The 144179-nt window shown below is 44.5% G+C and overlaps 1 long non-coding RNA gene across 1 annotated transcript; it reads right to left on the reverse strand.

Annotated features, from left to right (window-relative positions):
- Window positions 1-3919: 3919 nt before the first annotated feature.
- LOC140458554 (uncharacterized) lies at window positions 3920-119528 on the reverse strand. Its single transcript, XR_011953528.1, has 5 exons — window positions 119416-119528; window positions 112248-112354; window positions 90359-90452; window positions 84513-84638; window positions 3920-4127 (listed from the first exon to the last, which is right to left on the reverse strand). It is a non-coding gene; the product is annotated as an uncharacterized lncRNA (long non-coding RNA).
- Window positions 119529-144179: the final 24651 nt, after the last annotated feature.

Consider the following 144179-nt stretch of genomic DNA (forward strand, 5'->3'; position numbering starts at 1 on the left):
TCGCTCCCTGTCTCTCATCGCTCCCGTCTGTCATTGCACCCGGGCTCTGGTTACACCTGATCTTTCTCGCCCCTGGTTCCTCTTGCCCCGGTCTCTCTCTCTTGCCACGGGTCTCTATCGCCCCCGGTCTCTCTCTCTCGCCACGGTCTCTCTCTTGCCCCCGGTCTGTCTTGTTGCCCCGGTCTCTCTCGTGAACCCCTCTCTCGCCCCAGTCACTCTCACCCCCGGACTCTCTCTCTCGTGCCCCCGGTCTCTCTCTCATCCCACTCCCACCGGTCTCACTCCTGCCCCCGGTCTCGCTCGCCCCCGGTCTCTCTCTTGCTGCCCTGGGACTCTCTCTTTCTCGCCCCTGGTCTCTCTCTCTCATCCCCCAGTCTCTCTCTCGCTCCCTGTCTCTCATCGCCCCCACACTCTCATTTCCCCCGGTCTCTCTTGCTGCCCTGGGACTCTCTCTTTCTCGCCCCTGGTCTCTCTCTCTCATCCCCCAGTCTCTCTCTCGCTCCCTGTCTCTCATCGCCCCCACACTCTCATTTCCCCCGGTCTCTCTTGCCCCGGTCTGTTTTGTTGCCCCCAGTCTCTCGTTGCCCCCATTCTCTCTTCAACCCCAGTCTCTCTCGTACCCAGTCTGTCTTGTCACCCCCTCTCTCTCGCCCTCAGTCTCCATCTCACCACGGTCTCACTCTCACTCTCGCTCCCGGTCTATCTTGTCGCCAACAGTCTCTCTTGTCAACCCTTCTCTCATCCCCCCCTGGTCTATCTCTTGTCCCCGGTCTCTCAGGCATCCAGGCTCTCATCAACCCCGGTCTCTCGCCCCCGGTCTCTCTCGACCCGGTCTTTCTTTCCACCCCAGTCCGTCTCGCCCCCGGTCTGTCTCACCCCCGGTCTCTCTCATCACTCCTGGCCTCTCTCATCGCCCCCAGTCTGTCTCGTCACCCCAAGTCACTCACCCCCAGTCTCTCTCATCCCCCCTACCCCGGTCTCTCATTGCCCCCGTCTCTCTCTAGCCCCCCCGGTCTCTCTCGTGCCCCCGGTCTCTCTCTCTCACATCCCCCCCGCCCCGCCCACCCCCCCGGGCTCTCTCTCTCAACCCGGGTCTCTTTCACCCCCCTGGTCTCTCTCGCCCCGGTCTCCCTCTCGCCACGGTCTATCTCTCGCTCCCGGTCTGTCTTATCACCAACAGTCTCTCTTGCCCCCGGTCTCTCATCTCACCCCCGGTCTCTCACGCCCCCGGTCTCTTTTCACCCCCGGTGTCTTGGCCCCGGTCTCACACGCCCCCTGTCTCTCTTCGCCCCCGGTCTCTTTTCACCCCCGGTCTCTCGTCTCAACCTGTCTCTCACGCCCCCGGTCTCTCTTCGCCCCCAGTCTCTTTTCACCCCCGGTGTCTTGGCCCCGGTCTCTCACGCCCCCAGTCTCTCTCTTGCCCCATTCTCTCTCGCCCCCGATCTCTCTTGTTGCCCCCTGTGTCTCGTCACCCCTGGTGTCTCGCCTCCGGACTCTCTCACTCCCAGTCTCTCTTGCCCCCCGTTCTGTCTTGTCGCCCCCGGTCTCTCTCTCACCCCTGGTCTCTCATTGCCACCGGTTTCTCTCTTGCCCCGGTCTCTCTCGTACCACCCCCCACTCCGTTCTCTCTCGTCATGCCCAGTTTCTCGTTGCCCGAGGTCTCTCTCGTCCCTGGTCTCTCTCGCTTCTGGTCTGTCTCACTGGCTCCTGTCTCGCTCACCCCCCGTCTCTCTTGTCACCTCCAGTCTTTCGTCACCCCCTCCGTCTTGCCCCCGGTTGCTCTCACCCCCCTATACTCTCATGTTCCTGGTTTCTCTCGTCACCCCCCCGGTCTCTCTCGCCCCTGGTCTCACACGTCCCCGGTTTCTCTCGTCGCCCCCAGTCTCTCTCTCATCCCCCTCTGTCTCGCTCCCCCCCCCCCCACTCGGCTCCCTCTCTCTCTCGCACCCCCTCCCTCTCTTGTCCCCCTCTCTCTTGGCCCCTTTTTTCTCGCACCCTCCTTGCCCCCCTCTCTCTCTCACCGCCTCTCTCTCTCGTCACCCCCTCTCTCTCACCCCCGGTCTCTTTTGCGCCCCCCCCCGGTCTCTCACAGCCCTGGTTTCTCTCGTCGCCCCGGTCTCTCTCTTGTCCCCAGTCTCTTTCATCACCTCCAGTCTCTCGTCGCCCCCCTCTCTCTCTCACCCCTCTGTCTCTCTCGCCCCTCTCTCTCGCCCCTCTCTCTCGCCCCCTCTCTCTCTCGCCCCCCCCCCCTCTCGAACCCCTGTCTCTCTTAACTCCTCTCTCTCACCCCCCCCTCTCTCGGCCTCCCCTCTCCCGCCCCCCTCTCTATTGCAGCCCCCGTTTCTCCCACCCCTTTTGTCTGTCCCCCCTCTCTCTCTCGCCTGCCTCCTCTCTCTCTCTTGCCCCTCTCTCTCACCCCCCTGTCTCTCGTTCCCCCCACCCTGTCTCTCCCTGCTCTTTCACACTCTCTCGGATCACTGTCGCCTCATCTCCCTTTCTCTCCTCCCTCTCTCTCTCCTTCTCGCCCCTGTCTCTCTCTCTTTCTCTTGCTGCCATCTCCCTCTATCACTTGACCACTCTGTTTGCCCCTCTCTCAACTCCATCCCTGTCTCCTCTCTCTCTCTCTCTCTCTCTCTCTCTCAGGGAGGGAGAGAGGGAAGAGTGGAGGCAGGTGGAGAAACCAGGATTGGGGGTGTGTGTGTTAGAGACGGGGAATGAGTGAGAGTGAAAAGGAGAGGTGTTGAGAAGGAAAGAGTATGCAGAGATAGAGAGGGAGAGCAATGAGGAGAGAGGGTCGGGGAGAGGAAATGGGGAGCCAGGTTGGAGGGGGGGTACAGAGGGAGTTAAACCCAGCTCCTGAGCTCAGGGCGCGGTGCCCTCCCCTTCCCTGAGGACCAGGACTTGGGGCTGAGTCTGTCTCTCTCCAGCTCAACTTCTCCAACACAAAGACACACAACAATATCGTTCGCTCTACTGCTCGGCACGCTTTAATCAACATTTTTATTGGTTACAAATGGGAGTGATGGATACAGTCAGTGGGATGGTGCCTTTTCTCACTGGCCCTTGAGTTGTGAGAAACATTGAAATGTTTCCCTGTAACCCCCCCTGTGGGATAAGGATGGACAAACCAGCGCTACCCTCAGTCTGTTACCATAGCGACAGGCTGCTCCATCGCTGAAACACTGAACTGAAATGAGAAAATCCCGGATGGTGTGATTAATGAGGGAATTTGATGGATGGATGGATTTGGGTGAAGGGATATTTCAGCACATTCTTCAGCTGCTGCCTGAACTTAGTCTGGGTCACGGCATAAATCGCGGTGTTTGTGCAGCAACTGAGGAGCTGCAGCATGAAGCCCAATTCCCCCACAAAGGCATCGAGAGACACAGACCGATACCCAATCCACCACATCCGTCTCCATATAGAATACAGCATGAACATTGACCATAACAGGATGAAATTGGCCGAGATCACAAACAGTAAAATGACGGATTTTTTTCAGTTTCTCATTTCAGTGTCAGACTGAGCGTCCCCATTGGTGTGAGCGCGGAGTCTCCTGCGGGCTCTGCTGGTCACTAAAATGTGTCTGACGGTGAGAACATTGAGCAGCAGAATCAGGAGAAATGGGACACCCGGGGTTAGAATGTGGTGGAGGAACTCGATTGTGACCCAGACACTGGACAATGCAACAGTGACTCTTACATTACAAAACCAGGGGGCATTCACCAGCCAATACCGAGCCGTGAGCATAAAATACCAGAAAATGTTCTTTAAACAGCTCAGCACAGTCACTGCTCCCAGAACCACAGCCGCCGTTTTCTCACTGCAATATTTACTTTTCAGCTTCTGGCAACAAATGGCCACAAACCGATCAAAGGTGAAAGTGACGGTGAACCAGACAGAGCAGTCAGTGGCTGCATAAAGCAGGACGGCTTGGATATTACACACGGGGACGGAGTACTCCAGGAAATAAAACTGTTCCCGATAAACAATGGGAATGTGTCTCAGGATCAGGTCGAGGATAATGACCAGGAGATCCGCCGCTGCCATGGCCCCCAGGTAACGTCTGACACATGGAGACAATCCACAATCTTTATAAAGCAGGACGTAGATGGTCACTACGTTAACTGTGAGGAAGGAAAACAAACCCATTATCCATCAGCCTGGAGGGAAAGGGACCCGTTTGATTGGGGACCCAGTGAGATTTTCAAATGCGTCCCTGTATTCAGGGATTTATTAACATAATTGGAGCTGGAATAACAAATGGGAAGGTCGGAATTACTGACAAAAATGTGACATAAACCACAAGAAACCCTCCCTCCCCAAACACACAGAGACACATCCATAAGGACAGATGGTTTCTAGAACATTCCCACACACTCGATCACTCGAGAGCAGACACAGGTCACTCCTTCCCAGTTCCGAATACGGAGGGTGGGAACGTTGCTATCCTGAAGGATTCTCTCCCAGTTTCCTGAAGACAAACGGAGTTTGGGAATTCCTGTATTTTGGTCTAAATTGTGGTCGATCCTGTGTCGTGAAGAAATGTAAACACAGGGAAAACGTATTCACCCCTTTAACTGCCTGAGGGGCCTTCGGAACAGTGTCTCCTTCTCCCTGGAATGGGATCTCTTCCCTCGGGATCTTATCGTTTGTTCAATTCACTGACGTCCGGCCGTTCACAAACAATGTCAGGGATAGAACGTTCCGGGGAATGTCAGTTATAGAATGTCGGGGACGGAATGTTACGGGGAACTCCTTGACCTGTCCATGACCTCCTCCCCATCCACCCCAACCTCCTCTCTGACCTATCACCTCTCCCCCTGTAAACCGGGAGCCATCCCCCCCCCAAACCCCAGCAGAATGTGGGACTGTGTACCCCACCCCAGTGTATTGATCCGTAACCCAGGAGCAGTTACCCTCCCAGCATGTAGGACTGTGTACCCCACCCCAGTACATTGATCTGTAACCCAGGAGCAGTTACCCTCCCAGCATGTAGGACTGTGTACCCCACCCCAGTGCATTGCTCAGTAACACTGTGTTAGATCCCTGCCCAGTGTAGGGAAAATTGCAGCCCGGGCTGGAAGTGACAGGATGTACAGTTCTCACCCATTGTTGCCATGAGAAGGGGGTGCTTTGGGTGTGAACATCACTGCCACTGAGAGGTGGCGGGGGAATCAGTTTAAATATCATGACATGGGAGGGGTTTAGGAAATAGACAGAGAGGAGGAAACTGAGAGACAGTGTCACGGAAGGATGTGTTCCCAGGTTGCAGAATGCTGAAATGGAGACACTTCGATAGCATCCGGTAACATGAGCCAGTCTTCCCAGGAAAGATGGGAAAAAAGGATCTTGGTGTGAGGTCAGATGAAACAACAGCTGTTGTGTGGTTTTGAAATTACGTTTATGTAATTTTAATAAGTGTCTTTTTGAAACAGTACATTACTGTAGAGTTGGAGTAGGGTAATAAGCAGTTAAAGAAAGGAGATCTCAGAGTTGTGAATAGTTGATGTAAAATGTTCAGTTTCAGAGTTAAAAAAGTAAATTGATGTTTTTCTTTAAACAGTGGAATTTGGGAGTCCTCTGTCAATCATATTTTAACAGTTTACAAGGCCAATTGAGCATTTCTTTATGTTTAGTTTATATTACCAGATGAGCTCAATGTTGTGTCCGAACAATTGCTGTGTGTATCTGTGTGTCTCTGTGTGGGGCAGGTCTGGCAGTCTCTGTGGTGCTTAAAGTGATACAATGCCACCCTCTGCTGGCCTCCACACGCCACTGCACAGGCATTGGCAGAGGGTGAAAACCAACAGGGATTCATTCAGAGAGGGGGAGGGAGAGGGCAGCTGCTCACAGCACCATCCAAACTGATGTCTTATCCATGGACTGATCTAAATGTCCTTTAAATGTTGTAACTGTCCCTGCTTTCACCACTCCCTCTGGAAGTTCATTCCACACACAAGTCAGACTCTGTCTAAAATATTTACCTCTCATGACTGTTGTAAATCTTTTTCCTCGAAGCTTAAAATATCCCTCAGTTTTGAATCCCCAACTCTAGGGAAAAGACATCAGCCCTCCCTTCAGCTTCTCTGTACCCCCCATTATTTTATAAACCTCTGTAAAGTTACTGCTTAATCTCATATTCTTCAGTGAAAAAAATCCCAGCCTAGCTCAATCCCTCCTTTCCCAGCAACATCTTAGTTAATCTCTTCTGAATCTTCTCCAGCTTAATAATATCAAGGTCATTAATATCAAAGTGAATAGTCAAGGTATTTTCTTAGGGTACGGAGAGACCAAAACTAGCGGACATCAGCTTAATGTGAGAGGGGAAACATTTAAAAGTGACCTAAGGGGCAACGTTTTCACCCAGAGGGTGGTGTGCCTATGGAATGAGCGGGCAGGGTGACCAGACTGGTCACAGTATTCCTGAAGAGGTCTCACCAATACCCTGTACAACCACAACATGACGTCCCAATTCTGATACTCAAAGGGTCTGACCAATGAAGACAAGTGTGCTAAACACCTTCTTAACCACACTATCTATTTGAGATGCAAATTTTAAAGAATTAAATCTGACGGCCTAGGTTTCTGTTCTACAACATTGCCAAAGGCCCTGCTTTTAATTGTATAGGTCCTGCTGTTGTTTGATTGACCAAATCCAATGCCTCGCATTAATCAAAACTAAAATCCATCTGCCACCCCTCAGCCCAGTGTGTGATATTACTGCCACCTCCCCCTCCCCCTTCAATTTTAAAATGCCCATCCCCCTCTCCAGGAAGCCTGCACACTCCGGCCTTGATTTTCACAAAGACCCTGAGCTTGGTTTCCCTTGTGTGGTTAGAGGGAGGAGGGACAGAATGCAGACACAGTCAGTGGGGAGGAGAGGCTGGACAGTAATCAGCGGCCTGGTATCATTTCATGGTTTTTGGAAGAGGGCAGTCACACGTTAGAGGTGCGTAATAGTGATCGGTGTTTTGGGGTCAGAAATTAAGCTCTTCCTTCGTCTCTGGTGTTCAGTAATAAATATCTATTTGAGACCCTTCATTGGGCAGAGTGTGGCTGCAAGATTTCTTTCCTTAATAATGCAGACGTCAGATAATAGCAATTAAAGATGATCATAGTTAATTTCGATAGCATAGCATATAGACTCATCATCCTACAGTTGAGACAAATATCTTGCATTTGTTTAATAATACAAAGTGTTTTTTGTAATTCAGTAATGGCAACCTGATTATAATCATCCACACCGAACTGAAAATGGGCACTAAAATATGACCCAAAATCTGAGTATGGTAGTTGTATTGGGTAGTGTCCCTGTCTCTGAGCCAGAGCTCTGGATTTGATTCCAATTCCTGAACTTGTGTGGTAGTGTTACTAGCTCTGGACTAGAAGGCCTGGATTCAAGTCCTGCCTGTTGCAGAGGTATGTCCCAGCATGTCAGGGCAGTCTGATGAACAAACACACAGGAGAATAATGTTACAGCTTTATGGGTATTGCTGAGTGATGCTAGGGGGAGGTGGCAGTAATATCACACACTGGGCTGAGGGGTGGCAGATGGAGTTTAGTTTGCATTAATGAGAGGCATTGGATTTGGTAAATCAAACAAGAACAGGCCGTATACAATTAAAAGCAGGGGCTTTGGCAGTGCTGTAGTACAGAAAACCTAGGCTGTCAGGTTTAATTCTTTAAAATTTGCATCTCATGTAGATAGTTTGGTTAAGAAAGTGTTTTTTACACTTGTCTTCATTGGTCAGACCTTTGAGTATCGGAATTGGGACGTCATATTGAGGTTGTACAGGATATTGGTGAGACCTCTTCTGGGCACAAAGGTCGAGGTGTAAAGCCCACAGAAGTGTCTCAGGATACATCTGAACAAACTGATTAAAATGGATTTAGAATTGTGACTTGATGGAGAAGGAAGAGGTGTCAGTATTGAATTTCAGAATTTCGGCCCGGGATAAGTGAAAGTACAGCCATTCATGTTGATTGGAGTCACATTTCGCAGCAGTAAAGGTTTATCAAATCAGAATGGTCATGGATAGGGTGAGTCGTCAGGGAGTTTTCCCCAGGTTAGGGGCGTCCAAAACTAGAGGGCATTGGAGGAAAGTGAGAGGGGAAAGGTTTTGATGAGGCCGAAAGGGCCCCTTTTCAGACAGAGGGTGGTGTGCGTATGGAATGAGCTGCCAGAGGAAGTGGTGGAGGCTGGTACAACTACAGCATGTAAAAGGCATCTGGATGCTGACAGACCTGCCGAGATTTTCCAGCAATTTCTGTATTTCTTGAAAAAATGCATTCATTTTAACACAGGTATTCTGAATAAATTAAACATTTTTATTTTTTAATGACACAGGGACATATAAACATATCTTCAAATTGACCGAGACCATTTTCTGCTCAGGGTATTGCTCTGTGTATGACAGCAGCAATGATGCACCTACATGGAACAGGGAATGTGATGGAGACATAGTTTGGGCAATGTACAAGGAGACCTCACATGGTCCAGTTTGGGAGAGGATGACATTACTGTGTGATTCAACTCAGAGAGGGAGAAAATGTAATCTGCCTGAGAAGTATTGGCCGATTGCACTCTCTCTCCTTCATTGTTCCTCATCACAGCAATGTGTGTGAGCTAAAAAATTCTCTGAAGTCATCCTTACCATCGTATTTTGATGGAATCCCTACAGTGCTGAAACAGGCCCTTTGGCCCAACAAGTCCATACCAACTTTCCCAACATTTACCCCTGACTAATGCATCTAACCTAGAAATCCCTGAACACTACAGACAATTTAGCGTGACCAATCCATCGAATCTACACAGTTTGTGATAGGAAACTGGATCACCCATTAGAAGCTCACACAGACAAGGGGAGAATGTGCAAACTCCACACAGACAGTCACCCAAGGCTGGAATCGAACCCAAGTCCCTGGTCCTGTGAGGCAGCAGTGCTAACCACTGTGCTACCCTTTGGATGATCCCTAACACGAATTCACTGGAATCTACTCACTGCCTAAAACAAAGGGAATTCAGCCAAATCCAACTCTCCCAGGATGAAATCCCATTGCTAGCAGCTGTGAGAGTACCATATCTTCAGAAGCAGAATAACGTTTTGGCCAATCTTGCAATTTTCCTTTGTCACGTATTCCAATAATATCTGGACAAAGTTCTTTCAAGTTAAAGTTGCAGAGATTTTGTATGTGTGTGTCTCAGTGTTTTAAACAGGGAAATATTGATTATATATTTGCAATACCCAAACAGTTTGCCATTCATTTTTCCATCATAGTTTGAGTAACATTGCTCTGGATCATAAACATGTTGTTTTAGCAGATTAAAGAAACTAGCCTGACTTATTCCTAAAACTGACCCTGACCCAATCTGAGACCAATATCATCGGCCATATCACTAACCTGGTTACATTTAACATTTGTTGTGAGCAGTGGAGGAGTGGGACTAGAAAAGGAAACAGTGACCCAAAAAGCCGGGGAACTATAGACCGGTGAGCCTGATGTCAACGGTGGGAAAGTTGTTGGAGGGGATTCTGAGGGATAGCATTTACATACATTTGGGAAGGCAAGGGCTGATCGGGGTAGACAACGTGGCTTTCTGCATGGGAAATCATGTCTCGTTAATTTGGTTGAGTTTTATGAAGAGGTGACAAAGAAGATTGATGAAGACAGTTTGGTGGACATTGTCTAAATGGACTTCAACAAGGTGTTCATTTAAAGAACAAAGAGCAAAGAAAATTTACAGCCCAGGAACAGGCCCTTCGCCCTCCAAGCCTGAACCGATCCAAATGTACTTTCTAAATCTGTCGGTCAATTCCTAAACATATGTATCCCTCTGCTCCCCACTTACTCATGCATCTGTTCAGACGCATCTTAAGTGAATCGACCGTGCCGGCCTCTGCCACATCTGCTAGCAACACGTTCCAAATGCCCACCACCCTCTGTGTGAAGTACTTACCGCGTGTATCCCCCTTAAACATTCCACCTCTCATTTTGAAAGCATGACCTCTCGTTATTGAATCCTTCAACCTGGGAAAAAGCCCGTCTCTATCCACCCTGTCTATACCCTACATGATTTTGTAAATCTCAATCAGGACCCCCTCAATCTCCTTTTTTCTAGTGAAAATAAACCTAACCTACTCAGCCTCTCTTCATAGCTGGTATTTCATTATGATTGGTAGACAGATTAGTAAGTTTCAGTCACATGGGATACAGAAGAAGCTAGTTACAATTGGCTTGAAGGAAGAGGGGTATTTTTCAGACTGGAGGCTTGTGAGCAGCAGTGTGCTGTAAGAATCAGTACTGAGTTCATTGTATTTTATCATTTATGTAAAGGATTTGGATGTGAATATAGGGGCAATAGTTAGTAAATTTACAGATTACATCAGAAAGGTGGTGTAGTAGATTATCTCAGAGTACAACAAGACCGCAATTAGATGGGAAAAAGGGGCAAGGATGGAAAGATGAAGTTTAATTTAGATAAAGACGAGGTTTTGCAGTTTGGGAAGGTAAATCAGGGCAGAAATTATACACTTAATGGTGAGATCCTGGAGAGTGTTGTGGAAAAAAGGGGCTGCAAGTATATTGTTCCTTGAAAGTGGAGTCGCAGGTAGACAGAGTGGTGCTGAACACATTTAGCACATTTGCCTTAATCAATCAGAGTATTGAGTATAGGAGTTGTGGTGGCATGTTGTATCTGTACAGGATGTTGGTGAGGCCACTTTAAGAATACTGCGTACAACTCGGTTTTCTGCACAAATAACTTACCCGGATGTTCCAGGACTGGAGGTTTGAGCTTTAGTGAGAGGTTGATTAGTTTGAGGTGCTTTCTCCTGGAGTGTCAGAGGCTGAAGGGTGACATTACAGAGGTTTATAAAACCATCAGGGGCATGGGTATTCTGAACAGCCACACTCTGCTCCACCAGGATATGGGGTTCCAAAACAAGAAGGTGAGAGGGCGAATAATTTAGAAGGAACCTGAAGGTAAATGTTTCACACAGAGAGTGGTGTGTGTACAGAAAGTGCTGTCAGAGGAAGTGCTGAAGGCGGTTACAATCGCACATTTAAAAAGTATCTGAAAGAAGAGGGATATTTACCAAATGCTGGCAAATGGGACTAGATCAGATTTGAAATGTGATCGGAGTGAACAGATTGGACTAATGGGTCTGTTTCCGTTCTGTATGACTCTCTGAGTCTATAAGAGGGATGACAAAAAATTCTGAAAGGACCTTTCAAGTCATAATTCTCTTCGCTGGAAGTTTATCGTGCCTTGATGTTCATGTTGATTGAAAGCTGCGTTAGGTAAATATTTGACAGAGAAGTGAGTCATGCATAATGGGATGCAGACAGGAAAGTGGGGCTGAGTCCACAACCTGATCAGTCACAATCTTAGTGCCTGGTGCAGAAGGCTCAAAGTATCTAATGACCCACTCCTGCTCCTCAGTCCCATGTTCCTGTGTTCCATTCAGCCCCTCAAACCTGCTAGACAGGAGCAGTTGGAGGCTACTTACTCCTATAAGCTGGTGCACTGAAACAGAGGAGACCATTCGGCCCTTCAAGACTATCCCACACGGTTTTTGACATGATTTGCGAAATGTAATTGGAAAACCCAGGCTTGGTATGAAAGAGGCCTCTCATCTCTCTTTACAGAGCTTCCCCTCTCTGCAACTTGTGATTCATTTGTTGGTCATGTTGTAGACCCAGATTCAGTGTGAATACAGCCCACATACCTCACCCATCAATGCTCACAAAATCCTCTGGTCTCCCTGACTGAAACATTCAATAACAGAACATCCATGAAAATAACACCCACTAACTTTCCAATAACAGAATGAGAGAACATCAGAAACAGGGGCATGTTGTTCACCCCCCCCAAGCCAGCCTTGTCCTTCACTAAGATCATGACTGATCTGCTCTCTGTCTCAAATCCTCTTTGAAACCCAATTCTTCATCGCCCTCAACTCTCTGACAGGTCAATATCCATCTACCTCCTCTTCAAATACGTTCAGTCAGCTAGCTCCCTAACACTCTTGAGAAGAGAAATCCTGACATTCAATCCCACCTGTTTGAAGAAAACACTTGCTGCTCCTATATCATTGCCTATTGATATGAACAAAAGAGTTTGAGACAAGGGATCAGATAAAAATGACTGGCCCCGATATCAAGGCAGTGGTTGCCTTCTGTTGACATCAAGGAGCTTAACAAAACTGGACTTAATGGGAATCAGAGTAAACTCTCCAGTGTTTGGGGTCAAACATGGCACAAAGGAAGGTGTTCATCATCTCAGTCCTGGGTCACCTCTGTGGGAGATCCTCAGGGTAGCTTCCTCTTCACAAACATCTTCAGCTGCTTCATCAATGTCTCCCCGCCCCCACCTTCCCCACCATAACATCAGAAGTGGGGAAGGTCACTGAAGATTCCACAATGATCAGAACATTTTGTCCCCCGTCAGTTCCTGAACTGGTCTTTGTCTGTAACTAGCAGGATCCAGACTCCATTGAGGCGTGTGCTGTTAAAATGTCCACAACATTCATGTAACAGCACTTCCTGACACTGCACATTGCCACAGCAAAACAAGGGTTCAATCAGAACCTCACGCTGGTTTCACAGGAATATGAGGAAGCCATTCAGCCCATTGTCACTATTGGAGATGAACAGGGACAGCCCATTCAGTGCCTCCAGTCTATTACTCAGGAAGAGAAGGAGTCTAGTGTAATGGGGCACACCAGAGCCCCTCGAAAATATTTCAAGGCAGTAGCTGAGACTCTTATGTTTTCTTATTTTAAAGGAAATGTAAAGTGTCTGTTCCAGATGCAATGTGACTGGTCAAACTACTCGGTGGTCAGCGAAACACCATCTACTTAAACACGGAAGATAAAACAAAACCAAAGAAAGAGGAATGTAGAATAACGTAATTCTATTGGGCAACTAAACAGAATAATAGATCTAGGAGCTATTACTAATGAACTAGTCCAACATAGGAAACTCCCATAAACACAGCCCTTGGCAAAAAGGAACATTCAGGAATAGAAAACAGCATCAAGAGAAAATTCAGAGAGGGTAGCAACTAGGAGACATTCCCTGAAGCTTCCAACTCTGTTGAGACGCCAATAGTTTCTGATGTCACTGAGAAACCAAAACTCAGTGATCCTAATCTGTGAGAGCTGGCCACACCCATTCAGGCTTCATTAAAATTAACCTTAGGTCTCCCTAGCTGTTACTCAAGTGGTCTTAACTAGCCAGCTTTGTAACGATCGTTCAATCTCTCTCTTAAAAGAAACCAGGATAAAAATGACCTCTTAAAGCTGCAGCATCATCACACTTGTCAGCACATCGAGCTGTTAAACAGGAACCCAGTCAGGCCCTTGGCCCTGTCCAATTGGACGAGGAAGAAGCCATTCAGTCCCTTGAGTCACTAATACATGAACAGTAGGAGGCCACTCCCACCTCAAAGCACTTACACAGGGGCAGAATGAGGTCATTGATGCTGATTCCTGATGAATGCCTTATGCCCGAAACATCGATTCTCCTGCTTCTCGGACGCTGCCTTACCTGCTGTGCTTTTCCAGCAATCGAGGCTCTACTCTGATCTCCAGCATCGGCAGTCTTAAGGGTCTCCAGATTGATGCTCTAACATGATGAACAAGTGGGGCAGAGGCTGCACAGACAGACTGCTCCACGTTGTTCCTCGTCGCTCCGTTGTTTATGATACACACGTGGGACTTTAACGTGGTTTTCTCGTGGTGAGGGGGGAAGCCTTATGTCTTGTGTGAAGTCTCAAGAAGGCATCTTCCATCACAAAGAAGACAGTCTGGTGTTCTTTATGTAGGGTGGAAGCTGATGGGAATCGCTACCTGTTTCCGATGGAAGGTACTGTGGCTGCTGTTGGGGAATAACCTGATGTTCAGTACAGGGATCACTCACCAACTGCACGATAACATGGGGAGAGTTAATTTAGGCATATAAACTGTTAGGAAAGGCACGTTAGACTGATGCATGGATTCTCTAAGTTCAAATAATGGTGATCTTGTTCATGTTGACCTTGTCTACTGCACGTCCTGTTCAGTGTAACCTGTATGCCTTACTCTGTCCAAGTGTATTTCCACCCTATGATCTGTCTGGCCATGCTTACTATGAACCCCTCAATTAGATTTTAGGCTGTAACTCACTCCAGACTATCTGTTATTCTGTATATAAACCACACTGAACCCCTCAATTAGATTCCAGGCTGTAACTCATTCCGCGCGATCTGTTATTCTGTATATAAACCACTCTGAACACCTCAATTAGATTCCAGGCTGTAACTCACTCTGGGATATCTGTTATTCTGTATATTAACGATTCAGAACCCCTCAATTAGATTCCAGGCTGTAAATCACTCTGGGATATCTGTTATTCTCTATATAAACCACTCTGAACCCCTCAATTAGATTCCAGGCTGTAACTCACTCCGGGCTATCTGTTATTCTCTATATAAACCACTCTGAATCCCTCAATTCAATTCCAGGCTGTAACTCACTCTGGGATATCTGTTATTCTTTATATAAACCACTCTGAACCCCTCAATTAGATTCCAATCTGTAACTCACTCTGGGCTATCTGTTATTCTGTATATAAACCACTCTGAACCCGTCAATTCAATTCCAGGCTGTAACTCACACAGGGTAATCTGTTATTCTGTACATAAACCACTCTGAATGCCTCAATTAGATTCCAAACTGTAACTCATTCCGGGTATCTGTTATTCTGTATATAAACCACACTGAACCTCTCAATTAGATTCCAGGCAGTTACACACTCTGGGCTATCTGTTATTCTGTATATTAACGATTCAGAACCCCTCAATTAGATTCCAGGCTGTAACTCACCCTGGGGTATTTGTTATTCTGTATATAAACCACTCTGAACCCCTCAATTAGATTTTAGGCTGTAACTCACTCCAGGCTATCTGTTATTCTGTATATAAACCACTCTGAACCCCTCAATTAGATTCCAGGCTGTAACTCACCCTGGGATATCTGTTATTCTGTATATAAAACACTCTGAACCCCTGATTTAGATTCCAGGCTGTAACTAACTTCCGGCTATCTGTTATTCTGTATATAAACCACTCAGAACCCCTCAATTAGATTCCAGGCCGTAACTCACTCCGGGCTATCTGTTATTCTGTATAAAAACCACACTGAACCCCTCAATTAGATTCCTGACAGTTACTCACACTGGGATATCTGTTATTCTGGATATAAACCACTCTGAACCCCTCAATTAGATTCCAGGCTGTAACTCACTCTGGGCTATCTGTTATTCTTTATATAAACCACTCTGAACCCCTCAATTAGATTCCAGGCTGTAACTCACTCTGGGCTATCTGTTATTCTGTATATAAACCACTATGAACCCCTCAATCAGATTCCAGGCTGTAACTCACTTCGGGCTATCTGTTATCCTGTATATAAACCACACTGAACCCCTCAATTATATTCCAGACAGTTACTCACACTGGGATATCTGTTATTCTGTATATTAACAATTCAGAACCCCTCAATTAGATTCCAGGCTGTAACTCACTCCGGGCTATCTGTAAATTCTTTATATAAACCACTCTGAACCCCTCAATTCGATTCCAGGCTGTAACTCACTCCGGGCTATCTGTTATTCTGTATATAAACAAGCCTGAACCTCTCAATTAGATTCCATGCTTAACTCACTCCAGGGTATCGTTTTTCTGTATACAAACCACCCCGAACCCCTCGATTACATTCCAGGCTTTAACTGACTCCGGGATATCTGTTATTCTGTAACATAAACCAGCCTGAACCCCTCAATTAGATTCCAGGCTGTACCTCACTCTGGGCTATCTGTTATTCTGCATATAAACCACTCTGAACCACTCAATTAGATTCCAGGCTGTAACTCACTCTGGGCTAACTGTTATTCTGTATATAAAGCACTCTGAACCCCTTAATTAGATTCCAGGCTGTAACTCACTCTGGGCGATCTGTTAGTCTGTATATAAACCACTCTGAAACCCTCAATTAGATTCCAGGCTGTAACTCACTCCGGGATATCTGTTATTCTGTGAATAAACCACACTGGACCCCTCAATTAGATTCCAGGCTGTAACTCATTCCGGGCTATCTGTTATTATGTATATAAACCACTCTGAACCCCTCAATTAGATTCCAGACTGTAACTCATTCCGGGATATCTGGTATTCTGTGTATAACCCACTCTCAACCCCTCAATTAGATTACAGGCTGTAACTCCATCCGGGATATCTGTTATTCTATGTTTAAACCACCCCGAACCCCTCAATTAGATTCCAGACTGTAACTCACTCCGGGCTATCTGTTATTCTGTACATAAACAACTCTGAACCCCTCAATTAGATTCCATGCTTAACCCACTCCAGGGTATCGTTTTTCTGTATATAAACCACCCCGAACCCCTCGATTACATTCCAGGCTTTAACTGACTCCGGGATATCTGTTATTCTGTAACATAAACCAGCCTGAACACCTCAATTAGATTCCAGGCTGTAACTCACTCTGGGCTAACTGTTATTCTGTATATAAAGCACTCTGAACCCCCCAATTAGATTCCAGGCTGTAACTCACTCTGGGCTATCTGTTAGTCTGTATATAAACCACACTGAACCCGTCAATTAGATTCCAGGCTGTAACCCACTTCGGGATATTTGTTATTCGTTGTAAAAACCACCCTGGACCCCTCAATTAGATTCCAGGCTGCAACTCACTCTGGGCTATCTGTTATTCTGTTTGTTAACCACCCTGAACCCCTCAATGAGATTCCAGGCTGTAACTCACTCCGGGATATCTGTTATTCTGTTTGTTAACCACTCTGAACCCCTCAATTAGATTCCAGGCTGTAATTAACTCTGGACTATCTGTTATTCTGTGTATAACCCACTCTGAACCCCTCAATTAGATTCCAGGCTGTAACTCCATCCGGGATATCTGTTATTCTATGTATAAACCACCCTGAACCCCTCAATTAGATTCCACGCTGTAACTCACCCTGGGCTTTCTGGTATTTGGTATATTAACCACTCTGAACCCCGCAATTAGATTCCAGACTGTAACTCACTCCGCGCTATCTGTTATTCTGTATATAAACCACTCTGAACACCTCAATTAGATTCCAGGCTGTAACTCACTCTGGGCTAACTGTTATTCTGTATATAAAGCACTCTGAACCCCCCAATTAGATTCCAGGCTGTAACTCACTCTGGGCTATCTGTTAGTCTGTATATAAACCACTCTGAACCCCTCAATTAGATTCCAGGCTGCAACTCACTCTGGGCTATCTGTTATTCTGTTTGTTAACCACCCTGAACCCCTCAATGAGATTCCAGGCTGTAACTCACTCCGGGATATCTGTTATTCTGTATATAAACCACCCTGAACCCCTCAATTAGATTCCAGGCTGTAATTAACTCTGGACTATCTGTTATTCTGTGTATAAACCACTCTGAACCCCGCAATTAGATTCCAGGCTGTAACTCACTCCGGGATATCTGTTATTCTGTGAATAAACCACACTGGACCCCTCAATTAGATTCCAGGCTGTAACTCACACTGGACGATCTGTTATTCTGTATATAAGGCACTCTGAACCCCTCAATTAGGTTCCAGGCTGTAACTCGATCTGGGATATCTGTTATTCTGTATAAAAACCACACTGAACCCCTCAATTAGATTCCTGACAGTTACTCACACTGGGATATCTGTTATTCTGTATATTAATAATTTAGAACCCCTCAATTACATTCCAAGCTGTAACTCACTCTGGGCTATCTGTTATTCTTTATATAAACCACTCTGAATCCCTCACTTGCATTGCAGACTGTAACACACTCCGGGCTATCTGTTATTCTCTATATAAACCACTCTGAACCCCTCAATTAGATTCCAGGCTGTAACTCACTCTGGGCTATCTATTATTCTTTATTTCAACCACTCTGAACCCCTCAATTAGATTCCAGGCTGGAACTCACGCCAGGCTATCTGTTATTCTGTATATAAACCACACTGAACCCCTCAATTAGATTCCAGGCTGTAACTCACCCTGGGCTATCTGTTATTCTGTATATAAACACCTCTGAACCTCTCAATTAGATTTTAGGCTGTAACTCACTCCAGGCTATCTGTTATTATCGATATAAACCACTCTGAACCCCTAAATTAGATTCCAGGCTGCAACTCACTCCATGATATCTGTTATTCTGTATGTAAACCACTCTGAAACCCTCAATTACATTCCAGCCTGTAACTCACTCCGGGCTATCTGTTATTCTGTATATAAACTACTCTGAACCCCTCAATTAGATTCCAGGCTGTAACTCACTCCGGGCTACCTGATATTCTGTATATAAACCACACTGAACCCCTCAATTAGATTCCAGGCTGTAACTCACTCCGGGATATCTGTTATTCTTTATATAAACCACACTGAACCCCTCAATTCGATTCCAGGCTGTAACTCACTCTGGGCTATCTGCTATTCTTTATATAAACCACTCTGAACCCCTCAATTAAATTCCAGGCTGTAACTCACTCTGGGCTATCTGTTATTCTTTATATAAACCACTCTGAATCCCTCACTTGCATTGCAGACTGTAACACACTCCGGGCTATCTGTTATTCTGTATATAAACCACACTGAACCCCACAATTAGATTCCAGGCTGTAACTCACCCTGGGCTATCTATTATTCTGCATATAAACCACTCTGAACGTCTCAATTAGATTTTCGGCTGTAACTCACCCTGGGCTATCTATTATTCTGCATATAAACCACTCTGAACGTCTCAATTAGATTTTCGGCTGTAACTCACTCTGGGCTATCTGTTATTCTGTATATAAACAGGACTGAACCCCTCAATTAGATTCCATGCTTAACTCACTCCAGGGTATCGTTTTTCTGTATACAAACCACCCCGAACCCCTCGATTACATTCCAGGCTTTAACTGACACCGGGATATCTGTTATTCTGTAACATAAACCAGCCTGAACCCCTCAATTAGATTCCAGGCTGTACCTCACTCTGGGCTATCTGTTATTCTGCATATAAACCACTCTGAACCAGTCAATTAGATTCCAGGCTGTAACTCACTCTGGGCTAACTGTTATTCTGTATATAAAGCACTCTGAACCCCTTAAATAGATTCCAGGCTGTAACCCACCATGGGCTATCTGTTAGTCTGTATATAAACCACTCTGAACCCCTCAATTAGATTCCAGGCTGTAACACACACCGCGCTATCTGTTATTCTGTATATAAAACACTCTGAACCCCTCAATTAGATTCCAGACTGTAACTCACTCCGCGCTATCTGTTATTCTGTATATAAACCACTCTGAACCCCTCAATTAGATTCCAGACTGTAACTCACTCCGCGCTATCTGTTATTCTGTATATAAACCACCCTGAATCCCTCAATTAGATTCCAGGCTGTAACTCACTCCGGGCTATCTGTTATTCTGTACATAAACAACTCTGAACCCCTCAATTAGATTCCATGCTTAACCCACTCCAGGGTATCGTTTTTCTGTATATAAACCACCCCGAACCCCTCGATTACATTCCAGGCTTTAACTGACTCTGGGTTGTCTGTTATTCTGTAACATAAACCAGCCTGAACCCCTCAATTAGATTCCAGGCTGTAACTCACTCTGGGCTATCTGTTATTCTGTATATAAACCACTCTGAACCACTCAATTAGATTCCAGGCTGTAACCCACTTCGGGATATTTGTTATTCGTTGTAAAAACCACCCTGGACCCCTCAATTAGATTCCAGGCTGCAACTCACTCTGGGCTATCTGTTATTCTGTTTTTTAAGCACCCTGAACCCCTCAAGGAGATTCCAGGCCGTAACTCACTCCGGGATATCTGTTATTCTGTATATAAACCACCCTGAACCCCTCAATTAGATTCCAGGCTGTAACTCACTCCGGGCTATCTGTTATTCTGTATATAAACCACTCTGAACCCCTCAATTAGATTCCAGGCTGTAACTCACTCCGGGCTCTCTGTTATTCTGTACATAAACCACTCTGAACCTCTCAATTAGATTCTTTGCTTAACCCACTCCAGGGTATCGTTTTTCTGTATATAAACCACCCCGAACCCCTCGATTACATTCCAGGCTTTAACTGACTCCGGGATATCTGTTATTCTGTGAATAAACCACACTGGACCCCTCAATTAGATTCCAGGCTGTAACTCACTCCGGGATATCTGGTATTCTGTGTATAACCCACTCTGAACCCCTCAATTAGATTCCAGGCTGGAACTCCATCCGGGATATCTGTTATTCTGTATATAAACCACTCTGAACCCCTCAATTAGATTCCACACTGTAACTCACTCCGGGATATCTGGTATTCTGTGTATAACCCACTCTGAACCCCTCAATTAGATTCCAGGCTGGAACTCCATCCGGGATATCTGTTATTCTATGTATAAACCACCCTGAATCCCTCAATTAGATTCCAGGCTGTAACTCACTCCGGGCTATCTGTTATTCTGTACATAAACCACTCTGAACCCCTGAATTAGATTCCAGGCTGTAACACACCCTGGGCTATCTGTTATTCTGTATATAAACAGGCCTGAACCCCTCAATTAGATTCCAGGCTGTAACTCACTCCGGGCTATCTGTTATTTTGTATATAAACCACACTGAACCCCTCAATTAGATTCCTGACAGTTCCTCACACTGCGCTATCTGTTATTCTTTATATAAACCCCTCTGAACCTCTCAATTAGATTTTAGGCTGTACGTCACTCTGGGCTATCTGTTAGTCTGTATATAAAGCACTCTGAACCCCTCAATTAGATTCCAGGCTGTAACCCACTTCGGGATTTTTGTTATTCTCTATATAAACCACTCTGAACCCCTCAATGAGATTGCAGGCTGTAACTCACTCCGGGATATCTGTTATTCTCTATATAAACCACTCTGAACCCCTCAATTAGATTCCAGGCTGTAACTCACTCTGGGCTAACTGTTATTCTGTATATAAAGCACTCTGAACCCCTCAATTAGATTCCAGGCTGTAACTCACTCTGGGCTATCTGTTAGTCTGTATATAAACCACTCTGAAATCCTCAATTAGATTCCAGGCTGTAACCCACTTCGGGATTTTTGTTATTCGTTGTAAAAACCACCCTGGACCCCTCAATTAGATTCCAGGCCGCAACTCAGTCTGGGCTATCTGTTATTGTGTTTTTTAACCACCCTGAACCCCTCAATGAGATTGCAGGCTGTAACTCACTCCGGGATATCTGTTATTCTGTATATAAACCATCCTGAACCCCTCAATTAGATTCCAGGCTGTAACTCACTCTGGAATAGCTGTTATTCTGTGTATAAACCACTCTGAACCCTGCAATTAGATTCCAGGCTGTAACTCACTCCGGGCTCTCTGTTATTCTGTATATAAACCACTCTGAACCCCTCAATTAGATTCCAGACTGTAACTCACTCCGGGATATCTGGTATTCTGTGTATAACCCACTCTGAACCCCTCAATTAGATTCCAGGCTGGAACTCCATCCGGGATATCTGTTATTCTATGTATAAACAACCCTGAAACCCTCAATTAGATTCCAGGCTGTAACTCACTCCGCGCTATCTGTTATTCTGTATATAAACCACCCTGAATCCCTCAATTAGATTCCAGACTGTAACTCACTCCGCGCTATCTGTTATTCTTTATATAAACCACTCTGAACCCCTCAATTAGATTCCAGGCTGTAACTCACTCTGGGCTATGTGTTATTCTGTATATAAACCACTCTGAACCCCTCAATTAGATTCCAGGCTGTAACTCACTCCGGGATATATGTTGTTCTGTATATAAACCACTCTGAACCCCTCAATTAGATTCCAATCTGTAACTCACTCTGGGCTATCTGTTATTCTGTATATAAACCACTCTGAACGCCGCAATTAGATTCCAGGCTGTAACTCACTCCGGGGAATGTGTTATTCTGTATATAAAGCACTCTGAACCCGTCAATTCGATTCCAGGCTGTAACTCACGCTGGGTTGTCTGTTATTCTGTATCTAAACCAGTCTGAACCCCTCAATTAGATTCCAGGCTGTAACTCACTCCAGGCTATCTGTTATTCTGTATATTAACGATTCAGAACCCCTCAATTAGATTGCAGGCTGTAACTCACTCCGGGCTATCTGTTATTCTGTACATAAACCACTCTGAACCCCTCAATTAGATTCCAGGCTGTAACTCACTCCGGGCTATCTGTTATTCTGTATACACACCACTCTGAACCCCTCAATTAGATTCCAGGCTGTAACTCACTCCGGGCTACCTGATATTCTGTATATAAACCACACTGAACCCCTCAATTAGATTCCAGGCTGTAACTCACTCCGGGCTATCTGTTATTCTGTATATTAACAGGCCTGAACCCCTCAATTCGATTCCTGACAGTTACTCACACTGGGATATCTGTTATTCTGTGTATTAATAATTCAGAACCCCTCAATTAGATTCCAAGCTGTAACTCACTCTGGGTTATCTGTTATTCTTTATATAAACCACTCTGAACCCCTCAATTAGATTCCAGGCTGTAACTCACTCTGGGCTATCTGTTATTCTTTATATAAACCACTCTGAACCCCTCAATTAGATTCCAGGCTGTAACTCACTCCAGGCTATCTGTTATTCTGTATATAAACCACACTGAACCCCTCAATTAGATTCCAGGCTGTAACTTACTCTGGTCTAGCTGTTATTCTGTGTATAAACCACTCTGAACCCCGCAATTTGATTCCAGGCTGTAACTCACTCCGGGATATCTGTTATTCTGTGAATAAACCACACTGGACCCCTTAATTAGATTCCAGGCTGTAACTCACTCCGGGATATCTGGAATTCTGTGTATAACCCACTCTGAACCCCTCAATTAGATTCCAGGCTGTAACTCCATCCGGGATATCTGTTATTCTGTATATAAACCACGCTGAACCCCTCAATTAGATTCCAGGCTGTAACTCACTCCGGGCTATCTGTTATTCTGTACATAAACCACTCTGAACCCCTCAATTAGATTCCAGGCTGTAACTCACTCCGGGCTATCTATTATTCTGTATATAAACCACTCTGAACCGCTCAATTAGATTCCAGGCTGTAACTCACTCCGGGCTATCTGTTATTCTATATATAAACCACACTGAAGCCCTCAATTAGATTCCTAACAGTAACTCACACTGCGCTATCTGTTATTCTGTATATAAACCCCTCTGAACCTCTCAATTAGATTTTAGGCTGTACCTCTCTCCAGGCTATCTGGTATTCTCTATATAAACCACTCTGAACCCCTCAATTCGATTCCAGGCTGTAACTCACTTGGGATATCTGTTATTCTGTATATAAACCACTCTGAACCCCGCAATTAGATTCCAGGCTGTAACTCACTTCGGGGAATCTGTTATTCTGTATCTAAACCACTCTGAACGCCTCAATTAGATTCCAAACTGTAACTCATTCCGGGTATCTGTTATTCTGTATATAAACCACACTGAACCCCTCAATTAGATTCCAGGCAGTTACACACTCTGGGCTATCTGTTATTCTGTATATTAACGATTCAGAACCCCTCAATTAGATTCCAGGCTGCAACTCACTCCGGGCAATCTGTTATTCTGTGTATAAACCACTCTGAACCCCTCAATTAGATTCCAGGCTGTAACTCACTCCGGGCTATCTGTTATTCTGTATATAAACCCCTCTGAACCTCTCAATTAGATTTTAGGCTGTAACTCACTCCAGGCTATCTGTTATTCTGTATATAAACCACTCTGAACACCTCAATTAGATTCCAGGCTGTAACTCACTCCGCGATATCTGTTATTCTGTATATAAACAGGCCTGAACCCCTCAATTAGATTCCAGGCTGTAACTCACTCCGGGCTATCTGTTATTCTGTATATAAACCACTCTGAACCCCTGAATTAGATTCCAGGCTGTAACTCACTCTGGGCTATCTGTTATTCTTTATATAAACCACTCTGAATCCCTCAATAAGATTTCACGCTGTAACTCACTCTGGGCTATCTGTTATTCTTTATATAAACCACTCTGAACCCCTCAATTAGATTCCAGGCTGTAACTCACTCCAGGCTATCTGTTATTCTGTATATAAACCACACTGAACCCCTCAATTAGATTCCAGGCTGTAACTCACTCCAGGCTATCTGTTATTCTGTATATAAACCACACTGAACTCCTCAATTAGATTCCAGGCTGTAACTCACCCTGGGCTATCTATTATTCTGCATATAAACCACTCTGAACGTCTCAATTAGATTTTAGGCTGTCACTTACCCTGGGCTATCTGTTATTCTGTATATAAACAGGACTGAACCCCTCAATTAGATTCCAGGCTGTAACTCACTCTGGGCTATCTGTTATTCTGTATATAAACCCCTCTGAACATTTCAATTAGATTTTAGGCTGTAACTCACTCCAGGCTATCTGTTATTCTCTATATAAACCACTCTGAACCCCTCAATTAGATTCCAGGCTGTAAGTCACTCCGGGATATCTGTTATTCTGTATATAAACCACTCTGAACCCCTCAATTAGATTCCAGGCTGTAACTCACTCCGGGCTATCTGTTATTCTGTATATAAACGACTCTGAACCCCTGAATTAGATTCCAGACTGTAACTCACTCCGGGCTATCTGTTATTCTGTATATAAACCACTTTGAACCCCTCAATCAGATTCCAGGCTGTAACTCACTTCGGGCTGTCTGTTATTCTGTATATAAACCACACTGAACCCCTCAATTAGATTCCTGACAGTTACTCACAATGGGATATCTGTTATTCTGTATATTAACAATTCAGAACCCCTCAATTAGATTCCAAGCTGTAACTCACTCTGGGCTATCTGTTATTCTTTATATAAACCACTCTGAACCCCTCAATTAGATTCCAGGCTGTAACTCACTCTGGGCTATCTGTTATTCTTTATATAAACCACTATGAAACCCTCAATTAGATTCCAGGCTGTAACTCACTCTGGGCTATCTGTTATTCTGTATATAAACCACAGTGAACCCCTTAATTAGATTCCAGGTTGTAACTCACCCTGGGCTGTCTAGTATTCTGCATATAAACCACTCTGAACGTCTCAATTAGATTTTAGGCTGTAGCTCACTCTGGGCTGTCTGTTATTTGTATATAAACAGGCCTGAACCCCTCAATTAGATTCCAGGCTGTAACTCACTCTGGGCTATCTGTTATTCTCTATATAAACCACACTGAACCCCTCAATTATATTCCAGGCTATAACTCACCCTGGGCTATCTGTTCTTCTGTATATAAACCGCTCTGAACCTCTCAATTAGATTTTAGGCTGTAACTCACTCCGGGCTATCTGTTATTCTGTATATAAACCACCCTGAACCCCTCAATTAGATTCCAGGCTGTAACTCACTCCGGGCTATCTGTTATTCTGTATATAAACCACTCATAACCCCTCAATTTGATTCGAGGCTGTAACTCACTCCGGGCTATCTGTTATTCTGCATATAAACGACACTGAACCCCTCAATTAGATTCCAGGCTCTAACTCACCCTGGGCTATATAATATTCTGCATATAAACCACTCTGAACGTCTCAATTAAATTTTAGGCTGTAACTCACCCTGGGCTATCTGTTATTCTGTATATAAACAGACCTGAACCTCTCAATTAGATTCCATGCTTAACTCACTCCAGGGTATCAGTTTTCTGTATATAAACCACTCCGAACCCATCGATTACATTCCAGGCTTTAACTGACTCCTGGATATCTGTTATTCTGTAACATAAACCAGCCTGAACCCCTCAATTATATTCCAGTCTGTGACTCACCCTGGGCTTTCTGTTATTCTCTATATAAACCACTCTGAAGCCCTCAATTAGATTCCAGGCTGTAACTCACTCTGGGCTATCTGTTATTCTCTATATAAACCACTCTGAACCCCGCAATTAGATTCCAGGCTGTAACTCACTACGGGATATCTGTTATTCTGTATATAAACAGGCCTGAACCCCTCAATTCGATTCCTGACAGTTACTCACACTGGGATATCTGTTATTCTGTATATTAATAATTCAGAACCCCATCAATTAGATTCCAGGCTGTAACTCACTCTGGGCTATCTGTTATTCTTTATATAAACCACTCTGAACCCCTCAATTAGATTCCAGGCTGTAACTCACTCCAGGCTATCTGTTATTCTGTATATAAACCACACTGACCTCCTCAATTAGATTCCAGGCTGTAACTCACCCTGGGCTATCTATTATTCTGCATATAAACCACTCTGAACGTCTCAACTAGATTTTAGGCTGTCACTCACCCTAGGCTATCTGTTATTCTGTATATAAACAGGATTGAACCCCTCAATTAGATTCCAGGCTGTAACACACCCTGGGTTATCTGTTATTCTGTATATAAACCACACTGAACCCCTCAATTAGATTCCAGGCTGTAACTCACCCTGGGCTATCTGTTATTCTGTATATAAACCCCTCTGAACATTTCAATTAGAATTTAGGCTGTAACTCACTCCAGGCTATCTGTTATTCTCTATATAAACCACTCTGAACCCCTCAATTAGATTCCAAGCTGTAAGTCACTCCGGGATATCTGTTATTCTTTATATAAACCACTCTGAACCCCTCAATTAGATTCCAGGCTGTAACTCACTCTGGGCTATCTGTTATTCTTTATATAAACCACTCTGAAAACCTCAATTAGATTCCAGGCTGTAACTCACTCTGGGCTATCTGTTATTCTGTATATAAACCACACTGAACCCCTCAATTAGATTCCAGGTTGTAACTCACCCTGGGCTATCTAGTATTCTGCATATAAACCACTCTGAACGTCTCAATTAGATTTTAGGCTGTAGCTCACTCTGGGCTGTCTGTTATTCTGTATATAAACAGGCCTGAACCCCTCAATTAGATTCCAGGCTGTAACTCACTCTGGGCTATCTGTTATTCTCTATATAAACCACACTGAACCCCTCAATTATATTCCAGGCTACAACTCACCCTGGGCTATCTGTTCTTCTGTATATAAACCGCTCTGAACCTCTCAATTAGATTCCAAGCTGTAACTCACTCTGGGCTATCTGTTATTCTTTATATAAACCACTCTGAACCCCTCAATTAGATTCCAGGCTGTAACTCACTCTGGGCTATGTGTTATTCTGTATATAAACCACTCTGAACCCCTCAATTAGATTCCAGGCTGTAACTCACTCCGGGATATATGTTGTTCTGTATATAAACCACTCTGAACCCCTCAATTAGATTCCAATCTGTAACTCACTCTGGGCTATCTGTTATTCTGTATATAAACCACTCTGAACGCCGCAATTAGATTCCAGGCTGTAACTCACTCCGGGGAATGTGTTATTCTGTATATAAAGCACTCTGAACCCGTCAATTCGATTCCAGGCTGTAACTCACGCTGGGTTGTCTGTTATTCTGTATCTAAACCAGTCTGAACCCCTCAATTAGATTCCAGGCTGTAACTCACTCCAGGCTATCTGTTATTCTGTATATAAACCACACTGAACCCCTCAATTAGATTCCTGACAGTTAATCACACTGGGCTATCTGTTATTCTGTATATAAACTCCTCTGAACCTCTCAATTAGATTTTAGGGTGTAACTCACTCCAGGCTATCTGTTATTCTCTATATAAACCACTCTGAAGCCCTCAATTAGATTCCAGGCGGTAACTCACTCTGGGCTATCTGTTATTCTCTATATAAACCACTCTGAACCCCTCAATTCGATTCCAGGCTGTAACTCACTTGGGATATCTGTTATTCTTTCTCTCAACCACTCTGAACCCCTCAATTAGATTCCAAGCTGTAACTCACTCTGGGCTATCTGTTATTCTTTATATAAACCACTCTGAACCCCTCAATTAGATTGCAGGCTGTAACTCACTCTGGGCTATCTGTTATTCTTTATATAAACCACTCTGAACCCCTCAATTAGATTCCAGGCTGTAACTCACTCCAGGCTATCTGTTATTCTGTATATAAACCACACTGAACCCCTCAATTAGATTCCAGGCTGTAACTCACCCTGGGCTATCTAGTATTCTGCATATAAACCACTCTGAACGTCTCAATTAGATTTTAGGCTGTAATTCACCCTGGGCTATCTGTTATTCTGTATATAAACAGGCCTGAACCCCTCAATTAGATTCCAGGCTGTAACTCACTCTGGGCTATCTGTTATTCTGTATATAAACCACACTGAACCCCTCAATTAGATTCCAGGCTGTAACTCACCCTGGGCTATCTGTTATTCTATATATAAACCCCTCTGAACATTTCAATTAGATTTTAGGCTGTAACTCACTCCAGGCTATCTGTTATTCTCTATATAAACCACTCTGAACCCCTCAATTAGATTCCAGGCTGTAAGTCACTCCGGGCTATCTGTTATTCTGTATATAAACGACTCTGAACCCCTGAATTAGATTCCAGGCTGTAACTCACTCCGGGCTATCTGTTATTCTGTATATAAACCACTCTGAACCCCTCAATCAGATTCCAGGCTGTAACTCACTTCGGGCTGTCTGTTATTCTTTATATAAACCACTCTGAACCCCTCAATTAGATTCCAGGCTGTAACTCACTCTGGGCTATCTGTTATTCTTTATATAAACCACTCTGAAACCCTCAATTAGATTCCAGGCTGTAACTCACTCTCGGCTATCTGTTATTCTGTATATAAACCACACTGAACCCCTCAATTAGATTCCAGGTTGTAACTCACCCTGGGCTATCTAGTATTCTGCATATAAACCACTCTGAACGTCTCAATTAGATTTTAGGCTGTAGCGCACTCTGGGCTGTCTGTTATTCTGTATATAAACAGGCCTGAACCCCTCAATTAGATTCCAGGCTGTAACTCACTCTGGGCTATCTGTTATTCTCTATATAAACCACACTGAACCCCTCAATTATATTCCAGGCTATAACTCACCCTGGGCTATCTGTTCTTCTGTATATAAACCGCTCTGAACCTCTCAATTAGATTTTAGGCTGTAACTCACTCCAGGCTATCAGTTATTCTCTATATAAACCACTCTGAACCCCTCAATTAGATTCCAGGCTGTAACTCACTCCGGGATATATGTTGTTCTTTATATAAACCACTCTGAACCCCTGAATTAGATTCCAGGCTGGAACTCATTCCGGGCTATCTGATATTCTGTATATAAACCACTCTGAACCCCTCAATTCGATTCCAGGCTGTAACTCACTTGGGATATCTGTTATTCTTTCTCTCAACCACTCTGAACCCCTCAATTAGATTCCAATCTGTAACTCACTCTGGGCTATCTGTTATTCTGTATATAAAGCACTCTGAACCCGTCAATTCGAGTCCAGGCTGTAACTCACGCTGGGTTGTCTGTTATTCTGTATCTAAACCAGTCTGAACGCCTCAATTAGATTCCAAACTGTAACTCATTCCGGGTATCTGTTATTCTGTATATAAACCACACTGAACCCCTCAATTAGATTCCTGACAGTTAATCACACTGGGCTATCTGTTATTCTGTATATAAACTCCTCTGAACCTCTCAATTAGATTTTAGGGTGTAACTCACTCCAGGCTATCTGTTATTCTCTATATAAACCACTCTGAAGCCCTCAATTAGATTCCAGGCTGTAACTCACTCTGGGCTATCTGTTATTCTCTATATAAACCACTCTGAACCCCTCAATTCGATTCCAGGCTGTAACTCACTTGGGATATCTGTTATTCTTTCTCTCAACCACTCTGAACCCCTCAATTAGATTCCAAGCTGTAACTCACTCTGGGCTATCTGTTATTCTTTATGTAAACCACTCTGAACCCCTCAATTAGATTGCAGGCTGTAACTCACTCTGGGCTATCTGTTATTCTTTATATAAACCACTCTGAACCCCTCAATTAGATTCCAGGCTGTAACTCACTCCAGGCTGTCTGTTATTCTGTATATAATCCACACTGAACCCCTCAATTAGATTCCAGGCTGTAACTCACCCTGGGCTATCTAGTATTCTGCATATAAACCACTCTGAACGTCTCAATTAGATTTTAGGCTGTAATTCACCCTGGGCTATTTGTTATTCTGTATATAAACAGGCCTGAACCCCTCAATTAGATTCCAGGCTGTAACTCACTCTGGGCTATCTGTTATTCTGTATATAAACCACACTGAACCCCTCAATTAGATTCCAGGCTGTAACTCACCCTGGGCTATCTGTTATTCTGTATATAAACCCCTCTGAACATCTCAATTAGATTTTAGGCTGTAACTCACTCCAGGCTATCTGTTATTCTCTATATAAACCACTCTGAACCCCTCAATTAGTTTCCAGGCTGTACCTCACTCCGGGCTATCTGTTATTCTGTATATAAACCACTCTGAACCCCTGAATTAGATTCCAGGCTGTAACTCACTCCGGGCTATCTGTTATTCTGAACATAAACCACTCTGAACCCCTCAATCACATTCCAGGCTGTAACTCACTTCGGGCTGTCTGTTATTCTGTATATAAACCACACTGAACCCCTCAATTAGATTGCTGGCAGTTACTCACAATGGTATATCTGTCATTCTGTATATTAACAATTCAGAACCCCTCAATTAGATTCCAGGCTGTAACTCACTCTGGGCTATCTGTTATTCTTTGTATAAACCACTCTGAACCCCTCAATTAGATTCCAGGCTGTAACTCACGCTGGGCTATCTGTTATTCTGTATATAAACCACACTGAACCCCTCAATTAGATTCCAGGCTGTAACTCACCCTGGGCTATCTATTATTCTTCATATAAACCACTCTGAACGTCTCCATTAGGTTTTCGGCTGTAACTCACACTGGGCTATCTGTTATTCTGTTTCTAAACAGGCCTGAACCCCTCAATTAGATTCCATGCTTAACTCAGTCCAGGGTATCGGTTTTCTGTATATAAACCACCCCAAACCCCTCGATTACATTCCAGGCTTTAACTGACTCCGGGATATCTGTTATTCTGTAACATAAGCCAGCCTGAACCCCTCAATTAGATTCCAGGCTGTAACTCACTCTGGGCTATCTGTTATTCTGTATATAAACCACTCTGAACCCCTCAATTAGATTCCGGGCTGTAACTCACTCTGGGCTAACTGTTATTCTGTATATAAAGCACTCTGAACCGCTCAATTAGATTACAGGCTGTAACTCACCCTGGGCTGTCTGTTATTCTTTATATAAACCACTCTGAACCCCTCAATTAGATTCCAGGCTGTAACTCACCCTGGGCTATCTAGTATTCTGCATATAAACCACTCTGAACGTCTCAATTAGATTTTAGGCTGTAATTCACCCTGGGCTATCTGTTATTCTGTATATAAACAGGCCTGAACCCCTCAATTAGATTCCAGGCTGTAACTCACTCTGGGCTATCTGTTATTCTGTATATAAACCACACTGAACCCCTCAATTAGATTCCAGGCTGTAACTCACCCTGGGCTATCTGTTATTCTGTATATAAACCCCTCTGAACATCTCAATTAGATTTTAGGCTGTAACTCACTCCAGGCTATCTGCTATTCTCTATATAAACCACTCTGAACCCCTCAATCAGATTCCAGGCTGTAACTCACTTCGGGCTGTCTGTTATTCTGTATATAAACCACACTGAACCCCTCAATTAGATTCCTGACAGTTACTCACACTGGGCTATCTGTCATTCTGTATATTTACAATTCAGAACCCCTCAATTAGATTCCAGGCTGTAACTCACTCTGGGCTATCTGTTATTCTTTGTATAAACCACTCTGAACCCCTCAATTAGATTCCAGGCTGTAACTCACTCTGGGCTTTCTGGTATTCTTTGTATAAACCACTCTGAACCCCTCAATTAGATTCCAGGTTGTAACTCACTCTGGGCTATCTGTTATTCTTTATATAAACCACTCTGAAACCCTCAATTAGATTCCAGGCTGTAACTCACTCTCGGCTATCTGTTATTCTGTATATAAACCACACTGAACCCCTCAATTAGATTCCAGGTTGTAACTCACCCTGGGCTATCTAGTATTCTGCATATAAACCACTCTGAACGTCTCAATTAGATTTTAGGCTGTAGCGCACTCTGGGCTGTCTGTTATTCTGTATATAAACAGGCCTGAACCCCTCAATTAGATTCCAGGCTGTAACTCACTCTGGGCTATCTGTTATTCTCTATATAAACCACTCTGAACCCCTCAATTAGATTCCAGGCTGTAACTCACTCCGGGATATCTGTTATTCTGTATATAAACCACTCTGAACCCCTCAATTAGATCCCAGGTTGTAACTCACTCTGCGATATCTGTTATTCTGTATATAAACCACTCTGAACGCCTCAATTAGATTCCAGGCTGTAACTCACTCCGGGCTATCTGTTATTCTGTATATAAACCACTCTGAACCCCTCAATTCGATTCCAGGCTGGAACTCACTCCGGGATATCTGTTATTCTGTAACATAAACCGGAGGATTTGAGCTACGGGGAGAGGCTGAATTGTCTGAGGCTGTTTTCCCTGGAGCATCAGAGGCTGAGGGGTGACTTTAACGAGGTTAATAAAATCAAGACTGGCATGGATAGGAAAAATAGACAAAGTCTTTTCCTCGGTGTAGGGGAGTCCAGAACTAGAGGGCAGAGGTTTAGTGTGAGAGGGGAAAGGTATGGAAGAGATCTAAGGGGCAACTTGTTCACTCAGAGGGTGGTACATGAATGGAATGAACTGTCAGAGGAAGTGGTGGAGGGTAGTACAATTGCAACATTTAAAATTCAGCTCGATGGGTATGTGAATGGGAAAGTTTTGGAGGGAGATGGGCCAAGTGCTTGAAAAAGATAAAAGAGTAGGTTAGGATATCTGCTCAGCATAGACGGGTTGGACCAAAGGGTCTGTTTCCATGCTGTACATCTCTAGGACTGTATGACTCCGCGATTTTGGGACTCACTACCTGTTATCTGTTATTGTGTATGTAACCCACCCTGAACACCTCGATTTTATTCCAATCTGTAACTCACTCCAGGCTATCTGTTATTCTGTATGTAACCCACCCTGAACCCCTCGATTGGATTCCTGTCTGTATCTCATTGTGTGGCATCTGTTATTCTGTATATAAATCACTCTGAACTCCTCGATTAGGTTCCGGGCATTAGCTCACTCAGGGCTATCTGTTAATCTGTATATAAACAAACCTGAACCCCTCAATTAGATTCCATGCCTTAACTCACTCCAGGGTATCTGTGTTTTGTATATTAACCACTCTGCACCCCTCGATTACATTCCAGGCTTTAACCCACTCCGGGATATCTGTTATTCTGTATATAAACCACTCTGAACCCCTCAATTAGATTTCAGACTGTAACGCACTCAGGGCTACCTGTTATTCTGTACATGAACCACCCTGAACCCCTCATTTTGATTCCAGGATATAACTCACTCCGGGTTGCCTGTTATTTTATACATAATCCACCCCGAAATCAGCAATTAGATTCCAGGCTGTAACTCTTTCCGGCCTTTCTGTTATTCTGTATATGAAGCACCCCGAACCCCTCGATTAGATTCCAGTCTGTCCCTCACTCCTGGGTACCTCATATGCTGTATGTAAACCCGAAACCCCTCAATTAGATTCCAGTCTGGAAATCACTCCTGGAGATCTGTTATTGGATCTGTGCAGTGATCCTTGTTGGATGTTAGACCGAAGACAAGATAAACTAAATGGTCAAATGTTACATTGGGAGCAGGAACACAGAAAGCTGCTGGTTCATTTCTGTCCTGTTACATATCTCCAAGTTTCAGATTGGGGCTGAATTTCTGTCACAATGGGGAAAGTCTCAAAAGCTGTTTACTGTCCTGCATGAATGCATCATCATAACATGAATTCTCTTGCAAGATAGGAAATGGAGACAGCTTCTGGAAGGTGTCTGTATCCCTGTGTGTGTGATTCGGTGTGTCTGTGATTCTGTGTGCATGTTCAATGTTTTATATATTTTCAAACTGTATTGATGTTGCCAGTCTCTCTTGCTTTTCCTTATTTATAAACTCAATGTCATCGTTTTGCTGATATAAAATGTCTGCCTGACTGATTTGTGTCAGGAATACTTTCAGCAAGGGAGAGTGGGCAATGTGTCAAAAGCCATTTCCATTCATTGATGCCAGCAGAAATAGGAAATGAAGACAGCTCTTTGAAGGTGGTTAAAATGTAAATCCCAGAACCTTTTTACAGTGAATGCGGAGAGACAATGTGACATTCCAGTAAGGTCTGCCTTACTTTCCAAGTTCCTAATATATGAGAGAAACATAATATACAAAACCTGAAAGAGCTCAGCCACTGAATTGTAGATTTGGAGCATTGGATCAGAATAATGCCTGGAGAGGCGTTATCCCAAATTGAAGGGTTTCTCAATTCCCACACTGACCTTCTGTGGGTTCAAATTGGGAACCCATTGACTAGATTCAAGGCTGCAAATCACTCCGGGCTATCTTTTTATTCTGTCCATAAACCACACTGAACCCCTTGATTAGATTCCAGGCTGTAACTCACTCTGGACTATCTGTTATTCTGTATATAAACCACTCTGAACCCCTCAATTAGATTCCAGGCTGTAACTCACTGTGGGCTATCAGTTATTCTGTATATTAACGATTCAGAACCCCTCAATTCAATTCCAGGCTGTCACGCACTCTGGGATATCTGTTATTCTTTATATAAACCACTCTGAACCCGTCAATTAGATTCCAATCTGTAACTCACTCTGGGCTATCTGTTATTCTGTATATAAACCACTCTGAACCCGTCAATTAGATTCCAATCTGTAACTCACTCTGGGCTATCTGTTATTCTGTATATAAACCACTCTGAACGCCTCAATTAGATTCCAAACTGTAACTCACCCTGGGTTATTTGTTATTCTGTATATTAACCACTCTGAACCCCTCAATTAGATTTTAGGCTGTAACTCACTCCGGGCTATCTGTTACTCTGTATGTAAACCACTCTGAACATCTCAATTAGATTCCAGGCTGTAACTCACTCCGTGCTATCTGTTATTCTGTGTATAAACCACTCTGAACCCCTCAATTAGTTTCCAGGGTGGAACTCACTCCGGGATATCTGTTATTCTGTATATAAACCACTCTGAACCCCTCAATTTGATTCCAGGTTGTAACTCACTCCGGGCTATCTGTTATTCTGTATATAAACCACTCTGAACCCCTCAATTAAATTCCAGGCTGTAACTCACCCTGGTATATCTGTTATTCTGTATATAATCCACTCTGAACCCCTCAATTCGATTCCAGGCTGGAACTCACTCCGGGATATCTGTTATTCTGTATATAATCCACTCTGAATCTCTCAATTAGATTCCAGGGTGTAACCCACTCCGGGATATCATTTATTCTGTATATTATCCACCCTGAACCCCTCAATTAGATTCCAGGCTTAACTCAATCTGGGCTATCTGTTATTTTGTTTATAAACCACTCTGGACCCCTCAATTAGATTCCAGGCTATAACTCACTCCGGGCTATCTGTTATTCTGTATATAAACCACCCTGAACCCCTCAATTAGATTCCAGGCTGCAACTCACTCCGGGATATCTGTTATTCTGTATGTTATCCACCCTGAACCCCTCAATTAGATTCCAGGCTGTAACTCACTCCGGGAAATCTGTTATTCTGTATATAAACCACCCTGAACACCTCAATTAGATACCAGGCTGTAAGTCACTCTGGACTATCTATTATTCTGTATATAAAGCACTCTGAACCCCTCAATTAGATCAGGCTGCAACTCACTCCGGGATATCTGTTATTCTGTATGTTATCCACCCTGAACCCCTCAATTAGATTCCAGACTGTAACTCACTCCGGGCTATGTGTTATTCTGTATATAAACCACTCTGAACCCCTCAATTAGATTCCAGTCTGTAACTCACTCTGGGATATCTGTTATTCTGTATATAAACCACCCTGAACCCCTCAATTCGATTCCAGGCTGGATCTGACTCCGGGATATCTGTTATTCTGTAACATAAACCAGAGGATTTGAGCCACGGCGAGAGGCTGAATACGCTGGGGCTGTTTTCCCTGGAGCATCAGAGGCTGAGGGGTGACTTTATCGAGGTTTATAAAATCAAGACGGGCATGGATAGGAGAAATAGACAAAGTCTTTTCCTCGCTGTAGGGGAGTCCAGAACTAGAGGGCAGAGGTTTAGTGTGAGAGGGGAAAGATGTGGAAGAGACCGATGGGGCAACTTGTTCACTCAGAGGGTGGTCCATGAATGGAATGAACTGTCAGAGGAAGTGGTGGAGGGTAGTACAATTGCAAATTTTAAAATTCAGCTCGATGCGTATGTGAATGGGAAAGTTTTGGAGGGAGATGGGCCAAGTGCTTGAAAAAGAGACTAGAGTAGGTAAGGATATCTGCTCAGCATATACGGGTTGGACCAAAGGGTCTGTTTCCATGCTGTACATCCCTAGGAGTGTATGACTCTGCGATTTTGTGACTCACTACATGATACCTGTTATTCTGTATGTAAACCACCCGGAACCCTTCGATTGGATTCCAATCTGTAACTCACTACAGGCTATCTGTTATTCTGTATATAAACCACTCTGAAATCTTCTATTAGATTTCAGGCTGTAACTCACTCCGGGCTATCTGTTATTTTGTATATAACCCACCCTGAACACCTCGATTCGAATCCAGGCAGTAACTCACACCAGGCTATCTGTTATTCTGTATATAAACCACCCAGAACCCCTCGATTAGATTCCAATCTGTATTTCACTCCAGGCTGTCTGTTATTCTGTATATAAACCACCCAGAACCCCTCGATTAGATTGCAGGCTGTAACTCACTCCAGGCTATCTGTTATTCTATATATAAACCACTCTGAACTCTGCTGTTAGATTCCAGGCTGTAACTCACTCCGGGCTATCTGTTATTTTGTATATAAGCCACCCTGAACACCTCGATTCGAATCCAGACTGGAACGCACTCCAGGCTATCTGTTATTCTGTATATAAACCACCCTGAACCCCTCAATTCGGTTCCAGGCTGTAACTCACTCTGGGCTATCTGTTATTCTGTATATTAACCACCCTGAACCCATTGATTTGATTCCACTTCCTGTCATGTTAAGCTCATGTTCCCAACAGAATTTAATCTCAATAATGATCAATGTATCACTGGTCCTCCTATCTGCTGGCACTACCATCATGTTAACTTACTGATGTTTACGTACATGATCAGCTGTAGCATCTGAACAATACTGCTTCAGAATTTCTCATCATTTTACACAGAAACATTCAGCTTTTTCTATTCTTACTGCAAATCACCTTCCAGAATATTCTCTTGCACCTGCCAATGTTTTCAATATAATTCACAAAACACTGACAGCAAAATAGATGACATGATAGGATGTAGCAAACTGTTACACTCAGTACCTTCATGTTACAATGTAATAATATCCAGTCAGAAACATGCCCTGGGTCAGGGATAAAGCCTCCCTGGGTCTGGAAGTGGGGACTGGGCAGAGAACGGGGTTTTGGTCTGTCACTGAGTTAGTTTGAAATCTGTGCTGCACATGGACATTTCTCCACATTATATTCAGTTTCCATGTGTGGGTGTGTGTGTGTGTGTGATGGAGAGAGTTTAAACTGAGTTTAACTCCACGTCTCTGCTTAGGGATTCCCTGTCTTTCAGATATTTGACTGCAACATCATAGAAAGTGTGGGTATCTGCCTGTTTCTCTCCCATCTTTCAGAACACATGGAAACCTCCACATACAGCAGATGAATCCTGTCTGGCTCAGCTCATTGTTGAGTTGGTCCATGGTGGGTACTTTCTCCTCTGCTTTCTCTCCTCTCGTATCCCGTTGCTCTGTCGATAAATCGCCCAATACCCTCAATTTGAATGCAATCTGCAACTCACTCCTGGGTATCTGTTAGTCTACACATAATCATCCTGAATCCCCTTGATAAAATTCCAATCTGTAACTGACTTCCAATTTTAAGGGGCTCTGCACATTAGCCACCTCAATCCTTTGATTAGATTCCAGTCTGTATCACACTCCTGGGCATCTGTTAGTCTGTATATTAACCATCCTATCCAAACCCTGTTAAAATTGCCCATGGTATTCAGGGATGTGTAGGTTAGTTGCATTAGTCAGGGGTAAATGTGGGGAAACTCACTCCGGGCTATCTGTTTTTCTGTATATAAACCACCCTGAACCCCACGATTAGATTCCAGGCTGTAACTTCCTGTCAGGATTGAAAGGGAAGGCTTGTAGTTATTGGGAATGCTGGCTGACTAAAGAAATTGAGGGTTTGGTTCAGAAAAAGGAGGAAGCATATGTCAGGTATAGACAGGATAGATCGAGTGAATCCTTAGAAGAGTATAAAGGAAGTTGGAGTATACTTAAGAGGGAACTCAGGAGGGCAAAACGCGGACATGAGATAGCTTTGGAAAATAGAATTAATGAGAATCCAAAGTGTTTTTACAAATATATTAAGGACAAAGGGTAACTAGGGAGAGAATAGGGCCCCTCAAAGATCAGCAAGGCGGCCTTTGTGTGGAGCCACAGAAAATGGGGGAGATATTAAATGAATATTTTGCATCAGTTTTTACTGTGGAAAAGGATATGGAAGATATAGACTGTAGGGAAATCGATGGTGACATCTTGCAAAATGTCCAGAGAAACAGAGGAGGAAGTGCTGGATTTCTTGAAACGGTTAAAGGTGGATAAATCCCCAGGACCTGATCAGGTGTACCCGAGAACTCTGTGGGAAGCTAGAGAAGTGATTGCTGGGCCTCTTGCTGAGAAATTTGTATCATCGATAGTCACAGGTAAGATGCCGGAAGACTGCAGTTTGGCAAACATGGTGCCACTGTTTAAGAAGGGTGGTAAAGAGAAGCCAGGGAACTATAGACCGGTCAGCCTGACCTCGGTGGTGGGCAAGTTGTTGGAGGGAATCCTGAGAGACAGGATGTACATGTATTTGGAAAGGCAAGGACTGAGTCGGGATAGTGAACATGGCTTTGTGCGTGGGAAATCATATCTCACAAACTTGATTGAGATTTTTGAAGAAGTAAAAAAGAAGATTGATGAGGGCAGAGCAGTGGATGTGATCCATATGGACTTCAGTCAGGCGTTTAACAAGGTTCCCCATGGGAGACTGATTAGCAAGGTTAGATCTCATGGAATACAGGGAAAAGTAGCCATTTGGATATAGAACTGACTCAAAGGTAGAAGACAGAGGGTGGTGGTGGAGAGTTGTTTTTCAGTCTGGAGGCCTGTGACCAGTGGAATGCCACAAGGATCGGTGCTGGGCCCTCTACTTTTTGTCATTTACATAAATGATTCGGATGCGAGCATAAGAGGTACAGTTAAAAAGTTTGCAGATGACACCAAAATTGCAGATGTAGTGGACAGCAAAGAGGGTTTCCTCAGTTTCCAACAGGATCTGGAACAGATGGGCCAATGGGCTGAGAAGTGGCAGATGGAGTTAAAGTCAGATAAATGCGAGGTGCTGCATTTTGGGAAAGCAAATCTTAGCAGGACTTATACACTTAATGGTGAGGTCCTAGGGTGTGTTGCTGAACAAAGAGACCTTGGAGTGCAGGTTCATAGCTCCTTGAAAGTGGAGTCGCAGGTAGATAGGATAGTGAAGAAGGCATTTTGTATGATTTCCTTTATTGGTCAGACTACCGAGTACAGGGGTTAGGAGGTCATGTTGCGGCTGTACAGGACATTGGTTAGATCACTCTTGGAATATTGCGTGCAATTCTGGTCTCCTTCCTATCGGAAAGATGTTGTGAAACTTGAAAGGGTTCAGAAAAGATTGACAAGGAGGTCGCCAGGGTTAGAGGATTTGAGCCACAGGGAGAGGCTGAATAGGCTGGGGCTGTTTTCCCTGGAGTGTCAGAGGCTGAGGGGTGACCTTATAGAGGTTTACAAAATTATGTGGGGCATGGATAGGATAGGATAAATCGACAAAGTCTTTTCCCTGGGGTCAGGGAGTCCAGAACTAGAGGGCATAGGTTTAGTTTGAGAGGGGAAAGATATGAAAAAGAGACCTAAGGGACAACTTTTTCACGCAGAAGGTGGTACGTTTATGGAGTGAGCTGCCAGAGGAAGTGGGGTGGAGGCTGGTACAATTGCAACATTTAAGAGGCAATTGGATGGGTATATGAATAGGAAGGGTTTGGAGGGATATGGGACGTGTGCTGGTAGGTGGGACTAGATTGGGTTGGGACATCTGGTCGGCATGGACAAGTTGGACCGAAGGGTCTGTTTCCATGCTGTACATCTCGATGATTCTGTAACTCTATAACTCACTCCGGGCTACCTGTTAGTCTGTATATAAACCACCCTGAAACCCTTGATTAGATTCCAGTGTGTATCACACTCCTGGGCATCTGTTAGTCTGTATATTAACCATCCAATCCAAACCCTGTTAAAATTGCCCATGGTATTCAGCGATGGGTAGGTGAGGTGCATTAGCCAGGGTAAATGTGGGGAAATGGGTCTGGATGGGTTATTCTTCTGATTAGATTCCAGGCTGTAACTCACTCTGGGCTATCTGTTATTTTGTATATAAACCACACTCAACCCCTCGATAAGATTCCAGGCTGGAACTCACTCTGGGCTATCTGTTATTCTGTATATAAACCACCCTGATCCCCTCAATTAGATTCCAGGCTGGAACTCACAATGGGCTATCTGTTATTCTGTATATAAACCACTCTGAACCCCTCAATTAGATTCCAGGCTGTAACTCACTCTGGGCTACCTGTTATTCTGTATATAAACCACCCTGAACCCCTCAATTAGATTCCAGGATATAACTCACTCCGGGTAACCTGTTACTTTGTACATAATCCACCCCGAAATCAGCGAATAGATTCCAGGTTTTAACTCTTTCCGGCCGTTCTGTTATTCTGTATATAAACCACCCTGTACCCCTCAATTAGATTCCAGGCTGTAACTCTTTCCGGCCTTTCTGTTATTCTGTATGCAACCCACCCTGAACACCTCGATTTGATTCCAAGCTGCAACTCATTTCAGTCTATCTGTTATTCTGAAAATAACCCACCCTGAACACCTCGATTTGATTCCAAGCTGCAACTCATTTCAGTCTATCTGTTATTCTGAAAATAACCCACCCTGAACACCTCGATTCGATTCCAAGCTATAACTCACTCCAGGCTATCTGTTATTCTGTCTGCAACCCACCCTGAACACCTCGATTCGATTCCAAGCTATAACTCACTCCAGGCTATCTGTTATTCTGAAAATAACCCACCCTGAACACCTCGATTCGATTCCAAGCTGTAACTCACTCCAGGCTATCGATTATTCTGTATATAAACTACTCTGAACCCCGTGATTAGATTCCAGGCTGTAACTCACTCCGGGATATCTGTTATTCTGTAGATAAACCACTCTGAACCCCTCAATTAGATTCCAGGCTGTAACTCACTCCGGGCTGTCTGTTATTCTGTATATAAACCACCCTGTAGCCCGCGATTAGATTCCAAGCTGTAACTCACTCTGGGCTATCTGTTATTTTGTATATAACCCACCTTGAACACATCGATTCGAATCCAGGCTGTAACTCACTCCAGGCAATCAGTTATTCTGTATGGAACCCACCCTGAAGACATCGATTCGATTACAAGCTGTAACTCACTCCAGGCTATCTGTTATTCTGTATATAAACTACTCTGAACCCCGTGATTAGATTCCAGGCTGTAACTCACTCCGAGCCATCTGTTATTCTGAAACTAAACCACCCTGAACCCCTCGATTAGATTCCAGGCTATATCTCATTCTGTGGCATCTGTTATTCTGTATATAAATCACTGTGAACTCCTCAATTAGGTTCAAGGCATTAGCTCACTCAGGGCTATCTGTTATTCTGTATATAAACAAGCCTGAACCCCTCAATTAGATTCCATGCATTAACTCAATCCAGGGTACCTGTTTTCTGTATATAAACCACCCCGAACCCTTCGATTACATTCCAGGCTTTCACCGACTCCGGGATATCTGTTATTCTGTAACATAAACCAGCCTTAACCCCTTGATTAGATTCCAGGCTGTAACTCACCCCGGGCTATCTGTTCTTGTGTATATAAACCACTTTGAACCCCTCAATTAGATTCCAGGCTGTAACTCACTCCGGGCTATCTGTTATTCTGTATATAAACCACCCTGAACCCCTTAATTAGGTTCCAGGCTGTAACTCAACCTGGGCTATCTGTTATTCTGTATATAAACCACTCTGAACCCCTCAATTAGATTCCAGGCTGTAACTCACTCCGGGCTATCTGTTCTTCTGTATATAAACCACCCTGAACCCCTCAATTAGGTTCCAGGCTGTAACTCAACCTTGGCTATCTGTTATTCAGTGTATAAACCACTCAGAACCTCTCAATTACATTCCAGGCTGTAACTCACTCCGGGCTATCTGTTATTCTGTATATAAACCACCCTGAACCCCTTAATTAGGTTCCAGGCTGTAACTCAACCTGGGCTATCTGTTATTCTGTATATAAACCACTCTGAACCCCTCAATTAGATTCCAGGCTGTAACTCACTCCGGGCTATCTGTTCTTCTGTATATAAACCACCCTGAACCCCTCAATTAGGTTCCAGGCTGTAACTCAACCTTGGCTATCTGTTATTCAGTGTATAAACCACTCAGAACCTCTCAATTACATTCCAGGCTGTAACTCACCCTGGGCTATCTGTTATTCTCTATATAAACCACTCTGAACCCCTCAATTAGATTCCAGGCTGTAACTCACTCTGGGCTATCTGTTATTCTTTATATAAACCACTCTGAACCCCCCAATTAGATTCGAGGCTGTAACTAACTCTGGGCTATCTGTTATTCTTTATATAAACCACACTGAACCCCTCAATTAGATTCCAGGCTGTAACTCACCCTGGGCTATCTGTTATTCTGGATATAAACCCCTCTGAACCTCTCAATTCGATTTTAGGCTGCAACTCACACCAGGCTATCTATTATTCTCTATATAAACCACTCTGAAACCCTCAATTAGATTCCAGGCTTTAACTCACTCCGGGATATCTGTTATTCTGTATATAAACCACTCTGAACCCCTCAATCAGATTCCAGGCTGTAACTCACTTCGGGCTGTCTGTTATTCTGTATATAAACCACACTGAACCACTCAATTGGATTCCTGACAGTTACTCACAATGGGATATCTGTTATTCTGTATATTAACAATTCAGAACCCCTCAATTAGATTCCAGGCTGTAAGTCACTCTGGGCTATCTGTTATTCTTTATATAAACCACTCTGAACCCCCCAATTAGATTCCAGGCTGTAACTAACTCTGGGCTATCTGTTATTCTTTATATAAACCACTCTGAACCCCTCAATTCGATTCCAGGCTGTAACTCACTCCGGGCTATCTGTTATTCTTTATATAAACTGCTCTGAACCCCCCAATTAGATTCCAGGCTGTAACTAACTCTGGGCTATCTGTTATTTTTTATATAAACCACTCTGAACACCTCAATTAGATTCCAGGCTTTAACTCACCCTGGGCTATCTATTATTCTGCATATAAACCACTCTGAACGTCTCAATTAGATTTTAGGCTGTAACTCACCCTGGGCTATCTGTTATTCTGTATATGAACAGGCCTGAACCCCTCAATTAGATTCCATCCTGTAACTCACTCCGGGATATCTGTTATTCTGTGTATAAACCACTCTGAACCCCTCAATTAGATTCCATCCGGTAACTCACTCCGGGATATCTGTTATTCTGTGTATAAACCACTCTGAACCCCTCAATTAGATTCCAGGCTGTAACTCACTCCAGGCTATCTGTTATTCTGTATATAAACCACTCTGAACCCCTCAATTAGATTCCAGACAGTTACTCACACTGGGATATCTGTTATTCTGTATATTAACAATTCAGAACCCCTCAATTAGATTCCAGGCTGTAACTCACTCTGGGCTATCTGTTATTCTTTATATACCCCACTCTGAACCCCTCAATTAGATTCCAGGCTGTAACTCACTCTGGGCTATCTGTTATTCTTTATATACCCCACTCTGAACCCCTCAATTAGATTCCAGGCTGTAACTCACTCCAGGCTATCTGTTATTGTTTATATAAACCACTCTGAACCCCTCAATTGGATTCCAGGCTGTCACTCACTCCGGGCTATCTGTTATTCTGTATATAAACCACTCTGAACGTCTCAATTAGATTTTAGGCTGTAACTCACCCTGGGCTATCTGTTATTCTGTATATAAACCACTCTGAACCCTTCAATTAGATTCCAGGCTGTAACTCACTCCGGGCTATCTGTTATTCTGTGTACAACCCACTCTGAACCCCTCAATTAGAATCCAGGCTGGAACTCACTCCGCGATATCTGTTATTCTGTATATAAAACACTCTGAACCCCTCAATTAGATTCCAGGCTGTAACTCACTCCGGGCTATCTGTTATTCTGTATATAAAACACTCTGAACCCCTAAATTAGATTCCAGGCTGTAACTCACTCCGGGATATCTGTTATTCTGTATACAAACCACTCTGAACCCCTCAATTAGATTCCAGGCTGTAACTCACTCCGGGATATCTGTTATTCTATGTATAAACCACCCTGAACCCCTCAATTAGATTCCAGGCTGTAACTCACTCCGGGATATCTGTTATTCTTTATATAAACCACTCTGAACCCCTCAATTAGATTCCAGGCTGTAACTCACTCTGGGCTATCTGTTATTCTTTATATAAACCACTCTGAACCCCTCAATTAGATTCCAAGCTGTAACTAACTCTGGGCTATCTGTTATTCTTGATATAAACCACTCTGAACCCCTCAATTAGATTCCAGGCTGTAACTCACCCTGGGCTATCTGTTATTCTGTATATAAACCGCTCTGAACCTCTCAATTAGATTTTAGGCTGTTACTCACTCCAGGCTATCTGTTATTCTCTATATAAACCACTCTGGACACCTCAAATAGATTCCAGGCTGTAACTCACTCCGGGCTATCTGTTATTCTGTATATAAACCACACTGAACCCCTCAATTAGACTCCAGGCTGTAACTCACCCTGGGCTATCTGTTATTCTGTATATAAACTGCTCTGAACCTCTCAATTAGATTTTAGGCTGTAACTCACTCCAGGCTATCTGTTATTCTCTATATAAACCACTCTGAACCCCTCAATTAGATTCCAGGCTGTAACTCACCCTGGGCTATCTGTTATTCTGTATATAAAACACTCTGAACCCCTCAATTAGATTCCAGGCTGTAACTCACTCCGGGCTATCTGTTATTTTGTATATAAAACACTCTGAACCCCTAAATTAGATTCCAGGCTGTAACTCACTCCGGGATATCTGTTATTCTGTATACAAACCACTCTGAACCCCTCAATTAGATTCCAGGCTGTAACTCACTCCGGGCTATCTGTTATTCTGTGTATAAACCACACTGAACACCTCAATTAGATTCCAGGCTTTAACTCACCCTGGGCTATCTATTATTCTGCATATAAACCACTCTGAATGTCTCAATTAGATTTTAGGCTGTATCTCACCCTGGGCTATCTGTTATTCTGTATATAAACAGGCCTGAACCCCTCAATTAGATTCCAGGCTGTAACTCACCGTGGGCTATCTGTTATTCTGTATATAAACCGCTCTGAACCTCTCAATTATATTTTAGGCTGTAACTCACTCCAGGCTATCTGTTATTCTCTATATAAACCACTCTAAACCCCTCAATTAGATTCCAGGCTGTAACTCACTCCGGGATATCTGTTATTCTGTATATAAACCAATCTGAACGCCTCAATTAGATTCCAGGCTGTAACTCACTCCGGGCTATCTGGTATTCTGTATATAAACCAATCTGAACGCCTCAATTAGATTCCAGGCTGTAACTCACTCCGGGCTATCTGTTATTCTGTATATAAACCACACTGAACCCCTCAATTAGATTCCAGACAGTTACTCACACTGGGATATCTGTTATTCTGTATATTAACAATTCAGAACCCCTCAATTAGATTCCAGGCTGTAACTCACTCTGGGCTATCTGTTATTCTTTATATAAACCACTCTTTACCCCACAATTAGATTCCAGGCTGTAACTCACTCCAGGCTATCTGTTATTCTTTATATAAACCACTCTGAACCCCTCAATTGGATTCCAGGCTGTAACTCACTCCGGGCTATCTGTTATTCTGTATATAAACCACACTGAACCCCTCAATTATATTCCAGGCCGTAACTCAACCTGGGCTATCTATTATTCTGCACATCAACCACTCTGAACCCCTCAATTAGATTCCAGGCTGTAACTCACTCCGGGCTATCTGTTATTTTGTATATAAAACACTCTGAACCCCTCAATTAGATTCCAGGCTGTAACTCACTCCGGGATATCTGTTATTCTGTATATAAACCACTCTGAACCCCTCAATTAGATTGCAGGCTGTACCTCACTCCGGGATATCTGTTATTCTATGTGTAAACCACTCTGAACCCCTCAATTAGATTCCAGGCTGTATCTCAGTCTGGGCTATGTGTTATTCTGTATATATACCACTCTGAATCCCTCAATTAGATTCCAGGCTGTAACTCGCTCTGGACTATCTGTTATTCTGTATATTAAGCACTCTGAAGGCCTCATTTAGGTCCAGACTGTAACTCACTCCAGGATATCTGTTATTCTGTATATAAACCACTCTGAACCCCTCAATTAGATTCCAGGCTGTAACTTACTCCGGGATAACTGTTATTCTGTATATAAACCATTCTGAAACCCTCAATTAGATTCCAGGCTGTAACTCACTCCGGGCTATCTGTTATTCTGTATAAAAACCACTCTGAACCCCTCAATTCGATTCCTGGCTGGAACTCACTCCGGGATATCTGTTCTTCTGTAACATAAACCAGAGGATTTGAGCTACGGGGAGAGGCTGAATAGGCTGAGGCTGTTTTCCCTGGAGCATCAGAGGCTGAGGGGTGACTTTATCGAGGTTTATTAAAATCATGACGGGCATGGATAGGAAAAATAGACAAAGTCTTTTCCTCGGTGTAGGGGAGTCCAGAACTAGAGGGTAGAGGTTTAGTGTGAGAGGGGAAAGATATGGAAGAAACCGATGGGGCAAATTGTTCACTCAGAGAGTGGTCCATGAATGGAATGAACTGTCAGAGGAAGTGATGGAGGGTAGTACAATTGCAACATTTAAAATTCAGCTCGATGGGTATGTGAATGGGAAAGTTTTGGAGGGAGATGGGCCAAGTGCTTGAAAAAGATACTAGAGTACGTTAGGATATCTGGTCAGCATAGACGGGTTGGACCAAAGGGACTGTTTCCATGCTGTACATCTCTAGGACTGTCTGACTCCGCGATTTTGTGACTCACTACTTGTTATCTGTTATTCTGTATGTAACCCACCCTGAACACCTCGATTTGATTCCAATCTGTAACTCACTCCAGGCTATCTGTTATTCTGTATTTTAACCCCCTGAACCCCGCGATTAGATTCCAGACTGTAACTCACTCTGGGCTATCTGATATTTTGTATATAACCCACCCTGAACCCCTCGATTTGAATCCAGGCTGTATCTCATTGTGTGGCATCTGTTATTCTGTATGTAAATCACTCTGAACTCCTCGATTAGGTTCCGGGCATTAGCTCACTCAGGGCTATGTGTTAATCTGTATATAAACAACCTGAACCCCTCAATTCGATTCTATGCCTTCACTCACTCCAGGGTATCTGTGTTTTGTATATTAAACACTCTGAACACCTCGATTACATTCCAGACTTTAACTCACTCCGGGATATCTGTTATTCTGTATATAAACCACTCTGAACCCCTCAATTAGATTCCAGGCTGTAACTCACTCTGGGCTATCTGTTATTCTGTATATAAACCACTCTGAACCCCTCAATTAGGTTCCAGGCTGTACCTCACTCTGGGCTATCTGTTCTTCTGTATATAAACCACTCTGAACCCCTCAATTAGATTCCAGGCTGTAACTCACCCCGGGCAATCTGTTATTCTGTGTATAAACCACCCTGAACCCCTCAATTAGGTTCCAGGCTGTAACTCAACCTGGGCTATCTGTTATTCTGTATATAAACAACCCTGAACCCCTCAATTAGATTCCAGACTGTAACGCACTCTGGGCTACCTGTTATTCTGTACATGAACCAGCCTGAACCCCTCATTTTGATTCCAGGATATAACTCACTCCGGGTTGACTGTTATTTTATACATAATCCACCCCGAAATCAGCAATTAGATTCCAGGCTGTAACTCTTTCCGGCCTTTCAATTATTCTGTATATAAACCACCCCGAAACCTCTCAATTATATTCCAGTCTGTAAATCACTCCTGGGGATCTTTTATTGGATCTGTGTAGTGATCCTTGTTGGATGTTAGACCGAAGACAAGATAAACTAAATGGTCAAATGTTACATTGGGAGCAGGAACACAGAAAGCTGCTGGTTCATTTCTGTCCTGTTACATATCTCCAAGTTTCAGATTGGGGCTGAATTTCTGTCACAATGGGGAAAGTCTCAAAAGCTGTTTACTGTCCTGCATGAATGCATCATCATAACATGAATTATCTTGCAAGATAGGAAATGGAGACAGCTTCTGGAAGGTGTCTGTATCCCTGTGTGTGTGATGCGGTGTGTCTGTGATTCTGTGTGCATGTTCAATGTTTTATATATTTTCGAACTGTATTGATGTTGCCAGTCTCTCTTGCTTTTCCTTATTTATAAACTCAATGTCATCGTTTTGCTGATATAAAATGGTGGCTGTGGACAAATCTAAAATGTCTGCCTGACTGATTTGTGTCAGGATTACTTTCAGCAAGGGAGAGGGGGCAATGTGTCAAAAGCCATTTCCATTCATCGATGCCAGCAGAGATAGGAAATGAAGACAGCTCTTTGAAGGTGGTTAAAATGTAAATCCCAGAACCTTTTTACAGTGAATGCGGAGAGACAATGTGACATTCCAGTAAGGTCTGCCTTACTTTCCAAGCTCCTAATATATGAGAGAAACATAATATACAAAACCTGAAAGAGCTCAGCCACTGAATTGTAGATTTGGAGCATTGGATCAGAATAATGCCTGGAGAGGCGTTATCCCAAATTGAAGGGTTTCTCAAATCCCACACTGACCTTCTGTGGGTTCAAATTGGGAATCCATTGACTAGAGTCAAGGCTGCAAATCACTCTGGGCTATCTTTTTCTTCTGTACATAAACCACTCTGAACCCCTCAATTAGATTCCAGTCTGTAACTCACTCCGGGCTATCTATTATTCTGTATATAAACCACCCTGAACCACTCAATTAGATTCCAAGCTGTAACTCACTCTGGGCTATCTGTTATTCTGTATATAATCCACTCTGAACCACTCAATTTGATTCCAGGCTCTAACTCACTCTGGGCTATCTGTTATTCTGTATATAAACCACTCTGAACCCCTCAATTAGATTCCAGCTGTAACTCATCCTGGGCTATATGTCATTCTCCATTTAAACCACTCTGAACCCCTCAATTAGATTCCAGGCTGTAACTCACTCTGGGATATCTGTTATTCTGTATATAACCCGCTCTGAAACCCTCAATTAGATTCCAGGCTGTAACCCACCCCGGGCTATCTGTTATTCTGTATATACACCACTCTGAAACCTTCAATTAGATTCCAGGCTGTAACTCACCCTGGGCTATATGTCATTCTCTATATAAACCACTCTGAACCCCTCAATTAGATTCCAGGCTGTAACTCACTGTGGGATATCTGTTATTCTGTGAAAAAACCGCTCTGAACCCCTCAATTAGATTCCAGGCTGTAACTCACCGGGCTATCTGTTATTCTCTATATAAACCACTCTGATGCCCTCAATTTGATTCCAGGCTGTAACTCACCCTGGGCTATTTGTTATTCTGTATATAAACAACTCTGAACCCCTCAATTAGATTCCAGGCTGTAACTCACTCCGGGATATCTGTTATTCTGTGTATAAACCACTCTGAACCCCTCAATTAGTTTCCAGGCTGTAACTCACTCTGGGCTATCTGTTATTCTGTATATGAACCACTCTGAACCCCTCAATTAGATTCCAGGCTGTAACTCACTCCGGGCTATCTGTTATTCAGTATCTCAACCACCCTGAAGCCCTCAATTAGATTCCAGGGTGTAACCCACTCCGGGATATCTGTTATTCTGTATATTATCCACCCTTAACCCCTCAATTAGATTCCAGGTTGTAACTCACTCTGGGCTATCTGTTATTCTGGATATAAACCACTCTGGACCCCTCAATTAGATTCCAGGCTGTAACTCACTCCGGGCTATCTGTTATTCTGTACATAAACCACCCTGAACCCCTCAATTTGATTCCAGGCTGTAACTCACTCAGGGATATCTGTTATTCTGTATATAAACCACCCTGAACCCCTCAATTAGATTCCAGGCTGTAACTCATGCTGGGCTATCTGTTATTCTGTATATAAACCATTCTGAACCACTCAATTAGATTCCAGGGTGTAACTCACTCCAGGATATCTGTTATTCTGTATATAAACCACTCTGAACCTCTCAATTCGATTCCAGGGTGTAACACACTCCGGGATATCTGTTATTCTGTATATAAACCACTCTGAACCTCTCAATTAGATTCCAGGGTGTAACCCACTCCGGGACATCTGTTATTCCTATATAAACCACCCTGAACCCCTCAATTAGATTCCAGGCTGCAACTCACTCCGGGATATCTATTATTCTGTATATTATCCCCCCGGAACCCCTCAATTAGATTCCAGGTTGTAACTCACTCCGGGATATCTGTTATTCTGTATATAAACCACCCTGAACACCTCAATTCGATTCCAGGCTGTTAGTCACTCTGGACTATCTGTTATTCTGTATATAAACCACTCTGAACCACTCAATTAGATTCCAGACTGTAACCCACTCCGGGATATCTGTTATTCTGTATATAAACCACTCTGAACCCCTCAATTTGATTCCAGACTGTAACTCACTCCTGGCTATGTGTTATTCTGTATATAAACCACCCTGAACCCCTCTATTCGATTCCAGGCTGCATCTGACTCCAGGATATCTGTTATTCTGTAACATAACCCAGAGGATCTGAGCCACGGCGAGAGGCTGAATACGCTGGGGCTGTTTTCCCTGGAGCATCAGAGGCTGAGGGGTGACTCTATCGAGGTTTATAAAATCAACACGGGCATGGATAGGAGAAATAGACAAAGTCTTTTCCTCGCTGTAGGGGAGTCCAGGACTAGAGGGTAGAGGTTTAGTGTGAGAGGGGAAAGATATGGAAGAGACCGATGGGGCAACTTGTTCACTCAGAGGGTGGTCCATGAATGGAATGAACTGTCAGAGGAAGTAGTGGAGGGTAGTACAATTGCAACATTTAAAATTCAGCTCGATGGGTATGTGAATGGGAACGTTTTGGAGGGAGATGGGCCAAGTGCTTGAAAAAGAGACTAGAGTAGGTTAGGATATGTGGTCGGCATAGACCGGATTGGACCAAAGGGTCTGTTTCCATGCTGTACATCCCTAGGAGTGTATGACTCCGCGATTTTGTGACTCACTACATGATACCTGGTATTCTGTATGTAAACCACCCGGAACCCTTTAATTAGATTCCAATCTGTAACTCACTCCAGGCTATCTGTTATTCTGTACATAAACCACCCAGAACCCCTCGATTAGATTCCAGGCTGTAACTCACTCCAGGCTACCTGTTATTCTGTATATAAACCACTCTGAAATCTGCGAGTAGATTCCAGGCTGTAACTCACTCCGGGCTATCTGTTATTTTGTATATAACCCACCCTGAACACCTCGATTCGAATCCAGGCTGTAACTCACACCAAGCTATCTGTTATTCGGTGTATAAACCACCCAGAACCCCTCGATTAGATTCCAATCTGTAATTTACTCTAGGCTATCTGTTATTCTGTATATAAACCACCCAGAACCCCTCGATTAGATTCCAGGCTGTAACTCACTCCAGGCTATCTGTTATTCTGTATATAAACCACTCTGAACTCTGCTATTAGATTCCAGGCTGTAACTCACTCCGGGCTATCTGTTATTTTGTATATAAGCCACCCAGAACCCCTCGATTAGATTCCAGGCTGTAACTCACTCTGGGCAATCTGGTATTCTATATATTAACCACCCTGAACCCATTGATTTGATTCCACTTCCTGTCATGTTCAGCTCATGTTCCCAACAGAATTTAATCTCAATAATGATCAATGTATCACTGGTCCTCCAATCTGCTGGCACTACCATCATGTTAACTTACTGATGTTTACGTACATGATCAGCTGTAGCATCTGAACAATACTGCTTCAGAATTTCTCATCATTTTACACAGAAACATTCAGCTTTTTCTATTCTTACTGCAAATCACCTTCCAGAATATTCTCTTGCACCTGCCAATGTTTTCAATATAATTCACAAAACACCGACAGCAAAATAGATGACATGATAGGATGTAGCAAACTGTTACACTCAGTGCCTTCATGTTACAATGTAATAATATCCAGTCAGAAACATGCCCTGGGTCAGGGATAAAGCCTCCCTGGGTCTGGAAGTGGGGACTGGGCAGAGAACGGGGTTTTGGTCTGTCACTGAGTTAGTTTGGAAATCTGTGCTGCACATGGACATTTCTCCACATTATATTCAGTTTCCATGTGTGGGTGTGTGTGTGTGTGTGATGGAGAGAGTTTAAACTGAGTTTAACTCCGCGTCTCTGCTTAGGGATTCCCTGTCTTTCAGATATTTGACTGCAACATCATAGAAAGTGTGGGTATCTGCCTGTTTCTCTCCCATCTTTCAGAACACATGGAAACCTCCACATAAAGCAGTTGAATCCTCTCTGGCTCAGCTCATTGTTGAGTTGGTCCATGGTGGGTAATTTCTCCTCTGCTTTCCCTCCCTCGTATCCCGTTGCTCTGTCTTTAAATCGCCCAATCCCCTCAATTTGAATGCAATCTGCAACTCACTCCAGGCTATCTGTTATTCTGTATATAAACCACCCTGAACCCCGCGATTAGATTCCAGGCTGTAACTCACTCTGGGCTATCTGTTATTTTGTATATAACCCACCTTGAACACCTCGATTCAAATCCAGGCTGTAACTCACTCCAGGCTTTCTGTTATTCTGTATTTTAACCCCCGAACCCCGCGATTAGATTCCAGGCTGTAACTCACTCTGGGCTATCTGCCATTTTGTATTTCACCCACCTTGAACATCTCGATTCAAATCCAGGCTGTAACTCACTCCAGGCTATCTGTTATTCTGTATGGAACCCACCCTGAACACATCGATTCGATTACAAGCTGTAACTCACTCCAGGCTATCTGTTATTCTGGAAATAAACTACCCTGAACCCCGTGATTAGATTCCAGGCTGTAACTCACCCTGGGCTATCTGTTATTCTGTATATAAATCACCCTGAACCCCGCGATTCAATTCCAGGCTGTAACTCACTCCGAGCCATCTGTTATTCTGAATATGAAATATATATTCTGAATATATATTCTGTATATAAACAAGCCTGAACCCCTGAATTAGATTCCATGCCTTAACTCACACCAGGGTATCTGTTTTCTGTATATAAACCACCCCGAACCCTGCGATTACATTCCAGGCTTTAACTGACTCCGGGATATCTGTTATTCTGTCACATAAACCACTCTGAACCCCTTGATTAGATTCCAGGCTGTAACTCACCCTGGGCTATCTGTTATTCTGTATATAAACCACTCTGAACCCCTCAATTAGATTCCAGGCTGTAACTAACTCTAGGCTATCTGTTATTCTGTATATAAACCACTCTGAATTCTGGTATTAGATTCCAGGCTGTAACTCTCTCCGGGCTATCTGTTACTTTATATATAAGCCACCCTGAACATCTCGATTCGAGTCCAGACTGGAACTCACTCCACGCTATCTGTTATTCTGTATATAAACCACCCAGAACCCCTCGATTAGATTCCAGGCTGTAACTCACTCTGGGCAATCTGGTATTCTGTATATTAACCACCCTGAACCCATTGATTTGATTCCACTTCCTGTCATGTTAAGCTGATGTTCCCAACACAATCTAATCTCAATAATGATCAATGTATCACTGGTCTTCCAATCTGCTGGCACTACCATCATGTTAACTTACTGATGTTTACGTACATGATCAGCTGTAGCATCTGAACAATACTGCTTCAGAATTTCTCATCATTTTTCACAGAAACATTCAGCTTTTTCTATTCTTACTGCAAATCATCTTCCAGAATATTCTCTTGCACCTGCCAATGTTTTCAATATAATTCACAAAACACTGACAGCAAAATAGATGACTTGATAGGATGTAGCAAACTGTTACACTCAGTACCTTCATGTTACAATGTAATAATATCCAGTCAGAAACATGCCCTGGGTCAGGGATAAAACCTCCCGGGGTCTGGAAGTGGGGACTGGGCAGAGAACGGGGTTTTGGTCTGTCACTGAGTTAGTTTGGAAATCTGTGCTGCACATGGACATTTCTCCACATTATATTCAGTTTCCATGTGTGGGTGTGTGTGTGTGTGTGATGGAGAGAGTTTAAACTGAGTTTAACTCCGCGTCTCCGCTTAGGGATTCTCTGTCTTTCAGATATTTGACTGCAACATCATAGAAAGTGTGGGTATCTGCCTGTTTCTCTCCCATCTTTCAGAACACATGGAAACCTCCACATAAAGCAGTTGAATCCTCTCTGGCTCAGCTCATTGTTGAGTTGGTCCATGGTGGGTAATTTCTCCTCTGCTTTCTCTCCTCTCGTATCGTTGCTCTGTCGATAAATCGCCCAATACCCTCAATTTGAATGCAATCTGCAACTCACTCCAGGCTATCTGTTATTCTGTATGCAACCCATACTGAACACCTCAATTCGATTCCAAGCTGTAACTCACTCCAGGCTATCTGTTATTCTGTATGCAACCCACCCTGAACACCTCGATTCGATTCCAAGCTGTAACTCACTCCAGGCTATCTGTTATTCTGTATATAACCCACCCTGAACACCTCAATTCAATTCCAAGCTGTAACTCACTCCAGGCTATCTGTTATTCTGTATATAACCCACCCTGAACACCTCGATTTGATTCCAGGCTCTATCTCATTCTGTGGCATCTGTTATTCTGTATATAAATCACTGTGAACTCCTCAATTAGGTTCAAGGCATTAGCTCACTCAGGGCTATATGTTATTCTGAATATAACAAGCCTGAACCCCTCAATTAGATTCCATGCCTGAACTCACTCCTGGGTATCTGTTTTCTGTATATAGACCACCCCGAACCCTTCGATTACATTCCAGGCTTAAACTGACTCCAGGATATCTGTTATTCTGTAACATAAACCCCTTGATTAGATTCCAGGCTGTAACTCACCCCGGGCTATCTGTTCTTCTGTATATAAACCACTCTGAACCCCTCAATTAGATTCCAGGCTGTAACTCACCCCGGGCTACCTGTTATTCTGTATATAAACAACCCTGAACCCCTCAATTAGATTCCAGACTGTAACGCACTCTGGGCTACCTGTTATTCTGTACATGAACCACCCTGAACCCCTCATTTTGATTCCAGGATATAACTCACTCCGGGTTGCCTGTTATTTTATACATAATCCACCCCGAAATCAGCAATTAGATTCCAGGCTGTAACTCTTTCCGGCCTTTCTGTTATTCTGTATATAAACCACCCCGAACCCCTCGATTAGATTCCAGTCTGTCCCTCACTCCTGGGTACCTCATATGTTGTATGTAAACCCGAAACCCCTCAATTAGATTCCAGTCTGGAAATCACTCCTGGGGATCTGTTATTGGATCTGTGTAGTGATCCTTGTTGGATGTTTGACCGAAGACAAGATAAACTAAATGGTCAAATGTTACATTGGGAGCAGGAACACAGAAAGCTGCTGGTTCATTTCTGTCCTGTTACATATCTCCAAGTTTCAGATTGGGGCTGAATTTCTGTCACAATGGGGAAAGTCTCAGAAGCTGTTTACTGTCCTGCATGAATGCATCATCATAACATGAATTATCTTGCAAGATAGGAAATGGAGACAGCTTCTGGAAGGTGTCTGTATCCCTGTGTGTGTGATGCGGTGTGTCTGTGATTCTGTGTGCATGTTCAATGTTTTATATATTTTCAAACTGTATTGATGTTGCCAGTCTCTCTTGCTTTTCCTTATTTATAAACTCAATGTCATCGTTTTGCTGATATAAAATGGTGGCTGTGGACAAATCTAAAATGTCTGCCTGACTGATTTGTGTCAGGAATACTTTCAGCAAGGGAGAGGGGGCAATGTGTCAAAAGCCATTTCCATTCATCGATGCCAGCAGAGATAGGAAATGAAGACAGCTCTTTGAAGGTGGTTAAAATGTAAATCCCAGAACCTTTTTACAGTGAATGCGGAGAGACAATGTGACATTCCAGTAAGGTCTGCCTTACTTTCCAAGTTCCTAATATATGAGAGAAACATAATATACAAAACCTGAAAGAGCTCAGCCACTGAATTGTAGATTTGGAGCATTCGATCAGAATAATGCCTGGAGAGGCGTTATCCCAAATTGAAGGGTTTCTCAAATCCCACACTGACCTTCTGTGGGTTCAAATTGGGAACCCATTGACGAGATTCAAGGCTGTAAATCACTCCGGGCTATCTGTTTTCTGTATATAAACCACCCCAAACCCCTCGATTACATTCCAGGCTTTAACTCACTCCGGGATATCTGTTATTCTGTAACATAAACCAGCCTGAACCCCTTGATTAGATTCCAGGCTGTAACTCACTCAGGGCTATCTGTTATTCTGTATATAAACAGGTCTGAACCCCTCAATAAGATTCCATGCCTTAACTCACTCCAGGGTATCTGTTTTCTGTATATAAACCACCCGATCCCCTCGATTAAATTCCAGGCTTTAACTCACTCCGGGCTATCTGTTATTCTGTATATAAACCACTCTGAACCCCTCGATTAGATTGCAGGCTGTAACTCACTCCGGGATATCTGTTATTCTGTATATAAACCACTCTGAACCCCGCTATTCGATTCCAGGCTGTAACTCACTCCGGGATATCTGTTATTCTGTAGATAAACCACTCTGAACCCCTCAATTAGATTCCAGGCTGTAATTCACTCCGGGCTATCTGTTATTCTTCACATAAAACACTCTGAACCCCTCAATTAGATTCCAGGCTAGAACTCACTCCGGGATATCTGTTATTCTGTATATAAACCACTCTGAACCCCTCAATTAGATTCCAGGCTGTGACCCACTTCGGGATATTTGTTATTCTGTATATAAACCACCCTGAACCCCTCAAATAGTTTGCAGACTGTAACTCACTCCGGGATATCTGTTATTCAGTATATAATCCACTCTGAACCCCTCAATTAGATTCCAGACTGTAACTCACTCCGAGATATCTCTTCTTCTGTATATAAACCACTCTGAACCCCTCAATTAGATTCCAGGCTGTAACTCACTCCGGGATATCTGTTATTCTGTAACATAAATCAGAGGATTTGAGCCACGGGGAGAGGCTGAATAGGCTGAGGCTGTCTTCCCTAGAGCATCAGAGGCTGAGGGGTTACTTTATCGAGGTTTATAAAATCAAGACGGGCATGGATAGGAAAAATTGACAAAGTCTTTTCCGCGCTGTAGGGGAGTCCAGGACTAGAGGGCAGAGGTTTAGTGTGAGAGGGGAAAGATATGGAAGAGATCTAAGGGGCAACTTGTTCACTCAGAGGATGGTCCATGAATGGAATGAACTGTCAGAGGAAGTGGTGGAGGGTAGTACAATTGCAACATTTAAAATTCAGCTCGATGGGTATGTGAATCGGAAAGTTTTGGAGGGAGATGGGCCAAGAGCTTGAAAAAGAGACTAGAGTAGGTTAGGATATCTGGTCGGGGCATAGACGGGTTGGACCAAAGGGTCTGTTTCCATGCTGGAAATCCCTAGGAGTGTATGACTCCGCGATTTTGTGACTCACTACATTCTGTCCATAAACCGCACTGAACCCCTTGATTAGATTCCAGGCTGTAACTCACCCCGGGCTATCTGTTATTCTGTATATAAACAGGTCTGAACCCCTCACTAAGATTCCATGCCTTAACTCACTCCAGGGTATCTGTTTTCTGTATATAAAGCACCCCGATCCCCTCGATTAAATTCCAGGCTTTAACTCACTCCGGGCTATCTGTTATTCTGTATATAAACCACTCTGAACCCCTCAATTAGATTCCAGGCTGTAACTCACCCTGGGCAATCTGTTATTCTGTATATAAACAGGCCTGAACCCTTCAATTAGATTCCATGCCTTAACTCACTCCAGAGTATATGTTTTCTGTATATTAACCACCCCGATCCCCTCGATTAAATTCCAGGCTTTAACTCACTCCGGGCTATCTGTTATTCGGTATATTAACCACCCCGATCCCCTCAATGAGATTGCAGGCTGTAACCCACTTCGGGATATTTGTTATTCTGTGTATAAACCACCCTGGACCCCTCAATTAGATTCCAGGCTGTAACTCACTCCGGGATATCTGTTACTATGTATATAAACCACTCTGAACCCCTCAATTAGATTCCAGACTGTAACTCACCCCGGGCTATCTGTTATTCTGTATATAAACAGGTCTGAACCCCTCAATAAGATTCCATGCCTTAACTCACTCCACGGTATCTGTTTTCTGTATATAAACCACCCCGATCCCCTCGATTAAATTCCAGGCTTTAACTCACTCCGGGCTATCTGTTATTCTGTATATAAACCACTCTGAACCCCTCAATTAGATTCCAGGCTGTAACTCACACTGGACTATCTGTTATTCTGTATATAAACCACTCTGAACCCCTCGATTAGATTGCAGGCTGTAACTCACTCCAGGCTATCTGTTATTCTGCATATAAACCACTCTGAACCCCTCAATTAGATTCCAGACTTTAACTCACTCCGGGATATCTGTTATTCTGTATATAAACCACTCTGAACCCCGCTATTAGATTCCAGGCTGTAACTCACTCCGGGATATCTGTTATTCTGTAGATAAACCACTCTGAACCCCTCAATTAGATTCCAGGCTGTAACTCACTCTGGGCTATCTGTTATTCTTTACATAAAACACTCTGAACCCCTCAATTAGATTCCAGGCTAGAACTCACTCCGGGATATCTGTTATTCTGTATATAAACCACTCTGAACCCCTCAATTAGATTCCAGGCTGTAACTCACTCCGGGATATCTATTATTCTGTATATAAACCACTCTAAACCCCTCTATTAGATTCCAGGCCGTAACTCACCCTGGGTTATCTGTTATTCTGTATATAAACCACTGTGAACCCCTCAATTAGATTCCAAACTGTAACTCATTCCGGGCTATCTGTTATTCTGTATAAAAACCACTCTGAACCCCTCTATTAGATTCCAGACTGTAACTCACTCCGGGATATCTATTATTCTGTTCTAAACCACTCTGAACCCCTCAATTAGATTCCAGGCTGTAACCCACTTCGGGATATTTGTTATTCTGTATATAAACCACCCTGAACCCCTCAAATAGTTTCCAGACTGTAACTCACTCCGGGATATCTGTTATTCAGTATATAATCCACTCTGAACCCCTCAATTAGATTCCAGACTGTAACTCACTCCGAGATATCTGTTCTTCTGTATATAAACCACTCTGAACCCCTCAATTAGATTCCAGGCTGTAAGTCACTCCGGGATATCTGTTATTCTGTATATAAACCACTCAGAACCCCTCACTTAGATTCCAGGCTATAACTCACTCCGGGATATCTGTTATTCTGTAACATAAACCAGAGGATTTGAGCCACGGGGAGAGGCGGAATAGGCTGACGCTGTTTTCCCTGGAGCATCAGAGGCTGAGGGGTGACTTTATCGAGGTTTATAAAATCAAGACGGGCATGGATAGGAAAAATTGACAAAGTCTTTTCCTCGCTGTAGTGGAGTCCAGAACGAGAGGGCAGAGGTTTAGTGTGAGAGGGGAAAGATATGGAAGAAACCGATGGGGCAAATTGTTCACTCAGAGGATGGTCCATGAATGGAATGAACTGTCAGAGGAAGTGGTGGAGGGTAGTACAATTGCAACATTTAAAATTCAGCTCGATGGGTATGTGAAGGGGAAAGTTTTGGAGGGAGATGGGCCAAGTGCTTGAAAAAGAGACTAGAGTAGGTTAGGATATCTGGTCGGCATAGACGGGTTGGACCAAAGGGTCTGTTTCCATGCTGTACATCCCTAGGAGTATATGACTCCGCGATTTTGTGACTCACTACATTCTGTCCATAAACCACACTGAACCCCTTGATTAGATTCCAGGCTGTAACTCACTCAGGGCTATCTGTTATTCTGTATATAAACAGGTCTGAACCCCTCAATAAGATTCCATGCCTTAACTCACTCCAGGGTATCTGTTTTCTGTATATAAACCACCCCGATCCCCTCGATTAAATTCCAGGCTTTAACTCACTCCGGGCTATCTGTTATTCTGTATATAAACCACTCTGAACCCCTCAATTAGATTCCAGACTTTAACTCACTCCGGGATATCTGTTATTCTGTATATAAACCACTCTGAACACCGCTATTAGATTCGAGGCTGTAACTCACTCCGGGATATCTGTTATTCTGAAGATAAACCACTCTGAACCCCTCAATTAGATTCCAGGCTGTAACTCACTCCAGGGTATCTGTTATTCTTCACATAAAACACTCTGAACCCCTCAATTAGATTCCAGGCTAGAACTCACTCCGGGATATCTGTTATTCTGTATATAAATCACACTGAACCCCTTGATTAGATTCCAGGCTGTAACTCACCCCGGGCTATCTGTTATTCTGTATATAAACAGGTCTGAACCCCTCAATAAGATTCCATGCCTTAACTCACTCCAGGGTATCTGTTTTCTGTATATAAACCACCCGATCCCCTCGATTAAATTCCAGGCTGTAACTCACCCTGGGCAATCTGTTATTCTGTAGATAAACCACTCTGAACCCCTCAATTAGATTCCAGGCTGTAACTCACTCCGGGCTATCTGTTATTCTTTACATAAAACACTCTGAACCCCTCAATTAGATTCCAGGCTGTAACTCACTCCGGGATATCTGTTATTCTGTGTATAAACCACCCTGAACCCCTCAATTAGATTCCAGGCTTTAACTCACCCTGGGCTTTCTGGTATTTTGTATATTAACCACTCTGAACCCCTCAATTAGATTCCAGGCTGTAACGCACCCTGGGTTATCTGTTATTCTGTATATAAACCACTCTGAACCCCTCAATTAGATTCCAAACCGTAACTCATTCCGGGCTATCTGTTATTCTGTATATAAACCACTCTGCACCCCTCAATTAGATCCAGACTGTAACTCACTCCAGGATATCTCTTATTCTGTATATAAACCACTCTGAACCTCTCAATTAGATTCCAGGCTGTTACACACTCCGGGATATCTGTTATTCTGTAGATAAACATGCCTGAACCCCTCAATTAGATTCCATGCCTTAACTGACTGCAGGGTATCTGTTTTCTGTATATAAACCACCCCGATCCCCTCGATTAAATTCCAGGCTTTAACTCACTCCGGGCTATCTGTTATTCTGTATATAAACAACTCTGAATCCCTCAATTAGATTCCAGGCTGTAAGTCACTCCGGGCTATCTGTTATTCTGTATATAAACCACTCTGAACCTCTCAATTAGATTCCAGGCTGTAACTCACTCCAGGCTATCTGTTATTCTGTGTATAAATCACTCTGAACGCCTCAATTAGATTCCAGGCTGTAACTCACTCTGGACTACCTGTTATTCTGAATATAAACCACTCTGAACCCCTCAATTAGATTCCAGACTGTAACTCACTCCGGGATATCTGTTATTCTGTAAAAAACGACTCTGAAACTCTCAATTAGATTCCAGGCTGTAACTCACACTGGACTATCTGTTATTCTGTATATAAGGCACTCTGAACCCCTCAATTAGATTCCAGGCTGTAACTCACTCCGAGATATCTATTATTCTGTATATAAACCACTCTGAACCCCTCAATTGGATTCCAGACTATAACTCACTCCGGGATATCTTTTAGTCTGTATATAAACCACTCTGAACCCCTCAATCATATTCCAGGCTGTAACGCACTCTGGGCTATCTGTTATTCTGTATATAAAACACTCTGAACCCCTCAATTAGATTCCAGCCTAGAATGCTCTCCGGGCTATCTGTTATTCTTTGTACAAACCACCCTGAACCCCTCAATTAGATTCCAGGCTGTAACGCACCCTGGGTTTTCTGGTATTTTGTATATAAACCACTCTGAACCCCTCAATTAGATTCCAGGCTGTAACTCACTCCGGGATATCTATTATTCTGTATATAAACCACTCTAAACCCCTCTATTAGATTCCAGGCCGTAACTCACCCTGGGTTATCTGTTATTCTGTATATAAACCACTGTGAACCCCTCAATTAGATTCCAAACTGTAACTCATTCCGGGCTATCTGTTATTCTGTATAAAAACCACTCTGAACCCCTCTATTAGATTCCAGGCTGTAACACACCCTGGGTTATCTGTTATTCTGTATATAAACCACTCTTAACGCTTCAATTAGATTCCAGGCTGTAACTCACCCTGGGCTTTCTGGTATTTGGTATATTAACCACTCTGAACCCCTCAATTAGATTCCAGGCTGTAACTCACTCCGGGATATCTGTTCCTCTGTATATAAACCACCCTGAAGCCCTCAATTAGATTCCAGACTGTAACTCACTCCGGGATATCTATTATTCTGTTCTAAACCACTCTGAACCCCTCAATTAGATTCCAGACTGTAACTCACTCCGGGATATCTGTTATTCTGTATATAAACCACTCTGAACCCCTCAATTAGATTCCAGGCTGTAACCCACTTCGGGATATTTGTTATTCTGTATATAAACCACCCTGAACCCCTCAATTAGATTCCAGACTGTAACTCACTCCGAGATATCTGTTCTTCTGTATATAAACCACTCTGAACCCCTCAATTAGATTCCAGGCTGTAAGTCACTCCGGGATATCTGTTATTCTGTATATAAACCACTCAGAACCCTTCACTTAGATTCCAGGCTATAACTCACTCCGGGATATCTGTTATTCTGTAACATAAACCAGAGGATTTGAGCCACGGGGAGAGGCGGAATAGGCTGACGCTGTTTTCCCTGGAGCATCAGAGGCTGAGGGGTGACTTTATCGAGGTTTATAAAATCAAGACGGGCATGGATAGGAAAAATTGACAAAGTCTTTTCCTCGCTGTAGTGGAGTCCAGAACGAGAGGGCAGAGGTTTAGTGTGAGAGGGGAAAGATATGGAAGAGATCTAAGGGGCAACTTGTTCACTCAGAGGATGGTCCATGAATGGAATGAACTGTCAGAGGAAGTGGTGGAGGGTAGTACAATTGCAACATTTAAAATTCAGCTCGATGGGTATGTGAAGGGGAAAGTTTTGGAGGGAGATGGGCCAAGTGCTTGAAAAAGAGACTAGAGTAGGTTAGGATATCTGGTCGGCATAGACGGGTTGGACCAAAGGGTCTGTTTCCATGCTGTACATCCCTAGGAGTATATGACTCCGCGATTTTGTGACTCACTACATTCTGTCCATAAACCACACTGAACCCCTTGATTAGATTCCAGGCTGTAACTCACTCAGGGCTATCTGTTATTCTGTATATAAACAGGTCTGAACCCCTCAATAAGATTCCATGCCTTAACTCACTCCAGGGTATCTGTTTTCTGTATATAAACCACCCCGATCCCCTCGATTAAATTCCAGGCTTTAACTCACTCCGGGCTATCTGTTATTCTGTATATAAACCACTCTGAACCCCTCAATTAGATTCCAGACTTTAACTCACTCCGGGATATCTGTTATTCTGTATATAAACCACTCTGAACCCCGCTATTAGATTCGAGGCTGTAACTCACTCCGGGATATCTGTTATTCTGAAGATAAACCACTCTGAACCCCTCAATTAGATTCCAGGCTGTAACTCACTCCAGGGTATCTGTTATTCTTCACATAAAACACTCTGAACCCCTCAATTAGATTCCAGGCTAGAACTCACTCCGGGATATCTGTTATTCTGTATGTAAACCACTCTGAACCCCTCAATTAGATTCCAGGCTGTAACTCACCCCGGGCTATCTGTTTTTCTGAATATAAACCATCCTGAACCCCTCAATTAGATTCCAGGCTGTAACTAACTGTGAGAGGCGATTTCGGTTCAAACAATTAAGATGTGCATTACCCTAAAGACTTGGGAATAGAGCTATAGGGGTGGGGTAAAACAGGCTTCTCTATAATAAAGGACAAGACATGCTTCTTTTGTAAGAACATTTTGTGAGCAGAGTAAAGTGGGATAATTTAAATTGTGCAAATGCTGACATTTTGTGAGCAGAGTAAAAAACAAGTCCTTGATTGATGAGACCACTAACACAGACAGAGAAGAATAAGTCCTTGACTGATAAGACTACAGGGTAGAAAAAAACAACTCGGGAGACATCTGCTGCAGACTTTGTGACAAGTGTGCAGAATGGAAAAATACTGACGGTTTAGAATGTGAACCTCGTGACTCTTTAGAGCCAAAGAGGGGAGGGACTTGTGCTGTATATAGTGAGAAACTTTGTAAGCCTCAGCGCGCCTTTTTCTCAGAAGGGTGCCCAACTCTGCAGACTTGCTAATAAAACTTTGTTTTCCTGAATTTGTCTAGAGCGATTATTAAGAAGCGATTTTCGTTTCTAACAAACTTGGGGGCTCATCCGATCAACTCTCCGGCCACGAGGGGAGCTGAGGAAGGACATCGGAGAAGGTGCACCCTGCCGAGTTCGGCAGTCCCTGATTCCTTGCTTGTCGCCCCGCGCGGCTTGAGCGAGTGATATCCGGAAGGCTCAGGAAACCAAAGAAGGGGTGTGGCCGAGGCAGTGGGGTCGGTTCACGATCGAGTAATTTCGATGCACCGAACCCAGGTAAGAAAAAACTTGCGGGGACCGTGTTTCCGGAGGACTGGGGACCTGCGGAGTGCCTGTAGGTTTTTCTACAGAGGCATGGGACTCAGGAATCTAGAGACCAAGGCTCGTCTGTGAGAGATTTTGCAGAGACCGTTGTTTGCGGAGGAACATAGACCTACGGGGTGCCTGTGATCTGTTTCACAGAGACGTAGGACACAGGAATCCAAAGACCGGGGGTGCCTGCAAAGGGACCTGGGCGATCACGTGACTGATGGTCCGGGAATTGGCTAAATCGTGATAGATTATCACGGGATAATACAAGAATCTCCGATTTTACAAAGTCCTCGGCAATGGGAATTAAGGGATCCAAGGCGAATAAGGGAAAGGTAGGCTTGAACGTAGACAATGAAAAATACCCCGGGGTACCTGATGATAGTCCGTTAGGAAGAATGTTAAATAATTGGGATCAGGGTAGGAGAAAAGGAAAATCTAGACAACAGATGGTGAAATACTGTCAAACGTGGTCCCAGAAACCTATTCAGGGAGACTCAGTGTGGTGGCCTAGATTCGGCACTGACGAAGACTGGGTCTGGCAAGCTCTAATTTTATATGTCAATTCCAAACCTAATGTTACTCGGGAGGAAAGTGATTACGCCCTTTGTTGGCTACCGGTTACGATATCTTGCAAAATGAAGGTAACTAATGAAGACTCGAAAGGGCAGAACGAATGGGAACCTTTAGATCACTTACCGCCGCCCTACGTGACCCCGTCTGCCCCACAAAATATTCCTTCGGGTGGCGACGATTCAGGGGAAGGGGAAGAACAAGGGGAGGAACCACCGGGAGCCTCAGGAGTACAGACTAGATCTCAAACTGAAAGGAGTCACAGACAAAACCCTGTCTCGATTGTAAGAATGAATCCACTCCGGGAAGTGCCCATGGGAGGCGAGGAAGGAGGGACGGGATATGTGAACGTCCCCTTAACGAGTACTGAAGTACGGAATTACAAGAGGGAGATGAAGGGCCTACTGGAGGACCCCATGGGCCTGGCTGAACAATTAGATCAGTTCCTGGGGCCGAATACTTACACGTGGGATGAGATGTATTCCATTATGGGAACATTGTTCTCTAGCTAGGAGCGACAGATGATACGACAAACTGCGCTGTTGGTCTGGGAGAGAGAGGGAAGAGCAGGAGGGGAGCAGAAATTTCCCCTCACCGACCCCGAGTGGGATAAGCAAACGGAAGAAGGACGGCGCAACATGAGGGACATGCGGGAAAATTGAATAAAAGGAATAAGGCAGGCAGCCCCGAAGGGGCACAATTTTACCAAGGCCTTTGGGAATCATCAAAACCCGGAGGAAACCCCTACAGACTTCCTAGACAGGATTAGGAAGAACTTGCAGCAGTTCGCTGGGGTGGACCCTGAGACAGAAGTGGGACAACAACTCATACGGGTAGAGTTTGTATCAAAAGCCTGGCCGGACATAGGAAAGAAGTTAGAGAAGATGGATGATTGGGATAGTAAATCTCTCAGTGAACTACTACGGGAGGCGCAAAAGGTGTTTGTGAGAAGGGACGATGAGAAGCAAAAGAAGGCGACAAAGATAATGATGCAGACGGTGCAACAAGTGACAGCTGGAAGGAGGGAAAAGGGAGAGCCGTGGCAGGAACAGGAAAGGGGAGAGTCGTGGCAAGAGCAGAGGAAAAGAGAACCATGGCCGGAACAAAGGAAGAGTGGAGGAACGCGAGACCGCGACAGGGAAACGAAGAGGATACTCAGATGTTACTACTGTAATGAAGAGGGACATTTTAAACGAGAGTGCCCCCGCTACAAGCGGGAGGTGCGGTCGTACGCCCTGATGGAGGAAGATTAGGGGGGTCGGGGATTCCTACCCTTGGGGCAAAAGGACTATCGACAGGAACCCCTGGTAAACTTGAAAGTAGGACCCCAAGGATCGGCGATCACATTTATGGTGGACTCGGGAGACGAAAGATCAAGTATAATCCAAATACCCCCCGGCACCCGAGCAGGAGGAAAGGTTATGGGGGTATCTGGAATTGGAGGAAAGACATTGCAAGTCCCAGTAGTGGAGGACGTGGAAATTGGGTATGAAAACAGAACTACTAAACGAGACCTCCTTCTACTGCCATCGGCGGGGTTTAATTTGTTAGGAAGAGACTTGCAGGTCAAACTAGGGATCGGAACGGTACCAAGTAACGGGGAAATGGTGGTAAGGTTGTTCTCTCTCACTGAAGAAGATGATCAACAAATAGACCCGGAAGTATGGTACCGAGAGGGGAACAGAGGGGGTCTAATTATCAAACCTCTCCAAATCACCATGTTACCAGGAAGAGGCCCGGTAAGAAGGAAACAGTACCCGATTGCTGTGGAAGGATGGGAGGGGTTACAACCTGTGATAGAAAAATTAATCACAGATGGACTACTGGAGGAATGTATGTCCCCTTTCAATACTCCAATACTCCCTGTGAGGAAGCCGAATGGGACGTATAGGCTGGTGCAAGACTTGCGGGGGTTGAATGAAGTAGTCCAGGCTAGGTACCCGGTGGTACCCAATCCCTACACGTTAATGAGTAAAAGTCCCCCCGAACATGAATGGTTCAGCGTAATAGATCTGAAGGATGCCTTCTGGAGTTTCCCCCTTGACGAAGAAAGTCGGAACCTTTTTGCATTTGAATGGGAGAATCCCTTCACAGGACGAAAGCGACAGTTAAGATGGACAGTCTTGCCGCAGGGATTCACGGAGTCACCCAACTTGTTTGGACAAATACTGGAGCAGATCTTAGGAGGATTTCGGTGTAACGCTGAAAATCAATTGCTCCAATATGTCGATGATCTCTTAGAACATAGAACATAGAACATAGAACAATACAGCACAGAACAGGCCCTTCGGCCCACGATGTTGTGCCGAACTTCTATCCTAGATTAAGCACCCATCCATGTACCTATCTAAATGCCGCTTAAAGGTCGCCAATGAATCTGACTCTACCACTCCCACGGGCAGCGCATTCCATGCCCCCACCACTCTCTGGGTGAAGAACCCACCCCTGACATCTCCCCTATACCTTCCACCCTTCACCTTAAATTTATGTCCCCTTGTAACACTCTGTTGTACCCGGGGAAAAAGTTTCTGACTGTCTACTCTATCTATTCCTCTGATCATCTTATAAACCTCTATCAAGTCACCCCTCATCCTTCGCCGTTCCAACGAGAAAAGGCCGAGAACTCTCAACCTATCCTCGTACGACCTACTCTCCATTCCAGGCAACATCCTGGTAAATCTTCTCTGCACCCTCTCCAAAGCTTCCACATCTTTCCTAAAGTGAGGCGACCAGAACTGCACACAGTACTCCAAATGTGGCCTAACCAAAGTCCTGTACAGCTGCAACATCACCTCACGACTCTTGAATTCAATCCCTCTGCTAATGAACGATAATACTCCATAGGCCTTCTTACAAACTCTATCCACCTGAGTGGCAACCTTCAAAGATCTATGTACATAGACCCCAAGATCCCTCTGTTCCTCCACCTGACCAAGAACCCTACCATTAACCCTGTATTCCGCATTCTTATTTGTTCTTCCAAAATGGACAACTTCACACTTGGCAGGGTTGAACTCCATCTGCCACTCCTCAGCCCAGCTCTGCATCATATCTAAGTCCCTCTGCAGCCGACAACAGCCCTCCTCACTGTCCACAACTCCACCTATCTTTGTATCATCTGCAAATTTACTGACCCACCCTTCGACTCCCTCATCTAAGTCATTAATAAAAATTACAAACAGCAGAGGACCCAGAACTGATCCCTGCGGAACTCCACTTGTAACTGGACTCCATGCTGAATATTTACCATCTACTACCACTCTCTGACTTCGACCGGTTAGCCAGTTTTCTATCCAATTGGCCAAATTTCCCTCTATCCCATGCCTCCTGACTTTCCGCATAAGCCTACCATGGGGAACCTTATCAAATGCCTTACTAAAATCCATGTACACTACATCCACTGCTCTACCCTCATCCACATGCTTGGTCACCTCCTCGAAGAATTCAATAAGACTTGTAAGGCAAGACCTACCCTTCACAAATCCGTGCTGGCTGTCCCTAATCAAGCAGTGCCGTTCCAGATACTCGTAAATCCTATCCCTCAGTACCCTTTCCATTTCTTTGCCTACCACAGAAGTAAGACTAACTGGCCTGTAATTCCCGGGGTTATCCCTATTCCCTTTTTTGAACAGGGGCACAACATTCGCTACTCTCCAGTCCCCTGGTACCACCCCCGTTGCCAGTGAAGACGAGAAGATCATTGCCAACGGTACTGCAATTTCCTCTCTTGCTTCCCACATAATCCTAGGATATATCCCGTCAGGCCCGGGGGACTTGTCTATCCTCAAGTTGTTCAAAATGTCCAACACATCTTCCTTCCTAACAGATATCTCTTCTAGCTTATCAGTCCGTTTCACACTCTCCTCTTCAACAATACAGTCCCTCTCGTTCGTAAATACTGAAGAGAAGTACTTGTTCAAGACCTCTCCTATCTCTTCCGACTCAATACACAGTCTCCCACCACTGTCCTTGATCGGACCTACCCTCGTTCTTGTCATTCTCAGGTTTCTCACATACGCATAGAATGCCTTGGGGTTATCCTTGATCCTATCCGCCAGGGATTTTTCATGCCCTCTCTTAGCTCTCCTAATCCCTTTCTTCAGGTCCCTTCTGGCTATCCTGTATCCCTCCACTGCTCTGTCTGAACCTTGTTTCCTCAACCTTATGTAAGCCTCCTTCTTCCTCTTTACTAGACATTCAACCTCCCTCGTCAACCAAGGCTCCCTCACACGACCATTTCTTTCCTGCCTGATCGGTACATACATATCAAGGACACGTCGTATCTGCTCCTTGAAAAAGTCCCACATTTCCACCACATCCTTCCCTGACAGCCTATGCTCCCAACGTATGCTCCTCAAATCCTGTCTTACAGCATCGTAATTTCCCTTCCCCCAATTGTAGAAACTTCCTTGTTGTGCGCACCTATCTCTCTCCATAACCAAGGTGAAAGTCACAGAATTGTGGTCGCCATCACCAAAATGTTCACCCACTAACAAGCCCACCACTTGTCCCGGTTCGTTACCGAGTACCAAATCCAATATGGCCTCCCCTCTGGTTGGACAATCTACATACTGCGTTAGAAAAGCTTCCTGGACACACTGCACAAACACCGCCCCATCCAATCTACTTGATCTAAAGAGCTTCCAATCAATATTTGGGAAGTTGAAGTCGCCCATGACTACGACCCTGTGGCTTCTGCACCTTTCCAAAATCTGTTTCCCAATCTGTTTCTCCACATCTCTGCTGCTATTGGGGGGCCTATAATAAACACCCAACAAGGTGACTGCACCTTTCCTATTTCTGACTCTCAGGACCAAGAGAAGAGGAGTTACGAGCAGATACCGTTGCCCTGCTGAACTTCCTGGGGAAACAGGGACTACGTGTCTCCAGGACAAAACTCCAGTTTGTGGAGCAAGAAGTAAGATATCTGGGCCATCAAGTCAGTAAGGGGCATCGCCGTATCACGCCGGAACGAATATCGGGGATTACGGGTATGCCAATACCCAGGACGAAGAAGGAAATCAGACAATTCCTGGGACTAGTAGGGTATTGCCGGATATGGATTGAAAGTTACACCACTTTAGTAAAATTTTTGTACGACAAACTGGGACAAGAAGGACAAAAGGTGGACTGGTCAGATGAGGAGGAGCAGCAATTTAATATTATTAAAAGTAAACTGATCCGAGCTCCGGTATTGGCTTTACCCACCCTGAAGGAACCGTTCCAGTTATATGTCAATAGCGCCGGCGGAATTGCCCAGGGTGTGCTTTCCCAGCTGTGGGCAGGGAAACGTCAGCCGGTTGCATTTTTGTCAAAAATGTTAGACCCTGTGTCATGTGGATGGCCGACCTGTATACAGGCAGTGGCAGCTACGGCAATGTTAGTAGAAGAGGCCCGGAAACTTACCTTTGGAGGAAGAATCATAGTATACTCCCCACATTCGGTTAGTACCATACTGGCTCAGAAGGCTCACCGCTGGTTAACAGACTCTCGCATCCTGAAGTATGAGACGATTTTGATGACCGGGGACGATCTCAATTTTGCAAAAGATCTCAGTTGCAACCCTGCCCAGTTTCTATACGGACGTCCTGCAGATGGGGAACAGGAGCATGATTGTGTGGAATTTGTAGACTTGCAGACCAAAAGCCGAGAGGACCTGCAAGAGGCCCCGCTGGGTGAGGGACAGGAACTGTACATCGACGGATCCTCCCGGTGCGTCAGTGGGGTCCGGTACAGTGCCTATGCTGTCGTAGATGGTGCAACGAAACGGACGATTGAGTCCGGACGACTGCCCGGGAAGTGGTCAGCCCAATCCTGTGAGTTGTACGCCCTCCAGAGGGCCCTGAAGTTGTTGGAAGGGAAAGTGGGGACCATATATACTGACTCAAAGTATGCATATGGAATCGTTCATACTTTCGGAAAAATCTGGAAAGAGAGAGGATTGATAACTTCCCGGGGAAAAGAATTGGCTCACGAACAAATGATCAGCCTAACGTTGGAAGCCCTGGCGTTACCTACGGAACTCGCAGTAGTCCATGTACCCGGTCACCAGAAGGGGTCGACACCGGAAGCGGTGGGAAACTGGCTGGCAGATGAGGAAGCCAAGCGGGCAGCGGTCGAAAAATCCGTCCAATTGTTAACGTTAATACCGTTGAGGGAAGGGCTCGCTAAACAACCCGTCTTCACCCAGGGGGATATTGATAAAATGGATCAATTGGGTGCCCGGCTAGATACTAACGGGAAGTGGACGGTTCCTGATGGGAGACAAGTACTGAACAAACAGATCACCCGGGGTATTCTGCACCGATTACACCATCAGACCCACTGGGGGGGTGCAAGCCATGTGTGACATGATCCTGAGGGACGATGTATGCAGGGGTATATACACGTTAGCCCAACAAGTAGTAGTCGGATGCCCCACTTGCCAGCGTATTAACCAGAAAGCCATGCGTTCTATGCCAGCCGGTGGTCAGCCCCTCGCAATTCGGCCATTCCAGAGGATCCAAGTCGACTTTACAGAATTACCCCCAGTACAGAGATGGAAATATCTGCTAGTAATAGTAGACCATTTCACTCACTGGGTAGAGGCTTTCCCAACCGCCAAAGACGATGCACCAACCGTGGCCCGACTGTTGTTAGAGAACATAATCCCGAGATATGGCATAATGGAATCTATCGACTCAGACTGTGGGACACATTTTATTTCTAAGCTACACCATTTGATCTGTACTGCCCTGGGTATCCAATGGAAATTCCATGCACCCTGGCATCCTCAGAGTTCGGGTCGGGTTGAGAGAATGAATGGCACGCTCAAGACCCAATTAAGCTGGTGTTAGAAACTAAGTTACCTTGGCCGAAGTGCCTTCCCATTGCCCTATTGAGGATACGTACGGAACCTCGCCGGGATGTCGGGGTTTCCCCCTATGAAATGCTGTTCGGATTACCATATTGGAGTAAGGTTGATGGCTGTCCCACTCTACAAGGGGGAGATGTATTTGTCAGAAACTATTTACTGGCCTTATCCCGTTCTTTTGCAGAACTCCGGAGGAAGGGTCTCCTGGCTCAGACTCCGCCGCTCGACATCCTCTTGCATAAGGTGGAGCCCGGAGATTGGGTACTTGTTAAGACCTGGAAGGCCGAAAAGCTCCAGCCGCGGTGGGAAGGACCGTTCCTGGTTCTGTTAACAACTGAAGCAGCTGTTCGGACGAAAGAAAAAGGGTGGGTCCACGCATCAAGGATAAAGGGGCCTGTTCCGCCTGAAGGAGAGAGCACTTGGACATGCGAGCAAGAGGACAAGCCGTTGGTGGTAAAACTGAAAAGACAGCGATAATGAACTCGACTTGGACTGTATTGGTGGGGATATTGATCAGTTTACTCCTGTATGTGGGGGAGGGCGAGGGGAGATGTGACAAATGTCGGACTACAGTAAGGCTTGGGATTCGAATCTACTCGGGATCATTTGTGTCTCACTCCCATGTGGACGATTGGTGTTACGATGTGAGTGCACGACACGAATGTTGGGAGGGTGGAAGACCCTATTATCAGGTGTATAATAAAGGATACGGTGGCAAAATCCGTGGATGCCCTATAAATGACCGCTGGGTGTGTGTTAGCAAAACTGGGAGGTGGGACCCATCCTCCGTGTTGCTCAGGGAGCAGGTTGACAGAGTCAAGGAGGCCAAGATACAGAACACTGATCGGGGGTTGGGGAAAGAGCAAGACCGTCAGGGAACGGTCGTGCTCTCTAAAGTGCCATCTGTATACGAAGAGGTAGAAGAAAAGATTGAACTCCCTGATGTTACACAAAACCTGTTTATTGATCTCACCTCTAGAATAGCCACTGTTTTAAATGTTAGCAATTGCTGGGTTTGTGGGGGGCCGCATATGTCGGAACAATGGCCGTGGACTGGTCAAAGCTTAGACATATGGGAATTGCTGCAAACCACTTGGACTCATGTCAACGAAAGGAAAAGCCAGGGGTGGAGACTGACAAACAGCCCTGAGGGCCAGTTCTGTATTGAAGGCAAGGGGACCGTGGAGGTAGGGATTAGTCCCTGTCAGAATGTATTGGATGCGACCACGCGAGTATGGTGGCCTGAGGATATTACTTGGTACATTGCAAACCGAGGTCATGGAAATTGCGTTCCATTACGTACTGATTCCTCCTCTGACGAGCTGGGGGCTGATTACTGGAATTGCAGTGGTCCTGGTCCTTATGAGGGCGTCCCTGGGGTAAAGGAACTGTGGGATGACGTTGTGAGGCAGGGAGGGCCTGCTCCAGATGGCCTATTTTGGATATGCGGTAATCAGGCATACCCCAAACTGCCCATGGGATGGGCTGGGGTATGCTTCCTGGGTCTAATACGACCTGCGTTCTTCCTATTACCACGGAAGGAAGGCAACGATTTGGGAATTAAACTCTTTGACTCCCTCCGTAGGTCGCCAAGGGATATCCAAGTCGGTGATTGGGGGGGATGAGTGGCCACCGGCCCGGATTATTGAATACTACGGGCCAGCTACATGGGCACAGGACGGATCATGGGGATACCGTACTCCTATCTATATGTTAAATCGAATTATCAGGCTCCAAGCAGTTGTAGAGGTTATTACTAACCAGACTGCCCTGGCCCTGGAGTTGCTGGCTAAGCAGCAGGATCAGATGAGGGCTGCTATATACCAAAACCGACTTGCCTTGGATTATCTGTTGGCCTCGGAGGGGGGGCGTGTGCAGGAAATTTAACCTGACTAACTGTTGTCTAGAAATTGACGATAATGGTAAAGCGGTTTTGAAAATTTCCGATGAAATTCGGAAATTGGCCCATGTGCCAGTACAATCCTGGCGTCCTCTTAGTGGCATCGGATGGTGGGATGGTCTCCTGGGTGGTAGTTGGTGGCGCACGGCGTTGCTGGTGGTTGGGGGGGGGGGGGAGCGTGATGCTTCTCCTCATATTACCCTGCCTAACCCCCTGTATTCAGTTTTTAATTCAGAAAAATATTTCCCAACTCCAGGCAGTGGCGGTTCCACAACATGGGACGCGTGAACTTAAAGTGATGTTGCTGCGAAAGACCAAGGATTTCCCGGGCCCTTGGGGAGGGGCTTATCTTCGTCAGGCACATCTTAAAAAGAAAAAGGGTGGAATTGTGAGAGGCAATTTCGGTTCAAACAATTAAGATGTGCCTGACCCAACAGGCTTCTCTATAATAAAAGACAAGACTTTTGCTTCTTTTCTAAAACATTTTGTATACTCAAGAGTGGGATAATTTAAATTGTGCAAATGCTGACATTTTGTGAGCAGAGTAAAAACAAGTCCTTGATTGATGAAACCATTAACACAGACAGAGAAGAATGAGTCCTTGACTGATAAGACTGCAGGATAGAAAAACAACTCGAGAGACATCTGTTACAGATTGACAAGACCGCTAGCACAGACAGAGAAGAATAAGTCTTTGACTGATAAGACTACAGGGTAAAAAAACAACTCTGGAGACATTTGTTGCAGACTTTGTGATAAGGGTGCAAAATGGAGAATAATGACAGTTTAAGAATGTGAACCTCGTGGCTCGTTAGAGCCAAGGAGGGAAGGGACTTGTGCTGTATATAATGAGAAACTTTGTAAACCTCGGGGCGCCTTTTTCTCAGAAGGGTGCCCAACTCTGCAGACTTGTAAATAAACCTTTGTTTTCCTGAATTTGTCTAGAGCGATTATTGAGAAGCGATTTTCGTTTCTAACACTTAGCTTTAAAAACATTCATTGAACTAGCATCAAATACTTCCCTGGGCAATGCACCCCATCAAGGTCAAGACATTTCTTCTCAATTCACTCCTAAATTTGCTGCCTCTAACCTTGTGGTGATGCCCTCTTGTCCTAGCTTCACCTGCCAGTGGATACATCCTCTCTACTTCTACTTTATTTATTCCATTCATTATTTTATATCTATCCATGCTTCTGAATTCCAATGAATATAATCCCAATCTACTCAGTCTCTGTTAAGCCAAACCCCTCACCACCGGAATCAACATAGTTAACCTCCTCTGCACCCCCTCTAGGGCCAGTACATCCCTGAGCACGTCAGGAGATAAAAACTGCATGCAGTACTCCAGGTGTGGCCTCACCAGCACCCACTATAGCTAGAACATAACCTCTGCTTTTAAACACAATCCCTTCAGAAATGAAGGACAAAATTCCATTTGCCTTCTGAATTGATTGTTATACCTGGTGACTAACCCTCCTGCAGAAGGATGTTCGGGTGCCTCTGCATAGCAAATAATGTAACTTTTTAAAAATTCAAGTAATAGTCTTTTTATTAATGTTACTCCAACCAAAGAGTATGACTTTACATTTATGAACATAACACTCCACTTGCCAGCCCATTGCCCACTCACTCAATGTATCTCTGTTCCTCTGCAAAGTTTCCCAGTCCTCTGCACACTTTGTTCTGTTACTCATCCTAGTCTCATATGCAAACTTTGACACCCTACATGTGGTCCCCAACTCTAAATCATCTGTATCAATTCTAAATAATTGCAGTCCCAACACTGATCCTAGAGGCACACTACTAGTTACCGATTGCCAGCCAGAATAAGGCTTATTTATCCCGACTCTTTGCTTCCTGTTATTCAACCAATCTTCTATCCATGCTAATACTCTATCCCATGCACCCTTATATAATGCAACAGCCTCTTGCGTGGCACCTTGGTGAAGGCCTTTGGGAAATCAAGGTACACTGCATCCACTGGGTCCCCGTTGTCCACCTTGCTCGAAATGTCTTCATAGAATTCCAAACGATTTGTCAAGCATGACCTGTCCTTCATGAATCCATGCTCTGTCTGCCCAATGGGACAATTTGTATTGAGATTCCCTGCTATTTCTTCCTTGATAATAGACCCAAACATCACTCCAACTACAGAGAATAAACTAACTGGTGTAGAATTCCCTACTTTTTGTCCACTGCCTTTTCTTACAGTCCTTCCTTTTCACTGGAATATGCCTTTGCTGAGCACTTCCTAAAATGTCTTTGAAAATCTTTTACTGCTCATCAACAGTCCCACCATAAAATCTTTGTTTCCAATCTACATTATCCAGGTTCTCCCTCATTCTATTTTAGTTCCCCATGTTCAAGCACAGGACCAAGGTATTAGATTTTATCTTCGCACTGGAGGAGAAAGCGAGGACTGCAGATCAGAGCTGAAAATGTGTTGCTGGAAAAGAGCAGCAGGTCAGGCAGCATCCAAGGAGCAGGAGAATCGACGTTTCGGGCATAGGCCCTTCTTCGGGAATGAGGAAAGGGTGTCCAGCAGGCTAAGATAAAAGGTAGGGAGGAGTGTTGGAAATGCGACAGGTGGAAGGAGGTCAAAGTGAGGGTGATAGGCCGGAGTGGGGGTGGGGCAGAGAGGCCAGGAAGAAGATTGCAGGTTAGGAAGGTGGTGCTGAGTTCGAGAGGTTTGACTGAGACAAGGTGGGGGGGCTGGAAAAAGAGGAAACTGGAGAAATCTGAATTCATCCCTTGTGGTTGGACTGTTCCGAGGCGGAAGATGAGGAGCTCTTCCTCCAACTGTCGTGTTTCTATGGTCTGGCGATGGACGAGTCCAAGGACCTGCATGTCCTTGGTGGAGTGGGAGGGGGAGTTGAAGTGTTGAGCCATGGGGTGGTTGTGTTCGTTGGTCCAGGTGTTCCAGAGGTGTTTTCTGAAACGTTCCGCAAGTAGGCAGCCTGTCTCCCCAATATAAAGGAGGCCACATCGGGTGCAGCGGATGCAATAAATGATGTGTGTGGAGGTGCAGGTGAATTTGTGGTGGATATGGAAGTATCCTTTGGGGCCTTGGAGGGAAGTAAGGGGGGAGGTGTGGGCGCAAGTTTTGCATTTCTTGTGGTTGCAGGGGAAGGTGCCGGGAGTGGAGGTTGGGTTTGTGGGGGGTGTGGACCTGACAAGGGAGTCATGGAGGGAGGGGTCTTTTCGGAATGCTGATAGGGGAGGGGAGGGAAATATATCCCTGGTGGTGGGGTCTATTTGGAGGTGGCTGAAATGAGGACGGATGATACGCTGTATATGGAGTTTGGTGGTGTGGTAGGAGAGGACCAGTGGGGTTCTGTCCTGGTGGCGATTGGAGGGGCGGGGTTCAAGGGCGGAGGAGCGGGAAGTGGAGGAGATGAGGTGGAGGGCATCGTCGACCACGTCTGGGGGGAAATTGCGGTCTTTGAAGAAGGAGGCCATCTGGGTTGTACGGTATTGGAACTGGTCCTCCTGGGAGCAGATGCAGTGGAGACGAAGGAATTTGGAATATGGGATGGCGTTTTTTACAGGGGGCAGGGTGGGAGGAGGTGTAGTCTAGGTAGCTGTGGGAGCCGGTCGGTTTATAGTTAATGTCCGTATTGTTTTGGTCGCCCGAGATAGAAATGGAAAGGTCTAGGAGGGGGATGGAGGAGTCTGAAATGGTCCAGGTGAATTTGAGGTTGAGGTGGAAGGTGTTAGTAATGTGGATGAACTGTTCAACCTCCTCATGGGAGCATGAGGCAGCGCCGATACAGTCATTGATGTAGCGGAGGAAAAGGTGGGGGGTGGTGCCAGTGTAGTTGCGGAAGATGGAACTGTTCCTCATATCAAGAGGCAGGCATAGCTGGGGCCCATGTGGGTGCCCATAGCTACTCCTTTGGTTTGGAGGAAGTGGGAGGATTGGAAAGAGAAGAAGTTGTTCAGGGTGAGGACCGGTTCAGTCAGTCGTAGGAGGGTGTCAGTGGAAGGATACTGGTTGGTACAGTGGGAAAGGAAGAAGCGGAGGGCTTTGAGTTCTTCGTGATGGGGGATGGAGGTGTATAGGGACTGGTGAAGATAAGGCGTTGGGGGCCGGGGAAACGAAAATCATGGAGGAGGTGGAGGGCGTGGGTGGTGTCCCGAACGTAGGTGGGGAGTTCTTAGACTAAGGGGGACAGGACCGTGTCGAGGTATGCAGAGATGAGTTCGGTGGGGCAGGATCAGGCTGAGACAATGAGTCGGCCGGGGCAGTCACGTTTGTGGATTTTGGGCAGGAGGAAGAAACTGGCGGTGGGGTTGAGGGACTATGAGGTTGGAGGCGGTGGATGGGGTGATGAGGTTATGGATGGTCTGGGAGATGATGGTTTGGTGGTGGGAGGTGGGGTCATGGTCAAGGGGGCAGCAGGAGGAGGAGGTGTCCGCGAGCTGGCGGTTAGCCTCAGCGGTATAAAGGTCGGTGCGCCAAACTACTTCCGCGCCTCCCTTGTCTGCCAGTTTGATAGTGAGGATGGGGTTGGAACTGATGGAGTGGAGGGATGCACGTCCAGAGGTTGAGAGGTTCGAGTGGGTGAGAGGGGTGGAGAAGTTGAGATGGTTAATGTCACAGCGGCAGTTGGCTATGAATAGATCGAGGGCAGGTAATTTATCTTCACACCTCTCCATATGTATTCTTACTTCAACCATACAGTGATCACTTCTTCCAAGAGGATCCCTAATTCTGAGGTCATTAATTATTCCTGTCTCATTGCACAGGGGCCAGATCTTGGATAGCTTGCTCCTTGTCGTTTTCATTTCATACTGTTCAAAAAAACTATCATGTATACACTTAATGAACTCCTCAAGGCTACCCTGACTGAGCTGGGTCGACCAATCTACATGTAGATTAAAATCACCCATGGTGATAGACATACCATTTTTACAAGCATCAGCTATTTCTTTCTTTATTGTCCATCCCAATGTGATGTTATTATTTGGCCTACACACTTCGCCTATCAGTGACTTACTTGTTATAATTTTGAAAGCATTATTTCTGTTTCCCCTAATGTACAGCAATAACAACAACTACTTGCTTAATATGGAATCTTTCATCATGGCAAATCTCCTAAGGTGTTTCATGGATGATCAAAACATTGATTAAGAAGGATGATTTTAAAATACATCTTAAAAGAGGATAGAGAAGGTTAGGGAGGGTATTCCACAGACTTCTGCCATTGACAGCTCCAATTGTGGAGTGATGCAGGTGGGGTGGGGTGGGGTGGGGTGGGGTGGGTGGGGTGGGGTGAAAAGGGAACGTGCAAAGGGGAAATGGTTGAGCGTAGGCAGTGCATAAAGGTCTTAAGGATAGAGGAGGTTCCAGACTGAGTCTGTCTGTCATAGACAGTATGGCTGCCTCATGGAATTTGAAGCACCGCAATGGGCCATGCATGTCATGTTAGTCAAGGATAGTATAACGGTGGCTGAGAGAACATTTGGTGAGGACTTGTCTACTGAAGTAGTGTGGGCTGAGGTTAGAAACAGGAGAGGGGAGGTCACACTGCTTGTAGTTTTTATAGGCCGCCACCGAGTTCCAGGGAGGGGGAAGAGAGGATTAGAAAAATTACTCTGGGTAGGAGTGAAAGTGACATGGTGGTCATTATGGGGGACTTTAACTTCCCCAACATTGACTGGAAATTCTATAATTCTAGTACGTCGGATGGATCAGTTTTTGTCCAATGTGTACATGAGGGTTTCCTGACACAGTATGTCGAAGGGCCGACAAGAGGGGAGGCCACATTGGATCTGGTGCTTGGTCATGAACTAGACTAGGTGTTTGATTTAGGTGTAGGTGTGCACTTTGGAGAGAGTGATCATAATTCAGTTATGTTTAGTTTAGCGATGAAAAGGGATAGGTACATGCCACAGGTGAAGACTTATCGATGGGGCATTGGCAATTATAATAACAGCCTTACTTCTGTTGGAGGAATGGTTTTCGAAAGGATTATAAGAGACACTATTTGTAATAATCTGGCAAACAACAGTATGATTTCAGATCGTCAATATGGTTTCGTCAAGGGCAGGTCGTGTCTCACAAACCACATTGAGTTTTTCGAGAAGCACATCGAGTCATAGACACGTAAAAAGCTCCATATTTTGTTGACTCACATTCCTGGGATATCAGGACTGATGGCTGAACAGGGACTCAATCTTCGTTTAATCCTCATTTCCTTTGGCTTTCTGAGCCGCTAACTACATCACTAATATTCTACCTCCCATTCCCTGTCCTGAATCTGACCCTCTAAGCCTACACTTTAGTTCCCATCCCCCTGCCAGACTAGTTACAAACTCACCAACAGAACTGGCAAAAGCCCCCACCAGATTTGTCTCAGCTCTGCCCAGGGTAACCAGTCAGGCTGGTATTGGTCCCACCCAGAAACAGTCCCAGTGCCTGAAGAAACAAAACCCTTCTCTGGTACACCATTTCCCCAGCCACACATCCAGCTGATCTGCCTTCTCATTCCTGCTCTCATTAGCACATGGCACTGGGAGTAAGTCTGACATTATTACATTTCAGGAGCTACATTTTAATGCATCTGCTGTCTCTCCCACTCCTTCATATTCAGTCCCCCCTCACAGTGACACTGCGCCTGCAAAGCTGATGGTCATGTGTTGGCCTGCTGGACCCACCCCTCATTCACTCCCATTGGCTGGAGGATCATGACACCTCTCCTATTGGTCTGAAGCTGTGTCAATCAGCCAGGCCCCATTGTGACCTGAGTGGTGGGATCCTCCCAGGTGCATCAGAGGCTGAGGGGTGACCTCATAGAGGTTTATAAAACCATGAGGGGCCTGGGTAGGATAAATAGACAAGGTCATTTCCCTGGGGTCGGGGAGTCCAGAATGAGAGGGCATAGGTTTAAGATGAGAGGGGAAGAATTTAAAATGGATCTGAGGGGCAATTTTTTTTCCCCACTGCGGTTGGTGCGTGTATGGAATCTTCTGCCGGGAAGTGGAGGATGTTGGTACAATTAAACCATTTGGCATTTGGATGGGTATATGAATAGGAAGGGTGTAAAGTGATATGTGCCAAGTGTTGGCAAATGGGTCTAGATTAGGTTGGGATATCTGGTCAGCATGGACCAGATTAACCAAAGGGTTTATTTTCATGCTGTATATCTCTACGGCTCTGCCCTGTGATGAGCTTCATCATTCACAGTGAATGGGTCAGTATCACAGACCACAGGGACTGGAGGCTATTCAGCTCATTGGGGCTGTACTCTCTCCCTCTGGAGATGGTGCCAGTCAGTCCCAACTCACCTCCCATTTGGACATAGCCCTCCAAATCCTTCCTTAAAAATGTTAAATTTCAAATTTGTTTTGACAATAACTACTGAATCTGCATCCAGCTGTCGGTCAAACTGTTGCAGATGCACAGAACTCAGTGAGCAAAATAATCTTCACATTTTTCTTTGCATTATTTGCCAGTTACCTGAAAATAGTTACTAAAAATTGTGATGTTAAAAATTTCTCACTCTGTCTCTCTGTAAATGAAATACCCTGGAAACAAATCAACTCCTGGTCGAAATCACTGCTTAACCTTCTCAGCTCCAAGGAGAATTATCTGACCTTCTGCTAACTCTCCATAAAAGAGAAACTATCTTAATTTTAATTTATTAGTGCCATAGAGATGTACAGCACAGAAACAGACCCTTCAGATCAACTTGTCCAAGCAGACCAGATATCCTAAATTAATCTCGTCCCATATGCCAGCCCTTGGCCCATAACCTTTTAAACCTTTCCCAATCACATATCCAGTGAGATGCCTTTTAAATGTTGGAACTGTACCGGCCTCCACACTTTCTCTGGCAGCTCATTCCATACACATACTATGTTCAGCTTGAAACTTTGCCCCTAATATCCCTTTTCAATCTTTTCCCTCATGCCTGTGCTTTCTAGTTTTGGATTCACCTAAACAGGAATAAGACCCTGGCTGTTTACCCTATCCATGCCCCTCACAATTTTATCAACCTCTATGGTCACCTCTCAGCATCCGATTCTCCAGTGAAAACAGCCTCAATCTATTCAGCCTCTCCCTATATCTCAATCCCTCAACCCTGGCAACATCTTTGCATCTTTTCTGAATCCTTTCAAGTTTCACAATATCATTCCAACAGCGGGGAGACCAGGTCTGAAAGCAGAATTCCAAAGTGGCTGAATGAATGTCCTGTACAGCAGCAAAATGACGTCACAACTCATGTACTCAATGCACAGACCAATAAAGGCAAGTACACCAAACACTTTCTTCACTACCCTTCCTATCTATGATTCCACTTTCAAGGAATTATGAACCTGCACTCCAAGATCTATGTGTTCAGCCACACTCACCAGGACCTTCCCATTAAGTGTAGAAGTCCCGCCCTGATTTGCTTTTCCAAAATTCAGAACCTCACATATATCTAAACTAAACTGCATCTGCCACTCCTCAGCCCATTTGATCGGAGTCTCATTGTACTTTCAGGTAACTTTGCTATCCATTGCACCTCCAATTTTGGAGTCTATTGTAAACCTACAAACCATAGCTCCTATATTCACATAGAAATCATTTATATAAATGGCAAAAAGCAGTGGACCCAGTACCTAGTACCCAGCCTGACAGAATATTGCTCATCACAGGCTTCCAGTCCAAAAAGCATCCTGCACTATGACACTGACTGCTCAGCAAGGTTAGAGCTCATGGCATACAGGGAGATCTAGCCATTTGGATACAGAACTGGCTCAAAGGCAGAAGACAGAGGGTGGTGATGGAGGGTTGCTTTTCAGACTGGAGGCCTGTGACTAGTGCAGTGTTACAAGGATCACTGCTGGATCCACTACCTTTCGTCATTTATATCAATGACTTATATGTGAACATAGGAGGTATAGTTAGTGAGATGATACCAAAACTGGAGGGGTAGTGGACAGTGAAAAAGATTACCTCAGAGTACAATGGGATCTTGATCAGATGGGTAAATGGCTGAGGAGTGGCATTTTGGGAAAACAAATGTTAGCAGGACATGTACACTTAATGGTAAGGTCCTGAGGAGTGTTACTGAACAAAGAGGCCTTGGAGTGCAGGTAGATAGGATAGTGAAGGCGGTATTTGGTATGCTTGCCTTTATCGGACAATGTATTGAGTACAAGAGTTATGAGATCATGTTGCAGCTGTACAGGACATTGGTTAGGCCACTTTTGGAACGTTGCGTACAAATCTGGTCTCCCTCCTATTGGAAGAATGTTGTGAAACTTGAAAGGGTTCAGAAAAGATTCACAAGAACGTTGCCATGGTTGGAGGATTTGAGCTAGTCTGGGGGTTGAATAGAGGTTGAATAAACTGGGGCTGTATTCCCTGCAGCGTCGGAGGCTGAGAGGTGATCTTATCTATGTGTATAAAAACATGAGGTGCATGGATTACCTAATTACCCACAAAGTTCTGGGATACACCTGATCAGATTCCAGGGATTTATCCAACTTTATGCATTTTAAGACATCCAGTACCTCCTCCTCTGTAATATGTACACTTGCCAAGTTATCACTATTGATTTTGCCAACATCTCTAACTTCGATATCGCCTTTCAGTAAAAACTGACATGAAATACATACAGAATCTCTCCCACCTTCTGCTGTTCCACAGACAGTCTTGTTGATCATTGAGGGTCGCTATTCTCTGCCTAGTTATTCTTTTGTCTTTAGTGTGTTTGTAGAATCTCTTTGGATTCTCCTTAAACCTATTTCCCAAAGCTATCTCATGTCCCCTTTTTTGCCTCCTGGTTTCCCACGAGTGTACTCCTACTGCCCTTATAGTCCTCTAGGGATTCACACAAACACAGTTGTCTGTACCTGGAATACCCTTCCATCATTTTCTTGACCAGAGCCTCAATTTCACAGGTCATGCAGCATTCTCGATGCCTCCCAGCCTTGGCCTTAACAGGAACATACTGTCTGTGTAGTCTCATTGTCGCAGGCCTATGGAGGCAATGGCAGATGAGGACAGAGAAACAATCATTATAAGTAAAGAGGTAGCGTTGGGAAGGCTAACAACTTATCCTTATTTCTATAATTCCTCTCTAGTCTCAGAACTATCACTATCTCTGCATCAAAAACATCTCAATCTCTGCAGCATCCTCCAATCTCTAATCTCCTCCAGTCTCAACACCCTCTCTATCTTTCATCTTGTCCACCCTCACAAATCTCTGTGATGTGCCTTTCTTTAATTCCAGCCTTCAGCATAACCCATTTTTATTTCAGATTCATGCAGCCAGAGCTCCACAATGTCCCGCTTAACCTCTGTCACATTTTCCTCCAAAAACATTAATTAATGACGTATCATCTATTCTAATGTCACCTTCTCGGACCTGGTTTCTATTGTGGCTTGTCATATTCCTATATTACGCGTCTGTGGTCGACAAGACGGAAAACGGTTTTGTGGTCCATTGGGTTTATGCTGTAAAGAAATCTCCCAGCTAACTATTTTAATCCCATTTTCCAGCACAGAGCCCATAGACCTGTCAGCCTTGGCCTTGCAATTGTGTTCCAAAATAGATTTTAAATGCCTTCGGGATTTCTGTCTCTCACTCTCTTCCAGACAGTGATGTTTAGTGCAACTGTTACTCTATGCTATCATCCACAGGGTTCAGAGCAGCTGGGTCTGTGCGAACCACCGATCGCCCACACATTGTGAAGGATGGCAGGGTCCCTGAGAGGGGGCACAGGAGATTTACCAGGATGGTTCAAGGAATGGGGGATTTTAGTTGCAGAATTTGTGGGGCTTTTTTAACATTAATTGTTCACGTGATATGTGTGTTGCTAATACACATCAAGAATAACCATCCACAATTAATGGACTCTCCTTTTCAACCTCTCCCCTTGCCTGCGCTGCGGTAATATTCAGGTTAACCACTACCAGACATCTCTCTCTCATAAGAGAGCAGTTCTATGGTCGGGTAGGACAATGCTGACTTGATCTTTTACACAGTGATACCACTGTGCCTCGAGGGAATGCTGAAGGTGGTGGATGGGAAACCACTCAGGTACAATGCTTTATCCTGGAGGATGTTCACTTTCTTTAATATTGTTGGGTGGGGGGGGGGGGGGGTGCACTGATGCAGGCAAGTGGAGAATGTTCCAACACAACCCTGATGTGTACCTGATAGAGAGAAAACAGACATTGGGGAATCAGCGGTTTGGAAAAACTGAGATTGTTCTCCTTGTTGCAAAGGAAATTTGGGGAGCTGTGACAAAGCGGTTTACAAAAGTTACACGTTATAATAATAAACCTTACACCCATCAGCTCATTATACAAGGGTTACAGAACACATGTTGAAGATTTGGGAAGATCTATTGAGAGGATGGTTTGATTCAAAGGAGAACTTTTATTCAGCAAATGGTATTGATCTGGAACACAATACACTCACACAATATGAATATCCATCTCCTGATGAATGGAGTAATTCGGTCAGAGTTTGGCGTTACAATGACTGAGATTACCATCTGAATATCTGCCTGTAATACAAGTTTATAAAATCCGTCACTGTCAGTTCAAGTTTGAAACTCATACAATCCCCTCCTCCTGGCCCAGGATGACTGTACACATTACCCCTGGTGGAGGTCAGCAGGCACTTCAAGGGCAAATCTATGTGGGTTTCTATGAGTTTCCACCTTGGGACTTCATGTGACTGAACATGGGACAGAATATCCCAAGATTCAGTGAGATATGGAGAGCAGGATTTCCTTCCTTTTCTTTCCTTCCGTGCTGCCGCTGTGTCTCCTCAATAAGACGTGGGGTGTGAAAGGCTCATGCAGCTTGATGGGCAAGATGTCTCCATTCTGACCAATGGGCAACAAGCTCCTCCCAGTCATTAAACAGAGTACCCCTGAAAGATAGCAACTGCGCATGCTTCCCACTGCCCAGTGCTCACAGGACATGTTTCGAAATCTCCGAGAAAAGGCATAACAGGAAAGTTCCAAAAGGATTATCAACAGTTTACAGAGAGATATTCACAGGAAACATGAGCAACAAGTTGGCAAATAGAGTATAACTTGGGATAAACTGTAGAAAGCTGCACCACAAAGGGACTTGGGGAAAATGAGCAGGAAACACAGAAAGCGAGCACACAGTTACAACAGGGAATCAGGAAAGGGAATGGAATGCTGTCCCTTATTTCAAAGTGTTTGCAATATAAGAGTTTGGAGTATATACCTTAGGGCAACTAAACAAATGGCGAGTGAGACCACATCTGGAGTAATATGAACAGATTTGGTCACTTTAGTTATCCAAATAGAGCATTTCAGAGATGATCCATTGGGATGATCCCTGTTTTGAAGGGATTATCCTGTAAGCAAAGGCTGAATAAATTGGGAATCTACTCACTGGACTTTGGAAGAATGAGAGGTGATCTCTTTGAAACATACAAGATTCTGTCGAGGTTTGACAGGGTAAATATGGAGAGGATGTGTCCCATTACGGGTTGTTCTTGAACAAGATTCTGGGTCAGTCGCGGAATCAAGGGTTCTGTTTCAGATTTGTCAAGTTAAAGGCAACACCGACACAGGTAAGGGTTTCAGTAGCAATGGAGCTGGAGTGAGGAGGAGATAAGCAACGTTTTAGAGATTGGAATTCCTGGTGTTTGTGATTGTGTAGATGTCTGATCAGAAGGTCACCTTGGGGTCAGATATGAAAGCAATATTGTGAAGAATGTAGTTCTGCCTCAGACACTTCCCAGTGAGAGGGAGGGACACAGCAGGAAGGGAAATGAATTTGGAATAGCAACTGAAGGCAATGGGTTTAACAATTACAGTGTTTCATTGGAGTGAATTGCAGCTAATTGAAGCGTGGTAAGCAGTTTGATAACTGAATAATAGTGGAGTAATGGAGAGGGATGATGGGGAGGGAGAGCTGGGCATTGTCAGTGTACATGTGAAACCTAACAGTGCTTTTGGGCGAAGTTACCTCCTGGCAGTGTGTAGGTGAGAAACAGGACGGACCAAGGATAGATCCTGGAGGGACACCAAATACAATGAATTCAGAAAGGAAAGGGAGAGTGGAGATGGAGCAGGATTTGCCAATGATGGTGAGGTCAAATATTAGGTTTTAGCAGAATGGGAGAGAAGGACATAACCAGAAAAGACAGACAGACAGATCAGGGAAAAATATCTGTGAATTGCAAAGTTTGGGGGGGGGGGGAGGGGGGGGGGGGCGGTAACAAGCAGGAGAATGAGACAGAGATTTGGAATGTCCATCATTTAGCTACTCTAGGGTAAATGGTCAAGAAAATCTTGATAAGAGACTCTAGGAAATGCAAGTTTAGGACTAAAATGAGGAGCACCCTTGTGAGGCACTGTGGCTCGGTGGGCTAGTGGAGAGGGAGGAAAGAAGCAGAGGCAGCTGATTGGGTTGTCTCAATGTTATGGACAGAGAAACTCCATGTGCTCCTCACTCTTGTTGTTGGAGGGGAGGATGGAGGAGACAGGATAATATACATTGTTTTCGAAATAAAAAAAAACAAAACCTGTGATAGTGATTCTAAAAATAAGTGAACAAACCTGTCGTATTTCTCACGAATATTAAAATATACAACTGAAGTTCAGGTTTGAATCCCAAATTGGTAGAGGGTTGCTCTGAAGTCAAGAAAAATAAAGAAACTGGAATGAAGAATCTACTGTTTGCCACGGAACCATTGGGGATGTTTTTTCTGCCATTGACAATGTCCTTGAGGGAAAGAAACCAGACAGTGGCCCATCAAATCACTCATTGTATTAATCACTGCACAGTCTCAACAAAGGACCGCACAGTGGCTAGCACTGCTGCCTCATAGTGCCAGAGACCCGGGTTCAATTCCTGCCTCAGGCGACTGACTGTGTGGAGTTTGCACGTTCTCCCAGGGTCTGAGTGGGTTTCCTCCGAGTGCTCCAGTTTCCTCCCACAGTCCAAAAATGTGCAGGTTAGGTGAACTGGCCATACTAAATTGCCCGTACTGTTAGGTGAAGGGGTAAATGTAGGGGAATGGGTCTGGGTGAGTTGTGCTTCAGCGGTTCGGTGTGGACTTGTTGGGCCGAAGTGCCTGTTTCCACACTAAGTAATCTAATCTAAAAGTAATGAAACTGGATGGACCACATTACATCTACCAATACACTAGCAAATACAACCACACAATCAGCCCTCTTAACCCTGCAACTTCTGCCTCACTGTGGACCAACAGCAGCAGCAGAACTGTTCTCCAGCCCAATCTGAAATCACATGGCCTGATATTCCCCCAACCATTAACATCAAGCCAGGGGAATCAACCCTGGTTCAATAGTGAATGCAGGAGGGCATGCCAGCAGTACCAGGCATACTTCAAAATGAGGTGCCAACCTGGTGCAGCACAAGCAACACCAAATCGAACGAAGTGATCCCATAAACAATGGATTAGATCGGAGTTCTGCAGTTCTGCCACACCTCGTCAGGAATGGTGATGGACAATTACAGCATCACAGATATCCCACCCTTACTGATGGAGGGGTCTCACACATCCATTCCACAGATAAGAGGACAGCATTTCCAGCAATCTTCAGCCAGCAGTGCCAAGTGGATGAGCCTTCTCCATTGGTCCCTGACATCACAGATATGAATCGAAATGGTTTAAAACTCATGTCAAATCAGATCAAGAAATGGATAAGTAGTGTAAAGGTTATGGACCCTGCCAATATTCTGGCAATAATACTGTTGGCTGTGCTCCAGAACTTGCTGCCCACCAAGGCAAGTCCTGCTCCAGCACTGGCACCTACCAACTTTGTGGAATATTGCTCAGGGATGTTCCAACACAAAAACACAGGGCAGATTCAACTCAGCCAATTCCCCTCCATCAGTCCACACTCGCTCAGCAGTGAGGTGATGGAAGGTGTCATCAACAGTGCTGTCAAGCTACTGCTCAGCAATAACCTGCTCAGTGATGCCCAGTTTGGGCTCTGCCTGGGTCACTCAGTTCCTGAGCTTGTTACAGACTTGATTCACAAACAGACAAACAGCTGAATCCCAGAGGGGAGGTGAGGCTGAGGCCAGACCCCCGCCAAGTCCACTATTTCGACTTCAGTGATATCACCTGACCTCACCACAGTCTCAGCTCATTTGCTGAAACTCTCATTCATTCCTTTTGTTTACACTAGATTTCATTATCTAAACCCACTCCTGGCCAGCAACCCACATTCACCCTCCCGATAATCTCAAGAATATTGAAAACTCTACTGCTGAAGTGCTCACTTGTACCAAAACTTCCTGATCAATCAAAAGACTCCCATTTATAAGCAACAGCAATTTACTTTTGCACCTTTGAATTAATTCCTGGCTGTAATCATTCCTATTTCCCTGCACCACACACCCTTTCATATCTCAATAACTCATTTTAGTTCAGACTCTCAATCATGTGTTTATTTTTGAGTTCACCTGCGTGAATGTTTCTATAGACTCCAAGGGAACATGGTCTGGAATCCCCACTCTAACCCACGAAGATCGACTTTCTTCCTTTAAGGCATTCTTGAAAAACTGCTTATTTGGCAATGGTTTTGGTCACTGGACACAATATTCTCCATCTGTAGCGTTACGTCAAAAGTTCTCAATAATATATTTGTGAAATTAAAACTATGATGATTTGAACAGATATCTTCTACTCTTCAATATCGCTGAGTGAATAATCTGTAATGTCTCTTACCCAACCACCTTCACCATACAAACTGCAGCAGTACAAGGAAGTCAAACATCACCCTCTCCACAGGCAACAAGGCTTTGGCATTGATCACTGGTTTCTGTGGAAGGAGAAATACACAGTTGATGTTTCAGGGAGTGCAATATGAATCACAGGGAATGAAAATGGTGCAAAATTCGACTGTCAGAAATTGAAGGAAAATGCACTCGCTTATTGGACAAAAGAATTCTTGACTGTCAAAGATATTGTGGAAAAAATAACCTGATAATGGAACAGCATATGGTCAGGAGCCAGGCAGCAGTGGACAATTCATTTACATTCCTGAAGAAGGGCTTATGCCCAAAACGTCGATTCTCCTGCTCCTCGGATGCTGCCTGGCCTGCTGTATTTTTCCAGCTCTACATTTTTCAATTCATTTACAAAACAGCTGTGAAAATAACAGTAAAATACTATACAGAGCAAAAATACACCCATGAGAGACTGAGGAAGCTAGATAATGAACAAGTGGACATCAGAGAACCCAGAGATGAACCAGAGCAGAATTCACTTTTATGATCCCACAGTCAAAGTTGTCTAGCACAGAAACAGACTTCTTCGGTCCAACCTATGCCAACCAGATATCCTAACCTAAGCTATCTGCCACTCCTTAGCCCATTGGCCCATCTGATCAATATCCCACTGTACTCTGAGATAACCTTCTTCATTGTCCACAATACCTCCAATTTTGGTGTCACCTGCAAACTTATTAACTATACGGCCTCTATTCACATCCAAATCATTTAAATGAATGACGAAACAAGTCCAGAAAAACAAATCCATTTCTCTGGGTTTGAATGTGCTCTGTGTAAATCCTGCCCTATGACTCTTTTTACCAGGGAAGGCTGCACATACATCCCTCTGAACTTTGCCCCCTACAAAACTGGCGGCCGCGCACGTGTCCAGTGAATCATTGCCCCGAATAAAGATGGCGGCGCTCACTCGGGCCGATTACTCAACGAGACATATTCCCGTTTGCTGCAAAAACGGCACTGCAAGTTTCAAATTTGTATTTTCCGATGTGCAGCAAATGATTGTAAAACCTCTCAGACCATACAAACACCATTTCCCTGCTGTTTATTTTTCCTTAGCCATAGCTCTCCGCGCGCACACTTTCCGAACATCCTTGTCCACCGTGAGGTTAATCACGTGGTATAGTCTAGTCCCGCCCTCAGTCACTGATTGGCCGGAGGACCAACTGCTGCCAGGTCCTCCAGCTCCTCCCCTGCTTTTCCATTGGTCCGCCGCTGACATCAATCACTTCTTCGGTCCAACCTGTCGATGCCAACCAGATATACCAACCTGATGTATCTAAATTAAATACTGGATTAGTGGTGCTGGAAGAGCACAGCAGTTCAGGCAGCATCCAAGGAGCAGCGAAATCAACGTTTCGGAATAAAGGGCTTTTGCCCGAAACGTTGATTTCGCTGCTCGTTGGATGCTGCCTGAACTGCTGTGCTCTTCCAGCACCACTAATCCAGTATTTGATTTTCAGCATCTGCAGTCATTGTTTTTACCCTATCTAAATTAAATCCTATCTGCCTGTCCTCAGCCCATTGGCCCATCTGATCAATATCCCACCGTACTCTGAGATAACCTTCTTCATTGTCCACAATACCAACTGTTGGCTGGAGCTTGCGCACTGCTTCGTGGCTTTTGTTGCTATTTCTCAGTTACAAGAGTGAGGGACAAAGTTAAAAATCACACACCCACCTGATGAAGGACCAGCAAAGTAGTGCTTCCAAATAAACCTGTTGGACTATAACCTGGTGTTCTGTGAATTTTAATTTTGTCCATCCTAATCCAACACCAGCAACTCCAAGTCACGAGTGAGGGAGGAATGCATAACATAACAAAAGATCTTGGGGAAAAAAGGCCGTCCTGCCCTTCGAGCCTGCTCTAAAATTCAATTAGATCATGGCTGATCATTTTGTGGGTGCAGAACGATTTACCCACGTTCTCACCATATTCCTTAATTAATTATTTCTTTTTTAAAAAACTAACAGCTTTAAAAACGTTCATTGAACTAGCATCAAATGCTTCCCTGGGCAATGCACTCCACCAAGGTCAAGACATTTCTTCTCAATTCACTCCAAAATTTGCTGACTCTAACCTTGTGGTGATGCCCTCTTGTCCTAGCTTCACCTGCCAGTGGACACATCCTATCTACTTCTATTTTATTTATTCCATTCATTATTTTATATCTATCCATGTTTCTGAATTCCAATGAATATAATCCCAATCTACTCAGTCTCTGTTAAGCCAAACCCCTCACCTCCGGAGTCAACATAGTTAACCTCCTCTGCACCCCCTCTAGTGCCAGTACATCCCCCTAAGCACGTAAGGAGGTAAAAACTGCATGCAGTACTCCAGGTGTGGCCTCACCAGCACCCACTATAGCTAGAACATAACCTCTGCTTTTAAACACAATGCCTTCAGAAATGAAGGACAAAATTCCATTTGCCTTCTGAATTGATTGTTATACCTGGTGACTAACCCTCCTGCAGAAGGATGTTCAGGTGCCTCTGCATAGCAAATAATGTAACTTTTTAAAAATTCAAGTAATAGTCTTTTTATTAATGTTACTCCAACCAAAGAGTATGACTTTACATTTATGAACATAACACTCCACTTGCCAGACCATTGCCCACTCACTCAATGTATCTCTGTTCCTCTGCAAAGTTTCCCAGTCCTCTGCACACTTTGTTCTGTTACTCATCTTAGTCTCATATGCAAACTTTGACACCCTACATGTGGTCCCCAACTCTAAATTATCTGTATCAATTCTAAATAATTGCAGTCCCAACACTGATCCCAGAGGCACACTACTAGTTACTGATTGCCAGCCAGAATAAGGCTTATTTATCCCCACTCTTTGCTTCCTGTTAGTCAACCAATCTTCTATCCATGCTAATACTCTATCCCATGCACCCTTATATAATGCAACAGCCACTTGCGTGGCACCTTGTTGAAGGCCTCTTGGAAATCCAGGTACACTGCATCCACTGGGTCCCCATTGTCCACCTTGCTCGAAATGTCTTCATAGAATTCCAAACGATTTGTCAAGCATGACCTGCCCTTCATGAATCCATGCTCTGTCTGCCCAATGGGACAATTTGTATTGAGATTCCCTGCTATTTCTTCCTTGATAATGGACCCAAACATCATTCCAACTACAGAGAATAAACTAACTGGTGTAGAATTCCCTATCTTTTGTCCACCGCCTTTTCTTACAGTCCTTCCTTTTCACTGGAATATGCCTTTGCTGAGCACTTCCTAAAATGTCTGAAAATCTTTCACTGCTCATCAACTGTCCCACCATAAAATCTTTGTTTCCAGTCTACTTTATCCAGGTTCTTCCTCATTCTATTTTAGTTCCCCATGTTCAAGCACAGGACCAAGGTATTAGATTTTATCTTCGCAATGGAGGAGAAAGTGAGGACTGCAGATGTTGGAGATCAGAGCTGAAAATGTGTTGCTGGAAAAGCGCAGCAGGTCAGGCAGCATCCAAGGAGCAGGAGAATCGACGTTTCGGGCATACGCCCTTCTTCAGGAATGAGGAAAGTGTGTCCAGCAGGTTAAGATAAAAGGTAGGGAGGAGGGACTTGGGGGAGGGGCGTTGGAAATGCGACAGGTGGAAGGAGGTCAAAGTGAGGGTGATAGGCCGGCGTGGGAGCGGGTCAGAGAGGTCAGGAAGAAGATTGCAGGTTAGGAAGGCGTAGCTGAGTTCGAGAGATTTGACTGAGACAAGGTGGGGGGAGGGGAAATGAGGAAACTGGAGAAATCTGAATTTATCCCTTGTGGTTGGAGTGTTCCTAGGCGGAAAATGAGGAGCTCTTCCTCCAACTGTCGTGTCACTCTGGTCTGGCGATGGAGGAGTCCAAGGACCTGCATGTCCTTGGTGGAGTGGGAGGGGGAGTTGAAATGTTGAGCCATGGGGTGGTTGTGTTCGTTGGTCCGGGTGTCCCAGAGGTGTTTTCTGAAACGTTCCGCACGTAGGCAGCCTGTCTCCCCAATATAGAGGAGGCCACATCGGGTGCAGCGGATGCAATAAATGATGTGTGTGGAGGTGCAGGTGAATTTGTGATGGATATGTAAGTATCCCTTGGGGTCTTGGAGGGAAGTAAGGGCGGAGGTGTGGGCGAAAGTTTTGCATTTCTTGCGGTTGCAGGGGAAGGTGCCGGGAGTGGAGGTTGGGTTGGTGGGGGGTGTGGACCGGACAAGGGAGTCACGGAGGGAGTGGTCTTTTCGGAATGCTGATAGGGGAGGGGAGGGAAATATATCCCTGGTGGTGGGCTCTATTTGGAGGTGGCTGAAATGACGACAGATGATACGCTGTATATGGAGTTTGGTAGGGCGGTAGGTGAGGACCAGTGGGGTTCTGTCCTGGTGGTGGTTGGAGGGGCGGGGCTCAAGGGCGGAGGAGCGGGAAGTGGAGGAGATACGGTGGAGGGCATCGTCGACTACGTCTGGGAGGAAATTCCGGTCTTTGAAGAAGGAAGCGATCTGGGTTGTACGGTATTGGAACTGGTCCTCCTGGGAGCAGATGCAGTGGAGACGAAGGAATTTGGAATATGGGATGGCGTTTTTTTTACAGGGGGCAGGGTCAGAGGAGGTGTAGTCTAGGTAGCTGTGGGTGCCGGTCGGTTTAAAGTAAATGTCCGTGTTGATTTGGTCGCCCGAGATAGAAATGGAAAGGTCTAGGAGGGGGGAGGGAGGAGTCTGAAATGGTCCAGGTGAATTTGAGGTCGGGGTGGAAGGTGTTGGTAAAGTGGATGAACTGTTCAACCTCCTCATGGGAGCATGAGGCAGCGCCGATACAGTCATCGATGTAGCGGAGTAAAAGGTGGGGGGTGGTGCCAGTGTAGCTGCGGAAGATGGACTGTTCAACATATCCTACGAAGAGGCAGGCATAGCTGGGGCCCATGCGGGTGCCCTTGGTTACTCCTTTGATTTGGAGGAAGTGGGAGGATTGGAAAGAGAAGTTGTTTAGGGTGAGGACCGGTTCAGTCAGTCGTAGGAGGGTGTCAGTGGAAGGATACTGGTTGGTACAGTGGGAAAGGAAGAAGCTGAGGGCTTTGAGTTCTTCGTGATGGGGGCTGGAGGTGTATAGGGACTGGTGAAGATAAGGCGTTGGGGGCCGGGGAAACGAAAATCATGGAGGAGGTGGAGGTTGTGGGTGGTGTCCCGAATGTAGGTGGGGAGTTCTTGGACTAAGGGGGACAGGACCGTGTCGAGGTATGCAGAGATGAGTTCAGTGGGGCAGGATCAGGCTGAGACAATGAGTCGGCCGGGGCAGTCACGTTTGTGGACTTTGGGCAGGAGGTAGAAACTGGCGGTGGGGTTGAGGGACTATGACGTTGGAGGCGGTGGATGGGAGATCCCCTGAGGTGATGAGGTTATGGATGGTCTGGGAGATGATGGTTTGGTGGTGGGAGGTGGGGTCATGGTCAAGGGGGCAGCAGGAGGAGGTGTCCCCGAGCTGGCGTTTAGCCTCAGCGGTGTAAAGGTCGGTGCGCCAAACTACTTCCGCGCCTCCCTTGTCTGCCAGTTTGATAGTGAGGATGGGGTTGGAACGGAGGGAGTGGAGGGACGCATGTCCCGAGGGTGAGAGGGGTGGAGAAGTTGAGGCGGTTAATGTCACAGCGGCAGTTGGCTATGAAGAGATCGAGGGCAGGTAATTTATCTTCACACCTCTCCATATGTATTCTAACTTCAACCATACAGTGATCACTTCTTCCAAGAGGATCCCTAATTCTGAGGTCATTAATTATTCCTGTCTCATTGCACAGGGGCCAGATCTTGGATAGCTTGCTCCTTGTCGTTTACATTTCATACTGTTCAAAAAAACTATGTATACACTTAATGAACTCCTCAAGGCTACCCTGACAGAGCTGGTTCACCCAATCTACATGTAGATTAAAATCACCCATGGTAATAGATATGCCATTTTTACAGGCATCAGCTATTTCTTTGTTTATTGTCCATCCCAATGTGATGTTATTATTTGGCCTACACACTGCGCCTATCAGTGACTTTCTTGTTAGAATTTCGAAAGCATCATTTCTGTTTCCCCTAATGTAGAGCAATAACAACAACTACTTGCTTACTATGGAATCTTTCATAATAGAAAATCTCCTAAGGTGTTTCATGGATAATCAAAACATCGTTTAAGGAGGATGATTTTAAAATACCTCAGCCCACACTATTGAAAAGAGGATAGAGGAGGTTCGGGAGGGTTTTCCACAGGCTTCTGCCCTTGACAGCTCCAATTGTGGAGTGATGCAGGTGGGGTGGGGTGGGTTGAAAAGGGAACGTGCAAAGGGGAAATGGAGGAGCGTAGGCAATGCATAAGGTCTTAAGGATAGAGGAGGTTCCAGACTGAGTCTGTCTGTCATAGACAGTGTGGCTGCCTCATGGAATTTGAAGCACCGCAATGGGCCCATGCATGTCATGTTAGTCAAGGATCATGTAACGGTGGCTGAGAGAACATTTGCTGAGGACTTGTCTACTGAAGTAGTGTGGGCTGAGATTAGAAACAGGAGAGGGGAGGTCACACTGCTTGGATTTTTTATAGGCCGCCACAGAGTTCCAGGGAGGGGGAAGAGAGGATTAGAAAAATTACTCTGGGTTGGAGTGAAAGTAACATGGTGGTCATTATGGGGGACTTTAACTTCCCCAACATTGACTGGAAATTCTATAATTCTAGTACGTTGGATGGATCAGTTTTTGTCCAATGTGTACAGGAGGGTTTCCTGACACAGTATGTCGAAGGGCCGACAAGAGGGGAGGCCACATTGGATCTGGTGCTTGGTCATGAACCGGACGAGGTGTTTGATTGAGGTGTAGGTGAGCACTTTGGAGAGAGTGATCATAATTCAGTTTTGTTTAGTTTAGCGATGAAAAGGGATAGGTACATGCCACAGGTGAAGACTTATCAATGGGGCAGTGGCAATTATAATGCGATTCAGCAAGAATTAGGATGCATAGGATGGAGTAGCAAAATGCAGTGGATGCAGACAATGGAAATGTGGAGCTGGTTTAAGGAACAGATATTGCGTGTCCTTGATAGGTATGTCCCTGTCAGGCAGGAAGGAAGTGATAAGGTAAGGGACCCGTGATTTAGTACAGAAATTGCATCTCTCACTAAGAAGAAGTAGGAGGCTTATGTGTTGATGAGACAAAAGGTACAGATGAGGCAATGGAGACTTACAGATCAGCTCGGAAGGATTTCAAGAGAGTTAAGAAGAGCAAAGAGAGGACACGAGCAATCTTTAGCGAATAGAATAAAGGAGAACCCTAAAGCTTTCTATAGGTATGTGAGGAATAAAGGATAAGGTAGGAATCGGGCCAATCAAAGACAGTAGTGGGAAGTTGAGTGTGGACACTGTGGAAATCGGAGAGGTGCGAAAGAAACATTTCTCATTGGTTTTCACTCAGGAAAATTAGAATATGATAGATAATAATGAGATAGAAGATGTTAGACTAGAAAGGATCGAGGTTAGTTACGAACAGGTGTTATCAATTCTAGAAGGATTAAAGTAGACAAGTCCCCTGGGCTAGATGGGATTTATCCGTAGATTGTCTGGGAAGCTAGGGAGAAGTTAGCAAAGACTTCGGCTTTGATATGGAGTTGTCATTGCCTACAAGTTCGGTACCAGAGGACTGGGTGATTGCAAATGTTATGCCCTTGATCAAGAAGGCCAGTAGAGATGACCCAGGTAATTATATACCAGTGAGCCTTACTTCTGTTGAAGGAATAGTTTTGGAAAGGATTATAAGAGGCACTATTTGTAATCATATGGCAAACAACAATATGATTTCAGATCGTCAATATGGTTTCGTCAAGGGCAGGTCATGTCTCACAAACCTCATTGAGTTTTCCGAGAAGCACAGAGAGTTATAGACATGTAAACAGCTCGCTCCAAATTTTGTTGACTCACATTCCTGGGATGTCAGGACTGATGGCTGAACAGGGACTCAATCTTCGTTTAATCCTCCTTTCCTTTGGCTTTCTGAGCCGCTAACTACATCACTAATATTCTACCTCCCATTCCCTGTCCTGAATCTGACCCATATAAGCCTACACTTTCGTTCCCATCCCCCCTGCTAGACTAGTTACAAACTCACCAACAGAACTGGCAAAAGCCCCCACCAGATTTGTCTCAGCTCTGCCCGGGGTAACCGGTCAGGCTGGTATAGGTCCTACCCAGAAACAGTCCCAGTGCCTGAAGAATCAAAACCCTTCTCTGGTACACCATTTCCCTACCCACACATCCAGCTGATCTACCTTCTCATTCCTGCTCTCATTAGCACATGGCACTGGGAGTAAGTCTGACATTATTACATTTCAGGAGCTACATTTTAATGCATCGCTGCTCTCCCTATGTCCAGCTTTCAGGCCCCCATCCCTCTGTTTAGCGATGTCCTTGGTATCTGTGTGTTGCACGACCACGGCCTGTTTACCCTCCAGCTCCAGAATATCCTGCAGCCACTCCATGATATCGTGGATCTTGGCACCAGGGAGATTACATGCCATCCTTGATTCATGTCTGTGGGCACAGAAGTGCCTGGCTGTACCCCTGATTATTGAATCCCCTGTCACTGTAGCCCTGCCACTCTCAGTCCTCTTGTTCTGATCAGCAGAGCTCTCTGTGGTGTCATTAACCTGGCTGATGCTGATTTCCCGGAGAAGCCACCCCACCCATTCCCACCCTTACAGAATCCCAAGTGATATACAGTATCTGTATGAGAAGGGGATAACAACGGGGGACTCCTGTACTCACTTCCTTAGCCTTTTACTAGATCTGATGTTCACCCATTCCCTTTCTGCCTGTGTAACCCTCACCTGCAATGTGACTAACTCCCTAAACGTGCTGTCCATAACATTCTCAGTATTGCAGATGTTCCACAGTGAGTCCACTCTCAGCTCCAGCTCTGAAAGGCAGTTTCCCAGTAGCTGCAGATGGGAACCCTTGCTGCACACATAGCTGTCAGGGACACGAGAAGCGGCCCTTGTTTCCCACATTGTGCAAGAGGAGCACACCACGGGTCTGAGGGCTCCTGTCACGTCTCTCTACATTCATCTAGTTACTCCCATTAAGAGAATTTAAATGAGTGAGTAACCTTCCTTCACTTCAAACATGTCCATTATAATAACAAAAAAAACTTTACTTAAGCTGATATGTCATTCTTTAAAAACTTATATACTCCACAGGTATCACTGACAAATTGGCTATTCCCATTGGGAATGTGAATTTCTGAAAGGCCTGAACTAAAACGGAGTTTCAGCTTCACCTTCTCCCTGTCTCACCTCACTATTTACACCCAACACCAAAACACTCATTGAGCCAAGCAGCACTCACAGTCCAGCCCTTTCATTGTCTGCTCACACCTACACTGTCCTGTTCCAATGCACCTCAATGGGAGCTCAGACCAGCACTGCATCTTTTAATTCAGCCCTTTGTATCCCCAGAGACAAAATGGACTTCAGCAGTTTCTGAATGAACAGACAGTTGTCAGAATCTGGAATGTTCCACCTGAAATGGTGCTGGAATTTGAATCCACGAGAAATTTGCAGAGAATTGGAAGCAGGGAATTTACAGATTAACATTACAAAGTGGATAATTGAGACTAAATCTGACAGTTCCTGCAAAAAGATGAGGTGTAATTTGGATAAATCTGTGCGCCCTCTCAGGCCAATACCTCCTTCCACAGCTGCAGGGCCAAGAATTGAACACATACCCCAAGGGTGATCCAACCATGGACTTGAACATCTTTCTGCTTTTGGCTTGACAAAAATATTGAAGATATTTTCCCACAGACAGAACAGACAAACCTTTCTCGTTCCACAGTTAAATCCCAATGATATTCAGATCCCGATGACTCCGCTGATTGTAGAAACTTGTTTATTGAGATCCCTGTCTCAATTAATATCCAATAAAATGAATTCACAAAACAAAGCTCACAGTCAATGCAAGTTGAATAGTGAAGACAAACACTTCTCTCGGTATGTGTTTGATGTGTAAATGCTCCTCTTCAAATCACCCCGCCCCCACCCAGGAAGAGGACACGTGCATGCTCCTTGCTGTACCTTGCCCCAAATAAAGATGGTGGCTATAACCCAGGACCTCTCACTGCCTGAGGCCCAAGCCATCTTCCCCTTTGCTGCAAACGTGGGACCAAGAGTTTCTAATTCAGACAAACTACCTGCACAGAGTGTAACTAAACCCTCCCAGTCTACACTGATACATTTCATCCGGTTTCTGCTGCCACTCTCCCCTTTCCGCCTCCTGCACACACCATGGGTTATCGCGGGTCCAGTGACCCTTCCTCAGAACCGATGACAGCTGGGAAAATTAGAATCCCTTCAGGAAACAGGCCCTTTGGCCTAACAATTCCACACCCACCCTCCGAAGTTTATCCCACCCAGACCCATTCTCCTATTCTATTACTCTCCATTTCCCCCGAACTAATGCACATCCCTGAACCCTACGGGAACCTTAGCTGGGCCAATTCACCGAACCTACAGATCTTTGGACTACAGGAGGTAGGGGTTAAAGAGTAAATAATAGGTGGGGACAGAGCCGAAAGAGAGACAGGAACATTTGGAAAGATAAAGGAGTGGGAAGTTGGAAAGCTGTTAATGGAGGAGACAGGAACCTTCTAGCATCTCAGTGGCGGTGGTGGAAATGGTGGCTGATGATCTACATTGTGCCGGAAAAAAAGACCCTGAGCTTCCAGTTGCCTGCTCTTTAACACACAAGACTGTTCCCTGTCCAACATCTCTGTCTCATGCTTACTGCAGTGTTCCAGTTAAGCTTGATGCAAGCTGGAAGAACACTTCAGAACATACCAAATGGCTTCCTATTTCAAGGACTGCAATTTCCCCTCACATGTGGTCAACAATGCCCTCCAGTGTATCTCCTCCACTTCCCACACCACTGCCCTTGAACCCCACCCCTCCAAATGCAACAAAGATGGAATCCCACCATCCTCACCTTCCACCCAGATACAACGCATCATCCTCTGCTCTTTCCACCATCAGATCCAACCCCCTGAGATATATTTCCCTCCCCACCCCTTTCAGCATTCCACAGAGACCATACCTTCTGTGACTTCCACGTTAGATCCACACTCCCCACCAACCCACCCTCCACTCCAGGCTCCTTCGCTTGCCACTGCAAGAAGATGAAAACCTGTGCCCACACCTTCCCCTCCCCTCCATCCAAGGCACCACTGGATCCTCCCACATCCAGCAGAGATTTCCCTGAACCACCCAAACACCTCACCTATTGTGTCCCTTTCTCTCAGGACACCAAATTGTGGAATATTTCAGGGAACATATCTGGGATACATCCACCAACCAAACCCACCGCCCTGTGGCCGACCACTTTGGCTACCCCCCACACCCTCCGCCACCACGCTACCGAGGACATGCAAGCCCTCCATCCCAAATCCGAGCCACCCGACACCTGGAGGAAGAACACCTCATCTTCCACCTTGGGAACTTTCAACCACACAGCATCAAGGTTTCCTCATCTCCCATCCCCCAACTGATCTCAGATTCAACCCTCCAACTCGGCACTGGCTTCTTGAACAGTCCCACCTTCCCATCTTCCTTCCCAATTATCCATTCCACCCTCTCACCACGACCCTCCATCTACAACCACCTATTGCCAACCTAGCTCCCTTCCCCCAACCCCAAACACCCCTCCCTATTTATCTCTCAGCCATATTCCACCACCCACATTTCTGATGAAGTGCTGACATGCCCAATACGTCAATTCTCCTGCTCCTTGGATGCTGCCTGATCTGCTGTGCTTTTCCAGAGCCACACTGTAACACAAGCTGGAAGAACAACACCTCATCTCCCACTCGGGAATCCTGCAATCCTCTGGCTTCAACATCAAATTCAATGATTTTAGGTCCTGAACTCTCCCACATCCTCGTGTCTTTCCCCCCTACACAACATACCTGGCCTTGTTATTATGTAGCCTACCATTACACACTACCTATGGTTAGCCACTAACAGTCCCCATAAACAGCTATTCACCCTCCCCGCATCAGATCGTTATCCACTACTTTGTCCAACTGCTCTTATCTCTCTCTTTGGACTCTATCCCCACTTATCATTTACTCCTCAGCGCCTACCTTCTGCATAAAAACAGACATTTTTTTCTCAGTAACATCAGTTCCTGAGGAAGCATCACTGGATCGAAAATGTGAATTGATTTATTTTCACAGATGCTGCCAGATCTGCTGAGCTTTTCCAGCACCTTCTGGTTGTTGTGTGCGATTTACAGCATCCGAAGTTCTTTTGGTTCTAATTTACCCGGAGTATCTAATTCAGGTCCAGCAGACTGAAACAGTGTTTATCAACCTTCCCAGTCTACACTAACTCCATCTCTCTCCCAGTATCTGCTGTCTCTCCCACTCCTTCACATTCAGTCCCCCCTCACAGTGACACTGCGCCTGCAAAGCTGATGGTCATGTGTTGGCCTGCTGGACCCACCCCTCATTCACTCCCATTGGCTGGAGGATCATGACACCTCTCCTATTGGTCTGAAGCTGTGTCAATCAGCCAAGCCCCATTGTGACCCGAGTAGTGAGATCCTCCCAGGTGGATCAGAGGCTGAGGGGTGACCTCAGAGGTTTATAAAACCATGAGGGGCCTGGGTAGGATAAATAGACAAGGTCATTTCCCTGGGGTCAGGGAGTCCAGAATGAGAGGGCATAGGTTTAAGATGAGAGGGGAAGAATTTAAAATGGATCGGAGGGGCAATTTTTTTTCCCCACTGAGGTTGGTGCATGTATGGAATCTTCTGTCGGGAAGTGGAGGATGTTGGTACAATTAAACCACTTGGCATTTGGATGGGTGTATGAATAGGAAGGGTGCAGAGTGATATGTGCCAAGTGTTGGCAAATGGGTCTAGATTAGGACCAGTTTAAGCAAAGGGTTTATTTTCATGCTGTACATCTCTACGGCTCTGCCCTATGATGAGCTTCATCATTCACAGTGAATGGGTCAGTATCACAGAGCACAGGGGCTGGGGGCTATTCTCTCTCCCTCTGGAGATGGTGCCATTCAATCCCAACTCACCTCCCGGTTGGATATAGCCCTCCAAATCCTTTCTTAAAAATGTTAAATTTCAAATTTGTTTTGGCAATAACTACTGAGTCTGCATCCAGCTGTCTTTCAAACTGTTCCAGATGCTCAGAACTTAGTGAGTAAAATAATCTTCACATTTTTCTTTGCATTATTTGCCAGTTACCTGAAAATGGTTACTAAAAATTGTGACGTTAAAAATTTCTCACTCTGTCTCTCTGTAAATGAAATACCCTGGAAACAAATCAACTCCTGGTCGAAATCACTGCTTAACCTTCTCAGCTCCAAGGAGAATTGTCTGACCTTCTGCTAACTCTCCATAAAAGAGAAAACTATCTTAATTTTAATTTATTAGTGTCATAGAGATGTACAGCACAGAAACAGACCCTTCAGTCCAACTTGTCCATGCCGACCAGATATCCGAAATTAATCTCGTCCCATATGCCAGCCCTTGGCCCATAGCCTTCTAAACCTTTCCCAATCACATATCCAGTGAGATGCCTTTTAAATGTTGTAACTGTCCCGGCCTCCACACTTTCTCTGGCAGCTCATTCCATACACGTGCCACGTTCAGCTTGAAACTTTGCTCCTAATATCCCTTTTCAATCTTTTCCCTCACGCCTGTGCTTTCTAGTTTTGGACTCACCTAAACAGGAATAAGACCCTGGCTGTTGACCCTATCCATGCCCCTAACGATTTTATCAACCTCTATGGTCACCTCTCAGCATCCGATTCTCCAGTGAAAACAGCCTCAGTCTATTCAGCCTCTCCCTATAGCTCAATCCCTCAACCCTGGCAACATCTTTGCATCTTTCCTGAATCTTTCAAGTTTCACAATGTCATTCCAATAGTGGGGAGACCAGGTCTGAAAGCAGAATTCCAGAAGTGGCTGAATGAATGTCCTGTACAGCCGCAAACTGATGTCACAACCCCTGTACTCAATGCACTGACCAATAAAGGCAAGTACACCAAACACTTTCTTCACTACCCTGCCTATCTATGATTCCACTTTCAAGGAACTATGAACCTGCACTCCAAGATCTCTGCTCAGCAACACTCCCCAGGACCTTCCCTTTAAGTGTAGAAGTCCCACCCTGATTTGCTTTTCCAAAATGCAGAACCTCACATATATCTAAATTAAACTGCATCTGCCACTCCTCAGCCCATTTGATCGGAGTCTCATTGTACTCTCAGAAATCATTTATATAAATGGCAAAAAGCAGTGGACCCAGTACCCAGCCTGACAGCATATTGCTCATCACAGGCTTCCTGTCCAAAAGCACCCTCCACTATGACACTGACTGCTCAGCAAGGTTCGAGCTCATGGCATACAGGGAGATCTAACCATTTGGATACAGAACTAGCTCAAAGGCAGAAGACAGAGGGTGGTGATGGAGGGTTGCTTTTCAGACCGGAGGCCTGTGACTAGTGGAGTGTTTCAAGGATCACTGCTGGATCCACTACCTTTCATCATTTATATCAATGACTTAGATGTGATCATAGGAGGTTTAGTTAGTGAGATGACACCAAATCTGGAGGTGTAGTGGACAGTGAAAAAGATTACCTCAGAGTACAATGGGATCTTGATCAGATGGGTGAAGGCGGAGGAGTGGCATTTTGGGAAAGCAAATCTTAGCAGGACATATACACTTAATAGTAAGGTCCTGAGGAGTGTTACTGAACAAAGAGACCTTGGGGTGCAGATAGATAGGATAGTGAAGGCGGCATTTGGTATGCTTGCCTTTATCGGACAAAGTATTGAGCACAGGAGTTATGAGATCATGATGCAGCTGTACAGGACATTGGTTAGGCCACTTTTGGAACGTTGCGTACAAATCTGGCCACCCTCCTATTGGAAGGATGTTGTGAAACTTGAAAGGGTTCAGAAAAGATTTACAAGAACGTTGCCAGGGTTGGAGGATTTGAGCTAGGCTGGGAGTTGAATAGAGGTTGAATGGATTGGGGCTGTTTTCCCTGCAGCGTCAGAGGCCGAGAAGTGATCTTATCTATGTATATAAAAACATGAGGTGCATGGATAGGATAAATAGACAAAGTCTTTTCCCTGGCGTGGGGGATCCCAGCACTAGAGGGCATAGGTTTATGGTATGAGGGGAAAGACTTTAAAGAGACTTGAGAGGCAACGTTTTCACACAGAGGGTGGTACGTGTATGGCATGAGCTGCCAGAGGAAGTGGTGGAGGCCATTACGATTACAACATTTAAAAGGCATCTTCATGTGTATATGAATAGGAAGGATATGGGCCGGGTGCTGACAGGGGGGACTAGATTGCATTGGGATATCTGATCAGCATGTCCTGGTTGGACCAACGGGTCTCTGTTTCTGTGCTGTCCATCTATGACTCTTTGACCTTCCAGCCAATTCCGTATCCAAACAGCTAGTTCGGCCAGAATTCTATGGTATTGAACCTGCTAACCAGTGTGTTATGTGAAACTTTGTGTCTTTCTCAAGTCCAAGTTAATGATTTCTATGCACAAAGCCATGCTGACTCTCCCTAATCATATTTTGCTTTTCCAATGACATGTAAATCCTGTCCCTGAGAATCCCTTCCAACAACTTCTCTGCCACTGACTTCAGGCTCACCGATCTATAGTTCCCTGGCTTTTCCTGACCACCTTTCTCAAATAATGGCACCCATCTTCCAGCACCTCACCTGTGGCGATCGATGATACAACTATTGCAGTGAGGGGCCCAGCAAAAGCTTCCCTATTTACCCACAAAGTTCTGGGATAAACCTGATCAGATTCAGGGATTTATCCACCCTTATGCATTTTAAGACATCCAGTACCACCTCCTCTGTAATATGTACACTTGCCAAGTTATCACTATTTATTTCTCCAACTTCTCTAACTTTCATATCCTCTTTCAGTAAAAACTGACATGAAATACTCACAGAATCTCTCCCACCTCCTGCTGTTCCATAGACAGTCTTGTTGATCTTTGAGGGTCGCTATTCTCTGCCTAGTTATTCTTTTGTCTTTAGTGTGTTTGTAGAATCTCTTTGGATTCTCCTTAAACCTATTTCCCAAAGCTATCTCATGTCCCCTTTTTTGCCTCCTGGTTTTCCGCAAGTATACTCCTACTGCCCTTTTAGTCCTCTAGGGATTCACACAAACACAGTGGGGTCTGTACCTGCCATATCCTTCATTTTCTTGACCAGAGCCTCAATCTTACAGGTCATGCAGCATTCTCGACGCCTCCCAGCCTTGGCCTTAACAGGAACATACTGTCTGTGTACTCTCATTGTCGCAGGCCTATGGAGGCAATGGCAGATGAGGACAGAGAAACAATCATTATCAGTAAAGAGGTCGGGTTGGGAAAGGTAACAACTCATCGTTATCTCTATAATTCCTCTCTAGCCTCAGAACTATCACTATCTCTGGGATCAAAGACATCTCAATCTCTGCAACATCCTCCAATCTCTAATCTCCTCCAGTCTCAACACCCTCTCTATCTTTAATCTTGTCCACCCTCACAAATCTGTGATGTGCCTTTCTTTAATTCCAGCCTTCAAGATAACCCATTTTTATTTCAGATTCCTGCACCCAGAGCTCCACAATGTCCCGCTTAACCTCTGTCACATTTTCCTCCAAAAAACATTAATCAATCACGTATCATCTATTCTCATATCACCTTCTCTGACCTGGTTTCTATTGTGGCTTGTCATATTCCTGTATTACGCGTCTGTGGTCTACAGGAAGGAAAACGGTTTTGTGGTCCATTGGGTTTATGCTGTAAAGAAATCTCCCAGATGACTATTTTAATCCCATTTTCCAGCACAGAGCACATAGACCTGTCAGCCTTGGCCTTGCAATTGTGTTCCTAAATAGATTTTAAATGCCTTCAGGATTTCTGTCTCTCACTCTTCCAGACAGTGAGGTTTAGTGCAACTGTTGCTCTATGCTATTACCCACAGGGTTCAGAGCAGCTGGGTCTGTGCGAACCACAGATCGCCCACACATTGTGAAGGATGGCAGGGTCCCTGAGACAGGGCACAGGAGATTGACCAGGATGGTTCAAGGAATGGGGGATTTTAGTTGCAGAATTTGTGGGGCTTTTTTAACATTAATTGTTCACGTGACATGTGTGTTGCTAATATACATCAAGAACAACCATCCGCAATTAATTGACTCTCCTTTTCAACCTCTCCCCTTGCCTATGCTCTGGTAATATTCAGGTTAACCACTACCAGACATCTCTCTCTAATGAGAGAGCAGTCCTGTGGTCGGGTAGGACAATGCTGACTTGATCTTTTACACAGTGATACCACTGTGCCTCGAGGGTGGGGAAAGGGAATGCTGAAGGTGGTGGATGGGAAACCACTCAGGTACAGTACTTTATCCTGGAGGATGTTCACTTTCTTTAATATTGTTGGGGGGGGGGGGGGGGTGCACTGATGCAGGCAAGTGGAGAATGTTCCAACACAATCCTGATGTGTACCTGATAGAGAGGAAACAGACATTGGGAAATCAGCGGTTTGGAAAAACTGAGTTGTTCTCCTTGTAGCAAAGGAAATTTGGGGAGCTGTGACAAAAGTTTACAAAAGTTACATATTATAATAATAAACCTTACACCCATCAGCTCATTATACAAGGATTACAGGACACATGTTGAAGATATGGGAAGATCTATTGAGAGGATGGTTTGATTCAAAGGAGAACTTTTATTCAGCAAATGGTATTGATCTGGAACACAATACTCTCACACAATATGAATATCCAGGGCCTGATGTATTGAGTAATTCTGTCAGTTTGGCGTTACAATGACTGAGATTACCATCTGAATATCTGCCTGTAATACAAGTTTATAAAATCCGTCACTGTCAGTTCAAGTTTGAAACGCATACACTCCCCTCCTCCTGGCCCAGGAGGACTGTACACATTACCCCTGGTGCAGGTTAGCAGGCACTTCAAGGGCAAATCTATGTGGGTTTCTATCAGTTTCCACCTTGGGACTTCATGTGACTGAACATGGGATAGAATGTCCCAAGATTCAATGAGTTATAGAGAGCAGGATTTGCTTCCTTTTCTTTCCTTTCCTTCCATTCTGCCGCTGTGTCTCCACAATAAGACGTGGGGTGTGAAAGGCTCATGCACCTTGATGGGCAAGATGTCTCCATTCTCACCAATGGGCAGCAAGCTCCTCCCAGTCATGAAACAGAGTATCCCTGAAAGATAGCAACTGAGCATGCTTCCCACTGCCCAGTGCTCACAGGACATGTTTCGAATAATGAGGGGGGAAATCTCCTAGAAAAGGCATAACAGGAAAGTTCCAAAAGGATTATAAACAGTTTACAGAGAGATATTCACAGGAAACCTGGGCAACAAGTTGGCAAATAGAGTATAACTTGGGAAAAACTGTAGAAAGCTGCACCAAAGGGACTGGGGGAAAATGAGCAGGAAACACAGAAAGCTAGCACACAATTACAACATGGAATCAGGAAAGGGAATGGAATGTTGTCCCTTATTTCAAAGAGTTTGCAATATAAGAGTTTGGAGTATATACCTTAGGGCAACTAAACAAATGGCAAGTGAGACCACATCTGGAGTAACGTGAACAGATTTGGTCACTTTAGTTCATGAAATAGTGCAGTTTATTGGAGGCATTTCAGAGAAGATCCATTGGGATGATCCCTGTTTTGAAGGGATTATCCTGTAAGCAAAGGCTGAATAAGTTGGGAATATACTCACTGGACTTTGGAAGAATGAGAGGTGATCTCTTTGAAACATACAGGATTCTGTCAAGGTTTGACAGGATAAATATGGAGAGGATGTGTCCCATTACGGGTGAGTCTTGAACCAGATTCTGGGTCAGTCGTGGAATCAAGGGTTCTCTTTCAGATTTGTCAAGTTAAAGGCAACACCGACACAGGTTAGGGTTTCAGTAGCAATGGAGCTGGGGTGAGGAGGAGACAAGCAACGTTTTAGAGATTGGAATTCCTGGTGTTTGTGATTGTGTGGATGTCTGATCAGAAGGTCACCTTGGGGTCAGATATGAAAGCAATATTGTGAAGAATGTAGTTCTGCCTCAGACACTTCCCAGTGAGAGGGAGGGACACAGCAGGAAGGGAAATGAATTTGGAATAACAACTGAAGGCAATGGGTTTAACAATTGCAGTGTTTCATTGGAGTGAATTGCAGCTAATCGAAGCGTGGTAAGCAGTTTGATAACTGAGTAACAGTGGAGTAATGGAGATGGATGATGGGGAGGGAGAGCTGGACATTGCCAGTGTACATGTGAAACCTAACACGGTGCTTTTGGGCGATGTTACCTCCTGGCAGTGTGTAGGTGAGAAACAGGACGGGCCAAGGATAGACCCTGGAGGGACACCAAATACAATTAATTCAGAAAGGAAAGAGAGAGAGTGGAGACGGAGCAGGATTTTCCAATGATGGTGAGGTCAAATATTAGGTTTTAGCAGAATGGGAGAGAAGGACATAACCAGAAAAGACAGACAGACAGATCATGGAACAAGATCTGTGAATTGCAAGGTTGGATTGGGAGGGGGGGTCGGGCGATGACAAGCAGGAGGATTAGACAGATTTGGAATGTCCATGATTTAGCTACACTAGGGTAAATGGTCAAGATGACCTCTAATAAGGCTTGACAAGAGACTCGAGGAAATGCAAGTTTAGGACTAAAATGAGGAGCATCCTTGTGAGGCAGTTTGGCTCGGTGGGCTAGTGGAGAGGGAGGGAAGAAGCAGAGGCAGCTGATCGGATTGTCTCAATATTATGGACAGAGAAACTCCATGTGCTCCTCACTCTTGTTGTTGGAGGGGAGGATGGAGGAGACAGGATAATGGACAGTGTTTTTATTTCCAAAACAATAAACAAAGCCTGTGATAGTGATTCTAAAAATAAGTGAATAAACCTGTCGTATTTATCATTTATCAAGAATATTAAAATATACAACTGAAGTTCAGGTTTGAATCCCAAATTGGTAGAGGGTGGCTCTGAATTCAAGAAAAAAATACCTGGAATGAAGAAACGACTGTTTGCCATGGAACCATTGTCAATGGCAGAAAAACATCCCCAATGTCCTTGAGGGAAAGAAACCCGATAGTAGGCCCATCAAATCACTCATTGTATTAATCACTGCACAGTCTCAGCAAAGGAATGAAACTGGATGGACCACATTACATCTACCAATGCACTTGCAAATACAACCACACAATCAGCCCTCTTGACCCTGCAACTTCTGCCTCACTGTGGGCCAACAACAGCAGCAGAACTGTACTCCAGCCCAATCTGAAATCTCATGGCCTGATATCCCACACTTGACCATTAACATCAAGCCAGGGGAATCAATCCTGGTTCAATGGTGAATGTAGGAGGGCATGCCAGGAGCAGTACCAGGCATACCTGAAAATGAGGTGCCAACCTGGTGCAGCTACCAAACCTGCATGCCAAACAGCACAAGCAACACCAAATAGAACCAACAGATTAGATCGGAGTTCTGCAGTTCTGCCACACCTAGTCAAGAATAGTGATGGACAATTAAACAACTCACTGGAGGAAGCATCACAGATATCCCCACCCTTACTGATGGAGGGGTCTCACACATTCATGCACCAGATAAGAGGACAGCATTAGCAGCGATTTTCAGCCAGCAGTGCCAAGTGGATGAGCCTTCTCCATTAGTCCCTGACATCACAGATATGGATCGACTTGGTTGAAAACTCATATCAAATCAGATCAAGAAATGGATGAGTAATGTAAAGGCTCGGGGCCCTGCCAATATTCTGGCAATAATACTGTTGGCTGTGCTCCAGAACCTGCTGCCCAACAAGACAAGTACTGTTCCAGCACTGGCACCTACCGACTTTGTGGAATATTGCTCAGGGATGTTCAACACAACAACACAGGGCAGATCCAACTCAGCCAATTCCCCTCTATCAGTCCACACTCGTTCAGCAGTGAGGTGATGGAAAGGGTCATCAACAGTGCTGTCAAGCAACTGCTCAGCAGTAACCTGCTCAGCGATGCCCAGTTTGGGTTCTGCCAGGGTCACTCAGTTCCTGAGCTTGTTACAGACTTGATTCACAAACTGACAAACAGCTGAATGAGGTGAGGATGACAGGCCAGACCCCCTCCAAGTCCACTATTTCGACTTCAGTGATATCACCTGACCTCACCACAGTCTCAGCTCATTTGCTGAAACTCTCATTCATTCCTTTTGTTAACTCAAGATCTCATTGTCTAAACCCACTCCTGGCCAGCATCCCACATTCACCCTCCCGATAATCTCAAGAATATTGAAAACTCTACTGCTGAAGTGCTCACTTGTACCAGAATTTGCTGATCAATCAAAAGACTCCCATTTATAAGCAACAACAATTTACTTTCGCACCTTTGAATTAATTCCTGGCTGTAATCATTCCTATCTCCCTGCACCACACACCTTTTCATATCTCAATAACTCATTTTAGTTCAGACTCTCAATGATGTGTTTATTTTTGAGTTCACCTGTGTGACTGTTTCTATAGACTCCAAGGGAACATGGTCTGGAATCCCCACTCTAACCCACTAAGATCTACTTTCTTCCTTTAAGGCATTCTTGAAAAACTGCTTATTTGGCAATGGTTGTGGTAACTGGACACAATATTCTCCATCTGTAGCCTTATGTCAAAACTTCTCAATAATATTTTTATGAAATTAAAACTATGATGATTTGTACAGATATCTTCTACTCTTCAATATCACTGAGTGAATAATCTGTAATGTCTCTTACCCAACCACGTTGGAGGCGCACAATCACCATACAAATTGCAGCAGTACAAGGAAGTCAAACATCACCCTCTCCACAGGCAACAAGGCTTTGGCATTGATCACTTGTTTCTGTGGAAGGAGAAATACACAGTTGATGTTTCATGGAGTGCAATATGAATTACAGGGAATGAAAATGGTGCAGAACTTGACTGTCAGAAATTGAAGGAAAATGCACTCGCTTATTGGAAAAAAGAATTCTTGACTGTCTAAGATATTGTGGAAAAAATAACCTGATAATGGAACAGCATACAGTCAGGAACCGGCAGCAGTGGACAATTCATTTACATTCCTGAAGAAGGGCTTATCCCGAAACGTTGATACTCCTGCTCCTCGGATGCTGCCTGGCCTGCTGTGTTTTTCCAGCTCTACATTTTTCAATTCATTTACAAAACAGCTGTGAAAGTAATAGTAAAATACTATACAGAGCAAAACTACACCCATGAGAGACTGAGGAAGCTAGATAAGGAACAAGTGGACAGAGAACCCAGAGGTGAATCAGAGCAGAGTTCACTTTTATGATCCCACAGTCAAAGATGTCGAGCACAGAAACAGACTTCTTCGGTCCAACCTATGCCAACCAGATATCCGAACCTAATCTACCTAAATTAAATCCTTTTTGCCACTCCTCAGACCATTGGCCCATCTGATCAATATCCCACTGTACTCTGAGATAACCTTCTTCATTGCCCACAATACCTCCAATTTTGGTGTCACCTGCAAGCTTATTAATTATACGGCCTCTATTCACATCCAAATCATTTAAAAGAATGATGAAACAAATCCAGAAAAAAGTCCATTTCTCTGGGTTTGAATGTGCTCTGTGTAAATCCTGCACTATGACTCTTTTTACCAGGGAAGGCTGCACATACATCCCTCTGAACTTTGCCCCCTACAAAGCTGGCGGCCGCGCACGTGTCCAGTGAATCATTGCCCCGAATAAAGATGGCGGCGCTCACTCGGGCCGATTACTCAACGAGGCATATTCCCGTTTGCTGCAAAAACTGGACTGTAAGGTTCAAAGTTGTATCTTCCGATGTGTACCAAATGATTTTAAAACCTCTCAGCCCATACCAACACCATTTCCCTCCCGCTTCCTGCTGTTTATTTCTTTCCTTACCGACATCCCCAACATTTGCGCCCACCGCGAGGATGATCACGTGGTATAGTCTAGTCCCGTCCTCATTCACTGATTGGCCGGAGGACCAACTGCCGCCAAGTCCTCCAGGTCCTCCCCTGCCTTTCCATTGGTCCGCCGCTGACATCAATCACTTCGGTCCAACCGGTTTTTGCCAACCATTTATCCTAACCTAGTCTATCTAAATTAAATCCTATCTGCCGGTCCTCAGCCCATTTGATCAATATCCCATTGTATTCTGAGATAACCTTCTTCATTGTCCACAATACCAACTGTTGGCTGGAGCTTGCGCACTGCTTCGTGGCTTTTGTTGCTGTTTCTCAGTTACAAGAGTGAGGGACAAAGTTAAAAATCACACACCCACCTGATGAAGGACCAGCAAAGTAGTGCTTCCAAATAAACCTGTTGGACTATAACCTGGTGTTCTGTGAATTTTAATTTTGTCCATCCTAATCCAACACCAGCATCTACAAGTCACGAGTGAGGGAGGAATGCATAACATAAGAACAAAAGATCTTGGAAAAGGAGAAGGCCGTCCTGCGCTTCGAGCCTGCTCTACCATTCGATAAGATTATGGCTGATCATTTTGTGGATGCAGAACCATTTACCCACGTTCTCACCATATTCCTTAATTAGTTATTTCCTTTTAAAAAAAAACTAACTTAGCTTTAAAAACGTTCATTGAACTAGCATCAACTACTTCCCTGGGCAATGCACTCCATCGAGGTCAAGACATTCCTTCTCAATTCACTCCTAAATTTGCTGCCTCTAATCTTATGCTGATGCCCTCTTGTCCTGGCTTCATCTGCCAGTGGAAACATCCTCTCTACTTCTATTTTATGCATTCCATTCATTATTTTATATATTTCCCATTCTTCTGAATTCCAATGAATATAATCCCAATCTACTCCGTCTCTGTTAAGCCAAACCCCTCACCTCCGGAATCAACATAGTTAATCTCTTCTGCACCCCCTCTAGTGCCAGTACATCCTTGAGCACGTAAGGAGGTAAAAACTGCATGCAGTACTCCAGGTGTGGCCTCACCAGCACCCATTATAGCGAGAACATAATCTCTGCTTTTAAACACAATCCCTTCAGCAATGAAGGACAAAATTCCATTTGCCTGCTGAATTGATTGTTATACCTGGTGACTAACCCTCCTGCAGAAGAATATTCAGGTGCCTCTGCATAGCAAATAATGTAACTTTTTTTAAAATTCAAGTAATCATCTTTTTATTAATGTTACTCCAACCAAAGAGTATGACTTTACATTTATAAAAATAATATTCCATTTACCAAACCATTGCCCACTAACTCAATGTATCTATGTTCCTCTGCAAAGTTTCCCAGTCCTCTGCACACTTTCTCCTGCTACTCATCTTAGTCTCATATGCAAACTTTGACACCCTACATGTGGTCCCCAACTCCAAATCATCTGTATCAATTCTAAATAATTGCAGTCCCAACACTGATCCTAGAGGCACACTACTAGTTACTGATTGCCAGCCAGAATAAGGCTTATTTATCCCCACTCTTTGCTTCCTGTTAGTCAACCAATCTTCTATCCATGCTAATACTGTATCCCATGCACCCTTATATAATGCAACAGCCACTTGCATGGCACCTTGTTGAAGGCCTTTTGGAAATCAAGGTACACCGCGTCCACTGGGTCCCCGTTGTCCACCTTGCTTGAAATGTCTTCTTAGAATTCCAAACGATTTGTCAAGCATGACCTGCCCTTCATGAATCCATGCTCTGTCTGCCCAATGGGACAATTTCTATCGAGATTCCCTGCTATTTCTTCCCTGATAATAGATCAACGCATCTTTCCAACTACAGAGAATAAGGTAACTGGCGTAGAATTCCCTATCTTTTGTCCACCGCCTTTTCTTATAGTCCTTCCTTTTCACTGAAATATGCCTTTGCTGAGCACTTCCTAAAATGTCTTTGAAAATCTTTCACTGCTCATCAACTGTCCCACCATAAAATCTTTGTTTTCAGTCTACTTTATCCAGGTTCTCCCTCATTCTATTTTCCCCGTGTTCAAACACAGGACCAAGATATTAAATTTTATCTTCACACTTTCCAGATGTACTCTAAATTCAACCATACAGTGATCACTTCTTGCAAGAGGATCCCTAACTCTGAGGTCATTAATTATTCCTGTCTCATTGCACGGGGGCCAGATCTTGGATAGCTTGCTCCTTGTCGGTTACATTTCATACTGTTCAAAAAACTATCATGGATACACTTAATGAACTCCTCAAGGCTACCCTGACTGAGCTGGTTTGACCAATCTACATGTAGATTAAAATCACCCATGATAATAGCCGTACCATTTTTACAGGCATTAGTTATTTCTTTGTATATTGCCCATCCCATTGTGATGTTATTATTTAGCCTACACACTGTGCCTATCAGTGACTTTCTTGTTAGAATTTTGAAAGCATCATTCCTGTTTCTCCTAATGTACAGCAATAACAACAACTACTTGCTTTATATGGAATCTTTCACAACGGCAAATCTCCTAAGGTGCTTCATGGATGATCAAAACATTGATTGAGGAGAATGATTTTAAAATACATCGTAACGGAGGAGAGAGAAGGTTAGGGAGGGTATTCCACAGACTTCTGCTCTTGACAGCTCCAATTGTGGAGTGATGCAGGTGGGGTGGGTTGAAAAGGGAACGTGCAAAGGTGACATGGAGGAGCATAGGCAGTGCATAAGGTCTTAAGGATAGAGGAGGTTCCAGACTGAGTCTGTCTGTCATAGACAGTATGGCTGCCTCATGGAATTTGAAGCACCGCAATGGGCCCATGCATGTCATGTTAGTCAAGGATAGTATAACGGTGGCTGAGAGAACATTTGATGAGGACTTGTCTACTGAATTAGTGTGGGCTGAGGTTAGAAACAGGAGAGGGGAGGTCACACTGCTTGGATTTTTTATAGGCCACCACAGAGTTCCAGGGAGGGGGAAGAGAGGATTAGCAAAATTACTCTGGGTAGGAGTGAAAGTAACATGGTGGTGGTTATGGGGGACTTTAACTTCCCCAACATTGACTGGAAATTCTATAATTCTAGTACGTCGGATGGATCAGTTTTTGTCCAATGTGTACAGGAGGGTTTCCTGACACAGTATGTCAAAGGGCCGACAAGAGGGGAGGCCACATTGGATCTGGTGCTTGGTCATGAACCGGACTAGGTGTTTGATTTAGTTGTAGGTGAGCACTTTGGAGAGAGTGATCATAATTCAGTTATGTTGAGTTTGGCGATGAAAAGGGATAGGTACATGCCACAGGTGAAGACTTATCGATGGGGCAGTGGCAATTATAATGCGATTCAGCAAGAATTAGGATGCATAGGATGGAGTAGTGAAATGCAGTGGATGCAGACAATGGAAATGTGGAGCTGGTTTAAGGAACAGACATTGCGTGTCCTTGATAGGTATGTCCCTGTCAGGCAGGGAGGAAGTGATAAGGTAAGGAAACTGTGGTTTACCACAGAAATTGCATCTCTTGTTAAGAAGAAGTAGGAGGCTTATGTTTTGATGAGGCAAATGGTACAGATGAGGCGATGGAGACTTACAGATCAGCTAGGAAGGCTTTAAAGAGGGTTAAGAAGAACAAAGAGAGGACATGAGCAGTCTTTAGCGAATAGAATAAAGGAGAACCCTTAAGCTTTCTATAGGTATGTGAGGAATAAAGGATAGGGTAGGAATCGGGCCAATCAAAGACAGAAGTGGGAAGTTAAGTGTGGACACTGGAAATTGGAGAAGTGCGAAATGAATATTTCTCATTCGTTTTCACTCAGGAAAATTAGAATATTGTAGATAATAATGAGGTAGAAGATGTTAGACTAGAAAGAATAGAGGTTAGTTTCAAACAGGTGTTATCAATTCTAGAAGGATTGAATGTAGACAAGTCCCCTGGGCTAGATGGGATTTATCCGTAGATTGTCTGGGAAGCTAGGGAGAAGATTATCAAAGCCAAAGTCTTTGCTTTGAGCTGTCATTGCCTACAAGTTCAGTAACAGAGGACTGGATGATTGCAAATGTTATGCCCTTGATCAAGAAGGGAAGTAGAGATGACCCAGGTAATTACATACCAGTGACCCTTACTTCTGTTGTAGGAAATGTTTTGGAAAGGATTATTCGAGACACTATTTGTAATCATCTGGCAAACAACAATATGATTTCAAATCGTCAATATGGTTTTGTCAAGGGCAGGTCGTGTCTCACAAATCTCATTGAGTTTTTTGAGATGGTGACCAAGCATATAGATGAAGGTAGGGCAGTTGACGTGGTATACATGGACTTCAGTAAAGCCTTTAATAAGGTTCCACATGGTAGGCTGTTAGAGAAAATGCAGTGACATGGAATTGAGTGTGATTTAGCAGTTTGGATTAGAAACTGGTTTTCTGAAAGGCGGCAGCGAGTGGTGGATGATGGAAAATAATCAGCCTCCAGTGCGGTTATTAGTGGTGTGCCACAAGGGTCTGTTTTGGGATCACTGCTGTTTGTCATTTTTATAAAGGTGTTAGACGCAGGCATAGGGGATGGATTAGTAAATTTGCAGACGACACCAAAGTCAGTGTGGAGTAGTGGACAGTGTGGAAGAATGTTACAGGTTGCAGGAGGACTTTGATAAACTGCAGAATTGGGCTGAATGTAGCAAATGGAGTTCAATGCAGCTAAATGTAAGGTGATGCACTTTGTGAAGGATAACAGGAAGGCAGAGTACTGGGTCAATGGAAAGATTCTTGGTCGTGTAGATGTGCAGAAGGATGTTGGAGGCCATGTACATAGATGCCTGAAAGTTGCCACCAGGTGTACACTACTGTTAAGGCGGCATACAGTGTGTTAGATTTCATTCGTAGATGGATTGAGTTCTGGAGCCGCAATATCATGCTGCAACTATCCAAAACACTGGTGTAGCCATATTTGGAATATTGTGTGCAGTTCTGGTGCCCATATTTCTGGAAGGATGTGGAAGCATGGGAAAAGGCGCAGAGGATATTTACCAGGATGTTGTGTGATCTGGAGGGAAGGTCTTATGAGGAAAGGTTGAGAGACTTGAACGTGTTCTCAGCGGCAAGAAGAAGGCGAAGAGAGGATTTGATAGAGACATACAAGATGATCGGAGGCTTAGATAGGGTAGACAGTGAAATTCTTTTTCCTAGGATTATGACATTAGTGTGTATAAGGGGGCATATCTCCAAATCGAGGGGCGATAGATTTAAGACAGATGTCAGAGGCAGGTTCTTTACTCAGAGCGGTTAGGACATGGAATCCACTACCTACTAATGTAGTTAACTCAGCCACGTTAGTGAGATTTAAACAATCCTTTAGATAAGCACATGGGTGATTTCAGGATAGTGTAGGGGGATGAGCTGAGAATAGTTCATAGGTTGGCGCAACATCAAGGACCAAAGGGCCTATTCTGCACTGTATTGTTCTCTGACTATTGTGCTACAAGAGATTTTTACTGTCTTAAACAGAGTGATGGATCTTGTATTGTGGGCTTACGAAGTGTCACTGATCTCTACCAAACATGTACGAGGTAGAGAATGCTGCCTGACCTGCTGCGCTTTTCTAGCAACACATTTTTCAGCTCTGATCTCCAGCATCTGCAGTCCTCACTTTCTCCATGTACGAAGTAGAGCCACGACAATAATAAGAGGCTGCAACAGGAGGGGGACAGGTAGCTCCATACAAAACCCGACTCCTTCTCAACAGTTTTCACCACAAAAACTGAGCGCCTTCCAGAAAAGCACCTCTATAGCCCACAACATTTTGCCCCCACAATCGTGGTATCTGGCTGTGCACTAAGAGGCGTGCAAGAGTCTGTACTGGGACCCTGATACGCTTGGTAAAGAGTCAAATCATCTGAGCATTGAGAGCCCCACCACATTGCATGCATTTTCTCTTGTTTTCTCTCTGTTCCTGACTTCCCTTGTTTTTCTTAATGAACCTGGTAAAAGTTGTTATTACACACACCTGCACAAGCTGTGAATTGAACCCAGGCCCCTCGGTCCAAGATTCGGGATATTTTCACCGCGTCACAAAACATCGACTCGAACTTCCTTTGTCCATTGCCTGCTAAGTCACGCCTGAATCAACTCTGCAATTGGGAGGAAGGGGCGGAACAGGAGGACCGAGTAGAGGCCGGTCCTCCAACCAGAGTGAGTGAGGAGCGGGGCCAAAGCATTCTCGGGAGTGAACGCTTCAAGATTGGTCAGAGAGCAAACTATTTTGCAGGATTGATCATTCTCACTACATAGTGGAGCATTAAACCTCTCTTATAAATCAATGTGAGATTTTAAGAAATACTGTAGTTGAAATGTAAATCTGATAACGTACATATTTCCAATCGATTTACATAACTCGAGTAAGAAACTTCTTTTCAAGCTCCCAGAACAACTGGTAATTTGCATACCTGGCCGTTATGGTTGATTTGGACCGGACAATCTATTTGACTGTTAGACATCTCTATGACTATAACTCGACAAAACAATTGTTAATGAATAATATTTTACCCATCAGTCTGTGCAGTTATGAATATTCTCTCTCAATTCAATGATAACCTCAGACGCACGCGTGGTTTGGTTTCAATACAGAGCATGCGCAGTGTCACATTGGTCAGGACAGAGAGAAATGGAGCTGCTTTCTCCGGCAGCGGCTGCGATCGGCTCCAGAGAGCGGTGCTCAGAGCCGGTGTGTGGGAGCATCGCCGGGAGTAAGGAGCGGAGAGAATTCACAAGTCCCGGATAAAGGTTAAAAAAATCGAAAAAGTTCCTCCAGGCCCGGGTAAAGAGGTGGCGGTCTCTGATCAGGGAAGTGGTCCAGGGTCACGGCCGCCATTTGTTTGAGGGAAGAGTGGGGATGGTCAGGGCCGCCATGTTGAGAAGGTCAAGGTGCAGGGGGGCGGGGTTATCGGGGTCTGTAGAACAATCAGAGGAAAGGGAAGCTCCATTGTTATTGATTAATTCCACGAACACAGCTTCACTGGGCGATCCTGCAGGAGTATCCTCTCTCAGTCCTGCTGGGATGTTTCACCCAATCAGAACCAGCAGCTCTCCTCCTCTCTCAGCTCCCCTTCTGTCCTTCCTGCAGCATCTGTCCCCTGGAACATTGAGCTGCCTGTCCTGTCCCTCCCTCAGCTGTTGTTTCTGTAATACCTGTGATATCCCAGACCCATCTTAGATTACTTCACTAAAGACAGGAATGCACCCGATGGATGTTTCTTATCATCAGCAATTGTTTAATACTCACTTACCTGTTTTTAATTAAATCTTTTTTGAAGCATTTCATTCACATTCAATCATTTGCAATGGCGGGATTTAAAACTGTCCAGAGAACTTTTGCTGAGTTTCTGGATAAATTGCTTCACAATAATGCCCCTAGGCCATGACTTCGTCTGCTCACAGGTTGCACATCCCAGTACAACATGAATCAAAACCCTTTCTTTGTGCACAATTATTTGATGCTGAACTCTGGTGATGTCACTCAGTATCTCTCCTTGTGCGGTCCCTCACTGTGGGTCTAATTGCTGCCTCTGTCAGCGTCTCTCACTCTTGCAGCTACTCCAGATCCTGAGCCAACAGAATTCTCCACTCCAGAGAGATGAGGCAGTACAGGCCAGGAATGGAGACTGGGATTTTCCAGATCTCTGTGGGGCTCAGTGCCATTTTACATGTGTAACCCTCACAAGCATCAGTCTAATTTCCCATTCTGCCTATTTCTGCGTCTTCTACAGGTACTTGAAGGAGTTACTGACTCAATAGACCTGCCAACTGCTGGTTGGGAAGATGTTTGGTCAGCCAGAGAGAAAAAGGTCAGGGAGGTCAGGAGCCTTATATAAATCCTGCCACCAGGTAAGATTACACACAGTGCACAGAGCAAAGAGCAATGAGAGGGCTCCAAACATCAGCTAACAGGCCATGACATAGATATAGTGCTGGAGGGGGAGCAGACTCGCCTCAGGCTCAATCACCACTTCTACTTTAAGTTTTATTGTACTGAGATCGCATCGGGAGTTCCCAGTTTTCAATCCAGGCGTGTGCTGTCTTGTTGAGCACCAGGACAACAGAGGGGAAAACAGGCCTGCAATGAGAGAGTGGTAATACTGCCTGGGATCTTTCTGTTAACTATTCCCTCTCCAACATTGTATCTATGGCTCATCTTGTGGACCAGTGTCTTCAATCATTCTAACTCCTATAACAGTTCCTATCTCTGTCATCTCCTCCACTCTCACCAATTATTTCACATATTTGAAACCTCCAGTCCAGACGACCACCCGTATCGCTGTAACTTGCTTCAGTCTCTACAACATGCCTTGTCTCGATAGTCTCCTCCTCCAACAACTGGAGACATAGGGTCTGTTTCTGTGCTGCATGACTCTTTGTTTGATGTTTCCTAAATGGAATCAGTTGCATTTGCCTGTGTTTGGCCCATATCCCTTCCAATCTTCTCCTTTCCATGTACCTGACCAAGTGTCATTTCCATGTTGTAATTGTACTTGATTTCACCATTTCCTCTGGCAGTCCGCTCCATCTATGCACCATCCTCTGTGGAAAATGTTGCCCCTCAGCTCCCTCTTTAAATCCTTGCTCTCTCACCACATGTTTATGGCTCCAGATTTGGACTCACCTACCCTTCGCAATGCACCTTACTTAAGCCCTACATTGTTTCATACACCTTTATAAGGTCAACCCGTGGCCTCCTCTGCCCATGAGAATTATTGACGACAATGTTACAAATATCTCCAACTCATGTACTCAATGTTCTGACCAATGAAGACAAGTGCCAAATGCTGCTTTCCCCTCCCTGTCCCCCTGTGATGCCACTTCCAAGGAACAATGTAACTGCACCCCTTGATCTCCCTCTGTTCGACAACACTGCGCAGGTCCCTACCATTAACTGCTTTAATCCTCCCTGGTTTGTCTGAACTAAATCGAACACCTGAATTAAATTTCATCTTTCATTCCTTGGCCCACTGACCAGTTGATTAACATCCCCTTCGATAACTATATTCCCTGCCCACTCTTCCACTAATCTTGGTATCCACAAACATACTAACAGGGACTCCTATATTTTCACTCAGATTGTTTATGTAAGTGGTGCACAACAGTGGCCCCAGCACCAATCCTTACAGCACACTGCTGGTCAGAGGCCCCAGTCTGAACAACAACCCTCTCCCACCACCCTCTGTCTCCCACTGTCATCCCATTTTGTATCCAGTTGGCTAGCTCTCCCTGATCCCTTGTGACTTAACCTTACTAACCAATGTATCATGGTACACCCTGACCAAGGGTTGCTGAAGCCAGAAACAACGTCTGTTGCTCTGCCTTCATCTATCTTCAAGTCAAATTTGTGAGGCATGTTTTCCCATGCACAAAGCCATACTGGCTGCCGTAATCAGTCCTTGTCGTTCCAAATACCACCTACCTCTCAGAATGACCTCCAACAACTGACGCACCCTGATGTCTGGCTCATCAGTCTGTAGTTTCCTGGCTTCCTCTTGCAGCCTTTGTTAATTAATGACACAACATTATAATCATAGTCAGAGAGTCAGACCACACTGTTCGGTCAATGCTAACCATACTCGAAAACTGATCTTGTCCCACCTGCCTGTACCTTGATCCTATCCCTTCAAACCTTTCCTATTCATGTACTAATCCTAATGTCTTTTAAACATTGTAATTGTCCCCACATTCACCCCTTCCTTGGGAAGTTCAGTCCACACACAATCTACTCTCTGTGTAACAATGTGACCCTCATGACTTTTTTTTTAAATGTCTCTCCTCTTACACTTAAAAATGTAGCTTCTAGTCTTGAAACTCCCCTGTCCTTGGGAAAAAACCAGCTCCCATTAACTCTATCTATTCCCCTCATTATTTTATAAACTTCTACGAGGTCATCTGTCAACATTCAGGTTTCAATGAAAGAAATATCAACCTATTCAGCCTTTCTTTAGAACTGAAAACTTCCATAACCAGCCACATTCCAGTAAATCTCATCTGAACCCTTTCGAGCTTAATAATATCCTTCCGATAACTGGGCGACCTGAACTGAACACAGTATTCCAGAAGAGGACTCACCAATGGCCTGTATAATCTCAATGCAACTTCCCAACTCCAATATCCAAAGTAATGAAAGCAAGTGTGGCAAGTCCCTTTTTAACCATCCTCTCTCCATGTTGCAAACTTCAAAGAATTATGTACCTATACCTCGAGGTCCCTCTGTTCTACAACACTACTGAAGGTCCTACCATTAATTGTATAGGCCCTGCCTGTGTTTGTTGTACCAAATGCATTCCCTCGCATTATACAGATTGAACTCCATCGACAGTTTTTCAGCCATTCACGCATTTCATCAGGATCCCTTTGTAATCTCAGAAAACCTTCTTCACTGTCCACAATGCCACCCTCCAGTCTACCTGCCTATCACACATGGTACAGATATCTCTGCTAGGGGCCCTACAATTTCTTCACCAGCTTCCCATAATGTCCTGAGATACATTTAATCAGGGCCTGGGGATTTATCTACCTTTGTGGTTTAAAACCTCCAGCACCTCCTATTCTATAATGTGGACTCATTTCAAGATATTGAGTTATAGAGATGTACAGCACGGAAACAGATCCTTCAGACCAACTCCTGCATGATGTATCTAGTCACATTTGCCAGAATTTTGCCAATATCCCTCTAAATCCTTTTTATTCATATACCCATCATATAAAATGTATTTCTATCAGCCTCCACTATTTCCACTGGCAGTTTATTCCATAGACTCTGCCGGAACCAGTTTTCCTTTAGGTCCCTTCGAAACGTTCCTCTCGCACTTTAAAGCTATGCCCTGTCGGTTTGGAAACCCCCAGCCTGGGAAAAAGACCTTGTCTATTGACCCTATCGATGACCATCATGATTTTAAACACCTTTATCGGGTAACTCCTCAGCCTCCCATGTTCAAGTGAAAACAGCCCCAGCTTATTCAGGCTTTTCCCTGAAGAGCAAACCCTCCAACCCTGGCAGCATCCTTGTTCATTTCTTCCGAACCTTTCATGTTCCATAACATCCTCCCGATGGCATTGAGACCAGAATTGCACACAGTATTCTAATAGTAGTTCAGACAAACATGGTTTAGTCCCCCGAGCGCCCCAGTCTTTATCCACACTAAGTTCCAAAGTGAAATATTTGTTTCGGATCCTGTAGTTGACTACATTGTTGGCTTCATTGATCATTATGGATACCTGTTTGGTCCCTCACTCTTCTTTTGCTCTTAATACACTTATAGAATCTCTTTCAATTCTCCTTAACTTTCTCAGCCGAAGCTATCTTATGTTCCGTCTTTACGTTCCTGATTTCCATCCTAAGAGTATTTCTACAGCCCCGATGCTCCTGAAGGGATTCACTTGAGTCAGCCAGTTATGTGCCCCCCTGTTTTCTTGACCAGAGCCTCGAAACTCAGCCAGTATTTCTTAATTCAGTCAGCATTGAGCTGCACACTAACAGGAACACGCTGGTGCTGAACGCTCCTTTTATCTTGATTGTAAAATATTCCTATTTGCCAGACTTGCCTTTACCTGCAAATAGCCTCCCAGATCTACTTTTAAAATTTATGTCTAATACTATCTTGCTCCATGGTATAACTTGAACTTGTGGACCAAGCCTGTCCTTTTCCATTGCTATTTTCAAACTAATACAATTGTGGTGACTTTCCAAAGTGCTCCCCCACTAACACCTCAGTCCCGTTCCCGACCTTGTTTCCCAAGGGGAGGTCAGGTTTAGCCCCATTCTCCAGTTGGGCCGCTTACATAATGACTGTGTACCTGTGCTGACATCTTCAGACATCCAGGGACTTGCCCACCAAGGTCCCTGTGTTCCTCAGTTCTCCAGGAGGACCTACCATTCATGACGTATACTGTTCGCTTACGAGACTCCCCACAGTGCATTACCTCACAGTGATCAGAAGTAAACACTGTCTGCCATTACTCTGCTCAGTTTATCATCTGATCGATATCAGACTGCAGCCTGAGACCATCCCCCTCACTGTGGACAACACCCTCACTTTTCATGTCATCGATAAACCTACTAATGATTCCTTCTGCTTTCATATCCGAGATATTAATCCGAGATGGTTCCTGCACAGATCCCTGTTGTACATCCACTGGACAAAGGCTTTCAATCGTAAAAACAATCCTCCACCAATTGTGGATACAATTTATCAACTTGCCTTGGATGCCATGGGCTCTTCCCTTTTGGACCAGCCTTCCATGTGGGACCTTATCAAAGACCTTAATGAACTCCATGTAAACCACATCATCTGCATTGCCCTCATCAAAATCAGAGGACAGTCCTCAAGCAAATCCATACAGACAATTCCTAATATATTCCTGTCCTTTCGAATGTTGATTCATCATGTTCCTCAGAATTGTTTCCAATAATTTCCCTCCCCCTCCTATCAGACTATCTGCTGTGTAATTACCTGGCCTATCCCTGCTGCTCTTGATCAAAGGAATCACATTAGCGATCCTCCAGTCATTCAGCACTTCAGCTGTGGCCAGTAAAGTATTAAATATATCCGCCAGGGCCCCAGCAATCTGCTCCATTACCTCCCATAGCAGCTTGGGATATATTTGATTGTTACTGGGGATTTCTCCACCTTTTTGCCTGTGAAAATATTTAATGCCTCCTCCTCATTGATCTTAAGATGTTCCTGAACCTCACCATCCCTGGCTTCAATGTCTTTCTCCTGTGTGAATACTGATGGGAAGGATTCATTGAAGACCTCACCTTCTTCCTCTGGCTCCATGCACTGATTGCCCATTTGGTTTCTAACAGGCCCCACTGCTTCGTTGGGAATTCTCTTACTCTAACTGTACTTATTAAGTACCTTGTGGCTTATCCTTAACATTATTAGCTAAGGATATTTTGTGACCGTTGTTTGCCTGTTCATTTTTAAGGACTACAACCACCACCCCCAGCATCCACCCCATTCCCCCTGCCCCACACACTCTAGACTTTTGAATGGCTTCGTCTGTTTTTATTGCTCTGTATTTTCTTTCTCAAACTCACAATATCACTTGATCAGTATTTGCTAAATGTGCTGTTTGAGCCATTCACTCCTCGCAAAACACATTTGCTCTGAATTCTCACTGCATCACATTTAACATCTCCCATGTTCCAAATAGAGACTCCAACAAGTGTAGTTCCTTGCAGTCGAGGCTTGCCAGTCTAATGATAACGTTGAATGACAGTGATAATCTAATGATTAATGGCCTCCCCAAGTTTAGATACTTAGCTTCTGCATTACCCTTATCTTTTTCCATAATGTCTTTGAAGCTAACAGTTATAGTCTCTGTGCTCAAAAAAGCTCCTCATCTCTGTCATCTTGTCCAGAACCTACAGCCCACCCTGTCTCTAACATTCTCGAGTCCTTACCAACCTCCCCATCTGTGCACCTTCCTCCAGCCTGGAGAGCACATGATATCACTGTAACCCTCTCCAGTCTTCACACCACTCATTCATTCTCCTATTTACAATAGTGGAATTTGAACATGGCTGAGTTTCTGGATAAATAGCACAGCGATAATACCACCAGACCATCACTTCACCTTCTCACAGGTTTCCCATCCCTGAGCACTGACACCAGAAGCAAAATGAATCAAAACCCCTTCTTTCTACACAATGGTTTGTTATGAAATCTTCCTGCGCTCTGCTGATATCACTGAGTATCTCTCCATTTGGTATTCCTCACTGTGAGGGTTTAATTGCTGCCTCTGTCAGTGTCTCTCACTCTTCCAGCTACTCCAGATCCTGAGCCAACAGAATCCATCTCTCCAGAGAGATGAAGCAGCACAGACCAGAGATGGAGATTGGGATTTTTCAGGTCAGTATGGCAATTATTCCCATTCTGCATGTGTTTCCATCACCCTAATTTCAGAGACTGTCTATTTCTCTGTCTCCTGTAGGTATTTAGGAAGTTCCCGACTCAATAGTCTTCCCAATTGCTGGGTGTCTCATCCATCACCTCATTGAAGATGGTTGGTCAGCCAGAGCGACAAAGGGCAGGGAGATCTGGAGCATTCAATAAATCCTGCAGTGAGGTAAGATCACTCACAGTGCACAGAGCAGAGAGCAATGAGATATCTCCAAACATCGGCTAACAAGACATGACACAGATACAGTGCTGGAGGGAGAGCACAGTACAGACACACCTCAGGCTCAATCACCACCCCCACTGTATGTTTTGTTGCACTGAGACAGCATCGAAAGTTCCCAGTTTTCAATCCAGGCCTGTGCTGCCTTGGTGAGCATCTGGACAACAGAGGGGAAAGCAGGCCTCCCACGAGAGGCTTGTAACCGTGACCAGTCTAAAGAGTCCTTGCTAACTCTACAACCCTCAATATTGCTAACTTCATCCAGTCTCGACAACCGAGCAGAAAGCAATGAGAAGGCTCCAAACCTATGTTAACAAGACATGACATCGATACAGTTCTGAAGGGGGAGTACAGAATATCCCCACCTCATGCACAATCACCACCCTGGCTTTAAGTTCTGTTGTACTAAGACTTGCTACTCTCCAACGCTGCATCTACGGCATGTCTTGTGGACCAGTGTCTTCAATAATTTGTAACTCCTATAACAGATCCTATGTCTGTAACCTCCTCCTATCCCAATCGTCCCTCCACATATTTGAAATGTACTGCATTCCAGACTACCATCCCTGTCGCTGTAACTTGCTTCAGTGTCTACAACATGCCTTATCTAAGTAATCTCCTCCTCCAATCACTGGAGACAGAGTCATACAGCATGGAAACCGTTCCTTTGATTCAAATAGTCCATAATGACCAGAGACCCTGAACGATTCAAGTTTCCCTGTATTTGACCCAAATCCCTTCAAAGCTTCTCCTCTCCATGTACCTGCCCAAATGTCTTTTGCATGTTGTTATTGTACTTTGCTCTACCACTTCTTCTGGAAGCTCATTCCATACCTGCACCATCCTATGTGTGGAAAATGTTCTTCTCCAATCCCTTTTACGTCTTTCTTCGCTCCTTTCATATTTATTCCCTCTAGAACATAGAATGTGGCAGCGCAGTACAGGCTCTTTGACTCTCGATGTTGCGCCAAGCTGTGGAACAAATTTGAAGCCCAAGTAGCTGACACTATTCCATTCTCATCCATATGACTATCCAATGACTATTTAACTGCCTTTCAGGTTAGCAGATCTACTCCTGTAGCTGGCAGACCTGAGGAGAGTCAATACAGTGTGTGAATAATCCTGGGACCTGAGAATGGTCAGTACAGTGTGTGAATACTCACGTGGCCTGAGAATATCAATACTGTGTCGCCTGTGATTGGCCCAATGATGTGTGAACAATCCAGTGGCCTGAGGATGGTCAATAATGTGTGAATACCCCTGTGGCCTGAGGATAGTCAATGCTGAGTGTTAGTTATCCTTTGGCCTGAGGATTGTGAACATAGATTGTGAAAAATCCTGCGGCCTGAGAATTTCCGTACTGTGTGTAAATAATCCCGTATCCTGAGAATGGCTAATATTGTGTTTGAATGATTCTTTCCTGAGGATGGTCAATACTGTGTGCGAATAATCCTGGGAACTGAGAATGCACAATACTGTGTGTGAATATTACTGTGGCCTGAGGATGGTCAATGCTGTTTGTAAATAATCCTATGGTCTGAGAATGGTCAATATAGCGTGTGAAAAATCCTGCGGCCTGAGAACTTCAATACTGTGTGTAAATAATCCTGTAGGCTCAGGATACTTAATACTGTGTGTGAATTAATCTTATTGAGTGAAGATGGTCATTACTGTGTTTGAATAATTCTCTCTTGAGGATGGTCAATACTGTATGTGAATAATCCTGGGAACTGAGGTTCGTCAGTACTATGTGTGAATATTATAGTGGCTGAGGACAGTCAATGCTGTTCGTGAGTAATCCTGTGGCCTGAGGAAGGTCAATACTGTGCGTGAATAATCCTGAGGCCTGAGAATATTCTATTCTGTGTGTAAATAAACCTGTGGCCTGAGGATGGTAAATACTGTGTGCTAATAATCCGGTGTCCTGAGGATGATCAATACTATTAGTGGGCAGCACATTGGCACAGTGGTTAGCACCAGAGACCCAGGTTCAATTCCCACCTCAGGCGACTGACAGTATGGAGTTTGCACTTTCTCCCCGTGTCTGCGTGGGTTTCCTCCGGATGCTCCGGTTTCCTCTCACAGTCCAAGGATGTGCAGGTCAGGTGAATTGGCCATGCTAAATTGTTCATTGGTGTTAGGTGTAGGGGTATGGGTGGGTTGCGCTTCGGCGGGTCGGTGTGGACCTGTTGGACCGAAGGGCCTGTTTCCACACTGTAATGTAATCGAATCTAAATGTTTATGAATAATTCTTTGGCCTGAGAATATTCAATACTGTGTGTGATTAATGCTGCAGTCTGAAAACGGTCGGTACTGTGTGGGAATAATCCTGTGGCCTGAGAATATTCAACACTGTGTGGGAATAATCCTGTGGGCTGAGAATATTCAACACTGTGTGGGAATAATCCTGTGGGCTGAGAATATTCAACACTGTGTGGGAATAATCCTGTGGGCTGAGAATATTCAACACTGTGTGGGAATAATCCTGTGGGCTGAGAATATTCAACACTGTGTGGGAATAATCCTGTGGGCTGAGAATATTCAACACTGTGTGGGAATAATCCTGTGGGCTGAGAATATTCAACACTGTTTGTGAATAATCCTGTGGGCTGAGAATATTCAACACTGTGTGGGAATAATCCTGTGGGCTGAGAATATTCAACACTGTGTGGGAATAATCCTGTGGGCTGAGAATATTCAACACTGTGTGGGAATAATCCTGTGGGCTGAGAATATTCAACACTGTGTGGGAATAATCCTGTGGGCTGAGAATATTCAACACTGTGTGGGAATAATCCTGTGGGCTGAGAATATTCAACACTGTGTGGGAATAATCCTGTGGCCTGAGAATATTCAATACTGTTTGTGAATAATCCTGTGGGCTGAGAATATTCAACACTGTGTGGGAATAATCCTGTGGGCTGAGAATATTCAACACTGTGTGGGAATAATCCTGTGGGCTGAGAATATTCAACACTGTGTGGGAATAATCCTGTGGGCTGAGAATATTCAACACTGTTTGTGAAGAATCCTGTGGGCTGAGAATATTCAACACTGTTTGTGAATAATCCTGTGGCCAGAGGATTAGAAATACTATATGAATATTCCTGTGGCCTGAGGACAGTCAATACTGTGTGTGAATAGTCCAGTGATCTGGGAATGGGAAATAATATGTGTGAATAATCCTATATCCTGAGGATGGTCAATACTGTGTTTGAATAATTCTCTCTTGAGGATGGTCAATACTGTATGTGAATCATCCTGGGAACTGAGGTTCGTCAGTACTATGTGTGAATATTATAGTGGCTGAGGACGGTCAATGCTGTTCGTGAATAATCCTGTGGCCTGAGGATGGTCAATACTGTGTCTGACTAATCCTGTAGTCACTGAAGTGTTTTTTTTTTGATTAGCAACTGGTTGATCCTCTCCCTCATATGTCCCTCCACATTGCTGCAAACCCCTCCAGCTGCAGCAATCCGTACTGGCTTTGTAACACTGTTCAGGCCCTGATGACTCTCTGTAACACTCTCAGCACATTCGTCTCTCCCTGATCGTGTCATGTCATTAAACGCTGACAATGATTCCCCTTCCCACAGCCCTCCCCCTGCTTGCAGACCCTTTGCAATCTCTTTAAAACTTACTCCTAAAACACACTCTCACTTTAGGATTTTAAGTACTTTTTGGTGACCTTCTCCACCTCATAATCTAATATGATCCATTTTGTTCTGAGTGAGGGACCGGTGGGAATTTCTTGCTGAGGATTTGTCTGTTTTAATGAAATGTTCTTTTGTTGAGTGTTTTACACTGTTCTTTCAAACGTTTTCCACTGTCCATTTACAGACACATATTTCAGTCCGTTGAGCCTGTTAACCTTGGTCAGTTCTACTGTCAAACTTATGTGATTGGCTATTTTTGTTTCTAGTTGTAGCTTGGCCTTTCTGTGATTCACTGAAATGCTTTAAATTAATTTAAATTGCACTTTATCGCAATTTCCCAGAGGATCTCTCCAGGTCACGTGACTCATTCACTAAGTTTCATCTCACAACTATTTACCTGAGATAGTTACATCCCTAGCCAGTTGCACAGTGTGTTATTCAAAGAAACACTGAAAAAAATCTCTTTACTCCCCTTCCAATATCACACTTATCTGTGTGATTGTCCCAGATGATGCGAATATTGAACTTTCCCAAAATTATCACAATACATTTGTTTAAAAAATTCCAATGAATTCATGTGTAATGCAGTGATGAGCAATGAAATGCTGTTCTGTGGCTAAAACTGTTCTGCTGCTTGTGTCCTTGGCAAGTACTGGCCAGAATTTGACTACTGGCTGACTCTACTTCATGATCTGAGGCCAAATGATTTCTCTGTAATGCCGTTGTTATCCATTATTGTTAGGATTGCCCATTTCGCCTGAGTTTCTGCAAGGTTGTGGATCATTGAATATTTATGTTCCATCTTTTGTTCGCCCGGAAACCATGTCTCCCTGGTGTCGAAATCTCTTTTAACTTTGGGTCACAAATCCATCGACCTTATTGATGAGACTTTGTCCATTCCAAAACAAAATTGCTCTTTCCCACAACTTTCTGTCAAAAACCGATTCACTGTTGTGCGACTTGAGTTAAACTTTGTCACATCCTGTCCCTTTCTGCTTGTCTTCAGCCACATTCCCATGCTGTTCCTATGCGTCACCTTTTCTCTTTGGATTTGGAAAGCTCCTTTCACCTGAACCCTGCATCCTCTCTGTCAGTTTAAAGCCCTGTCCATAAACCTACCAACATTATTGGCCAGGACACTGGTCCCAGCACAGTTCCAGTGGGACCATCCTAATGGATTATTTATTAAATCAGGTATGGGATGTGGGTGTCTCTGGCTGACCAGCCTTTCTTGCCCAATCCTAGCTGCCCTTGAACTGAGTAGCTTGCTCAGCCATTTCAGAGGGTAATCGAGAGGCAAACACTTTGCTGTGAGTATGTCGTGCAGACCACGAGAGGATGGGCAGATGTCTTTCTAAAAGGACAAATGTTTGGATATTTTGTACATCAGCAATGGTTTTATACTTATTTATGGATTATTATTATTTCAAAAACTATTGATTTCAAATGTCTCAATTTCAGATGGTGGGATTCAAATCGATAGAGACGGCTCAGTGGTTAGCACTGCTGCCTCACAGCACCAGGTACCCGGGTTCGATTCCAGCCATGGGCGACTGTGTGGAGTTTGTGCATTCTCCCCGTGTCTGAGCAGGTTTCCTCCACAATCCAAAGATGTGCAGGGCAGGTGAATTGGCCATTCGAAATTGTCCATAATATTAGTTACATTAGTTAGGGGGAATAGGTCTGTGTAAGTTACTCTTTGGAGGGTCAGTATGGACTTGTTTGGCCGAAGGGCCTGTTTCCATACTGTAGGGATTCTGATATATTGGGCAGCAGCTGCTGTATGATCGGGAGCACGTGCTGTAGGAGGGGAGACCAGTGCATGGGTGCAGTGCTGACCAATTGTAGGAGTATGCACAGTATAGGTCAGTGCCTGGGAAGGAGGCTGTGGGTGTGAGGGATTAATCTATCATTAGCAGCTTCATCCCTTTGGGAGCAGGACCCAGGGGAATGGTCCTTCTCTTGCTACCCTGACATGTGATCAGACTATCAGTGGTGCAGCGTTTTGCAGAAAGTTATCAGAACTCTTTTGTGAAGATTCAGGGTTGTTATGGAAAGGAACAAGGATGGGCCTGCAATTAGAATTCTAATTTGGCTCATTTTAGTCAGATGGGTCTTGGCCAGAGTGTGCAGGAAGCAGTGTATGCAGGGTGGTTCTCATCAGGAGCTAGGAAACTGAATTCGAAGAGAGAGTGTGTGAGAACTGGGTGGGGAGGAAAGGAGTGGGGGGATTGGTTTGGATTTCAGTTCACAGAAGAGAGAAATTGTGAGACTGAGGTTTAAAGCTTTGGGGGAAACAAGGAAACTACAGTTTAATACTACAATTGTCTTATGAATTTCCATTCTGTATTAACAGTGGTAACTTGTGTGCTCTGTTGTATGGTACTGAAAGGGTGGATTTGCGGATGAGAAATTCAAATTGAACTTCATGTTCAGATCTGATAGTTACTTGATCCGAGCCGATCTGAATATCATTGGCCTTTTCATCTGGAAGGAAAGGTGTGCATTCTGTCCGTGGGCGAATATTTCAAATCTCAGTGTGACTGGAAAAGTACTGAGACACAGCCAAGTCCATGTCAGCATGGTGAGTGTGGAGAGAGATTTCATTTGTTTTTGAAAGTCTGGAAAATCATGGCACATTTCCCAGGAACAATGAAGCCACAACTTTGCTTTTAGAAGGACAAGTCTAATTAACCATACAACCAGAAAGACACAAGGATACCTGCACCATGGGAAACACTATGAAAACGGGATTGTTGTAAAGGAGTTCATTCTCGATCATGGATTGTAATCCATTGGCATTGTCACGTCGGTTCCAGCGCCGCGGGGAAATACTGGAAATATGATGAATGTAATGTAGGTTTCAGTTATTAAACTGTAAAAAGTGCAGAACAATTTACAAGGATGTTGCCAGGGCTCAGGGGTCTGAGTTTCAGAGAGAGGTTGGACAAGTGAGGATTTTATGTTAAGAGCAGAGGAAACTGAGGGGGTTCTTTTCTAGAAGTGTATAAGACCATGAGAGGCATGGATAAGGTGAATGCACTCAGTCTTTTTCCCAGGAACTCAAGGATTGGACGGCTTGATTGGATCAGTTTAAGGTTAGAGGAGAAAGAATTAAAGGGAAGCTGAGGGGCAACTGTTTTACACAGAGGGTGGTATGTATATGGAAGGAGCTGCCAGGGGAAGTGGTTCAGGCAGGAACACTCTCTACAGGTAAAAGACATTTGGACAAATACATGGATAGGAAAGGGTTAGAAGCAGATGGGCCAAGTGCAGGGAAATGGGGTTAGTGTGGATGGACATTCTGGTCGGCATGGGCCAGCTTGGGCCAAAGGGCCTGTCTCTGCTGTAGGACTCTATAACTCTAAGTGCATTTGCTATTTCTCCCACTAACTCTGTTGGTATCCTGGGATATATTCCATCAGGGCAATGAGACTTGTGTACCTTTAACTCCATTAGCTTGTCTCTTTCATGATAATGGTTATTATCTAGGTCTTCACCCTCCTTAGTCTCCTTATCAATTACTGGCATGTTCTACGTTTCCTCCACTGTGAAGTCTGACTGCTGAACCCTGCAGGATAGGAATAACGAGGCACAGAAGTCTGAGGGGTCTTCTTTGAGTCTTTATTGATGAAACATGGCAGTAACAAAGATAGTGTACATGCAAAACACCTCCAGGCAGCATCAGGTAACTCCCCGCCTGTCCGATGTAAAGCTCCCATTCTTATACCTTTGTGGTTTGGGACTTTGAATAGAGACTGTCTCTCAGTATTCTCTCCATGGCAACAGCAGTTAGAAAGACCCCCCCCCCTCCCCCCTCCCCCCTCCCCCCTCCCTGTGGCTCCCTCAATTATCTGACAGGCACTTCAGTTTCAGTGGGGCTGTCTGTCAGGATTCTGATGTGGAGGAGCCGGTATTGGGGTGGGGTGGACAAAGTTATAAATCACACAACAGGTTAAAATCCAACAGGTTTATTTGGCAGTACAAGCTTTTGGAATGTGCTGTGATTTTTAACTTGATCAGGATAATCTCTATGGTAACAGTTACGTGCTTCAACAACTACAGAGGCCATATGTTCCCCACATAATAGGTTCCCCTCTCGCAGTGTAAACAGCTATTCCAGCCCTGGGGATAGCTACTCATCGCTTTTCTCCCCCAATCCCATCTCGCTTTCTGTTGATCTTTAAAGGTTTTCTAATCTCCTAGTTTCTCCTTGGTCTTTGCCAAATTTGTATGCCTTCTATTTCAGTTTGATAGACTCCCTTATTTCCTGAGCCACCCACGGTAGATTACTCCTTTTCCTACAGTCCTTCCTTTTCCCTGATATATACTTTTGCTGAGCACTTCGAAAAATTGCTTTATATTCCCCCACTGTGCGTCAACTTTCCCACCATAAAGTCTTTGTTTCCAGTCTACATTAGCCAACTCCTGCCTCATCCTATTGTCGTCTCCTTTGTTTAAGCACTGGATCTTGGGATTGGATCTAATCTTCCAGCTTTCCATCTGTGTTCTAAGTTCAACCAGACTGATCAGAAGTCTTTTATCAGATTACGAGGTGAGACGATGTTTCCTGGGTGTTTTGGTTTTCATTGTCAGAGACCTTGGCTTTGTAATAAAGTCCAGAATAGATATTCACAACAGAGTATTCTGGACGCTGTGAATGTACGACACAGTATAAAACCATAAATCACTGTCTCCCCTCAGTTTAAAATTCCAAAATCATTATCTTCTACACGCTTACTCACTACCTAAGTTTGGAACGCTAAACCACCTGACTATCCTGCTGTTTCTGAAAATCTCCTTTGGTGAAGGTGGTGATTTTTGGATTCAGCTTTCCAGTTATTACCGTAAGAAGATAAGCCCTGGACACAGGAGAGGCAATGCAGCCCTTCGAACCAGCTCCACCATTTAATACGGTGATGATTGAGCTCACCTCGGTCTCAGCTGGATTTTCACGCCTGCTCTGTCTCACCCTTCAACCCATTGCAAATTCAACATCTGTATCTCTTCATTAAATTGGGTCACTGTCCTGGCATCCACCGCATTTTCAATAGGAAATTCCACAGATTCACAACACATTGAGATCGGTACATTCTTCCTCATGAGATTAGAATAGAGTCCCTATCGTGCAGAAACAGGGTATTCATCCATCGATTCCACACCAACCTGTGATGAACATCCCATTCAGACCCACCCATTCCCTGTAACACTGCATTTCCCATGGCTAATTGTCTAACCGGCACATGCATGGACCCTGCCAGCAATTTAGCATGGGCAATCCATCTAACCTGCACATCTTTGGACTGTGTGAGGAAACTGGAGAACTGGACAAAACCATGTAAACATGGGGAGAATGTGTAAACTCCACACAGTCGCCTAAGGTCCCTGACACTGTGAGGCAGTAGCGCTCGCCACTGAACCACCTCTGCTTAAAACCTACTGGGCCTTATTAACCTCCCTATCCCCCAATTGGCTGAATCTATGTTCCTTACGTCAGAAATCAGGTTGTCTAATCGGATGTCTCAGTAAATCCCAGTGACAGCCCACATGTCCCGTGTGTCTGAATGGGGATCCGATACACAACATCCTCCACCCCACACTTTTCATTCACATTCCAGAGACAGGGCTCCAGTGGCTGCATGAGGACTGCAACTCCCAAATTCCGAGGCAGGGACCACACGTGGGGAAACCTGGCACTGCACAAGTACAGAATGTGGGTGAGTTTTGGAGTATGTGCTTTGGGGTAACTAGTGGAAAGTATTTCACATTCTGTGTGGAGGAGGAACGTATTTGCTTGTAGTATTGATCTGTTGGAGGGTCAAAGTGTCACCACACCCACAGGGACCAAGTTCCATCCCCAACTTGTCATAACACTGGAATCGACCAATGAGAAACAAAGAAGGATCTGACCCATTCTCCCAGACTGAAGGTTCCTCTTCTGTCCAGGATCTGCCATCTCCCTGTCTGTTTCCTTTTGTTTCATTCTGCTGTTACATTATTGACTTGCAGCAACTGAAGGGAAAGAAAGTGAACCCAGAAAGGGTGCAGAGTCTAACCAGGGACGGGAAGTGGTGACATAGAACTGTTTATCAACAACTCCATGAGAATGGGGAGGGTGTACATTAGGGGGTAGTAGAGTCAGAATGGTGAGAGAGAGTAAGTGGGCTGGAGGGTTACAGCTTTGGGGGAAGGAAGAGGAAAAAGATATTCCCAGAGAAACTAGAATTGTCTGTTCTGAATTTCTAATCTGTACATATTCCTTTATACAGGGTGCTAGATGGTGAAGATTTGCAGACTGAAATCTCAAAATCATGTGCAGATCATGATTAAGTTAAACAACATTTTGAAGAACTAAAGATAGAGAATCACTGGGCTAAAATCCTGCAACACTCTCCCTCCCAGCATTGTCGGTCTCTCTGGGCCAAATGGACTGTGAATGGTTCAAGACAGCAGCTCACTACCATCTTCTCAAGGGGAGCGAGAGATGGGGAATAAATGCTGACTGAGCCAGTGATGCCCATATCCTGGAAACGGTTTCTATCTCTAGTTGCTGAAACCCAGTTGATGTTACTGCAGGATGATGAGGGATGCTGAGTGCATCCTCCAGGAGGCAGCACCATCACATTACCCCTGCCTACACCCACACAGTAACACAACAACATCACTGGAACAAAAGGCAGTGAAGCCCAAGGAGGACTTAGATATAGTTCTTTGAGGTAAAATCATGAAAGGGGATTGGAACACAGCAGGAACAGGAGACTGAGCTGGATGGTCAGCTGTTTCCCATTGAATGGTGGAGCAGGATTGAAAGGCCGAATGGCCTCCTGCTGCTATCTCCCAGGTATGTAAATAACCATGGAGCCCGGGTCGGAAGAAGTGGGCAGGGATTCTCCAGGAGATTGCACTTCCACATCAGTTTTCAGTGAGGGATGGTTTGATGGATTTTATTTAACATTTGTCTTTAACACAAGGTTTGTGAATTTGGTTTTAAAATATTGCAGCTATTTATTCCACAATAAATAAAACTAAAAGAAAAGAAATGAAACTAACAGTTTTTTAAAATTTCAAACTCCTTGTAAAACAAAATCCCGTCTATTCCCGGACACCATCACTTTCCAGTTACTCAAACTGCAGGGAAATATTCCCTCCCTGTTTGAACCTGTTGGTTTGATTTAACTGTTTTTCAGTTCTCCTTCTGTGAGCTGTGAAGTGGTTCCCCCCCATTTCTCCTACCCAGAAGTGTTATCACACACAGCTGAGCAACCTTCCCATGTTCATCATTACACCATTTTGGGTTTTTGTTAATATATAATCACCAGCAGTGAACCACCCGTGTAACCAATTGAATATTTACAAACAAGGCCCATTACGGGCAAAGCAAACCCTTACAAATGACAGAATGGGAAGGGACCAAATCAAAGTAGAGTTAGGGGTGAGGGGACAGCAGTGGAGGTAAAGCACTGTATCCCCTGCGGTGCCCACCTCTATCTAAAGACATCGAGAACATTGATACATACCACATGCTCCTTCTCCAAGGACACCCTGCTTTCACCTCAATCATAGAATAGAATCCCAACAGTGTGGCAGGAGAGCATTGGCCCATCAAACCCCACCAACCATCCAAAGAGGATCCCACCTGGAGCACTCCATCCCTGTTACACTGCATTTCCCATGGCTGATCCACTGAGTCTGCACAATCCTGGACACTGTGGACAATTTCGCACAATTGATCCACCTAACCCACAAATATTTGAACTGTGGGGGGAAACCAGAGCACCTAGAGGGGGCCCACACTATCGTGGGGAGAATGTGGGAACTGCACACAGGCTGTTGAACAAGGATGGACTCCAACCTTGTACCTGATGCTGTGAAGCAGCCGTGCTACAGTCACAATTTAAATCAAAACAGAATGATCCCTGCTCATTGTCACATTGCTGTTTGCGGAGACTTACTGCCCAGACAGACATTCTGAGATTCAGAAAGAGATAATATAACTTGTCAACTCCAGCCGAGTTAGTATGATTGACAACAACATCAATACTCCAACAGTGTCATCAGACCTCGTACCTACTCTATCATTTACGATTTTTAACCCATGGGAAGTTTGTTACAACCTTCGATGACAGCCATAATACTCTGACCATTTTGACGGAGCCAGTGAAAGTCAGTTCTAATAGTTATCAATGGATTGAATCTAAACAGGATGCCCCACAACAGGAAGTGCTCTGACACTCAATGCCTGTAAGTCAAGGTCATTTTCCTAAAACCACTCACGTCTGGTAATACCATTGAAGATATTTTATACAGTAACCTTTCAGTGTCAATTGCCACTTCCAGTCCATGAAGCAGCCAGGAACATGCACCAGTGAATTGAATTCTAACAGCAGCATTGCCCTGGCAGGAGAGATTGAGGAGCTTGAAGCTGTCTTCTCTGGAGTATCGAAACATGAAACACTTCAATTGAACAAAAATCTTCAAGAGCTTGATAGGATAGGTACAGGAAGGATGTGCTCCTAGGCTGGTGTGCCTGGAATAAAATAAACACTAACTGCAGTTTCTTTATCCAATATCCCCTTTAGCTGCATAAATGTTTAATATTTATTTGCTGCTCTAATTACACTCCCAGTTTTAACTGCTGTCATGTTGATGACTATGCAAATGTATAAAATATAGTTTAATCCAGCCCAAAACCTCTCTCTGTACCTGTATTTCACTTGTGCTCACCGAGACACTCATTCAAACTGACCTCTTTATAAACCCTGCCCTGACATTTCCTTAGAGGGCTCAGAATGAAATATTCACTGAATTGTTACTGTGCAAAAGGAGGCTAATTGGCTGATCAGCTCTCCAAAGGATCACCTCACTGAATGCCATTCTTCTCCCTTTACCCCATAAACCTTCCCATTCGTCCCCTTCCAATAACACCAGCGAGTTCCCAAGTAACCACGGAGATTGGATTTGTTTTGTTTGTTTGTGGGATCATGGCATCCCTTGCTGGGGCAGCATTTGTCATCCATTCTAACTGCCCAGGAGATGGTTCAGAGTCAACCCCATTATTCAATCTCTGGATTCTCATGTAGGCTGGACCAGGTCAGAATTAACAGTTTCTCAGACCCAATGACATGAAGAGTTTATTTATGGCCTATTATCTTATTTCTGAAATGATAATGAATAATTTTTGCAGTTCAATTAAAAGTGAAAGACCAAAATGTGTTTTATTCTGATTGAGCACTTCCTCCTATTTTCTCAGTTGTTAGTGACAGTCTCATTCCCCTCGCACCAGAACCTGTTTCAGAGAGTGTTACAGAAAAGGCAGAATGATCAGCTGCAGCTGGTCACCTGACCCATCACTGGACCCAAAGGTTCACTCTCCACAGACGCTGCCAGATCTGCTGATTTTTTTTTCCAGCAATTTCTATTTTTATTCCTGATTTCCCAGCATTTGCAGATGTTTCGTTTTTGAATATTGATCTTGTCTGTTGCAGAGGAGTTTATTGATGAGTTTGAAGAGTTTTGAACATTGCAACTTAAGGCACAAATCAGCCATAATCTATTGAATGGCAGAGCAGAGTTGAGGGGCTGAATGGCCTCCCCCTGTTCCAATGTAAGTTATCCATCTGCAGCTTGTGGTACCATTTCCCCTCACTGCTCCCTTCCCCTCCATGTCTAACACACTGTTACCGACTGAACAAACCTCCTGTGTTTGAACTAAACCTGCTCATGTTCAGTGGCTCCCTCTCCTCCCACCCGGGTTTAACTCTCATCATGGAATGCTGTCTTGTATTACTGCGGGAATGCCCACAAGGACTCATCCTGGAGTCTGTATCCCCTGGGATCCACAATCACCGTTTATTTCCTTCTTCCTCTTTCATTCTGGCATTGAACTCTCCGTTTCAATCCATTCTCCTGTCATGCTCTTCAACATGCCCATGGGGGTGGACTAGAGGCAGCTGGCACCTGAGATTGTGGGGGAGGCAGATTCAATCAGGGATTTGGGAAAACACTCAGACAATGACACATCCATCTGATTGTTGACTCAGACAGATAGGCAGAAAGAAAGATGCACATTTAGATAGCACCTTTGCCCCAGGTTATCAATGAAACATGCTTCAAACCCAATGATTTCAACCTCAAATCTCTGAAAACAGACACAAAGCTTCCTACTTGTACCAGGTTGTCTCTCAGCCTCCTCTTTTCGTAAGAAAAGAGTTTTAAGCTGTTAAGCCTTTCCTGGTGATTATAACCACTGTGTTTCTGTCAGATTTGTGACTGAACCTTTATTTTCCTGTTGTGAGTGATGCTAGTAACGGAAACAGTTCCTGACTTGTGACGGCTTTCAGTTGGAGTATTTATATTTGCACATTCATTCCCACCCTCTCCTACAGCGTGAAATTGATGTAAAACAGAAGGAAAGGATTGCGTGAGCACCCACAGAAACACAAAGGCAGCATGTGTACCTGAGTTGAATGAACCTGGACTTAGGAAAATGTGACAATAATCACAACTAGTTAGAATTACAGAATCCCTTAGGCGCACAAAGAGACCATTCGGTCCATCGAGTCTGCAATGACCTGCTGTCCCACCCTACCTCCATAACCCCACATTTAGCATGGCTAACCTAACCTGCACACTCCAGGCCATGTTAGCACGGCCAATCCATCAAAACTGCACATCTGTGGGAGGGTCTCAATTTATGTCTAAGTGCTCAGAATTGTGGATGAAGGCTCAAAATACTTGACTCTAACGCAAATCCTCTTTTTTTTTTCAAAATAAAATCTAGGGGAAACTGCAGCCAGAAAGATTTCTGATTATCTCATGAGGAAGAGAATTCAAAACTCGTGCCCCTGACCTAGGGGGCGCAGTGAAGTCACAGAGGTCTGGGAATCATAAATGTAACAGGTTGTGAGCAAGGTGGGGGTGAGACAAGGACAAAAAGACAGTCTGACGCATGGAGGAAGGCAGGAGAGATTAAACTGCAGAAATGGTCGTCCCTCAAGGCCACAGGGAATAAAGTTAGGGTTGGGAAAGAAACAAGGAAACAAGGTGTGCAGCTGTGAAAGATATACATTATAAAAACAGATTATAACAACATAGAGGGCAGAGTACACAGTCTGAAATTGTTGCTCTCATTGGTGAGTACAGAACGCTGTAAAGCCTGGGTAGTTCTATCACAGCCAACACATGCAGGATGGGCCACGTGGTCTCAATCTGTGCTGTAACTTGCTGATAAATTTATTCTGACATTTGGAATTCAGGTCGGATGATGTTCATAAATTCTCAAATTGGACTTGACTTTAATATTCTCGAGAAATGTCAAATAAATCGCAATGATCCCATTCTGCAAACGTTAGTCCATAGCCCTGCATGTTCCAGCATCTCAGTTACATCCATGTTCTTTTATTCTAATGTGATGCTGGTTACTGCCTCTGCCACCCCATCAATGAGTTCCTGCTCCCCACCATCTCCGAGTGAAATGAATTCTCCTCTATCCTTCTTTCTGAGAATTAGTTTCAATCTAAATCCCCCAGTTTCTGACCTCTCGGTTAATGAATAGCTCCTTCCTATCCACTTGATCTGGATTCGTCAGCATTTTATCACTTCAATTAAATCTCAGCACATCCTCCTTAGAAATCATCCCCAGCCTATCCAACCTTTCCTCACAGCAGAAATTTTCCAATTGTAGAAACATTCTGATCAATCTCCTCTGTACCCTCTCCGTTGAGATCACATTAACCCTGGAATAAGGGGATCAGAAGTGTGTGCAGTACTTTAACCGCAGTCAAACGAGTATTCCTGACATTTCCTGTGTCACCTCAGTTTTCTTGTGGTTGTCGCTCACACATGAGTGTCCTGGTTTTCCACGTGGAACTGGATGTGCACTCCATGGGGCTTGGATTCCCTACCATGTGTTTATTTGTTAACTAATCCTAAATTAATTTCAGATTAAAACAAGATTAGCAGCTACCTACCAATCAACTTCTTCCGTTACACCCAAGTCACCTTACTTTTTAAAAATCTCTTTAAAAATATTACTATCTAAACATAACAGGCTTTAAGTTGCTGATAAAGTATTCAGATGTCTCCACTGTTATAATCACTTGAAGATTATCTTTACCTTCAGCTACATTTGGTGAATTGAAAACTGATTGTCAATATATGAATATCAAACGGACTTGAGTTTTATGGTAATTCATCCAGTCTGATATTCTTGTTGGTTAATATCTTGAAGAGAACTGTCCTCAGAACTCCAGCTGTGCTCTGACTTCATTCACAACTGGATGCGGCTGGACTGCAGATCTTAGATCTGTTCTGTTGTTTCCCGGATTGTTTTGCCTGTCTATCACTTGCTGCTTATGCTGTTTGGAACACAAGTAGTCCTCTTTGGGAACTTAATCAGGTTAAGACCTCATTTTTTGGTATTCATGCTGCTGTTACTGGCATGCCCTCCTGAATTCTCTCAGTTGAATGAGGATTGATACTCTGGTTTGATGGTAAGAGGCAATTTGGGGAATATGCTGGGCCGTGATTCTGTAAATTTTGTTGGAGTACAATTCTACTGTTGTTGTTGGAATGAAAGAGGTAAACTCTTGCACTGTAAGCCATATATGCAAGAAGCTACATGCAGTATCATGAACACTGATAGGCCAAGACATGAAATACGAGCAACACTGTACAATGATGCAGGATCACAACTGCAGCAAGGGGAGATTAAGAGCCAACTTGACATAGGAGTTGGGAAAGAAGCAGCTGATCAGATTGTCTCATTCATAGTCACAAAGAGACTCTGTGAGATTATTGTACTGTTGGAGGTGAGGATGGAGGAGGTCGGGGAGATGGAGAGTCCTTCAAAAGAAACTAATCTGCCTGAGAGTTATGGGATCGACTTGATTGCCATGCATTTAATAGAAAGCTAATTGAAACTATTTTTATCCCCAAAAGATAACAA

This window comes from Chiloscyllium punctatum, chromosome 33, assembly GCF_047496795.1.
Source record: "Chiloscyllium punctatum isolate Juve2018m chromosome 33, sChiPun1.3, whole genome shotgun sequence".
Classification (NCBI taxonomy): domain Eukaryota; kingdom Metazoa; phylum Chordata; class Chondrichthyes; order Orectolobiformes; family Hemiscylliidae; genus Chiloscyllium; species Chiloscyllium punctatum.